Here is a 141,280-nt window from a genome sequence, read left to right on the forward strand (position 1 = left end):
AAAGCAGAGTTGGACTGATCAGTTTCAGAATTGCTGTATTTTAAGTCTTTGAACATGGGGGGAGTAATGTAAAGTGCTGGTAGTCTCCAAACTCACCATAGCATTCCCAGTCTACCATGTCCACTTTTCCATTCATCTTTCATAAACAGAGTTAAATTGTTGATCGTGTGCTTTTCACTGTAGAAAAGCAATAATCAGTCACTGAGATATATAGTAAATAATCATTGCATGCTTAAACATTTATTGAAATGCATTCTTAGTATAAATCTCCATGCTATAGTCACAGAGGAAAAAAATCAGTCTGGCGTATTTTTAGTCCATTTTTTAATCAGTTATAACAGTGTTTAATTTAATCTTCATCTTGCAACATTACACATGCATAAAAATAAAGGCCAAGTTCTCGGAAACTTGTTCCCCATTGACAACTGTTCTCTTTACCCCTGAAACCAGTGAGAAACAGAGAAGAGGAAGAATGTAATCTGTCCATTGATGTTTTCCAAGCAGGTGTGATAGATTGGATCAAATTGGGCATTGAGTTGTCTTAATTTTTGTAAATTAGTAACTTTAGAAGAAATTAGAGATGCTGGGGTTATGTTAAAAAAAAAAAAAAATACACATAAACATGTTCTTCAAAACCAGAAAAGCTGATCTACAGTGTAGTCTTTGGTCTTTGCTGAATCCAGGCAGCAATAGCAGGAAGTGCTTGTACTCTCTGTTTCAGAGCCAAAAGTTTAGGGTAGTTGTCTGCCAGGCCAGGTTTAAGAAACAGAAGTGTTGTACTGCACACATCCCAGTAGAAATCAGCCCAGGTTACCTAGTGAAAATGAAAGGGTGAAACAAAATTACTCAATTAGTATATACAATCAAATAGCAGAACTATTAACATCAAAGACTTGGTCTATACTGAATCCAAAATGAGGATAGAGAACCACACTTTAAATTTGGTTTGGGCCCACCTATGTTAGCCAACTATGTCATGTTTAAATAAAAAGAACAAGGAGTCCTTGTGGCACCTTAGAGACTAACAAATTTATTTAGAACCCACTTCAGATGCATGGAGTGAAAAATACAGGAGCAGGTATAAATACATGAAAAGATGTGAGTTACCTTACCAGGTGTGAGTAGTTACCTTCAAGCTACAATTACAGAAGTTATCCCCTGATGAGGTTACAATCAGTTGCTTTTAGCGTAAGGTGATATGTTTAGATCCTATCCATGTTTAAACATGTTTTAACTTGATCCAATGACTTGATTTAGGTGTAGACAGGGGTCTTGGCCTGAACTGTTTAGAAATCATGTTTGCTGAACTGATTTTAAAATGTGGTTGTAAGCCAGTTCAGTTCATATTCAGTTTAAATAAGGGTTTGGTCAGCAGTATGGACAGGATCAATCTATGCAAATTGACACTTGAAACTTCCAATGTTGAACCCTGAGGCTTTTAAGCAAAGGCTGGAACAATTATTTTTAATTCAGTTCAAACATAGTTTAGTTCCATCCACACTGACCAGCAGTGTTTAAAATGGTCTAGTTCAAAACTGGTTCAGCAAACATGAGTCCAGGCCTGTGGGCTTGAAATAGTGAATGTAGTCAGAGCCTGAAAGTGTGTTAGGAAGAAAAGCAAAGAATTAAAACCAACAGATGACAAAAGATGTTTCTCAGGTCTCTGACTGTGAAGGTGAAATTGTTTAACTTCACCTCCATTGACAACTGGATTTGGAAGAGGAAAAAAGATACTCACAGATTTCCCAACCAGCCACTTATTATCCCCTAAGAAACAGTCCAAATCTCGTAGTAGTCCAGGAGCTGTATTAGTGAGGAGGTCATTAAATGTCTGTTGCTGCAAAAAAGCACATGTGAGTGGAGAGGGTGGTCAAATCTGATTCTTCTCACTCAAGAGAGTGCACTGTTGATGAAACAAAAAATATAGCGTAAATATGGGCTTGGAAAACTTTGTTACAATGGAATCATTTGTTTTGATGACTGTGGCCTGAAAAATATTTACTGGTAAAATGATTGAATAGTTGTACCTTTATTTGAGCATGCAAGCAGGTATTGAAATATTCATTAAAGCTAACTGATGTGCTGTCTGATATATTGATGTTGAAAAGGGCATTTGTGCACAATGTCCTGTTCTGTAGCATCAGACCAATGAGCCTAACTAGCCTCAATGAGTCCTCTGTCTTGACACCAGACACCTAGAGAAGGGGTGTGAACCCTCCACTGACTTCCAAGACCTGCACCGTGACATCAAACCAACAACTCGGTGATATCACAGAAGCTTATCATTTTACCTCAGATCAGCAAGCTAGACGGGCTGACCTGCTGTTCCAGCTAGTCTAGTAATCTGCCTTTGCCTTTGGCCAACACCAGCTGCTGCAGAAGAAGGCGCAAGAAACTCTGGAATGGAGGATTTTTTAAATAACCTGTTTGTAAGTGAAGTTTTCTTCCTGCTAACAGTTGATTTATTACCTGAAGCATGCAGGTTTATATCCATTTTTAATGTTATGCTAATATACTAGTGGATAGTCTCATAAAAGTCTAATCTTTTTCTTTACTCCTACTAAGCTCTTGAGCTTAATGCTATGTTATGATAATATCTTGTGTACAATGTCCCACAGGCTAACCATGTGTTGGGTAAAAAAAAAGTTTCCTTTATCATTTAAAAACAAGTTTAATTGGATATTTACATACCACAGTAATGGGGCCTACAACTTCCTAGATAAACCCTCCCCATACCAATCATTTTATGTCTCATTCTCTTATTTGTTCCACCCTGCCCCCAAACTAATATTTTCATTCACTCCTTATATAGTAGCCTTTAACAGTTTTCATTGCTCATATTGGTACTGTTTAAAACAGTGATACTCAGAATTCAGTGGTTCAGGAGCCAAATTAGCAAACTTTACCCAAAAGACCCCTGTGTGTGTGTGGTGTTCTCACAGAAAAATGACTGCCCAAATATTATTTTATCAGCTACAATTGGTTAACATGGTAAAAGCATCCTGATTGACTAATAACTTTGGCTAATTAAATCAGTGTTTTAATATCATGTGCTGCAAAGAGCTGCAAGAAACACATAAAAGAGCCACTAGCAGCTCTCAAGCCTCAGTCTGAATATCACTGGTTTAAAATAATAAAACCTTGGGCTGTTCTAGAGACATGCATGGAATAGTTAGGTGTGATTCCTGGTGCTTAGAACAATGAATCTATGAGAAAAATAAGAGTAAACTATTATGTATGTTAACTGCTTTCATAGCATGCAACTGAAATATTTAGAGTTCTTCTTGCATAGTATATCAAATAAGATGTTACTGGGGTCTGAGTGATTTACTGCTTTGTTTCAAGTGTTTTAGCCAAGCAAAGCAAGGCCTTACATGCAACTCGCTGGTATTTCTCTGTGTAATGCAATAACTTCTGAAAACCACGTTTGCTTAATTCCAACACTGCAGGGAATGTTCTTTGTATCAGTGAGCGGAATCTTATTCATTTTGGTGTGCACAGCAGGGTGTACTCAGACTACAGAAGTGTGTGATTGTCATACAGTGACCCCACATAGAGCACCGTCATGCAACAGGCCACAGCACAAGCATGTCTGCCTCAGTTTCCCCTCTCAGGTAACCCTAAGGACTCCACTTCAGGCTCATTTGCTTAAATATTACTTCTCCTGGGAGCCAGTTCATTACAAAACTTCGTATAAATCAGCTCATAACAAAAGTCCCAAAACATAGTCTGTCACCTCCCATGCACGTAGTCCTTAAAATCCTACACTTTCCAACGAGAACCCCGACAGCCTTTGTTGGAATATCATCTTTAGAACTTCCCTCACTTCTCCAGCTCTGCCACCATTCCTCCTGGTCCAGCTCTTGGAACCTGAAGACGTCAATGGAAAGCCCCTCCTCTGTTCCTTCTACCTTAAGTAGTCAGTCTTGAGGATGCCAAATAGCAAATCCCTTTGCTCTTGCTGCTCTCTTGCTTCTTTATTGGAACTCATCAGTTAGTTTCTGGAAGCTTTCATCTCCTGACTGACTCAATCCACTGACTCCTCAAGTCTTTTACTGAACCTTTCTAGCTCCCAGGTGCTGCCTTGCTGCCTTAAAATGGCCAACAGGAGCACTTGCCCTGGCACAGGGGCACTGGACCTACTTCATTCACATGGGCCAGCCACCGTGTGACCGATCTAGTTTTACTGATTTTAAAGTCTTATTTTAGGTGTTTATATGGCCCCCATTGCTGTAGTGTCTTCTAATATGGTTATTCTCGCAACACCCCTGTGAGGTAGTATTAGTAGGTAGTAGTATCCCCAACTGGGAAATTTACGGAGAGAGACACAAAATGGATGACTTAACGTCACATGGGAAGTAAGAGTGGAACAAGGAATTGAGCCTCCCAAGTCCCAGAGATTAACCACCCATCCTTCTTCTAATGCAAACAATATCAGATACCATGTATAAACCATCAAGCAGAATATTGTACCAAAATGGCTAAATAACATAACGGCCATACTGGGTCAGACCACAGCTCCATCTAGCCAGTGTCCTGTTTTCCAGCAGTGGCCAATACCAGGTGCCCTTGAGGGAATGAACAGAACAGGTCATCATCAAGTGATCCATTCCCTGTCGCCCATCTAATAACAAAACAAAAATCTTTATTTCTTTTAAGTTACTTGCTACCATAACTTGATTTGATGTAACTCAATAAACAATTATCTAATAGTAACATCTTAGTCTGGTCAACTGAAAACTGTACATATTTCTTCTGTTAGTGATGTGTGCTGGCCTTTTGTATTTTTCCCCATTTTCACAATGATAGTCTCCAAAGTCAATTCAATTTTTGTTCTTAGTCTGTTTCACTTTCAGGTTCTCAGTTGCTTCCGTTGTTGGTTGTCGCTCCCCCAAGCCAAGGAGGAACCAGGAGAGCTTTCCCTATGCTTTAATCTGAGGAACAGCAAAGCTCCCACATGCTCCTCGTAATGGTTTTTGACTTTAAATGTCTTTCTCCAATGCATATTGAGTAATGTGGATTGCTTGGTTGTTAGTGACCTCAGAGGCTTGTGATTTGGCTCAGCACGTTCATCTTGCTATGAATAATATCAAGAGGGACTGACTTTTGTGAGGAGATTACTGCCAAGTAGGAGGTACTTAGCAGAGATACCAAGGAGGCTTTTTGAAGTTTTCTGGGGCATTGCCTCTCTTGTTGGGCTGATATCAATGCACCAAACATCTCTGAGTTCACTGACTCAGCATTTCCAGACTGTGAGGTTAATGGCTCAGCTTGTCTGTTTCGCTCACCTGATGTGACCAACTACTTCTGGTCTGATGTCAAAGAACAGGCATTTGAGGGCTTCTCACTTAGCACGTCTTAACTTTTTTTGGTCTGATGTCGAAAGGCATTTCTCTGAGGTTCACTGGCTGAGTAGCTACACCTACTGAGCAGATGTTCAGGCTTAGATGTTGTCACTTTCTATCATGCTGAGCAGATGACAAGACACAACATTGTGAGGTTACTGGCTTACCACCTCTGACTGGCTGTGCTGATGTCAAGGCAGAGGACTCAGTGAGGACTTCTAACTTGCTGGTCTGAGGTCGAGAAGCATTCCAATGTAATGTTACTGGCTCAGTTGCTCTAGCTTGCAAAACGGAATGAGAAATGTCTCTTAAAACCTTCTCAGTAGGCTGCAATTTCAAACACAAAGGTAGCAAAGAGTCCTGCACATGAGGAGGTCCTGAGAGATGCAGCCATAACACTGGCAGTCAAGGCCATTAACAGAGCTGTCAGTGCATCACCTTCCTTTACACGTATGGTATGAAAAGGGCTGGTAACTTGGACTTTGAGAAGCACTCATCTTGGCCAGGTTTTTCCTGTATCATTTGTGTTAGCAGTTTAGTCTACTAAGCATTTTCATATTTCCTTGGCAAAGAGGGTTGAGGTATTGATGCTTTGCCTTATTACTTGTATTCAGTTGTTTAATAATTCTTATTTGATTCTTGTTGTATAGCACCCTGCGTGTGCCTGGCACTTCACATAGCAAGTAAAGACATGAGTCCTGTCCAACATTACTAATAGTGTTACACTCCTGGAATTCTTTTTCTCTGATGCAGACTTTTTACAAGTTCTAGAAGCTGCCAGTTAGGTTTATTTTTATGCGATGTTTGCCATTCATAAGGACTGTTTATAAGCATTTTCACAGGTTCGCTATGTACTAAATACCCTGTGTTGCCTCACTAAAAATCATCTTTACTGGTTGCCTGTGAACCTGAGCTTAGTGATCTGCTCATTCCAGCCCTATGATTACCAGGTGCCTTCACTTCCTAAGATGGTGGGAAACAAGTCAGCATGCTCAACCCTTTGCAGTGTTCATACATTCTTCCTAACTTCCAAGGCCATCCCACCATCCTCAGCTAGGTTGATGCAGCGTCAGCACTGGTGGAAGAACAGTTCAAAAAAGTGTAAAGCAGTAAATCAGGGCCTTCCATAGCCAGCTTTCACTGCATCATATTGCACATATTTAGTTTCTGATGTTTTTTTTCTTTTTCTAACACATCCATGCTTATAGCATTAATAAGTTTCTCCTAGGGGTACGCTGTTCTGCTATCATTTTTCAGGTGTCTGAAAGCTGCCTGGTTTTGTGCATCACAAAATTAATGTAATTGCGTGCAGTGTAAATTATTTAAATGTTGCAAATGTCTCGTACTCCAGGAAGCTCAAAATCTTTTTTTGTTACAGTAATTGCTAGGTTTTGTTTCTACCATAAGATGGCAGCATTCCAACCCAAAGTAGAAAAGTTTGGATGGTGAATAGGGAGGAGGGGGGGCAGTGGGTAAAAGGAAGAAGGCTCATCAGGTGAGTTGCTAAAGAAACAATATTCTAGCACTCAGATCTCTCCTGTTTCACCTCCTCCTGCCCACTTCCACCCACCCGCAACTTAAGCACTGGTATGTTTGTCTTTTTTTTTGTTTTTTTCCAAGTGAATTTAGTGCTGGTGACATAAGCTTGACAGCTGACTAGGGTGACCAGGCAGCAAGTGTGAAAAATCAGGACAAGGGGTGGGGTGTAATAAGCACCTGTAGAAGAAAATGTCCCCAATATCGGGATTGTCCCTATAAAATTGGGACATCTAGTCACCCTAAACAGGTCATAGGGCTGGCCCACAGCTCCAGAAAAAACATTTGAATGGATGTCCTCTGCCTCAGTTAGTACTGTGTCCCCAAAATTCCAGTCTCCTTCCTTTCTGGAAGTAGAAATTCATTGCAAATACATAAAACCGTTCCCAAGATACTCCTTTGAAGAGGATTTCTACCACAGACTGGAACTGCGGAAATGGCATTGGTAATTGTACCATATTTCTATACACTGCAGTAATGCAACCTGATCTCCCTGGAGCTAGCATGTTCCCTCTGTGTGGGTCACCCTACTGCTAGCCCTGGAGGCATAAAAAACTCCAGCCACAAAACAGGTGCAGTGTAGGCTAGCATCATGCAACCATCTCTAGATTATTATGGAGGCAGTGGTCACTTAAGGGCTTACAGCAAAAGTAGTACCATCCCCAAGGTTTTAAAAAAACACGTTAGTCCCTCTCTCCAATCGATTTTTAGAAAGAGTGGATTTGGGATTGAGGGCATTCTGCTTTCTCAGATTTGAGCCTTTTTAGAGTTCATGTTTTCAAGCACTGCTCTGTGAAACTTTTCCTTTAAATTGAAAGCTGTTCTTGCATAATCACGGGACACCAGCTGGGGCTTTGAGGAAAGCTCAAGTATGAGACTTGTGATAAAAACCACGAGAGCTGACAACACTGTGCACTTTCCAGAGGGATTCAAACTCTTAACATACAAAGAATATAGTGCAACCCTCCCCTGAACTTACAGAGCTTCTCATGAGCACAGAATGAATTTTCTGAGCCTTTACAAGTAATTTTTTTACTAGTTTAATTTCAAGAAATTAAGTTTTAATTAAACTATTAACAATTGTAGCCAATTGCTGTTTTACTAGACTACAAGCACAGGCATATCAAGAGCTTGGGTCATTTTTAACTAGAGCTATAGTGACACCACAAATAACTCAAGTCATCACCCTTCCTCTACAACTAAGGGTTAGTCTACACTGGCAACGCTAAAGCGCCATCGTGGCAGCACTTAAGCATGGCTAGTGTAGTCGCGCTCCCAGTGCTATTTGGGGGGGGGGGAAAAAAAAAAAAAACTTTACCAGGGTCATAGCTCCCAACGCTGGTGCACTGTCTACACTGGCACTTTACAGTAGTGAAACTTGCTGCACTCAGGGAGGTGTTTGTTCACACCCCTGAGTGAGAAAGTTGCAGCACTGTAAAATGCCAGTGTAGACAAGCCCTAATTTGTACGCTGCAGTTCTGGATCTAATGAGTCAATGGCATGAGTTTCTCAGTGGTGGAGGATTTGGCCCAACTGTGACTGCTTCTTAAAGTTTCCCTGGCTCCACGTTAGTTTGGGTATCAGTGCTTGAGGCTGCAGTGCCAGATGAGCAGTGGAAGGGCAGGGGAGCTATTAAAGCACAGAGACATTGAAACATGGGGACATTCCACCTCTTCAGGTTCACCAGTACACATTGTACGTCTTGAACTGCTCTGGGGATTGAAAAGAAGCTGTACACCCAGTTTAACCAGTCAGTGCCGTTGGAATATTGTACTGACTCAGTTCCAGCATGGTGTATAGCAGCTAGACGGGTATATTGAATCTGGCCAATGATGGGAAAATAAAACTCAAGACTTAAAGCTGATGTTACCCATCAAATGATTAGAAATTTCCTGTGGTAACATTCTCTTTGGTTTTCTATTTTGTGTTCACAGATCAACTTCTTGATTTAAAAAGAGGAAATTACCAGATAAAAATCCTGGTAAGGTGTTGAGGTTGAGAGTACCCATCAGTAACCTAATAGTGGTAAACATTATAGGGATGTTGTATCTTCAAGCATTACAGGAAAGTGAGCATTACGCCTAGATTTAAAAGGCAACTGCTTCATAGTCTCGTCTTTTTTTTCTGTCCTACAAATCCTCCCTACAATCCTCGCTCTGACCTGTGATTCTTCATATGAAGTTGGCTTCCCAACTGATTGGGACTGGACGGATGAAGCTGGGCATTCTGTATTGCCTGGAAGACACCATTTTATACTTTGCTTCTACCATACTGCTAGCTGTCTGAAATAATTTGGAACTTCCCTTCTGTCCACTTATTTTTCAAACATGCCTTCCACCACTTATTCCAGGAGTCAGTTCACCTTCCCCCAAACATATCAAGTTCAGCGTCCAGCCCTTCATGCTCTCTCTAGAGTCAGTCAGTTACCAAACAAAAGGATATATAAAATGCGGCTTTGTTTCCTTGGAAATGCCACGAGGACATCTTTAGAAGTTATAAAGAACCTGTCAAGATTGATCCTGTATCTGTCATTGCTGTTCTAAATAACTCCCCATGACACTGCATTTGATTAAGCCACTCTTTACAGCTTTAGAGAGAACAGAGTTTAAAGGCACACCTAACTGGGGTACATTCCCTAGTTAGTCTTATTTCCAGAATTTTGCTTCAGGTGTGGGTTTGTCTCTTGATCTCTCTGAGGGAGTTGGAATGCTATTAATGTTATAAGTTAGAGCAAACCAAAAATTGAACGCAGTTAGAAGCTAATGAAAATTATCTTAAACGCATTCCTGGCCATTGAACTGCACAGTGAATACAGGAATTAATCATGTCTAACTGTCTTTTTAATATGAGTTGTAAATAAAAACCTATATTATGTTTACAGTTAGCTGAGCAGAGCAGGAGCAAGGGAATAGAATACATGCTTCAGAACACCAGAGGGAGTATCAGTAGTCAGAAGTACAGAAATAATAGGATGGCATAGAGCCGCTATGCTTCTAGAGCTAGTTACGTAAAGAATCTATTTTTTTCTACTAACTACTAGCTTGCATCAAAATACAACTCCTGAGTAGTCAGTGAAGTGAAGGAGTTTTTTCTGAATCAGCCTGTTCTCCCCTGTTTAATAATCATGTATTGGTATTTGGCATTTGTATAGATAGCACCCTCCATCCAAGATAAGCCACGGTGCTGGCCACATCCTCCTCCCCACAGTGAGGAAAAGGCGGGGAGCAGAAACCCTTGGCTGGTTGCTCAGTAGTCTGAAGGAAGAATTGCAGAGGAAACCTCGCTATCTGCTGCCCAGCTTATTGAAGGGCACTGGAGCTGGGCAAGTGACTGTGAGACATCAGAGACCAGTGTACAGGTGTCAGTCCAGATGAGACACTTTGGCAGGTATAAATCTCTTTGCTTTAAATCAGTGATCACATTACTTTCACATCCTGATTTTTCTCTCCCCAGGGAAACAGTGACACGAAGTCATCAATGGTGTCCACAATGGCATCAACCAGAGCTTGTTCTAGAGGTGTCTGACCGGCCAGACCTGTGGAATTCAAATTTAGAAAGGGAGAGTAAAGAGACACTATCTGCACAAATAGGTTATTCCTAAAAAATAAGGTATTTGTGCTCATACCAGTGCAGACTGAAACTCTAGAACTTTTATTTATCTTCCTAGCTGCTTCTGACCATTCACGTCCAGCAGCTACCTCAGATCCATTGCTCCATAAATGAACTCATCCTCCTGCCTCTCTGCTCCATCTTCACTCACTGACAAGTCTGTCCTTCCTGTCTCCCAGCCCCACAATCTTGTTGTAATCTTTGAGTCTTCCCTCCCCAGACCTTCACAAAGCCTTGAAACAATTTTTTTTCACTGTCATCAGACTCCACCCTTTCTTGTTCCAACTGCCAAGAATCGCATCCTCTCCTGGCTTTTGCCTCCTCCCAAAGTGCCTCAGTTGAAGTCCATTTCCTTCCTCTCCATTTTGATATCACCCCCTCTTTGAAACCCTCTTCCTCTGACTTAATGCATTATATTCAAATTCCTTAGCTTAACCTTGTCCCCTTCTACAGCTCCACTCTCATTCTCCCCAATTATATTTCTGCCACCTGCGGTCTTCCCAACCTTTTCACCTTACTCTTCCCTTTGTCGTCTTGTCCTACCCCACCATCATGCCCTAACTCAGGCTGCCTGGTACAGGCTCCTCGTCCTCATCTCACTTTGTTCCAGTTCCTTCTGAAAACTTCTCTTCAAGCAACCTCTTTTCCCTTGACCAATAACCCTCACGTTCTCCTTCTGCTGAATTAGTCTCTTGCCTTATTTACATTTCAAGCTCTTCAGGGCAGAAAACATGCCTCTTTCTTTATACGTAAAACCTTGCAAACCTACATCATAACATAAATGAGTCTCAGCAATAAAAGGGACATGAAATGCTGTTAGTTATATTAAAATGACTAAATGATACCTATATAAATGTAACAGGCACTGGTGATATATTTTCAATATGAACTGAAAGGCTATTTTTTTTAATGGCTCCATGGATTTTTCTGCCAGAGTTAACAGCATCACTAGAACCTTAATCTGAGTTACGAACTGCATCCCTCTCACTGCTTGGAGTGAGCTAGGTCAACAGCCGTAGTTGGGACTTTAAGACTCCGTAACTCAGGACCTAGTAGGTAAGTGAAGGAGAAATTGGTATGAAATAATGCCTTTTTAAGATGTACATTATTTACAGGTAGGCTGGGATTTTTGAATGAGCCTATTGCCAACCCCAAGCATTCATATTTCCTTAGTCAGTCCTCCAAAATATGATGATGTTTTAAAATAATAAATTTGATGTTCTTTCTATTTGCCTCCTGTTAGTGGAGTAATAAGGAGTTAAATTTTCAAGCTTATCTTCGATCCTTCAGGTCTAGAAACTTACTGCTTTAACGAAAGCTCAGTTCATGTAATCGTTAGTCCAGGAGCTTGGGCTTTACGACAAACACCAAAAGCACAAGTTGGCAACACTTGAATTGAATATGGTTAGGACACCTAATGCCTTTGGGTTCCTTTGAAAATTCCAGCAATGTTTTTAAGTCTACTCTTCTGTCTTTTATCCTATTTGCTTTCGTACTGATGCCGTTACTGCAGTGTCTGAGCATTAAAAACACAACATTTTATTCTTACTTTCCAGGAGGTAAGAGTAAAATGCTGGAATAGAATTAAAACTGACGGGCTGGGGGGTACATGCACACGCGAATGTGTACAGAGTCGGGGGAGGAAGGTGTCAGGCATACAGTACTTATTGTGGGAGAAATAGGTTTGAGAGGAGTTCTACATTTTGTTCTGACCATTGTCAGGTCATTCTTACCTTTTCTGGTCCTGAATTCCATACCCTAGACCTGTTCTGTGAAAATCCTCTCTTCTGCCTGATTCCTGTTACTTTCAGATTCACAGATTCCAACAAACCTCCCAGGTAGGTTGAATTCATTCAGGTCAAGCACCCAGAAGTTTCACTGTGTGTTGTCAGTTTACATTGACTCAAAAAAACAAATGAGAGAAACAGCTGAAATCATACACCAAAGCTCCTGGGGGCATCCTCCTCCTCCCGGAATGCTCTGGCTCTGTTTATTTTTAGCTGCTAAATTGTGGGGGGAGAAAAAGTCAGTGGCTTTCAACCCATCTCACATTTGTTTTTGAATGGTAGCGAGTTGATCCAGTCTCTTCTCTGGTCCATTTTTTAACAGGAGCAGAATGGGTGTTAGCTACAAGGCTAATTCCATATGTTAGTCTTCAGGCATAGGCAGTCTTCTAGCAGTCTGTTCCACATCTGCACTGGATCCAGTCATGTGTTTTTGGTATAGCACTGTTGTTCAGCTTTGAGGCTAAGAGATCTCTAAGTGTATTTGGCCTAGGGAAATTGCCATGTTGTGTCAGAGGATCTGGGGGAGGGTCATCTTCTAAAGACATTTGGAGGGGAGAGACGTAGAAGGCCAAATGACCTCTCATGCTCTCCTTAAAACTGCTCAAATTGAGAGGAAGTCTTGGGCTTTTGGGGAAGGAAAGGGTTATTGAAAGGGAAAGAGAGTTCTGGGCTGACCCAGACATGTGGGATGTTTTGGGTTTCATGAAAATTTTGCAGAGTTCTAATATTATTTATGTATGAAGAGCCCTTCCTATTTTAAGCAATAAGAAATGTCAAGACATGGATTGTTAGTTGACGCTTTATAGACACCAGGTGAAAGGGTTAAATGCAGTCAACGCAAGCTTGGGTATCTTTCTGCAGTTATAAAAGTTGTTTTAATTCCTGGGTCAGCTGATTTCTTCCATTCTCTCTACTGTTATCCTCTTCACTTCCGAATTATTGGATGCCATATGCAAAGAATATATGCCTTTTAGAAGTATGGGGTTTAGTGGCAGCTTATAAAGAAAATGAGCCGTGATTTGTGCTGTCTTACACGGATGCTCACATAGAGCTAAAATTCTTACTAGACCAGGTAGAATATTTCATTTCTTCTGTCTACTTTGTAATAAACTGTACATAAACTGGGTAGAAACTCTAATCCTAGTTGCTATTCCATTCTGCAGTCACGCGTCTTTCCTTTTCCTGTTTGTATTAGCCGTTAAAATACTAGATTTCTTTGTTTTTATTATAGCACTTTTTATTGTAACTAATATTTTCGCACTTTTTGATGTTTTATGGATTGCACTAGTGCTTCTCTCAAAATAACCCAATTTTATCAAACAAAAAGGAACTCTGCAGGAGGTTAGACTTTCTCAGGGAAGCAGACATGAGTGAGGCTATTTTATTACATCTTAGAGTTTTTTCAGACTAGAAAATGTAACAGTGTTTGGAAACATTTCAAAAAGGAAGATTACATCTGTTTGCTCACAGTGTGTAAGAGGCAACAAAAATGTACTACCTAATTCCCATTATCCCTTTGCATAAATTCAGCACACCCTGAGAATATCCTCCTTCCTCTGTGTTAGTCTTGCAAATGGATTTGAATGATGGTTGATGGATAACTCCCAAAACAAACCCTGGCTCCTCTAACTTTGATTATTATTGACATTACTTGAGAATCTTATTTCACATTGTCTAAGCAGCTGAGTAAACATAGAATTTAGAGTTGGGAGTGATCTTATTGGGTGATCTAGCCTCATAGCCAGAGTGGGATTGTGCCCTAAGCATATTTTCTAAGTGCTCTGTCCAGGTTAGTTTAACAGTTTCCAGAAACAAGACTTTCCAGCCTTAAAAGCCAGTTTAACAGTATCGTGCACTGAGAGGTACCATGTCTAACTTCCATTCCCCACCACCTGAGAGCCCAAAAGCAGCCTGCTGAAATACAGCCCACGACATCTTAAAAAAGCACAGCTATTCTCTCCCTGTATCTGCAAAGTGAGGGCAAAGCTGTAAGATTTTCGCTGCTAGTAAACTCAGATAAGCAGTGTACTGATCTCTCAAGGAGATACAAGTTCAAGCAGATATTAAATTGAGTATCATTTATAGTTAATTCTTTTAGGTATGTAAATTTATATGCGAATTTGGAGTGACTTAAAATGTGCGTACCTCAGGCATAGAATTTATACAACAGGTACACTCTTGTCTGGCACCTATTAATCCCCATGTACTATCTGCATGTCCCTTAAATGCTGTAGTCATCATCTTGTTGCTCTTCACGGTGTAGCTGTAATTTAGATGATGTACAGCTTGATCTTGTCAGAGTATGCTTTGACTATGTTGCTTTTGAAAAGCAGAGACAATGCCAGCTGGTTGGGTGGAAGCTTTAACCAATTTAGCGGGGAGAATTTATTAACTTTGTTTTTTAATTGCTGTAAAGGAGAGAAGATGGGAGTTCAGTATGGGATGTGTCTGCATTGTAGATGCAACAAGGATGAGCAGAAAGGAGGAAAGTTATTTGTATTATTGTAGTGCCTACATGTTCTAGACAGGATTGGGAAGTCCACTGTGCTAGGTACTATATAGACACACATAGAGAGAGAGAGTTGATCTTCTTAATTTAGTCTAGTTTGCTCTACTTTTTTTCTCCAAAATGCATCATCTTATATTGAAGTTGGTGAGAAAATCATAGTTGTTTGTACTGATTTCCAGCTGGGTTGGATTCTAATAGTTCTAGATTCACATGACAAGGTGTGGAAGTCAGATTGCTTAAGAATTTTAAAACTAGACTGGATAAAACACTAGCAAACTTAACTTTAATTATAGCAGAGCTAGCGTTCTACTATAATACGTTGGAGAGAAGAAGCTGGCATGATCAGTGAGCTGGACAATGGGATTGTAGTTTTTCTAAGTTCTATGAAAGGCAGAAACTAATGCAAGAAGTCTCACTCTGTGTGTATGTATGTGTGTATATATATTTTTAACGTTACCCACACTGTAGCTGAAATCCTGGTAGCACACCCATGTACTTCAGCTTGATTTAATACTAGAGTTCTAGCATAGTTCTCCTGGCTGGCAAAGCTTGGGATTTATTCTGATATTTGTGCAGTAAAAATGTACCTTTGACTAGTCTAAAACAGCTAATTGAAAACTATCTTATCTGCACTGGTCAGGAAACTGTGCTGGAACTGTGGTATATGAATGATACATAAATCTCCCTATTGTTTGAACCATTGGATGTATTAACTGGGGGGGCAGAGCCTTTTCCTCTATGGTATAAGAATGCCTTTTTGCACCTGTCCACAATGTTTGGTTTGTTCCAATGGATGCTGCAAACGATTCTGTCCAGCACAAATTACTGTGTGTGCATCATGAGGGGCAAGATCTGTGCACTCTTCTGGTCAATTCAGATGGCATTGCAGAGTTGCCCAGCTCTGGTCCTCTTTGGATGAACACCTTTGAGTGTTGTGTACCTTCCATAAGCTTTGTAAGTTTTTAATTATTTTTATGTTTCAGTTTAGTGCTTTTATCATTATTATTATTATTATTAATTTATTTATTTGTTTGTTTGTTTGGTAGCTGAGGTAGCAATTTTCTTCTCTGGTTTCCTGCTAGGATCCAGACATGAGAATAGTCCAAGCCCGTATCTAGAAGGAAAACATCCCTCCAAGTGCCCTACACAAAGTTCATCTAACATCACATTATCCACACATACTTTACTGCCCTTTGCGGTAGTTGTGAATGGGTGCTTGAGCATAACGGCATGGTAAACAAATTGGGAACAAAGGAGATGGAGGGGAGAGGGCCACCTTGGAGGTGCTGTGGAAATTCCAATAAAGTTCTGAGCTGATGAGTTGATTTCCACTGATAACATCCCATAGGACAATTATAGAAGTATATCCTGCAAACAGGGCCGGCACAACCCATTAGATGACCTAGGCAGTCACCTAGGGTGCTAACATTTGAGGGCGGGGGTGACCACGGTGGCCAGATGTTCGGCCACCCTGGTCATCGGCGGCATTTCGGGGGCGGGACCTTCTGACGCCTAGGGCAGCAAAAAAGCTGGTGGCGCTCCTGCCTGCAAACCCACTCTCCTCCCACAGACCACCTCCATATGGCATTTCTGGGTGCAAAGGTACTTTATACCATCATTATTTACTGTAGACATCTAGTGTCGGATCTGACACAGCTACACCACATCAGGACTTGCAACATCACACAATGCCCCTTAAATTTCTGTGATCAGATTAAATGAAGCTGCAGCAGGAGAGGTTGACAATAGACACATTTTGTCGCTCTGTGAAAACTACTTGGGTCTATATTGTCCTGTCCACGCTGACTTCTGTTAATTTCAGTTTGTCAGGCTGGCTCTTTGTTTGTATTGTCATGGCTCAACATGCACTAGTAAATAGCATTAAACATGGAAGCAGTCAAAAGTAATAAGAGAGTAGCAGTGTTACATTACCTGTTTCTTTGGCTAGGTATCTGGCTATGGCCAGGCTCTGATGAAGGGTAACTCCATCCACTTCTAAAATGGGGATTTTTCCAAATGGGATAGCTTTAAAAAAATCACAAATGAAAAACATTGGAACAACGTTAAACTCAACCCCAGTGTAATAGTTTGCACTTATAATAGTGTCTTCCCTCTGAGAATCTCAAAGCTCTGAAATATTTCACAGGACCCCATAAGGTTCTGTTTTACACATGGATAAACAAAGGTACAAGGTTAAGTGACTTTCCCAAGGTCACTCTGTGATGTAATGGTGGAGCAGGGAGTAGAACCCGGTTTTGTGTTCTTATGACTGACTGACTGACTGCTACCTCAGTGTCTGAAATTCTGCAGATCCACTAGTATGCAAGGAGAATTTTCAGTAAGGTTTAATTGTCTAATATTTTTCCCTTCTAAGAAGATAGAATCTGGATGTTACTGACAAAGTGTTAATCTAGGTTTTATAACTCTGAAGGAGTTAAGGTGTTGCTGGGGAGGTGGGCAGGGGTAACACAGATGTTTTTGTTATGCTCTTAGTGTTTAAAAAAAAAATCATGTTCACTGAGTCAGACATTTCTTCTTCCAAAAAACCACATTGCAGCAGGAAATACATCAAGCATTTCAGCTGACAGTCCACCAGCAGAGGAACAAAGGATGCAGAAGGGGCTATATCATGCTAAGGACGAGCTGCTTTTGTTACCGAGACACAAACACCAAGTCTAATGCAGTACATTATGACCTGGCTTCCATGCCAGAGACAGTTTGGAAAAAAAACAGAAGCAACAACAGGAAAACCACAGAGTCTGAGAAGTTGAGAAGAAGGGAAGTTCTAACCAGAACAAGATTAGCATGGCTATTCCGAGAGAGTAGGGCTTAACTGGCATCAACAGTGCAACTCAAATTTAGATAAGACCAGTATTTAAAGAGAGTTACATGGCACTGGTCCAGTAGTGTAATATACCTAGAAGCTGGGGCTCTTCTTTCGTTATATCTAGGAGACTCAGCTGGCTTGGTACAAATCCTTGGAGATGCAGTTAGCTAGGAATGGGGAAGAACAAACAGGTAGCTGGGTGGATGTGAGAGGGAAGGAGGCTGATGTGTAAGATGAGTCAGTCCAGAGGAGGAGGGGCTCCTATCTTTTTGGATTTGAGTGAAGGGGCTGAGGAGCTGAGATGGATCTTGCTCTCTTAAGGAAAGGGAGGGGGAGATACTAGCAGCATGTACTCACCTGGCATATACTGACCACTATACTACCCTTTGGTGGACTGAGGTGCAGTTCTCAAACTGTGATCCACAGAATGAAGTGTTTTGAGGACCAAGATTTGAGGAGTTAAATGTTTGAGGAGATGGTCCATGAGAGGATCTCCTGAAATGGTCTACGTGATGTAAAGTGAGGGTAACCATGCTCCTTAAAGAGTAGTGTGAGTCAATATTTAAAACAAAGACCTAAGCATTTAGGCTGGCAAGAATCTGCCTGTGGGGAACTAACCACCATTCTCTCATCTCAACTACCGAAGAGATTTTAAATTTCAAGAAGATGCTGTTCAGGTAAATCACAGGTGTACATCCATGTTGATAATAGCAAGAGACATTGGGTCTGATTCTTATTTGCACTGGGGCCCCTTAAAATGAGTGTGATCGAACCTGGGGCCTCTGGAGCTTAGTGCATGAGCCTCTACCACATGAGCTGAAAGCCAACTGACTGGTAGCTAAGCCTGTAAAGAAGACTCATTTAGCTTTCTCTAAGTGGTCTCAGTGCCACTAGTGGGGGCAGAACACGACGCCCAGAAGGTGTGTGGGTTACAGAAACATAATTTATGCTCATTTTGCAGCCCCTTTAATCTGTTCGAACAGTGTAAAGAGATCATTATGTAAATGATAATGGAATGCTAAACTACATTATACATTGAGCCAGTAGGTATAAAATGCAGTATGTTATGGGCAGAGCATTACAGGATCTTATGATGAACACACAAGCAAGCTCTGACCAGTCCATATCTGGTACAGAAGAATTTGACATCGGATCAGGAGCAAACTAAGAACAGAAACAGAAAGAAGAGAGCAACAAAGGTTGCTGGATTCATCAGCGTGCCACTCTTCAATGCCCCAGAGAACTTCAGCCTGGAGAATGAAATTGAATATTCATGGTGAGACTATTGGCTTCAAAACTGACTCAAGAGCTGATGTCACAGTCATCTCAGAGGGACTTATGTCATAAACAGATAGCTAAGAGTTAATGTCTTTTACCTGTAAAGGGTTAACAAACAGTGACCTGCAACACCTGACCAGAGGACCAATCAGGAAACAAGATACTTGGGCCAGCCACCGTGTGACCGATCTAGTTTTACTGATTTTAAAGTCTTATTTTAGGTGTTTATATGGCCCCCATTGCTGTAGTGTCTTCTAATATGGTTATTCTCGCAACACCCCTGTGAGGTAGTATTAGTAGGTAGTAGTATCCCCAACTGGGAAATTTACGGAGAGAGACACAAAATGGATGACTTAACGTCACATGGGAAGTAAGAGTGGAACAAGGAATTGAGCCTCCCAAGTCCCAGAGATTAACCACCCATCCTTCTTCTAATGCAAACAATATCAGATACCATGTATAAACCATCAAGCAGAATATTGTACCAAAATGGCTAAATAACATAACGGCCATACTGGGTCAGACCACAGCTCCATCTAGCCAGTGTCCTGTTTTCCAGCAGTGGCCAATACCAGGTGCCCTTGAGGGAATGAACAGAACAGGTCATCATCAAGTGATCCATTCCCTGTCGCCCATCTAATAACAAAACNGTGGTGGGAGATAGGGAGAAAGAAGGGAGGGGGAAAAGGGGGAATCCCTTTGTTTAGATTCACGGAGCTTGAATCTGTATTGCCTCTGGGTGAGGTGGAAAGCTTCTGTTTTAAGATTCAAGGAGTTGAATCCCAGTGGTCTTCTAGGGTAACCCAGGGAGGGAAAGAGTTTACTTTCCTTGTATTAAGATCCAGGGGGTCTGGGTCTTGGGGGTCCCCAGGGAAGGTTTTGGGGAGACCAGAGTTTATCGGGCACTCAGAGTCCTGATTGGTGGCAGCGTATCAGAACTAAGCTGGTAATTAAGCTTAGAGGATTTCATGCTAGTACCTCATTTTTGGACTCTAAGGTTCAGATTGAGGAAAATATACTATGACAACTTAAAATCACCTTCAACCCCTCCCAGGGCTGAAGTCACCTGGCACAGCTCTGTCTACCCTGGAGGTATTCTGAACTGCATGAGCCAGTTCACCACAGAAATAACTTAGACAAAACCTCTGCATTCAGAGGATATGTGATCAAAGGACCACAGATCAATAGCCTTATGAGCCTCAGCATGGCAGCCATCATGGGCCTAGTGAAAACAGTAGAAAAACTCAATGGAATGTTCAGTGACAGTGGACTTCTGAAAGGAGATCCAGTACAAAAAACTTTGAGACAACACTGAACCATATACAATATACATAGACCTGGCAGGATTCCTATCCCATTACTGCATAAAGTGGAAACTGAGTTGAGGAGAATGGAGTGGACTCTCGTAATCAACAAAATCTGTGAGCTGACAGCATATTGTGCCCCAGTGAAGCCAGCTATAAAGAAAAATGGAAACGTACAAATCTGTGTGGATCTTAAAACACTTAATGAAGCACGAGAAAAATACATCCTCCCAACACTGGGTAACTCGCTCCCAGAGAGAAAGGAGCTATGATATTCTCCAAGCTAGATGCCTCAATGAGATTCTAGTAAATTTCTTTAGTCAAAGAAAATGCTAGTAGCTGTAGTTTTCATGGATGATATTCTGATATATGGATCTTTGATGGAAGAGCACCACTAAATTCTCAATGAAGTTCTAAGCCTAATCAGTCAGTCTGGACTGAAGCTTAACAAAGAAAAATGCATTTTCCGCCTACCCCAAACTGAGTTTTTGGGACAGACAGACAAACAAATGTAGAACAGTTCTAGGATTGAGAAAGTAAAGCAATTAAATGCACCAACTAATATATCAGAACTGAGATGTAGACTGGGCATGTTAAATTACCCTGGTCAAGACCTTTCCACAGTGACAAAACCACCGAGGGAATTGTTAAAGTCCAACACAACTTGACTATGGGGGCCAAATCAATAAATTGTTTTCAAAAAGGTAAAATAAATTTATCTCCACGACTCCAGTTCTCAGCTATGGTGACTTGAACAAACCCATAATGGTTAGTGCAGATGCAAGCAGCTATGGCCTAGGAGGTATATTGTTGCAAAAACATGGCTCTGAGAGGAAGCTAGGTGCATTTTGCTCTCTCACACTTAGAAAAGAAAAAAAACAATATGCAAAGAGAGCCTGGCAAGTGCATGGGCATGTGAGAACTTTTACAGATGTCTGTGTGGAGTAGATTCATTTACACTGATAACAGACCATAATCTACTTGCAACCTTCATCAATGGAAAAGTCTTGGGTCAAGCACTGCTGACATGTCAACATCTATTGGTAAGTTTAATGTGATTTAACCCAATTGCTAAATACATTCCTCAGAAGAATGTGGTGATAACAGACACTCTGTCATGGAGCCAGCAGCACACTCAGCTGCCTGTGAGCTCACAGATGACATAAATGTGTATGTGTATGATAGTAATGCCTACACACCAGTGTAAGAATCATAGCACTGGAAGGGATCTCAAGAGGTCATCTAGTCCAGTCCCCTGCACTCATGGCAGGACTAAGTATTATCTAGACCATCTCTGAAAGGTGTTTGTCCAACCTGCTCTTAAAAATCCCCAATGATGGAGATTCCGTGACCACCTTAAGTAATTTATTCCAGTGCTTAACCATCCTGACAGTTAGGAAGATTTTCCTAATGTCCAACCTAAACCTCCCTTGCTGCAAATTAAGCCCATTGCTTCTTGTCCTATCCTCAGAGTTAAGGAGAAGAATTTTTCTCCCTTGTCCTTGTAACAACCTTATATGTACTTGAAAACTGTTATGTCCCCTCTATCTTCTCTTTTCCCGACTAAACAAATCCAATGTTTTCAATCTTCCCTCATAGCTCATGTTTTCTAGACCTTCAATAATTTTGTTGCTCTTCTCTGGACTCTCTCCAATTTGTCCATATCCTTCCTAAAACGTGGTGCCCAGACACAACACTCCAGTTGAGGCCTGATCAGTGTGGAGTAGAGCAGAAGAATTACTACTTGTGTCTTGCTTAGAAAACTGCTAATACATACCAGAATTATGGTTGCTTTTTTTGCAACAGTGACTCATACTTAGCTTGTGGTTCACTCTGACCCTCAGATCCCTTTCCACAGTACTCCTTCCTAGGCAGTCGTTTCCCATTTTGACTGCTCCTTCCTAAATGGAGTACTTTGCATTTGTCCTTATTGAATTTCATCCTATTTACTTCAGACCATTTCTCTAGTTTTGTCCAGATCATTTTGAATTTTAATCCTATCCTTCAAAGAACTTGCAACCCCTCCCATCTTGGTATAATCTGCAACTTTAGAAGTGTACTCTGTATGCCATTATCTAAATCATTGATGAAGATATTGAACAGAATCAGACCTAGAACTGATCCCAGCCGGGACCCTTCTAGCATGACTGGAACCACTGATGATTACTCTCTGGGAACAGTTTTCCAACCAGTTATACACCCACCTTATAGTAGATCCATCTAGGTTGTATTTCCCTAGTTTATGTGAAGGTCATGCAAGACAGTATCAAAAGCTTTACTAAAGTCAAGATATACCACATCTACCACTTCCCCCCATCCACAAGTCTTGTTACCCTGTTAAAAAATGCTATCAGGTTGGTTTGACATGATTTGTTCTTGACAAATCCATGCTGACTGTTACTTATCACCTTATTAATTTCTACGTGTTTCTAAATTGATTTCTTAATTATTTTCTCCATTATCTTTCCAGGTACAGAAGACAAGAGACTACTCCAGCTACAAAAAACAACCTTGGCAGACACACAACTTTAAGAAGTTATAAATTACCTTAGCTGGCCCAAGTATCCAAAGGACGTAAGGTAGTGACAAGAGACTACCTTGTGATGTGTGGACAAGTAATAGAGTCAAATGGATTCGTGATTAAAGATGATTGCATCATAAATAAAATATTAGGAGATATCATAAACCTCATTCATGGTAGACTAAATGCTATGAATGGGCTACCAGTCAGCATGGGGACCAGGCATCAGCAAGGACATTAAGAATAAGGTTTCTGCATATGAGCATTGCAGAACTAACAGACCAACACAACAGAAGAACCTTTAATAACAGCATCTCTGCCAGTCAGACCTTGGAACAGACTAGCTGCTTGTCGTGGACTATTTTCCCAGGTATACAGAAATAATATACTTGAAAGTCCATAACATGTTGCATAGTTAACAAGAAAACAAAATGCATTTTTGCTCACTTCAGTGTTCCAGAGCAACTAGTGATGGATAAAAGACCACAATTCACTGCAGCAGAATTTGTCATTTGAATGAAATATGATTTTGATCCTGTTGCCAGCAGCCCACATTTTCCACAAGTGAATGGAGAGTCTGAGAGAGCTGTACAGACAACCAAGAAAATTTTATAGCAGGAAGATCCATTTCTTGTTCTTCTGAGTAAAAAATCAAAACTGGTGGTTGACTACTGGATGTAGTTGAGCATAACTCCTGATGGGAAGACAACACAGAACTACTGTTCCAACTTTGGAGAAAAACTTATTTCCAAAGTGGCCAGACATGAAGCGAGCAGCCAAATCAGATAAAAAGGCTGAAGGAGTTATGAACACTTGTACAACAGACATCACTCACTCAGAGAACTGCCAGTTCTAGAGCTTGGTGACCATGTTCATTTCAAACTGGTTGGTGAAAGAAGATGGACAACCCCAGCTGTTGTGATGAAAAATAATTCAGCACCCAGATCATATGTGATTTTAGACCAATAGTGGAGAATTCAAGAGAAACCGTGGACATCTACAGTTTGTTCCTTTCAAAGAACACTCAACAGAGCAAACTCTATGGGTGGTAGATACAGAAGACAATGACTCAAGGATACCAACCCAAGCACAACCAGTCATTGCCACTAACGAACAGTCAGATAACCAAGTTGTCATGCATTCAGCTCATGAAATTATGAACGATTCAGAGACACTCAGACTGATACGTACTGAACTTCAAAGACAGTGTGATAGTGTAAATGCTGTAAATGGTAGGAATATAGGACTTAAAGGGGCAGATGGAATGGAATGCTAAACTGTTATACAGTTCAGCCACTAGGTGGCACTATGTATAAAATACCTTAGCTAAATGAACCTCAGCCAGACCTGGCACAGCATTTTGATGAATGTATCTGATGTGTATAAGCAAGCTCTGTTGCCTAGGGTGACCAGATGTTCCGATTTTATAGGGACAGTTCCGATTTTTGGGTCTTTTTCTTATATAGGCTCCAATTACCCCCCACCCCATCCCAATTTTTCTCACTTACTGTCTGGTCACCTTACTGTTGCTAGTCCATATCTCTTATAGAAGAACACAACAGATAATCTTGCTGCTTGTAAACAGACAAAGCACGTTCAACTCCTGGAGTACTGTCATCGTTAAATGAAAGCTGGAGTGGCATTTTTATTCCATTGAGGTTCTCTCAGTTACTCCCAACACTAAGGCCTTTTCTACACAAGAAAATTGTACCTATTTTCAAAATTGGTTTAGTTAGATGGGTGAAATCTTCTTAGGTAGATGCTCTTATTTCTGTTTAAAGAGTGCCTTATATGGATTTAGTTTGGGATAGATTTCCTACTGACTTAAGCTGAATCAAAATACACCATGTCATGTACTCTGTAGGCAGGACAATAGGTGGACAACCCACATCAGTGACGGGATCCCCAGAGACCACAAGCAACCATTGGACAGACCAAAAACACGCTGGGCCAATCCCATGATAAAACTTTTTGGTCAGAAATGGAAAGAATGTGCTCACAACAAAATGGAATGGTGTGGCGTTCACTTGCGTTTGTGGAGGGATGGACGAAGGCAAGCTGGGCAAAGGTGAATATACACCAAAATAACTGTCCATATGCAGGATTTACGTCAATTTAACTAAATCAGTTTCTAAATGGATTTAGTTACAAGAGTACAAGGGTCTTGTGTAGACAAAGCCTAACCTGTCACTTCTACTTTAAGAGTTTATGGTTATTTGCTATGTCTATTGCTGTTTCAGCTCTATTATCATCCTTGCCGTTTTTGCCACAACTCCTGTTTCCTCAGTGCGAACAAATTTGCCGAGATTTCAGTTTGTACAATACTTCACAATGAACATCTTTGGGGTGGGAGGGGGGAGAAACTAGAGTCTCCAGTGAGATGTGTCGAGAGAGAATGAAAAAGGAAAAATACTGAAGCATTGTGTGTCCAGGACTTGCTTTCAAGAAGAGCTCAATTGATATCAAAATTAACATTTACCTCATGGCTCTGCTTTTTATCATGTAGTACATAAATCACATTGGGTAAGATAATTTAGTGTCAAATCCACCTCTACATAAGCCAGCAAGGAGCTGCACAGAACTTAAAGGGCTCTTACATGCACTTTCACTAGGTACATCAAGAAGTTACATGTGCACAGCACTAATGACAGCAATTTTTTTGAGTGCAACATCCCAGGTGCCAGTATAAATTTTTATGATGGTGATGATGCTAACAGAAAGAAGAGGCCCAAGAGAAAATTAGAATTGCTTTGCCCCGATGAGAAAGCACATGTCAGTAGTGACTAACAGCAGTAATAGAGTTGTTCTGCTAATAGAATTTCTTATGTTTATTATCTAGAAAGCAGCAAGTTCCAGGCAACAACGATGTGGTACTGAATTAAGAATCATACAGAAGGGCACATTCTTGCATACTAAACTGAAAGACCCTATGACAGTGAAGCTGACAAAATGGTTGGCCTTGTGTTGAGTGCTAGGAGTGCATTGTGCCCTGATTACCACTATGTTTAAAGCTGTGTGATCTTCAGCTGGCTTATCTACAAAGGATAATGCCCAAAACTTTTTGTTTCAGTGAGATAAACTGGGCTGTTGAACCTTCCAAGTACATCCAGGCAGAGCATGTTGCTGTCAGTGGAACAAGGCTGCTCTCAATAAATGTTGTGTACTTAGTGACCAGCACTGCACAATACATCTCTGCCCTGAGGAAGTGATTACATTCAAAACTGTGATTGTTTTTGACAATGTTAATAGTACAGTAGCACTAGATCAGGAGCGGTGAAGGAGTTAATGGAAGAAATGAGAGAAGCAGAAGATTTCAGCTGACTTGTCTAAAATCATGCAGTCAGTGAGTTGATCAGTGTGACTCAACTTTTGTAGTTGCTGTTAAAGCCACACAAAAGAGTGGAACTGATGTGTATATTTTTTTTATCCTAAAAACATAATTGTGGCCATGCAGCATCAGACCAGTGGTCCATCTAACCCAGTATCCTGTCTTCTGACCGAGGCCCATGCTAGATGTTTCAGAGGGAATGAACAGAACCGGGTAGTTATCGAACGATCCCTCCCCTATTATCCAGCCCCAGCTTCTGGCAGTTATGAAACCAGAATTGATTGATCTGGCAACTGAACTGAGCAAAGAATTACTTTTCTGTTTTCTACACAAACACTTACGAAGGGTAGCGAGGCACAGTGTAATTTTATAATTGGCACCTCACTTTGAGCCAATCAGATCATTCCCCGTCTTAAAATTTAGCAGCACATTATGACAGATTATTCTACAGCCATGGTTTTTAATCTGTAGTCTATGGACTGTCCAGGTCTGCAGATTATGTCTAAGATTTCCAAAGGGGTCTGCACCTCCATTTGAAATTTTTTTGGGGGTCTGCAAATGAAAAGGTTGAAAACCATTGTCCCACACCACAAATTACAAATAAGAGTCAATCACTTGTCAAAGTTTGTCGGTTACAACAAAAGAACATGAACCATACAGGAGGTTGCTTTCTTGACAGTTGGAGAATGTAGCCTGAGACACAGGAAATGCAGTTTATCACTGGTTTGCCCTGTGGGCCTGAAGCCCCAAGACCCTGCTGGGTAGAAGGCAATGCATGGAGGGGGGCACGTGAGGTCAAATGCCCCCATACTTTTGCAAGGGTTTGTTGGCCCCATTTTGTCACATGGTGCTGCTGGAGCTGGCAAGGTGGGAGCTGTGATTGGGGAGAAAAGCAGCAAACATCTGGGAGCTGCAGGGAGCAACTGCTGAGTAAGGGGCGGAGCATGCCTGGGAGGGCAAGTCAAGGTCTTGGAGGGGTCCGAACTTTTAAATTGTGCCCCCAGTTCTCAGCAGGCACCAGTCCTCTCTTGCAGAAACCTCTAGCCCCACCTGCCTGCTGCAGGGCAGAAGCCCGGAGCTTCCCCCACACCAGTCTAGTAGAGAAAGAATGGGTAGGCGTTTGAGGGGCTCCATGAGCTGCACTTTAACTGTAAAAGAGCTGCATGAAACTCACAAGCCGCGCTTTGGCCACCCCTGTTATAGAGCCTCAAATTTTGTTTACTCTCAGATTTCCATTAACTGCCTATTTTCACATTGAGAACATGGGGAATGTCAAGCTTCACATTTGTAAAACATTTTTGCTTATAGATGAGCTAAATTTTCTTGGAGAAGTGACTCATTTTAGATCTCAAAATTTTTTGAAATATGGCTCTTTTTGTTTATATGAAATGGGCCCATTTTTCACTTGTAGTGAAAATACAAAACCTATCACTTTTGACTAGTTTTATTGCAAATGTTTTCCCATTTCTTAAATTAGAATTCATAATGAGTAAATCTTTGTACAAGAGATGTTACAGATCATGTCCTCATCAGTATCAATCAAGTACTTAAGGACATAAACTGGAAGACAAACCCCCTGAAATGAGCAAACATGGATTAAAATTTTTCAAAAAAGAAAGATCACAGAGAATATTAACATCTAACCCTTGAATGTAAGGAATTGTTCTGACTCAGCAGCATATTATACTCTTTAAAATGTGCTCTGTGTAAGCAATGGGAAAGAAGAAAAGGCAGAAAATATTACATGTTCCTGTCTATGATCAGGGCTGCCCATGGGGGAAGGGGGCAAGTGGGCAATTTGCCCTAGGTCCTGCAGGGGCCCCCATGAGAGTTTTTCAGGGCCCCTTCACTCGCTATGGGGGCCCTGGAGAACTCTTGCAGGGCCCAGGCCTCCTGAGCTTCTTCCGCTCCGGGTCTTTGGTGGCAGGGGGTCCTTCTGCTCTGGGACCCGCCGCTGAAGTGCCCCAAAGACCCGTGGCAGGCGGTCCTTCCACCCCGGGACCCGCCGCCAAAGTGCTGGGTCTTTGGCAGCAATTCGGTGGTCTTCTGCTGCGGGTCTTCGGGACACTTTGGCGGTGGGTCCCGGAGCGGAAGGACCCCCTGCTGCCGAATTACTGCCGAAGCGGGGGCCCCCTGCCGCCGAAGACCCCAGGCCCCCTGAATCATCTGGGCGGCCCTGTCCATGTTTCTTGTATGTGTGTGTATATATGACAAAAATATGAATATACCCTATATATATTTGGTGGGTGTGATGTTGCACTCCATGTGTTTTATGGAAATATGTTTATAAAGGTGAATATGATATAATTGAAATATGCTTCATGCAAAAGATTTCTTGTAAGGTATCATTACAAAGTTTATAATCTACTGAGTGTGTTCATCCTATTTGTATGAATGTATCATTCTTGTATCTAAACTAGAAATATGAAGTATTACTCTGAGGTCCTATTGTAATTATGCAAAGTGTGGGCCATTAATGGTGGCTTAGGATCTTGATGGCTCCCATTAATTAGAACAATTGGTTGTAAATGGCTCTGTTTACTTGTAAGCCTTCCTGTGCTTGGGGTCTCACAGGATATGTGACCATGTTGCCTGGTACTGGAATCCATCTTAAACCTGGTGCTTTTCCTTTTAGAAGGAGAGGTGGGGACCCAGGGAGACAAAAGATTCCCACCTTGTACCAAAGCTATAAAAGGGGGTGGAACAGAACAAAGAGGGTTGCCAGTCATGAGAAATCCCCTAGTTACCACTTGAGCTGGAACTAACAAGGACTGTACTAAGAGAGAGTCTAGTCTGTGAAGGAAGCTTATTGGAACATCTGAGGGTGAGTGTTACTGTATTCTGTTTCTTAACCGTATTAGGCTTAGACTTGCATGTTTTGTTTTGGTTTGCTTGATGACTTCCTTTGTTCAGTCTTTCATTACTTGAAACCACCTAAATCCTACTTTTTATACTTAATAAAATCACTTTTGTTTATTAGTAAACCCAGAGTAAGTGATTAATACCTGGGGGAGCAAACAGCTGAGCATCTCTCTCTGTGTATTGTAGAGGGTGGCCAATTCATGAGTTTAGCCTGTATAAGCTTTATATAGAGTGAAACAGATTTATTTGGGGTTTGGATCCCACTGGGAGCTGGGTGTCTGGGTGCTGGAGAGAGGTGACCTGCTGAGAAGTTCTTGGTTAAAGCCTGCAGCTTTGGGGGGCGTGGTTCAGACCTAGGTCTGTGTTGCAGCAAACTAGCATGTCTGGCTCAAGTAGGCAGGGTTCTGGAGTCCCAAGCCATCAGGGAAAACGGGGTCAGAGGTAATTTCAGCACATCAGGTGACAGTCTAAAGAGGGTCTCTGTGACCTAACCCCGTCACAGTTGGAATAACCAATCTGTTTCCCAATGCAGAGCTACTAATCCACACATTTAGGGACTAATTTGACACTTCTGAAGACAGACAGACTCATACTATAAACCATTGTAGAGGTCTGGCATTTCATCAGTGATCATCTAGAGTCTGTGTAGTGCATCAAACCAGAATGTCTGGCACATGCTTAGATTGCTTTACAGTTTTATTCCTCAGAATAACAGGGACTTAGTTCAGGCCATAAAATATCTTTAATATATTTAATTATTCCATATAATTTGGCAGAGTAGAGCTATAAAAGTTTACATTTCTCTAATATATGTTCGATTTTACACTGCAAAAGTTAAATGCCTTTTTCCTTTCAAGTGTCATTAGCAAGACAAATCAGGAAATATCCGAGTTTTAAAATACCTGAAATAATACAGAAATTTTCTCTCTTTTTTTGCTGATTGTACAGGGTAGTCTTGGTCAAGATAAAAACCCAAGTGTCACTGGAGAATAGTAAACATTGTGGCCATAGATTGGCACCACATGGAGACTTAAATCACCATTTACTACTGAGGAAGAGTGAGTTTGAGCAGTGTAGTCATTGTTTGGAAGGAGGAAGGAGACTTTCCCTACTGGATGGAGGTACACCGCTACCTTGGTGTAACACCACCCAATATAACACGAATTTGGATATAACACTGTAAAGCAGTGCTCCTGGAGGGGCAGGGCTGCACACTCTGGTGGATCAAAGCAAGTTCAATATAACACGGTTTCACCTATAACATGGTAAGATTTTTTGGGTCCCAAGGACAGTGTTATATCGAGGTAGAGGTGTATTCACTTGAATCTCAAGCACTTCCTTAATATATGAGTTAAATACATTCTGGGACACTTTAAGATCCGCAATTATGAGAGAAATTCACAAAACTTTTATCAGGCTCCCTTGCAACTGTCTTTATTTTTGCTGGGACAGACTGCTTGAAGATGCAGGCTCAAATGCTGTTCAAATTGTCTCCAGCTGTCTTCCACTGTCTAGTTTCGACTCTGCTTCATTCTTCCATGTAGGAAATTTCTTAATTTCTTTTTAGTCCTGAAACTTGTGTTCAGCGATCAGTCAGTGGTTTAGGAACTTGAAAGAGATTTGCTTTATTCTGTGACTAAAGCCAATTGGCAGTGCATAGCAGTAGCTTCACAGCACCCCTCCAGGACAGTGTTTGGAAAATTCAGCCTTTAAAGACAGTCCCCAATACCACACAGTACACCCATTTCCCTCCAACTATTTTGCTGCCTTGTGACTAGAAGCATGGAGTCTGTCTCAGTTTTCTTACCCAGCTCCCTCCTTTTTAAACTCTGCCTCTTCCCCCCTCCTCCCTTTCTAGTCCTGGAAAGAGGAGAATAGGAAGGATAAAGGAGAAATAGAAGAAAGGAGAGAAAGTAGATGGAGAGATGGGTAAAAGAATAGTATCTCTGCCTTTGAGTTCCCTGCCACGGTCACTCCCAGAACCCAAACAAATGGAGCCAACCCTCCTCCTTCTGTCTCCCAGGGCTCTAAGACAGGGTTTTGCAGACCTCAGACCTCCTCTGTCCTGACAAGTAACAAGATGGCCAACTCCGCTGCTGCCTTTATTCGTGCCTCAGAACCTGAAGCATCCCCCAGGCAGTCTGCTTCTTAGGGGATTTCTACTGTAGCCACATTTCATCAGCACCTTTGTCCTCAGCACTCAGGGTAAGTTCCACTCTAGCCAACTCTCTTGCCCTTTCCCTACAAGTGAAGCATTAACTGCCCCCCCTCCATCCTTGTTTCTCCCTCTGTTACCCTCACAGAGCCTGTTCACACTAAGATAAAAGGTGGTTTTAAAGAACACACTTGTTAAAATATTTTAATGAACACATTTGAAAGCCCTAATGTGAACAGGGCAAACTGTATTTTAACATTATGTTAGCTGATCAACATGGCTTCCCCTGTGGTCCCACTTCAGCTGGGATGTGATGGGGAAATCTAATGGCGTTTCCTTCCTCAAGAGAACAATAGGCAAATGTAAAAACAAACAACCCCCCTCAGCAGTCACTGACGCCCCACACCACAACCAAAGCTGCTGGAGTAGCTGCAGAATGCTCTCTGCTATGATTCTACAATCCAAAGGCGCAGAGCAGACCAAGCCAAAACTAGCAGAAGTTGTTTTAAAAATGCATCTTACTGTTAAGTAAACTCAACATCAATGCTATAAAGCTACACAAAGATGGAGACATCTCCTATGAAGTTGCTGCCCACTCTTACCTACTCCTATTGCAGCTTCCTTTTAACTTTTTCCATTCTTCTTTTTACTTTGTTTTCTTTCAGTCAGAGAATTAGCTTTCCTGGAAGCAGCATTTCGTTTCTGATTGACAGAAGTCCTGCTTCTGTCTCCATTTGTTTCCCTCTCTCAACATTCTCTCTCCATTTTGACACCTCCCTTTCATTCTCTCTCTGTTTCTTCCTCTTGTCTCTCATCACCTGCGTTGTGGGCAGAATTCAGCTATCAGGTATGCATACACATTTCCCATTGATGTTAAATGGAACAAGTATCAGAGGGCCAAATTTGCCTTTTTAAGAAAACAACCTCTTCTGTTCTTCCTTCTCTCTTTCCACCCCTTGCCTTCTGTACAATAGCTGTCCCCACTCTTCCCTGGTGTCAGACTTTTCCAACCCTCCCATCCATGTTAACAACGCTCATAATACTTCCCACATTTGTGTCTCTCCGCTCTCCCCTCCTCCCTTTTCAAAAAGGGAATCTTTTTTCAAAATTGATTGAAATAAAAATAAATCTTAACCCTGCTTTCAGAGTACTCATTTTAACTGTCTCAGGGCCATTCTCTTTGTAAAAGCAGCTGTCATGGAACCTGGTTACAATGCAAATCTCCCCCAACAGGGTTAAAATACCAGTGTATGTGGGGCATTGTGGCATTTGTTGGTGTCCCCAGACCATGCCCTGATCTATCCAACTTGGATGTTTTTACAGTGTAGACAGGTCCTTACTCTAGAATATAGCAATCCTGCAAATGAGCAAAGTCATGGACAAAGGTCTCATACAGGGCTGGAATAATGAACTTTCTAAAGTGTGATGAAGCACAGTTTAAAGTCAGCAGTAGTTGACTCAGGTTCTGACACAGTTTAACTGTCTGCTGAGAATAGAGCGAAGGCATGGGACAAGTCCAGAGGGACTTCAGTAAGAGCATGGGGGGTGGGGGGTTAGCACCATTCTAAACATGCTGGACCTCATTCACAGGGACAGGCCAAAACATGTTAGGATATGACCCAACCACAGATGAGCTCGAAGAGTGCTTAAAAACAGATTTAAAAGCTGCTGTTACATCAGTGTAGAGGCTCTTAATGAGTCCTTTCCAGGCCTAACATGTCTCACCATAGCGCTACTGAATTCACAACATAGATGAAAAGATAAGGAACATTTTAAAATTCATACTTGTACTGCCTGGGCTTGTGCAGAAGTTTTATTAAAATGTTGCTACATTTTCAGTGCCACTTGAGTCCCTCCTGCTAACCATCAGCTTTGTTATGGCTCAGGGTAGCTGGCCAGCTAGAATAAGCCACTTATTGCACTTGTACTCAAGCAGGAGGTAGAGGCGAGTGGCAGGGCTAGTAAATGATAGTGTGAGGTGAGGAAAGCCTTCTGTAGGTTGGAGATAAGGTTTCTGGGCAGCACTGAGAACCAGAGAGAGAAGTCATGGGTTAAGCTCAGCATGCGGAGCCTTGAGAAGCTGGAAAGAAGCATAAAAGTGACTTTTTTCCCTTAAGTCCTGCTCAGTTATGGAGTCATCTTATGTGCTTATGTCAGTTTAGCTCCAAGTATCCCTGGATATTCTTCTTGCATTTTCAGAAATATACATTCACGTCTACAAAAAACTGCAACTCCCACAGGAGCAATTTTAAGAGAGAAATCCAGAAAAACATCTTTTGATCTTCCTAGAAATATTTCCATTTCTGAGCTATGTGAGAAATAAATGCTACTCTGAAACTTGCCTGTGCAGTTCATAGTTGCTGCCTTTTCTTATCTGCCATGCCTCTGGATGCATTATGAGTGCGAGTTGATTTAATAGATTAGAATGAGGACTGTCTAATAAGAAAGGGAGTCTGAGAACAATCAAACAGCTTGAATGACTGGCTAATACAAATTATTTCCTCTAATTCTTAACTATTTTTAATGTATTCTTTCAGTAGCTAATTGTGTGTGTTTTTGCTCATTTCCTGATTATACGTTGTTTTCTGGTGTGGCACACTGCCCTGAATTCTGTACCAAACTAAATCCCACACAGCCCCTCTGGAAGTCAGTACTGTTGCCACCCAATGAAGTCACTGAGTGCACCTCAGGGGTCTGGAGCTGGGTGTGCCTCAGCTCAGATACAAGCTGTGAAGGTGTTTCATCGGCTAGCTCCTGTAGACTCTAGCACCTGATGACTCCCAATAAGCACTTAGGTCTGTTGCTCAAGGAAAGGATTGTTCCCTAGCGGGGATAGAAAGGAAGGTCTTTCAAACTCAAGGTACAACCTCTCACTCATAACAAGAGAGAGGGTTAAGGCTCCTCAGGCCTCCTAACTGGGATTCCACTTTTAGTCCATTCCAACACAGGCAATTAGACATCACCTGTGTTATGCTTCCAGGCCAATGTAGCTGTTCCTACATGGCTCCTGATAACAGGCAATTGACCTGTACACGACAAATGGCCCATAATCATCACCCCACAGCCCTTTCCCACAGGCTACTGCAGCTCTTCCTGGCATGAACCTGCTCTCCTAAGGGCTCTGTGCCCCTCAGAAGCCGCCTAGTTTTCAAGCTGCCTCCTGTGTCTGGATCCCTGGAGACCCAACTCGCTTTCTAGGCCAGACTTTTTGAAATCGTTTCCACCTCCTTCCTGCTATTGACCAGGAGAGGGGACAGAGAAGGTAAATCTCCATGACTATTATTATTGCTTCTACCTTTCCCTTCTGTCTCATATGCTTCGTCTCTTCCTGGTGTCCACTCTTCTTTTCCAGGTTGATTCTGATCCTTCATTTCAGCTGTTTCTCACGTGTGATTTCACCTTCCTCTTCCCTTCCCTGGGCTTGCACTATGAAATGAACTGTTACTCCTCTATCTCATTTTTGTTAGTATTAAAACAGTTTATAAAGCTGGATGTGTCTGTGTTTAAGCTTTCTTGTGCACCCCACAGCTTCATTCGGTTATGGTGCAATCTGGCAGCCTAACTGTCTCTAAGGGTATATCTACACTACCTGCCAGATTGGCGGGTAGTGATGAATCTATCAGGGATCGATTTATTGAGTGTAGTGTAGATGCAATAAATGGATCCCCGATTGCTCTCCCGTCGACTACTGAACTCCAGCAGTGCGAGAGACGGAAGCGAAGTCGATGGGGAAGCTGTGGCCATTGATCCAGCCTCATGAGGATGCAAAGTAAGTAACTTTAATTCGATCTAAGATATGTCAACTTTGGCTACGCTATTCTCGTACCTGAAGTTACGTAACTTAGATTGATCCTCTCTCCCCCTCCCCCAACCCCCAGTGTAGATCAGGCCGAAAATAGGGCACTCGGGTTGTCTAGAGACTGACAAACAGTTACATCCAGCATTGTTTGTTGAAATGGCAACCTCTCAAAATCAAGAATAGCATCTGTTTCTTTGCTGTTACGTAGATGTTTATTTAAACTGAGCCACGGGAAACAAGTTCTTAATTAGTGTCTGATGTCAGAAAGATTTTAGAGAGAGAATTTGCTGGAAGGGTAAATGGAAGGAGATTTCACTTTTGAGAGGATTTGTTAAAGCCAATAGAGAGGAAAAATTGTCTTGTGGTGAAGAGACTGGACTGGGACTTGGGGAAGCTGGGTTCAGTTCTTGGCTCTGCTATAGATTTCCCATGTGACCTTGGGCAGGTCACTTAATCTCTCTGTGCCCCAGTTCTCTTTCTGTAAACAAGGGACTAATACTCTTTCCCCCACCACCACCCTATCCATCTTCTATATGTAAAATGTAGGCTCTTTAGGGCAGGAGCTACCCTTTAAAATGTGTTTGTGACACAGTGGAGCTCTGATTGAAGTTGGGCCCTCTAGATATTACCATAACACAAGTAATACTATAATATGTGTTTGTTTTTGAAGTGACTGTTCACCAAGAGCCTGAGTGGTGTTCTGTAAAGCTATGTTATGTCATTCCAACAAGAGTCATTCAGGAAAAATGATGCGTATCCCCTGAGGAATGCTCGCTTTCTGCTGTCAGACACTAAGTCTCCGAAGATTCATCTCCGAAGATTTACTACAGCAGAATTAATTTTCATCACAATAATCATCAACTTGCCTTTGGACCTTTCAACCACACTTCTAACCTCAGAGCATTCCCTCGGAAGAGATGGTAAATATTTAGCAATGAATGACATAAAAATATCCCGTGCTACTGCTATGAAGTGGCTGTTAATTGTCAGTACTTTCCCCTTGAACTGTAGTTGTTCATCTAACATGCTGCAGATGTTAGTAGCTTTATGACTCAATGAAATGGTGACACCCGTTCCTTTTAAATGTATTCCATGCCAAGGAATTTTTAAATGTTTTTAAAAGAGCCTATTATGTGACTCAGTAGGTCTTGAATTGAGTATATTTCTGCTAGTGATTGAAATATTTTCAATTCCATCATTTAAATTGTATGTTTAAATCTGAACCCTCCCTGCCAGTTTTGTTTCCCAACTTCTGCAGGATCTAGAATGAAAAGATTCTGTGTCTCCCGGTTTACATTTCTGTACCTATTTAAATGGGCAGGAATGATATGAGATGAGCTCAAATTGCTTAATCCAGATTCATTTCCAGATTGCATATCCCCTACAGCTGGGGAGTGTATAGACCTGGGATTTTGGTTCAATGAACTATAAAGATAGAGGTCAGATCAAAAATTCCCATCTAGATGTGGCTTTAGAAAAAGCCAATAGCTTGGCAGGCTATAGTAGCAGTTAGCCACATTTTGCACTTACTTTTGAAGTAACATTATTTTAATTTAGGGACAGGTCAAAACAAGATCATTTTTACCCTGACTTTCCACTCCAACCCTCAATTTCGTTGGTTCAAATACCATGGAGCCTGGATCCAAACTACCCACCTTTTTTTCTATAGCCAAAACACAAACCACAGCATCTTGATCTGGCAGTATTTTCAACCCTTTGTGAACTAGGGAGTTTCCTGGTGGACTTAAACCATTGTGAACTGGGTGATTTCCAGGTGGGACACGAACACTTTCTCTGGGAGGTTTTGGTGGCTGCCGAGAGGCATCATCTGGGGAGATGGGTAGGATCTCTTGACTGCTGGGAGACAGAACCAGGTTAAGAATATAGGATAGTACATGTGCCAAACAGGAGAGTTTGCCAACTTCCCTTCCTGCATTCACTATGTAAAATGCTTTCCCCTGCTGCAAGTTCCTGGTTGATCCCCAGTAGTGAGGAGGCAGGTCTTATCAGAAGGTCAGGCATGCTGTCTGGGTGAATTTACCATGGAGCTCAGAGAGGCTTCATGCAGGGAAGATAGACTGGCAATCAAGAGGAGGTAAGCTGACAGGTGGAGTGCCTAGTGCTTGCTGAATCTGCATGTGTGATGATTTCAAGCCAAATCTTAAAAGGCACTGACAGCCTATAATTGCATTGAGATTGAAAGGGGTTGCAGGGGTTAGCTTCTCTCAGGATTTGTCCCTAAATCATCACGGTTAGAAGCCCAAATAAATAACAATTAAACTTTGTGCAGCGCATCGAAAATCACGTGTTAGGTAAGTGCTACACTTTATTTGCTTATAACAACAGCTGTGGGGCTCTGACATAGATTGGAAGCTCATCCGGATCCAATGCCTCACATTCACTACCTTTTCCCAATTTGGGGATATTAGCTTAAAGGTGGTCTCTGCTAGTCCTGAGCGGGCATTGAAGAGGAAAGCAGTTTGCGGTTGGAAAATGCTGATCTGATGGACTAGAAACATTCCATGTGAGTGTGTCGATTTCATTTCTACTTTTGATGGAAACCAAAGAGACTGGCCAGCCTGCCTGGTGTGCTGGCAGCCTGCTGGCCAGGCTGACAGGAAACCAGTCAGGCTCCTGGCTCCTCTGCTGGCAGGGGGACTCCCCGGTTGATTCCCCAGTTGCCAGCCCTAGGACTTCTCAGTTCATGAACTGCCCACTTGGCAGTGGGGCAAGCGGGTTGGACAGTGAAATGGATTGTTCCATTTTGTCAGAAATTCCCCTACAGAACTAAACATCGGCAACTCGGAATGTCCTGCAAAATGGAAACTCCTATTTCTTGCCAACTCTATTGAAAAGCAACCCGGAAGAGTTGCATTTACATGGCTTTGCTTGTTTACTTGTCCGCATGAATTTCCTTAATATTGAAGTTACAGAATTTTTGCCCCAAATTACTATTTTGAAATCCTACAGCAGATTGTCTGATGGGTGACAAAAGGAAATAAATGAAATGTACAATTATAGACATTTTGTTGTCAAAGTAGCTAAACCAAACCATGCAAAGCTTTTATGTTTATGGTGCACTGAGAACACATTATAGTAATCGGCGAAAGAGTAAGAGAGAGATAATAGCATTAAGAATAAAGAATGAATTGTTCAGCCAAAGCTGCTGAAAAGTAATATTGAGTTAAGAGAAATAGTCAGAAATTGGCAAAATTGGCCACTCCAAAATCACATACTATTTAATCTGTTTAAAAGTAAAAGCTGCAACATTCTAAATTACTGTCCTGCATGTTAAGGTTAACTCTTAACATCCTGCAGTGTTTGTGACCCTGGGTCTTCCTAGGAGGAGAATTAAAATGAATTCTAACTCTGGGCAAGGCACCAAGTTTCAAACTCTGTTCTACACATGCATGCTGTTTTTCAGTAATATCTTTGCTTGTGAGACAGGATGGAGAGTACATTTTTTTTGTCCCATGCTTGTTTTGTTTTTTTTAAAGAAAAGTCTTATAATAATTCTTGGATCATCTTCATTAATGAAGCAAAATTTCACTTTGTGGTTTTTCATGCTTCCATGGCTATGGTCCCTGTGGATGCAGTTTTCCAAACTTGTTTTTTTTAAAAATCTGAAATGTTCTCTGAGGAGCTCCTTTAGACTCTGAACCAGAAGATCTGTTCCTTGTCTACAATAATGGGAGGAGAGAAGAGATGCTGTTCTTTCCCCTCTACAGTTTTACCTTTTTCTTCCCTTGAAGGAGTAGTTTAAAAGAGTCAGGTTATGGGCTTGATTTCTGAGCTCACCATTCCCAATTGGGCCCTGATTTGTTCACAAAATTAAGTGTAGAAATGCGTGCACATTCTTGTGTATGTTGTTATCCATGGAAATTTAACTTCTGTGCTTTCCCCCAACCTGTTTTCAATATTATAGTTACATAATTTGTACCAACCAAAAATACACAGCTCTGCTATATTGTGTAGACTATTTTTTTCAGACACAATTTTTATGTTAAAAAGGGAATCAGCTCAAAACGTTTTGTGCAATGTAGGATTTGTCTAGTCTGAATGAAATTAATACTTTAGAGAGACGCAAATAAGCCATGCACCACACTGCTGCTGCATCTCCTTCTACCAATGTTTGTAGTCTTCCAAAGTCTCCTAATATTTAAAGAACTGTGTGAACTGTAATACAAACTATTGCAGATGTGAATGAGGAAATCTAGCATGATAACCACATAACTAGTGTAATTCCTAATTGTTGGCTCGTATCAGTGGTAAAAGCTAGTCACTTGAGCTGATGCAATCATCTTACCATTACAACTGGTATTTTAGAGCAGAAAGTTTTTTAATGATTATGTAGCATTGTGGCTTTGCTTTATCGGGAAGGCTTAGCTGAAACACCAAGACATAGCAGTTTTTATTGCTTCTACTTTTAGGCTAGGCAGCTTGAAATGAAGAGATAAGAAGGAATGTACAGCACATGATTTCCATGAACGTATGTTCTGGTAATGTCAGTATTCTCTTTGTAGGTGGAGTCTGTGGAATTTTTTTTCGATAGAACAGTGTTCCATCAGAAAATGCGGGTTCATCTAAATCAGAATGTTTTGTATGAAAATAATGCTTTGACATTTTCCACAGAGAGGTTTTCAAACAATTGAAAAGCAAGATGACATATTTAATTTGTATCTTGTTTTGTGCCGAGGTTATTTTGTTTTGACTATCTTGTTTTATTTATATTACTGTATTATATTACTTTACATTCACTAATTATGTCTTGATGCTAGTAAAACAAAATATACTTCATAAACGTCAACTTGTGCAGAATGTGGTTCTGTTTCTTATATAGAGAGTTTTGTTCTTGTGTTTTGAAAACTGCGTTGGCTTCCAGTTTGTTTCTATATGCTATTCTTAGAGTTTCCATCGTTCTGATAGACAAAGCCCTGTTCAGCTTAGGCCCTGGCTAAAAGATTGCCTTTCTTTGTGCTCTGTCCTGATGGTGAAATCAGCTGAGCTAGAAAAGTCTAGATTTTTATTTGTTGAGCTTGGAGGCAGTGCAACTGCATTGAAGGATCCTTGGTCTGTCATTTGATTCCTCTGCAGGGCCCAAGTTTGTTTACCTCTAAGACACATGACTGGACCTACCTATTTATTCAGGCTTTTATCTGTGAGGGAGTGGGAAGGGTGCCTGAGGAGTTGGCTAGAAGGGCTATTTGAGTTTCATTTGCTGGGGAGTTCTTTGAGAGTTCTCGTGATTTGACACTTTCAGCTTTATAACCTTTTACTACCCATAGCTCTTGATAATTATGTACGTGCAACTAGAAGTTATATTTATTGCATAAATTTCAATACAACCAAATAACATCAGAGAAGCCCTGAGCTACACTCTCCTCACACACATGAACCTTGAATCTGACACATAGACTTACATTTGGATGGAGGGCAGATTATATTTGCCTGCATACCTAAATATTCATTAAACATCAGCACTTATATATCCTTGTGATACACCATGACACATTTCACCACGCTAAATCTAGAAACACTGTTAGGGTGAATAATTAATTATTATTTCCCACGGAGTAGATTTTCCCATAATAAGTATTCTGCTGCTGGCTGGTCTCATGACAAAACCAGTATTTTTAGCAGTATTAAATTAGTTACTGGTACATGTGAAAATTATGCAACTTTGTTTTTTGCTTTGGGGTTTTTTTTTTACATAGTGCAGGTGGAATGGTACCATTATCTCTGCATGAACTTACCCTCACCCAGTATCATTAATGAGAGCCTTGAGCGGTCCAGAGGCAGGGATTTAGGATCCAACTCTTGACCAAAGTAGCATTTTCAGGTGTCTTTCCAATTGTTTTTCTAGGTTTGGAGTTCCCCATGACAATCACCACTATATGTTCAGCACTTTCTCGCTCTCTTTACTTTTACTTGCATTTCTAAAATAATTAATGACCCTTAGAAAGTACTCTGTATGCCTAGTTTAGCCATTCACAGATCTTCCACTGAGTCAGTGGGAGTTCCAGGCAGATGGTTTGCTGAATCTAGCCCCAAGTTGGACACCAGCTAAACCTTCCTCCCTCTGCACTTTACCAAATGTATTATTTACTCTGGAATCCAATGTAAAGAGTCACAGCAGTAATGGTAATATTATCAATGTATATATAGCAATTTTCATCACATATATTCCCTAAGTATGTTACAACTTTAATTAAACCTTACAACACCCCGATGGGGTGGGTTGATATTATTTTAATTTAACAGATAGAGAAACAAAAGTTAACTGATTTCGCAAGGCACTAGAGTAAAAGTAGATTCAAGAACAGAGCTTAGAAATCTTGGTTCCCGGTTTCCTCTTTAACACACTCTGCATCCCTAATCATTCGATCAGGATGATGGTAGTACAGATAGGCCGCAGTCAGGCATAGTGGCAAACAGACACTGGATAATGTAAAAGCTTCATCGTGGATGGCTTCATGTCCTGAACACTAAAAATACCTTGGAAAGTATTTTCCTGCCCTACTGCCTGATTGGTTTGAGTGTTTGTGATATCTTCAGCTGCTGCAAGGGAGATACAGCATCTTGAACTCAGGACTTGGCAGGTAAGTCTGCTTTTCATATGTTTTAAGGTGTAAATGCATTTGTAATTTCTAAGTCTCCATTTATATTGTCTGTTATTTAGTCTTATTTAATAATCACCTATCCAAAATTCTAGGTACATGTAGAAAATGTAAACAGACTTTATTTGTGGATACACACGAATTCAACTTGAAAAAAGTGCAGCACTAAAAATTCTCTTAAATCCCTCTAAAACCAACTCTCTGACCATCACTCCCCTCCACTTCTCTCCCCTCCTTTCCTGAAAATGCCTTGGAGAGAGACCCAAGTTATACCACATGATGTGATGGTCAACAGAATCAGGCTCTGATGGAGACATAGTTTCCAAAATCCAAGGCCTCTCACTGAAAACAACCTGTCTCTATTTCTGCCCTGTTCCCCTGATGCCCCTTCTTATTTTAGCCAGGGATGTCTTAGTCTGAGCTCCCCAGCTACTAGCAAGCATCTCAGTATCACTCAGGAGAAAATGATGTTTAAAGCATTCAAGATTCAAAGCAGTTGGGTCTTCATAGAATAAAACAACCTTTGATTGCACCAAGAAAGAATTTGGAAGCCAGTGCTGATCATGTAATGTGTTCCTTCCAGGAAGTACCACTTAACAAATGGAAAGACACATTTTTCCCCAGCTGAAGTTTTTCTGTAATCTTAAAGTGTAGCTCCCATGTAGAAAGCACGAAAGAAATCTGTTCTGGAGGTAACCGAATAGAAGCCAATTTCCTCTAGTGACAACATGGATGAAATTGGCAAGTGCTTACCTCCAAACTACCAGCCTGATGTCAGTCTTTTCTGGACTAAGACTCGCTGATGAGTTAAGATATTAAACAGTTTTAAAGGGTAGAAACTATGCCACGTAAACAAAGGACTTGGCATACACATGACATTGCTTTGACCTTTTGACATTTTATTCTCATTCTATGTCAATCTCAAGTTAATTTAACTGTAAACACAAAGGAACCCTGTAGCTTTCTGTGCACTGTTAGCTTCTCAGTAGGCTGTATATTGCTTTTCAGAGGAAGGATGTGGTCTATCATTGTCCCTTTTCAGCTGCTGCTGTTGCTTCTGCTCGTAGAGAACTTGTCAGGTCACAAAGGGCAGTTCCCTCTTTGCTTCTTTAATTTTCATTTTGATTCTGAAATTGGTTTAAGGGCTTTAGCATAGCCTTGGGGCCAATTTTTTCTAAGAGCCTTAGTGTGTTAATGCTTACCTTGTTTCCATCAGTTCCTAGCTGACAGCATTTGAAAACTTGGGACATGAGCCCCAGCTGGTGTGGGTATATTCAGTGAGGATAAAAGAACTATGCCAATTTATACTAACTGAGGCTCTGGTCCTTGGACTTGTATTGCCTGGTGGGGAGACAAGGGATGAAATCCTGGCCTCTCTGAAATCAATAGTAAAATTCCCATTGACGCCAATGAAGCCAAGATTTCACCTGAGGGGCTTTAGCACTTATTGATTCTTCCCACCCTCAATCAGCAAATTGGTACCATCCCATGTGGTTTTGTGTTCTGACTGGATTTCTTGTAAAGCTTTGCATACAAGAATCTGTTCTACTCACTTGGTTTGATTTTGGGCCAGTCAACTTGTTCTATCCTGTGGTCCTCGTACTTTATGCCTGAATAGGCAAACAGATAGCGAATGATTTCTGCTCTTCCTCTCAGATTGAAATACATGAGCTTGTAGTGTGGCATGATGGATCTCTGAAAGAAAAAGCCACGTTGATTATTTAACACGTTAACTACCCTGCCATATTTATATGGAAGGTATACCTACGTGTTTGTGACATGTTAATAAAATGTCAGTACATAATGCCAGATTAAACATGTACATTAGCCTGCTACCCACAATATATCCGACTGCATAGCCAGCACATGCAACACCTATAGTTCCACATTCTAGAGCCAAAATAGTCCAAGTTGGATGCTTAAAGCTAAGATGACGACCGTTTGAGTTCAACTAAAAGAGTCAGGAAGAGAAGACGACAAGGGCATGTCAGTCCACAGCCTTTATCTCTCTTTTGTGCAGTTACAAAGCTATGGCTTGTCTTCTACAATTTTATTTTATTGTAAAACCCATATGTAAATGAGGGAGTTGTATATTGTTCTCTGGAATCTGAAGTACTTCACAACTTAGAAGTGATGAGCCCACAATGCAGTTATGTTCTATTTTTGTGAACTGCATTTAGCGAAGCGTGTTTCTTTGGGGGTGTTCGCAGGCTGAGCAATTCATAGGCAAAACTTTAAGAACAAGCCAATGGTAGTTTTAAAAGGTTGGGATAATATCACTTTTAAATATTGTGTTTGTAAATGCTTATTTCACTTCTTCCTCATTAATAAATACAAAAGGCAAGTGTCTGGGAGAGGTGAGGTGGGACAAGGGTGAGCTAGAGGTTACATTTTTAAGGCGTGTACAATGTATAGTTTTATATAAGCTCAGGGAAATTCATTTTGTGGTGATGCTTCATGGTGATGATTAATTAGATGGGGGCGAAGTCTCTCTTTTGCAGCTATGAATGTAAAGATGTTGCTTTTTGATGATCTCACAGGGCTTTTTTATCAGTCCAAAAATGTCTAGGCATGGAGATTTTGCACCAGTGCGGCTGCATGGACTGCCACTGGCTGTGATTCTCATTGTTTGTTTTAGGTTTTCTGCTTAGTCGCTGCTATTTTAGGGCCCAAATATGGCTTAGGGTGTTAACACAGAGAAGTTTGTGGTTGCTTTTGAGTTTCTTCTATAAAATATCCCTAAGCACGTACACACAAGGATTTTAGTGATGTTAGTGTTTCATCCCAGTCAGAAATGACCACTCTTGCAGTTTTGCCCTGGTATGTATGCCCAGTCCTCCTGGTGCCTTTGTGGGAAGTGTTTACGTTTTCTGACCCCTTGTGAAAAAGTGATTAGAAAATTGGAAAAAACAAAGGAAGAAGAGGAGATGGGAGGGAACAGAACGCTTGATGAGGCTGTATGACATGCATTTACCCATGCAAAATCGTGATAACTAACAAAGAGCAGATACACAACTGTTGCATTAAATAAACATTTCAAACTGGTGTCAAAGTTTTTCCTTAAAATCCACATCAGATTATTTTTTATCCCTGTGCCCTGTTTTTTTCAGGCTACCTTTAAAAGTCTTGTGGCGGTGTGTGTTTGTGTGTAGATGCTTGTGTCTGAGTTCATGATTTGTATCTATGGTATCTTAAATACTAGAATATAGGTTTCCCTAATATGCCATTGCTGGTTTTATTTTATTAAATCCAAGTTTAATAAATTTAACCTCCATTCTGTGCCTTAAATTCTGAAAGAGTTACAGCTTTACCTCAATGGAAAGGGCACAGCTTGTGGACGGAGAAGTAAAAAAGTGTTATCAACTCTGACTGACGTAGAATAGTTTTAGCTAAGCTTGCCTTTTGTCTCATACACAAACTGTAGTGGGGTGGTCACCCTGCTCCTGCCTGAGGGGCTTAAGACAGCCCAGGAGAGGGCTGTGGCAGGAAAGAAAAGCCTAGGCTGATTCGGGGAAGCAGGCACAGCTAGGGTGATGCCCCAGTCAGGGCCTAGCTGGCTCTTATCAGAGGGCAGTGGGCCAGGAGCAGAGATACTCTCTCTCTGCCTTTAGAGGGAGAAGGGCCTGGCTGCTGGGGAGTGTACTTGGGTACCTAAGGTGGAGCAGGGCTGCGGGAAGGCAAGAGGAGCTCCAGCCTGGAAACCCCCCAGGCTGCTGGCCTAGTGCAGGGCCAAAAGGTACCAGGGTTGCAGAGGGCAGCCCATGGGTAGGCAGAGGCAGCAGGCCCAAACCCTCCTTGCTAGTGATGAGTGGCAATCAGACTGGAGTCTGCCCCAGTGAATGGGGGCTAGATGGGGACTGGCAGTAGCCAAGACTGAGGCAAAGTGGGGATGGGGGTTCCCCGGGGAGGGGAGACCCACCGAGACTTTGGAGTACTGCAAGGGGCAGAACCCCAGTGGAAAGGGGCACCAGGATCTGGGAGGGACATGGGGCCCTGGCAAGGCAAGACAGGGGCCTGCAGAGACTGTGAAAGAGCTAATTCCCAGGACAACAGCACAAGGCACCGTAGCGTCCCATTACACAAATGTATTAACTAATTTTACACTGTTAGAGTTCCTTTAAGTTAGACACTGCATGCTATATAAAATAATGCTGAAGAACAAGCCTTAGTGTTTGTGTGGGGGTGACATATCTATCAAATAATATAAATCTAGTTTGAATGTGTGCTTAATGTGGTTTATCTATAAAATAGTATGCAGGCTGGCTTTGGATATATGTTAACTGTTCTGGAAAGGAGGAGGTAGGTGTTGGTGCTCTACATGTGTTGTGAGTTTTGCTAAACTATTTTATTTTAATGCAAGTCCTTCAAAAACATTACTAAACCGAGGAGGCTTCTAATACAGTTTACACAAATAGGTGCTAAATTCCAGTAAATATAAGAGGTTATGAAGAAATACATTGCTTTGAATAAAAAGAATAAGATAAATTGGAACAAAGATTAATCATCTAATTCCATTAGGATCTCTTTACTGGTGCTTAAAGATAATTACTAAATGATTGTGTAGAAAGAGGAAATTATATTCCTGGTCCAGAATAAAAGAAATAAGTAAGCCTAATTGCTAAATTTGCATGGGTTTGGTAAAAAGTTTGGTAAGGAAATACAGCTATGTTTCTTTAGGACAGGAGACTGGCAACTAAAGAAAATATCCACTTAAAAAGGTGTGTCTGATAGATTGATACACTGCCTATATACTATAGAGATGGGCACATTATTTAAATATATAGATCACTTTTAACAGTCCTTTTTTAATTGATGGAGGGTGGTGGACTGGCATATATACAGACATATTCATTATGCATCCATTTATATCGAAATGATCAACAGTACAGCCATAGTCTTTGTAATAAATCACGTAACTGAATCTCTCAATACTACAGTAGAAGGCGAACATTTTCATGGAATGAGTTAACTCTAAGTAAACCTGTGATACTTAGATTTGTACAAGATGGCGGCCATTTAGCCATCACCATTCAAAACATATGCTCTTGGGAGCAGATGAAAGACTGGTTTTATACTTGAAAGAAGGGGGTCTCTGTTTAGGACATAAAGACTGATTTGTACTTCATTATTTCTGAAACATGTAAAGTATGTTTTCCATCCTCAGAGATACAGGGATCTACTTTTTATCACAGCAAGAGAGCATTCAAACAAACCAATAATTTTGCTAGCAGATAGGCACATGGGAGCTTGCTAAATTTACCATGAAAGATATCTATTCCCCTGCAGCACGCAGCAGGGACAGAAAGCATTATTGATAATTTAAGATTTCAAAGACCATGGCCTGGAGTTGAAGCAGTTGCAGACAGATATTTTGAGCTTAAAAGATGAAAGGTCTGCTATAGCTTCAAAACAAAGTTACTGCTGTCATTGCTTCCAAAGTTAGGAAAGTTGAGCCTTTTTTTAACCTTATGAAAAATGAGGCACTAAACGTGTCATTAACAGATAGTTAAGGTTTAATGTCTTTTTTACCTGTAAAGGGTTAAGAAACTCAGTAAACCTGGCTGACAGCTGACCAGAGGACCAGTCGGGGGACAAGATACTTTCAAATCTTGGTGGAGGGAAGTCTTTGTTTGTGCTGTTTGTTTTGTTCGTTGTTCGCTCTTGGGGCTAAGAGGGACCAGACGTGCAACCCAGTTTCTCCAATCTTTCTGAACAGTCTCTCATGTTCAAAATAGTGAGTACTAGCTAGAAAAGGCGAATTAGTCTTGTGTTTGTTTTCTTAATTTGCTGGAAGGAGTTTTACCTCTGTTTGCTGTAACTTGGAATATCAAGCTAGGGGGGAGGGAGTCCCTCTAGGCTATATAAATCTGACTACTCTGTAAACATTTTCCATAGATAATTTTTACTTTTTTCTTTCTTTAATTAAAGCTTTCTTTTTTAAGAACCTGATTAATTTTTTTTCTTGTTTAAGATCCAAGGGGATTGGGTCTGAACTCACCAGGATTGGTGGGGGGAAAGGAGGGGGGGAAGGTTAATTCCTCTCTGTTTTAAGATCCAAGGATTTTGGATCAGTGTAGTCCCTCAGGGTAGCCCAGGGAGGGGAAAGTCTGGGAGGGGGAAAGAAAGGGGGATGGTTTATTTCTCCTTGTTTTAAGACCCAAGGGGTTTGGGTCTTGGGTTCCCCAGGGAAGGTTTTGGGGGAACAGAAAGTGTGCCAAACACTATATTTTGGCTGGTGGCGGCGCTATCAGGTCTAAGCTAGGAATTAAGCTTAGAAGTGTACATGCAGGTCCCCACTTCTGGATGCTAAAGTTCAAACTGGGGGAGAAATACCTTCACAAAAGGCAAAGGAAATTGTATTAAAAGACACATGTTTATTATTCCACCTGTGCTGTTGTGTGCGCAATTTGACAGACACAGCTCCAGAAATGACAACTGAAATACAGGATGTCAGGTCATTGTTGGCCAAGGAAAGTGAGGCTTTACATTGAACTTGATGGTGTTTCTGTCAGTCAGTGGTGCAATAACTTTTGAAAAAGAAACACTACAAAATTTTGGGATATGTTTGAGGCAACAAAGACCAGAATGCTATTGATTTTTGGTGAAAACCAGAAAAGTCTGACTTCCACTAATCATAGTATGCAGGACACTGGGCTACTGGTAGTTTCGTTTTTGACACACAGGCCTAAGCTCCTGAATATCCATGGTCAGTAAAGATTCCGTGAGGCTTTTTTACAAAAGCAGAGTTGACTTAATAGCACTTCTCCAGCATAGCTCAGGTTCCTCGAATATTCAATTCGGTGAGTCTCACTTCTAGAAAGATATTGACAAATTGGAAGAAGTTGAGAAAACAACAACAAAATCTGATTTTCAGATAGTGCTCAGCATTTTAAGGTGTCACAAATTGGGCAAGCAAAATCACTAATCATGTTGAAAATCTCAACCAAGGTGGTTAGTCTGATAAACCTTTAACTTGATGTCTTTAAGTCCATGATCTTTCCAGACACGTTTATTGAACTTTCTGTGGATGACAATTGGTTTGTTCTATTATGTAAGAATTCCGATCCCCCCAAAAGCACATTTTAAATTAGTGATTTCTGTATGTTTTACATTCCTCTGCAATAATTTCAAATTGGTTAAACTAATTTAAATATACTTTTAAACAATGGGTAAGTATGTTTCATGACTACCGTCAGCTGTCGGGAGCTTTATAAAACCACTATCAAGCAGAGTTTAAAAAGTGCATGTAAATAGTAAAGCAATGCAGAAAATGTGCACCCTTCAGAGTATGTTGCAAACCCAAACTCACATTACATTTATGAACTTTCAGCAAGCCTGGACCAATTTTCAAACTAAAATGAGGCAAATCCTGTCAACTTGCAGCTGAGCTCCTGGATTTGTTCAAACCTCAAACTCAAAAGCTAAACTGGAGTGATAGGAATCTGCACAGACCAAAGGCCAGGAATGAGTTGGCATGAATCCTTGAAAAACCGAAGGGGCTGAATTTCACAGAATTCCAGTACGCAGTAAATGTTGTGACTCACTTCAAACTATAAAAGCGTGAAACCACTGGGTACAGGAGCAGATTTGTGATGCGAGTCTGTTTCTAGAAGCACAATGAATTTAGACACGTGCAGTATATGTGTCTATCTTGAAGGCAATTCATGTCCCTGCTCTGCTGTGAAGTAATTCCCAAATGTACAGCTTTCATTTTACATGCTCAAGCTACCTCTTTTTGGATATGTGTGTATTTTTGCTGGTTCAGTTTACAGACTTGATCGTGTATCCACTGCATGTTGCCTCTGACTTCAGTGCATACAGGTGGGGGCCCTTTACTCACAGGATGAAATCCTGGCCCTGCTGAAGTCAATGGCAAAACTCCTGTGGACTTCGTTAGAGGCCAAGATTTCACCCCTAATTTTGAAAATTCAGCCTTAACTTCATTGTACAAGTAAATATTTTCCTCAGGCCAGTCATAGATACAGTAACCTGAATGCAGATGACATGGTAAGTTTCTTTTTAAGAAAATAAAATTAGATTCAAGGTGATGACCAGCCATGAGCTCTTCCCTAGGTTGTGGAGAAAAGAGAACATAGCTCAGTTCAGCTATAAGTTTATTTCTCTCCACAGATGAAGTATCATACCCTGAAAAAGTATCCTTTAATTGCACTTTTAGTTTCTGACAGTAATTTCTTGGCCTGGATATGGATATATTAAAAACAAATTAATCTGCCTTTTGGTAAGACTATTTTCTCCTCATGGTGAAAATCTGAACCTCTTACCTTTGTCAAGCAAGAGGAATCTACCACCACCATAGTTCACTGAAGCTACCTGGACCCTGCTAGATTTCATAATGTACTTGTAGGAAACTCTGTCCAGCAAGGAGGCCAAAGAGCTGAAGATTTAGTGAAGCACCACAACCACTAGCAGACTACTGTTATTGACCATGGTGTGCCCCTACTCCCAACTCATGAGGCATTTTCAGATGCTGTTGCTATTGTCAGTGACATAAACTAGTTCCTTACAGTGAGCGATGCTAGGTTCTGGAGTTGAGTGGAAGCGAGACTGGGTTTATGAAGCAATTTACAGTCGGGAAAAGTTCTATGGAGCACGGTTTGGCTGATGGTGTGCCATGGAGAAGTAGTGTCCTCCTTCAAAGCAATGGCATAGGTTTGTGTAAACTTCTTTCTTTCTGTCCCAGGCTACATTCTCCACCATTTGTTTCCTTCCTTTTTTCCTGCCTCATCTAAATAACACTATCTCACTTGGGAAAAAAATGAAACACTGTTTCTCCTCTCTGCCTCTCTCATCAAGCTAGCCGTTGATTCCTTACACAAAGGGAAGAAAGAGGGTGTTACTGGATTTGAGTTTTATTTAAAATACTTGGAAAGGGCTCAGATTCAATGGTGATAGGGGCAACATAAAAACTTAGACAGAAATTTAAGGTTGGTTGGTTTTGAACTACAAAGCTTCAAATGATTTGAGCTGTGGTTATCTGGGAGCCTCCGTGGCTAGCTGGTAGTTATAATTGGAGGAGGCACTTGTGCTGATAATCCCATGGTTTAAAAGTGTGAGCGGGGGAAAGGGCACTGTAAAAGCATTTTCCAGAAAGAGTCCTTTAATCTGGAGCTCACTTCCACCCCCTTTATTTCATGGAGCCCAGATAGATTAACTTTCAGGGAATGCTGCAAGGTTCGCCTGTTTTTCTTAGGCCTTGTCTACACTACAGGGGGAGGTCGATCTAAGTTACACAACTTCAGCTACATGAATAACGTAGCTTAAGTCAACGTACTTACATCTACTTACTGTGGGATCCATACTACACAATGTCGACTGGAGATGCTCTCCCATCAACTCCCTTGCGCTTCTCGTTCAGGTGGAGTAAAGTAGTTAACAGGAGAGTGATCAGTGGTTGATTTAGTGGGTCTTCACTAGACCCGCTTAATCAACTGCCAATGCATCTATCTCAGCATGTCGAACTTGCTGTAGAAAAGCCCTCTGACTGTTACGGGAGGGATTGAAGGATCTGGGGTGGTTCATGGGGTGTTACTATTTATGGGCTTTTAGCAGTACTGTTAAGCAGGCTGTGCTATGAAGTGGCTTGGACTATAGAGAACGTTTTAAGAAGAATGTGTCTCCTTTTCTTGTGCTCATAATAGTTGAACAATGACAAAGAAGTTGTGTAGGTGCCTTTTAATATATTTAAACTAGAACCAAGCAACTAGTGATTTTGAGGTACCTCAATTTTTGGGTCTCCAAATTCAGACACATTAAAGGTGCCTGATTTTCAGATAGTGCTCAGCACTTTAAGGTGTCACAGATTGGGAACCCAAAATCACTAATCGTGTTGAAAATCTCAACCCAGGTGAAAACAACGAAGAGTCATTGTGACACCTTAGAGACTAACATATTTATTTGGGCATACGTTTTCGAAAGCTCTAAGGTGCCACAAGGACTCCTCATTGTTTTTGAGGATACAGACTAACACGGGCTACCACTCTGAAACCTGTCAACCAAGGTGGTTCATCTGATGAACATTTAACTTGATGTCTTTAAGTCCATGATCTTTCCAGACACATTTATTGAACTTTCTGTGGATGACAATTGGCTTGTTCTATTGGAGGGTGATTTCAGTATCAATAAACAGCATCCTTTGTTATAAACTTTCCCAGGAAGGTGAAACATGGCATCACTGAGAGCCTTTAGTTACAGTTTCATGTTCACCACAGGAGCAGGAGAGGTGCAGGTTGGCAAAATCTTTCATTTATTATTGTGAAGAACATGGGAGCTATCTGTATTAGTTTGATGAAGATTGTATACCTCTATTGGATGGTTATGGTATTAATTGCTAAAGGAAAACTAGGGTTAAGTCAGTCTCAGGTGGTTTTGCATATATGCAGGAACCAAAGTCAGTGGCTCCAAATAACCCAGTTGTTGGTACTGCACTGACTATTCTCACTTTTAATTCTAGTGACAAGTTGCAGTTTGTGAGGCTGCTGAGGATCACCTCCATATTTTTCATGATCTGAAGGCCGTGGCTGAAATACTGAAGCTGGCATTCTTGACTTAGTAAATTTATGGCGACTCCATCCTGTCCAAGTCAGTGATTCCACGCTGCTTTTTGCCAGAGTTCTCCTTGGAGGACTTAGCCCCTACCATGCTCTGATCCCCAGGATGGCTGGTAACCCAAAGGACAGAAGCCAAGAGGGGGAAATGAAACAGCTTTGGAGGGATTAAAAGCTTCAGCCCTGAAGATGAGAGGAAGATTAAGTCTGGTGGGAAGCAGAATATACTCCATTCCTAGGTGTTGGTGTGCCTAAGTGGTTTGGTAAGACTGACACGCATGTTGCCCTTGTGCTGTTTTAACCTTTCTCTCTGATTGCTTTGTTCCTATGGATAAATATATTATACTGTGTTTTGAAGATGCTGTTCCAACTCCCTGCATTTATCTACTGATTATAGGTTCCAAAGGGAATCCAAACCCAGTTCGATCTGCTGAGGGATCCTGATTGGTTAAACAGGGGGACTGTAGCACTGAGACTCAGTCTAAAAGTGGGTTGAATCATGGGATTCTACTCTGAGAGAAGTGCCAGCATTGGGCCTGTCACTGGAAAGGGGAGCCAAGGACGAGAAGGAGAGAGGGGATCAAAGGCACATCTGTCCCTGAACAGTGGCAATTATAGTAACAGAGCATAATTCACTACTGCTATCCGAAAACAACATACTGTAGAGTTCCTTTACATTGTTCATCAGAATGAGCAATAGCAGCAAGGAAAGCTGTTGATCCTGGGTTTTACAGAAAATGATGTTAACTGTATGCTCTTATTGCCCGTATATACTTTACTCCCAGCATTTTGTTCTATACCTGTGTGTATCCCAGAACACGTGTGGGGAGTGTCTGCACAAGTCTTTGCAAACATGTTAAGTACCTTGAATTTAAGTGGCAAATAAGTAACTCCCACATACAAGTGAAGACAACCCTTCAGGATGGTACACATTTGATGTGATTTGTATATGCTGACAGAGGTTTATCAGTAGTTGACATACCGGAAGGTCACCTTTTAATTTCCATGTGCCGATCTGTGACTTTTTGTTTATATCTCAGGGTCTGACTGCATCTTTGATACTGTTTTTTGTGGTATAAGAGGGAAGCCAATAACTGCTGAAGAATGTACATCATCCATAATGAGAGAGGTAAGAAGATGCACTTCTAAAGCCTGGGGAGTGATGTTTAGTGACTTTGTTTACAATTAGGCTAATGGAGCCACTAATGCCTGAATTGTTTATACTAGTGGTATGTTGTCCATTTACTTCAGAAGGACAATTGGCAGTAGTTTTATAACACCATCTAAGTATTCTTTTCAATCAACTGCCAAGTGAGTGGAACACTTCCTGCTTTTCTGGCCTGTAGACAGACTTCAGTTGTTTAAAGAAGCTGTTTGTGTCATGCTGACTTTTCAAGTCTAGAGTTCTGCAAATTTTCCTTCTAGTCAAGAATTAATATTCTTACAAAGTTAGCATTGGGGATGTTGCCTTGTTTGTGTGATAGGCTTTGTACAATTGGTGTCTGAAGGTACTGAGTTAAGTGGGGAAAGGACAATCTTGCTGTGACTGTAAGTAATCTGTGATTGTAGAAGCAACCATGTGACGGGCTGAGTCTGTCTTGACTTTGCAACTGCAAAGAAGCCTGCCTGGGCTGAATTTAGTTTGGTGACTTTACCCTGTAAAAGAAATGTCTTAGTATGATAATATAGCACTTGATACAAGCTGCTGTCTGCGTTATTCAAGTAAAAGTAATATTGTTAAAGGATTGCTGACTTCCATTTTTTCCCTGAAAAATGTAAGGGTTAGAGAGTTAGTAATTGCCCAGCATGGTGTGTGTTTTGGGTGAGAAAGCCAGAGGGATTCCCCCTTCCAAACCAGGAATAAGACTCCCCTATTTATGGCTTTGATATCTGATAGGGAACCACCTAGGGCCCCCTAATAGTAACAGCAGGGAGTGATCAGAATTAGTATGTGGAAGCTGTGGGAAGAAATGGGTCAGCATCATTACTTTGCAGCTGGCAGGGGATTGGGGGAGGGGAAGCAGGATCTAGCAACTCCACATCGAAAATGCTACATTAATTAAGAGAGGAGAGCAGAGCAGGCACAAGTCAGACCCCTCTGCTCCCTTAAAGATAGCAGAGCAGGAGCAAGTACTCCAGGGGCAAAGCTAACAGAGTGGAGAATCTCCCTCCAAGTGAGTTCAATCCTTGAGTGGGCCATTTAGGGATCTGGGGCAAAAATCTGTCTGGGGATAGGTCCTGTGTTGAGCAGGGGGTTGGACTAGATGATCTCCTGAGGTCCTTTCCAACTCTGATATTCTATGAAAACCTGTTCCACAGACACAAAATGTTAGAGTTTGCTTAAATAAAACAGAAGAAAAATGGTTTGAAAAAACCTTTGGTTAATTTTTTTTATTCTCCATGAAAATATTTATCTTTTGAAAACTAAAACACTTAAGAACTGATTTTTTTACCAAAAAAAAATCTTTTTTTGTTTTTGAGGAAAAACTAGAAAATGTTGACCCAAAAGAAAAATTACTCCAAAATCTTCATTGTGATTTTCATCACCGCCAATAGTAAACATACTGCAAGCCAGATTATGCCCTCAACAATACATGTACAACCTCATTGACATCAAATGATACTCAAGGATTTCACTTGAATAGAACAATAGCTGAATGGGGTAAGCAGCTTTTAGACTACGGCAACATTGCTCATTGTCTCTCTAGTACAAGCGATGGATGAATTTGTAGCTGTTTTCCCAGCAGATGGGAGTTATTGCCCATCTTAAAACCCATAATCACATTTTGATACATATCCAGCCTTCTCCACAGAGCTCTTTATACAATAGAGCAAGAAGACATGGGCTTACATCAAAGTATTATGAGACATTTACTAGTCGGAATTAAGTCTGGAGCAGACTTAAGATTAATTGCATTTCTATTCTACTCCAGATGAGAAGAACATATAAACTATTGTGGAGAAACAGCTGCTTCAAGCTTGCACAAGTCTCTATCTTGTATATCTGCATATGATTTTATATAACACTAAACTGATAGATTATATCTGACATCCCTTCATAGAAAATTTCAGAGCCATGACAATGTGAGCAGTGATTTGGAGACAAAGACCTAGTGGCGATTTGTGCATTTTGCAGCTGATGCAGCAGAAAACTTGGAAAACCTTAAAGAAGCCCCAGACAACAAATGTAGCTTTCCATTTCACATACACCATCATGTGCATTTAAAAAAATCAACCCTAACCATTCAAATTTAGTTTACACAGACAGAACATGATGTAAAAATAATTCAGACCGGGTGGCCTAGCAGAGCACTGGATGGGGACTCAGGAGAACTGGGTGCTATTCTCAGTTCTGCCACAGGCCTGCTGGGTGATCTTGGGCAAGTTACATCAACTCTGTGCCTTAGTTTCCCCAGCTGTAAAATGAAGAGTGCTACTGACCTCCTGTGTGAAGTGCTTTGAGATCTGTGAATGAAAAGGGGTATATAGGAGCTATATACAAGGAGGGAGACAGCACTCTGCCACAGGAAGTCTCAGAGCCCATGATGTGGGGCTAAAAATAGCAGTGTAGATGTTTTAGGCTTGGGGTGTAGCCCAGACTCTGAAACCTGGTGAGGAGGGGTGGGAGTTGGCTGATGCTATGTACTGCTGTCAATGTCTTGGACCATCATGTTGTACTGGGATCTCTTTGAAGCTTCGTTTTTTTCCTTTACAGCTCAGGTTCAGTGCAAAGCTTTTCATTTTGGGCTGGAACGTCTGTGAAAGTTTTGGTTTTCTTTTGACCACAATCCTTCCTTCTGGATTTGTACAATTTTGTTGGCTGGCCATTGGCTGGCCCCAGTGAAAATTTTGTTTTAAATTCTTTTGTGCAGCACCCCAGATACTCTGTTAGGCCAAGAGCACTAAATAGATAAATAAGCTACTTCTATATTCAAGATTCTCACTATTAAAAAAAGACAAGAGATGTCATAAAAAGCATGCAGGGGGAAATGACTAAGGCAATTTCTCAATTGATTAAATTCTTATTGCTGACCAATATTGTCTCACTGTACTTCCCCATCAGTCTGCCTGCCTATCCATCAGTTGTCTTTTGTCTTATGTTTAAATTGTAAACACTTTTGGGCAGGGACCATCAGTGCTGGTATAGTGCCAAGCACAATGGGGTCTTGGTTCTTGGCTAGGGTTCTTAGGTGCTAGGATAATAACACATCTGAAGGGGAAATCAAACTCAAACAGCTTCATGGGATGAAATCAGGAGGCCCAGATGATCTCCATCCATGAATATAAAAGGAACTGGTTTCAGAGTAGTAGCTGTGTTAGTCTGTATCTGTAAAAAGAACAGGAGTACTTGTGGCACCTTAGAGACTAACACATTTGAGCCCATGAAAGCTTATGCTCAAATAAATTTGTTAGTCTCTAAGATGCCACAAGTACTCCTGTTCTTTTTATTAAAGGAACCGGCACATGAAATTGCAAGACCAATAGCAAGGATTTTTAATTTATCTGTAAACTTTAGGGGCGGGGGGCCATACCATCTGACTGGAGAATTGCTACTATAGTTCCTATTAAGAAGGGGTTGGGGGAAGTGATCTGGGAAACTACAGGCCTGTTAGTTTGACCTTAATTGTATGCAAGGTCTTAAAACAAAGTTTGAGAGAGAGAATAAGGATATAGAGGTAAACAGTAATTGAGATGATCTACAGTATGGTTTTACAACAGGTAGATTGTGCCAGACCAGCCTGATCTCCTTCTTTGAGAATATAACTGATTTTTTAGACCAAGGACATATAGTAGTTCTAATCTACCTGGATTTCAGTAAGATATTTGATAGAGTTCCACATGGGAAATTATTAGTTAAATTGGAGAAAATGGAAATCAGTATAAGAATTCGAAGGTGGATAAGGAACTGCTTAAAGAGAAGACTACAACAGGTCATACTGAAAGGTGAACTGTCAGGCTGGAAGGAGGTTACTAGTGGAGTTCCTCAGGGGTCGGTCTTGGTATCAGTCGTATTTAACATTTTTATTAATGACCTTGGCACAAAAAGTGAAAGTGTGCTAATAAAATTTGTGGATGACACAAAGTTGGGAGGTGTTGCCAATATGGAGAAAGACTGGAATATCATATAAGAATATCTGGATGACCTTGAAAACTAAAGTAATAGAAATGGGATCAAATTTAATAGTACAAAGTGCAAGGTCGTGCACGTAGGGACTAACAACAAGACTTTGCTATAAACTGGGGATGTATTGGTTCAAAGCAACAAGGAGGAGAAAGACCTGGATGTACTGGTTGATCTCAGGATGACTATAAGTTGTCAATATGATGCATCCATGAAAAAGGTTAATGCAGTCCTAGGATACATCAGGCAAGGAGACAATAAACCCGTTAGTACCGTTTCACAAGGCATTGATGAGATCTCATCTGGAATACTGCATGCAATTATAGTTTGCTATATTTAAAAAAGATGAATTCAAACTGAAACAGGTGCAGAGATGTGCTACTAGGCTGATCTGAGGAATAGTAAACCTACCTTATTAGAGGAGACTTTGTTTGTTTACCCTAGGGGGAGGATAGCTCAGTGGTTTGAGCATTGGCCTGCTAAACCCAGGGTTGTGAATTCAATCCTTGAGGGGCCATTTAGGGAACAGAGGTTTTAAAAAAAAAAAAAAAAAAAAAAAAAAAAACAAACTGGGGATTTGCCCTGGTTTGAGCAGGGGGTTGGACTAGATGATTTTCAGAGGTCCCTTCCAACCCTGATTGTCTTTGATTGTTTAACCAAAGGAAGGCTGAGGGGAGATACAATTCCTCTGTATAAATACATCAGAGGGATAAATACCAGGTGGGAAGAGGAGTTATTTAAGTTAAGTGCCAATATGGAGACAAGAACAAATGATATAAACTGGCCATCAAAAGTTTAGACTTGAAATTAGACACCAGTTTCTAACCATCAGACAAGTGAAGTTTTGCAACAGCCTTCTAAGGGGAGAAATGGGGCAAAAACCCTAACTCGCTTCAAGACTGAGCTTGATAAGTTTATGGAGGAGATGGTGTGATGAGGCTGCTAGCAACAAATATCTCCAACAGCAGGTGACGAGACACTAGATGGAGAGAGCTCTGAGTTACTACAGAGAATTCTTTAATAGGGGTCTGTTTGGAGGGTCTTGCCCACTGTCATAGGTTTCACCTCCACTCTGAACTTCAGGGTACAGATATGGGGACCTGCATGAACACCTCTAAGCTTAACTACCAGCTTAGATCTGGTCTTGCTGCCACCATCCAGCTTTCTGAGTTATCTGGAAAACTCTGTCTCCCACCCCCCCCTCACCTCCCTGCAAAGCCTTCCCTTCCCTGGGTAGCCTTGAGAGAATCCTCCACCAAGTCCCTGGTGAACACTGATCCAAATCCCTTGGATTTTAAAACAAGGAAGAATTACTCCTTCTCCCTCCCCCCCAAATCCCTGGTGAGTCCAGATCCAACTCCCTTGAATCTAAAAAACAGGGGAAAAAATCAATCAGGTTTTTAAAAAGAAGGTTTTTAATTAAAGAAAAGAAAGCTAAAAGAAAAAAAGAACTTCTGGGAGACAGCATACAAGCTGATCTCACAGACAACAGATTTAAAACAAAAGATGTTCCCCTGGGCAAAAACCTTAGTACACACAAGAATACTCAAATTTGATTACTCTCCTAATTGCACAAAGACAAGTTACAAAAGAAAATAAACATAAACCTATTTATTCCTTTCTAAAACTTACTACTCTGATAAGAGGCTGGTTCCTTGATCTTTTTCACTCTGGCTGAAACTGAAACTAAACAAAGGAAACTTCCCTCATTTCTTTTGAAACATCTTGTTCCCCCATTGGTTCCTCTGGTCAGGTGTTAGCTAGGCTAGGTGAACTTCTTAACCCTTTACAGGGAAAAGAGGCCTTAACCCTTAACTATCTGTTTATGACACTCACATACTCAGGATCTAACTCAGGGGTGGCCAACCTGCTCTTCAGAAGTTAATATGCGGCTCCTTCTATAGGCACTGACTCGGGGGCTGAAGCTACAGGTGCCAACTTTCCAGTGTGCCGGGGGTGCTCACTGCTCAACCCCATTTCTCCCCTTCCCGCCCGCTCCCCTCAGCCTGCCTTGCCCTCACTCCTCCCTCTCTCCCCCAGAGCCTCTTGCATGCCACAAAACAGCTGATTGGGAGGTGCAGGGAGGCAGGAGGAAGCACTAATTGTCAGGGCTGCCAGTAGGTAGAAGGCGCTGAAAGGGGAGCTGATGAGCTGATGTATTACTGTGGTTCTTTGGCAATGTACATTGGTAAATTTTGGCTCCCTCTCAGCCTCAGGTTGGCCAGTCCTAGTCTAACTGATCAGCATATTTGGGACTGGGAAGGAATTTTCCCTCAGGTCAGATTGGCAGACATCCTTGGGGGTTTTTTCTGCCTTCCTCTACAGTGTGGGAAATGAATCACTTGCAGGTTTAAACTAGTGCAAATGGTGGAGTCTCTGTAACTTGAAGTCTTTATGTCATGATCTGAGGACTTCAGTAACTCAGCCAGAGGTTATGGGTGTATTATAGGAGTGGGTGGGTGAGGTTCTGTAGCCTGCAATGTGTAGGAGGTCAGACTAGATGATCATGAAGATCCCTTCTACTCTTAAAGTCTGAGCCTGATAGGGGATTTTTTATGTACTTTTTCAACTCCCTAGATAGCTGTCTGTGGAATCATTGCATAAAACACTCCTCATAATTCTTGTCTGCACTGGTCATTGCTGAAGAATATTTCTTCCTCTTGTAATTTTGTATGTTTCCACATAAATGCATGCCTAATTACTTCTTGAGTGAATATTTTATATAATAAAAAGCATAATTCCCAATTCCCATAAAAGCAATTTCGTGGCTTCCTCTGACTCAATTAGTTGCTTTCGCAAGGCAGGTAAACTTGCCAAAATCTGTTTGTGCTCATTGTCTCAACTCTCCTTTTATTCATTTGCATTAACACAGTCTGTCATTTTTTGCTTATCTTTTCACTTGTGGTAAACGAGCGGATCTTCTTTTTCAGCCCACATATGTGTAGGATGAAGAGGAATAAGGAAACCAAATATCTCTTTGCCATTTCTCAAGTACCTTGGTATCTAAGAGCCAAATGCAGTGAACTAGCTTAAAAAAAAATTACAAGAGAAAGATGAGGTCAATGGGCTGGATTAAATGGTTAAGGCAGAGAAGAAAGGCCTCAGATCTTTTTCTGACAATATAAACTTAAACATTGTTTTTTAATGAATGGTAAAGATACACATTTGTGTTTGTGTGTGTGTGTGTCCATGTGCATGCATGCAGTCTGCACTTCATGCATTTCTGACATCCCTGTATGTTTTCTAAATTCTGATATCTAGGTGACACAAAGTCCTGAGGTCCAAGAATGTCCCAGCCCCATGGCAGGACAAGATGTTTATCATGTAGGAAATAACCCTTGCCCAATATTTCAAAGGCAGGAAGAAAAACCAAGATCTCTGACAGAACATTTTAGGAAATGGATTCCTGATCCCATATTTGGCAGTCAATTTAGCCCTATTCATGTGAGCAAAAATTACCGGGCCTGATGGTCAGCTGATATAAATCTGTACAGCTCCATTACTTCAATGCTCCAGCTGAAGATCTGGGCCAGAGTCTTCAAGCCTAATTATTATTCTTCATTATTTGTATATTCATGGTACCTAGGAGTCCAAGTCATGGACCAGGACCCCACAGTCCCTGCCCCAAAGAGCTTATAGTCTAAGGATAAGACAAGACAACAGAGAGGAGAGTGCAAGGTAACAATGAAATGATATTGGTCAGTATGATAGGCAGTGGCCTTAGCACACCCACAGCCTAATGGTTACTGTTTTTGTATAAGACATGAATACTCTGATATTCTATTAATATCCAAGTATTAATTTTCTCTTTACTATTAGTAATTATTAAACATAGAGAGGTCCAAAGCTATTCTAATTGTTACCAATTGCTTCTGTCTGCCATTTGTTTTCCCCTTTCAGGTCAGAGGGGCTGGTGCTTTGGACTTCAGAGGGTTATAACAGAGGTATTTCCAATGCTCATTTGTTTTCACTGAGCCATTTCAAAATGCCTTACTGTGTGACCTTGGCACTGCAGTGTCATGGATTTTAGTGGCAATATGAAAGGCTTTTTTCATTTTCTAGGGCTTAGGGTACCATTTCTCCTTGATCAAATATTTTCTGTTGGTTGTGTAAGGTTCCTAGAGAGCTTGGACCTACTGGCTCTGTATAAATTAGAATGTTTTGATTAATATTCTATTGTATGTAATGATTATGTTGGATCTTTATATATATATAGAGAGAGAGAGAGAGAGAGAGAAAATCACCTGGGTTAGCTGGTGCAATGTTTATAGGATGCAGAATATTTGCCAGTTTGAAATGATATATGCATTTGAGGCCAGATCCTTAGCTAGTGTAAATCACATAGCTCTACTGAAGGCATACCAGCTGAAGATCTTGTCCACCTTTATAGAAACCATTTTTTCTATTAAAGGAAATTACTTCCTAGTGATGCTTTAATTCCAGGGCACTTTTAAAGTAAGGATAGCTTGTATTACATCTAATTACTATACTTCCCATCCCACCCCACCTTACCTGCTCAGTAGGGATATATGACTACCAAACTGCAGCCAAGAACCTTGCTGCACACTCTCCTGATGTCTTTGCTCTCAGTGCAAGCTAGAAAAATTACACCACTTGGTTCCATTTCATGTCACCCTATGATGTACTGACTTGGGTTTTGAGACACTAAAAAATCTAAAATCTACAGAATGCAAATTTTTAAGGAGATTTCGCATCAGTGAAATTAAAAAACGTTCACATAGTAAACTATAAAGAACATGAGATTATACTTAATGTCCCCTTTCCTTTAAAATTCCTTTTCCTGTATTGAGACTTCTGCAAAAACATGGCAGGAATTGGACTAGCAGTAGCAAAAGAGTGTTGGTGTTGCAAAGTGTAGAAGCAGAGCGTGGTAATACTGAGTTTTAAAACCATTCAGGAAAATGGATTCATGGACAATATATGTAGTTATTCAGATTCCACTGCCACATAGCTCAGACCTATTGTATGAAATAATTTCCCCTCATTGGACAACACAACCAAAAGGTAAGAATGACTGCTATCTAGCAAATCCATACGATGAAAAGAGGATAATTCAGCTGGAAGTCTCCTTCCACTGAATCACCTCAGTGAGTGAAGCCTCTTGTAAATATATATGTATATAAGAAACTAGATCACAAGGTATGGCTCTATTGAGATGTATGACTACTATCTGATGATAAACTGAATAGCATGAACCACAACAGGTCATATTTTCCCTGGGAATATGAAACTAAACTAATTGTACAGAGCCACTTTGTTTTCTACTCTTTATAGTTTGAAAAACTCCTTCGTCTCCATATAGCATATTTGAGATGAAAACATATTTTGTGTTGTTTTTCCTGTATGCAAAGAGCAACTGCATATTTTCAGCAGGTAGATGTCTTTTACTTTAGATTAAGAAAAACAAGAAGAATGAGCAAAAGTAAAATCTCCAGATGAGAATTCAGCATGTGCATCTCTTTTGCAAAAGTTTCAGCAAATAAGTACAAAATGGCTGCTGTCTCTGCACACAGGTGGAGTTGTCCAAAATGTAATAGCACAGAAAGCAATGGCAAAATATTTCTGGCTAAAGATATCATGCAAAGTTTTCTGTGTTAAATTGCACAGTAAAGGTATTGCTATTAAATGAAAGTGGCTTTTAACGGAGGACGTGCTCACGTGGATTCTATGCACAGGTGTATTTGTGGACAAAGGCAGGAGCCAGATAGAAGAATAGTAAAAGTCCTGGCCAAGATTTACAATACGATTTCAAAAGTTTGAAATAACAATGACTGAATTGCAAAGGAAGAAAAACTCAGCTAAAATAAAATATTTTAGCTATTTTTGTCTTTCTGCATAATAATACTGCAAGGGATCTGAAAGTTTGTGTGTGGTTGGATGAATGAAAAGAGACGGGATAGTGTAGAAAGTGACCAGCAGGAAGCCCAAAGGCACTGCTCAGTAGCATTTAATAGCCATCTAATTCCTCTGACATTACCCTGCCGTTCAGCTGGTTACATGAATAGGTGCTGGAACTAAGAGTGCTGGGGGTGCAGCAGCACCTCCTGGCTTGATCTGGTTTCCATCATGTACAGGGTTTATAGTTTTGTTAAATGGCTTTCAGCACCCTCACTATACAAACTGTTCCAGAACCACTGGTTACATAAATAGTCAGCTTTTATTTATAATAGAATATTGTTTTAACTTAATAAAAGGCTTTGAAGCAACTTATTCCTGAATGGGAGCAGCTCTCTATGTAAATCTGTTCTTTCACTGTTTAACTGTGTTTGCCTCTTCTACAGTATCTCTTTAGCTCATATTAGACAAGTGTCCTGACTATCAAAATGAATCAAAACAGATGCTGTCTCCCTCAGCAGGTTTCTAAACTGACTCTTTGCTTCTGGACACCTACGGTAGTTTGTGAATTTAGTTTAGTTTGGAATGCACTTGTTGTTTGTACAGATCACAAAACCTCGAGGCAGTTCAGCACAACAAGCAATCAAAAAAAGCCTGAAGGCAGAATAGCAGGTATATTGCAAGTATGTTTGAGATACACTTACAAGCTAATATATACAGGAATTGTTCCACATAACTGATTTTTATACTTGACTGTAGCTAGCATGATTAGTCCCTCAGTTCTGTGTTTAATAATTCCAAAACTGCAAAAATGATACATTTTAAGTACTTGCTGTACAAGTGCCATATATGGCAGGAGAATATAGTTCTTTCTACTTAGTAGCAGTAACGTATTTAAAGGGGACAGAATAAGACTGGAAAAGGAAAATTGAAAAGAGAAGACAGAAGTCAGTTTCTTTGTCATATTCAAATCTGAGATATCACTCACTTCTATTGCAGTAATGTCTGGTCAATGTAATCCTTCCTTCAGCGAACAGGAATTTCTCTCAATGCTAGTCTGGGTTGAGGAGGGTTATGTGTATATCACTGTGTGAATGTGCAGACCACTCCCACTAGTTCAAACTATGCAGTCATCAGATTCTTTACACACACTCTCATGAACACATTTTACCAATAACAGAGACGCATCATTTCCTCAGCTAAAGACCACACGTAAACATGCAATTTGTTGGTATCGTATCTTATCTTTTTCATCTGAAGGTTAACTTAGGAAGTATTAAAAATTAGGTCAGATAATATAACAAAAAAGTCAACAGCACCAGAGAACTCAGCCAAACCAGACTCTTGTGCTTCAAGGCTAGATCCTCAGCTGGTGTTAAGTGGCATTAATCATTTGAGTCAGTGGAGCTACACTAATTTATACCAGATGAGGATCTGGTGACCCACTAACTTAAACTTGCCATAGGCTTGTGCTGTGACCTTAGACAAGTCATTTCAGCTTCACTGTGCCTCAGTTTATCTCTTTATAACTTGGATGCGATAACAATACCTTACCAGAGTGGGAGGTGGTGGTATGCAGCTTAGTGTTTATAAAATTGCTTTCACATGCTTGGATTAAAAGCACTGCAGGAATGCCAAGTAGTTTTAAACACTAATTATTATTATTTTTTTGCTATTTAATATAACGATGATAAAGTAAGAAATAGCCAGAATCTTCTCCACTGTCCCCCTACAGCATAATTTGGCATTCAGCAGGGATTGCACTGGACTGCTATCAGGGTTGCTTCTCCTCCTGATACCATGAACAGTATGTGCTGAAAGTTCTTGCTTGTTTCTCTGGCAACTTGATCTTTAAACAGCTTATTCAGCAAAAGATTAAGGGGAAGGGACAGTCTGGTATTGTTTACCATATATTTGCATTTCTCAAGTTGAAAGGCAGTGCAGACGTTGGCCAGAATTGCAGCAGCGTGTTTTGAAGGACACTCCTCTAGCTTTGTTTTGCCTCAAGAAAGCGGGTAAGTCCTTGTCAAGGTAATAATTTGGTGTGGTTTAGGTAAACTGATGCAAACCCACTTACTCCAGTTCATGTTAGTTTATCTGAAACCTGTTTCTGATCAACTTAACAATAATAAGCCACATTCTGTACTAGCTGAAGTTGTCAAACTGGTTTAGGTATATCCCCGTTAAGTATGCATTACAGTAATCCTATCGGAGACCAATTAGATTGTTCAGTTCTGAGTGCTCCAGGCCTGAGCATTTTTACTTACATTTAGTCGACAGACTGTTTCATTTGAGCCACTATTTACAATTCCCGTGCACGTCAGAGTTTCTATCACACATTCAGTGTCCACGATCACATTATTGTTGTTAGCTGCCCAGATCTAAACAAAATTTGAGAACTACTTCCTGTACCACCAAGCTTTGGTTCTTCAATTTGGCATCAGTCTGGGTGGGATGATCTTTATTGTACTTGTGATACTCTGTCCTGATTGGCCTTGAATTTATAACATCTCTTTTTTGTGACCAGCCTTTTCACCGTATCACCGGTTTGGTGAACTGATTCCCTATTTTTTACATGATTGCAAATCTCTTGGTTTTGCTAAAGAAATTTAACTATGTTTATAGCACTTTAAAGATATCATTAATTGAGTTAGAATCTCTTGTCTCATCATGCCTTTTAGACACAGATTTGTATGAACTGGACTCGTTTGGAACACAGTGCAAGAGAGCCACCTGGTGACATCTGCCATAAGAATAGGCATAAAACCTCTCACCCAGGGATGTTGTGAGGCCTAATTAATATTTGTAAATGTTGATCAGCATTCTTCACAGATGCAGGGAGCAGGACTAACCAGGGTACCATTCTCCTTCATGGAGAAGGTGCTTAATCCCTAGGACTAGCAGCATTAATCATGTGCCATATAGTTGCTAAATGTTGTATAAATGCATTCCAGTGGTATTAGCACCACACATTACTTTCCTCCCCTCCCCACCATCACTATCCCAACCTCTGACATCAAAGAGAATCTTGATACATAGTCAAGCTTCACTGCAAAGGGCTGGTCTACCCACAGTTTTTGAGCTGGATGCATAATAAACCTTAATTCTGGTATTTATTTTTTGAATGCTTAACTTCACAGCTTCCCTATGCTGTAAATGTAGTTTTTGTGTGTGATATCAGTATAGCTTGGTAACCAACTGTATACTGCTATAACTTCAGGCGAGGTGATATTTTTCAGCCAAAACTTTTCCTTTTTTGGCCAAAAAATGCAGATTTGGGTCAACCATAATGTTTTGTGAATTTGTGTTGATTTCAGCAACTTGTTTTGGTCAAAACAAGAAAATAAAGAAAATTAATGTCAGACTGGTTCCTTTAGACATTTTCAAAATAAAATACTCAAATATTTTTGGGATAGTTTTGGATGCCATTCAGAAAACCAAGGAGAAAGAGCACCCTCTGCCCCTTGGTAACCTCTAGTCCAGTGGTTTGGCCACTCACCCAGGATGTGGGAAATCCAGGTGTGAGTCCCCACTTTGGAGCAGGGACTTTGAACCTAGATTTGCCCCCTCCCAGGTGCGTGTGCTAATCCTCAGCATACAGAGTATTTTGGGCCAGGTCTCTCCTGTTCAAGCTGTCCACTTTGTATGAATAATCAAATATTCATTGGACCAGAGAGAGACACTCTAGCCTAGTAGTTGATTGGTTACTAGAGCGTAGGAGAACATATAGTTTCCAGTCCCATGTGCAGGGAAATTTGGATTATTTATACAAAGTGGAACCACTTCAACAGAAGAGGTTGAGGAAGCTCTCCAGAATATGGTACAGCGTGGAAGTCAGGCTATATCCTACAGCCTATGGGACTAGGATGGGTTCATGTCCCTGCTCCAGAGCAGGGATTTGAACATGGATCTTCCACGTCCCAGTGAGTGCCTAAACCATTGGGCTAAATGCTTTAAGGGGACCACTGCCACCTCTATTTTGTGAGTCTAGCATTTCATTTCCTTTAGTTTTGTTAAAATGCACAAAACAAAATGTTTAATTTGTCTCAAAGATGTTTTCCCCAACTTTTTTGATTGGCCAAAAGTGCTAAAAAAAAAAAAAATTTGGTTTCAGTTTGGGTTGAACCAAAAGTTTATTTCCAATTTTTTTTTTCCAGAACTGGCAGCAAAATGACAAGAGAGAGACAAGGTGGGTGAGGTAATACCTTTAGTTGCACCAAAGAGCTTTTGAGCTGCGTAGGCCTCGGCTACACTGGTGCTTTACAGCACTGTAACTTTCTCGCTCAGGGCTGTGAAAAAACAGCCCCTTGAGCGCAGCAAGTTACAGCGCTGTAAAGTGCCCCAATGCTGGGAGCACTGCTCCCAGCAGTGTAGGCTAATCCCCATGGGGAGGTGGAGTACCTGCAGCGCTGGGAAAGCTCTCTCCCAGCACTGGTGCCGCGACCACACTTACACTTCAAAGCGCTGCCGCGGGAGTGCTCCTGCGGCAGCACTTTGGAGTTTTGCGTGTAGCCATGCCCATAGACCTCTCCTTTCCCAGACCTGAAGGTACTCCCAGCATCACAGCTAAATGCAAGATTGTTTAGCATAAAGTAGTTAGCACACTGTGTAAGGGACCATTCAAGTTAAAATGGCCCACTAACACCTCTGCAGAGTTAGGACAAAAAGAAGGGGATAGTGGGTTACAGATTACTGTAATAAACTATAAATCCAGAGTATCTATTCAGTCCATGATTTTGGTGTCTAGTAATGAATTTAAGCTCCCATGCTTGTCTTTTGAAAGTAGTGTTCAGGATTTCCTTGATAGGTCAGATACAGAGTGATCATTTTCGGAAGTGTTCACCCATTCTACAGCTGACCTATCAAGCCAGGATTTCACCTATGTTTTAGTCTGTATAACTGTGTTCATGTTTAATGCGACCCACCTTCAGCCCCTTGTACAAGAAACCTACATAAGTATCTTCCCCCTCCAGTTTTGAAAGTCCAGTGGACGAATGGAGATCCTGATCATGCGAAGTGTTACATGTGCATTAACACTCCCATTAACTTCAGTGGCACAATTTGGACATGAAAACATTGCACAAATGAGTAAGGGTTTTTGTCAGATCATGCAGTAGATTTATCATTCTGAAGAATAAAATAATCCCTTTTTCTGTTAGATTCTGATCATGCATAGCCCCAGTGATATCTGCTTAATTTATCTGAGGACAATGAAGTAATTGCACTAGATTCCTGAAACTGGAATGATTTATACCACTAAGTTGAAAATGATGCAGTTGGTAATGCAATGAACTGATTTAGACTTAGCTTCCTTTGATAATGATTTCCTACAGTTTAAGCTCTTTATATATTTTTCCATTTCAGCTTACAACAGATGTTTATAACATGAAAAAGAGCACTGAACTGCCTACTTCTACAGAGCAGTAAAGCAGAGACTGTGTTTTACAGTCTGGAGCAAGAGATGCTTCATGTAAGGGAACTTTTACTAGTCTCCAAATTTATGAAGTCTAGACAACTTTATCACAGTTGCTAAAACAAGAGGTGGCAGTCTAATAAAAAAAAAAAATAAATGGACTTAGTCTAGTAAAGAGAATCTTCATCCAAATCAGTCAACTTAATGGCAGAGCTATAATAGGTCTTTAATTATGAGACGTCTCTTCAAATGCCACTGTTTCTCAGCTTCCAGTTTTAACCTATTGTGATGGTACTTCTTTCACTTCAGCAGCTTGTCAGATACAGAATGGGGCCCAGGTTCCTTGTGGTGCGAGGGCAGAACTAATCAAAGTGGGCTGAAACTCATATCGCCCATGCTGCTGGGTTAGTGTCAGAGGGTGACTTACTTTGACATGATGTCGCTCCAGTCACAGTGTCAGCTAAATGTCGTATTTGAGACTGCATGTGAAGGGTGTATTAAGGGAGATGAGGACATTAATTAAATGACGTTCTTTCTTGATGAATTCTGGGGCTCTTCTCTTTATTGGAAAGCCCTAGATAAATCCAGAGGAAGTCAGATGGATTAAAATTAAATCCAAGATTTAGTTTGGCAGATGTCTATTTCAGAGGGTTCATGGGCTATTATTGGATCACTAAATCATGCTACAGTTCTACAGCCCTTTTTCTCTGTATTTCTGTAAATATTATTGAATCACTATCCAGTTCCCCTTCCGAGTCCCACTTCACCCACACTTAGCTCTACTCCTCACCCCAATATTAGCAGTTAAGCAATGACACAACATAGCTGTCTGTCTTGGGACACGTGGTCTCTGTTAGCGAACAGCTTGTTTATCAGGAGGGTTCAATTCTCAAAGCTCCAGTTGACACAGCTGGGGTGTGCAAAGGTGGGATTAATTCACATCTCCAGTACCATCCCCCTTGAGTTGGGGGCACTAAGGTGCTATTCTGACCTAAGTGCAAGTTAGAGTAGTTCTAGGTGCAGTTATGTTGGCAAGGATCACCAGAATTCAGAGTGCTGCAGCCCCAGACGGTCCCACACTCTACAGTGGGGGCTCCAGGGGCCAACATACCCAAGGCTTGTTCTGTGGAAGGGGAATCCCCAGATGACACTTAACACTGCACTAAAGGAAGTCACCTTTGTGCTGTCCAGGATGTCACAAAGGGCATTTAGCATGGAGTAGAATAGGCCTTTAAATTCTTAAAACATTGCTGCAATCGCTTTCCATTATAAATGATGCTGGTAGGCTGTCAACTAGTATGTCTGACTACATTTGTATGCATGGGAGAATAAAAAGCCAAGTTTTTTAAACCTTTAATTAGCTGCAGCCATCTACCAATCTTCTTTAGAACCAGGAGTAACTGGAGAGGAAAAAGTTAGTTGATTTGGGCTGGAGTATGTAAAATCAGGTTTCTAATATTAATTCATCCGGGTTTATTTTGGGCAACAACAATTTGTCAGTCCTTTTTAAATTATTCCACAGGTTTCCCAAGAGTGAAATACAAAAGAATTCAGTTATGAAAACAGCCCCTTTTTTAAATCACTATCCTTAAACTCTACCCTCTGTACCTCAGTGTAGTTCCTATCAACTGATGACTCCCTGGGCAGTGCAATAGACTATTTCTTATAGCACACTCCCCTCACTTCTAATACAAACAGACCCGAGATAAGGGGTGGGGAACTCCCTAAAACCTATGTATTTCTACCACTGGGATATTCTCCAAAGTCAGTCCAATACTCTATTGAATTCATTTCAACTTTTCAGTGTTTCACAAGTGCCATTTAAAGACTTGAATTAAACAAGCATGCAGTGTTTTAAGCTGGTGATACTTAACTGAAAATTTATTCTAGAGTCAGGCCTAGAATCTGATCCAACCTTCTTAAATGTTCAGGGGTGGTGGCGTTAGTGTGTAATTTCTCCCCCCACCCCCAATGGATGGCTTATAAAATTTACCATGTTGGCTCTAGTAATGTTGTCTGAGGACAAGGCTTCCAGGTGTTCAATAAAGATGATTCCTTCAAAGAAACATAGTCTGGACTATAGCCTGATCTTAGCTATGCTGGCGTAAAACCAGAGTAACTCCAAGTCAGTGGATTTACACCAACATAACTGAGATCAGAATCTGGGCTCAGGGTTCTTTCTTCGCTTTTATTATCTGAGATCCAATTTCAAAAGAGAAGCAGTTTTGTTCAGTTCACCCCTTCCCCCTAAACATAGTCCTCTATTCTTGTTGTTTAATAATATAATAGTTTCATACTGTTGGTTAGTTTTTTAAGTTGGTCATTGTAGAGTATAAGAATTGAATAGTTACTTTTTAGATAGTTTGTAAGCCCTTTAGGGATATATCTACACTGTAAAAACCAAAACCACAAAACACCACAGCTGCAAGTCTCAGAGGCTGGGTCAGCTGACTCAGGCTCACAGTGCTCAGGCTCATGTCACAGGCTTAAAATATGAATGTAGATGTTCTAGCTCCAGCTGGAGCCTGGGCTTTGAGACCCACCTCCTTCACTGGGTTTCAGGGCTCCGGAACCTCTATTTTTAGTTCGGTAGCATGAGCCTGAGTTGTGTTTGGTTTTTTATTTTCATTTTGTTTTTTGCGGTGTAGACACACGCTTAGTTTCTATGTTTAGAAACTTGCCAAAGCAGCAGTGTATATATATAGTTAGGCATTGAACACTGTATGTAGTTTATAAACACAGTTATGTGGACATCACTGGGCCGTGTGGTTCCTTTATTTTATCTTTGTTGTGTAAAGAGCAAGAGACCACATTGATTTGTGTGTTTATTGGGGAAATGACAAGTCTTGAACTTCAGCTTTATTCCTGAACCTCCTTCAATGTTCACTGCAGTTTGGTTAAATTACACCTATCTCCCTATAGCCTTAACCACCTTACAATTAATAAAGTACTGTGGGATCTTTCCTGGGCCTAGGACTATCTTACATTTTAAATATCATGCCGCTTCAAAATTTCATCCTCGGAGCTGAAACTAACAGGGAAGCCCTGAAACAACATGATACTTAAAGGAAGAAATACTCCAAAGCCCAAGGGAGACTTTTCTAAGATGATATGTGGGGTCAGAAGAGCATGCTGGTTTGATTGATGTAAGAGGGGGATTTTGTGACCCTGGATAGGAAGAAAGAAGAACTTTTCTGGGACCCAGAAGGGAAGGACAGGACACATGGTGCTGGTCTGTAAAAGAATTGGGCAGTATGGAGCTGGGCCTGAAGAAGAGAGAAGTTTACAGGACCAGAAGGCAAGGTGCTTTATGGGCCTCTACTGGATGATCAGTAGGTGGGACGATCACACTGGCTTCTTGAGGGAGAGAGGGCCCCTATAGGTTTGGATAAGCACCCAAACATTTGAGATTTTACCCATCAGTAATTTTATTAATGTTTGTTATTTATGCGAAGGCTGAGCTCTATAAATTGAAAATGGAGCCTTATTATGGGTACGTCTATTATAATGGGTGCTCAGAATAGATGAGAGCTAGTCACCTCTTTTCTCTTTCCATCACTTGAATTCTTGTGCCTCTAAGGCAAGCAAAATGTTTTTCTCTCCCTTTCTTGCATGCTTTGGCGTGCATAACGGGGAAGATGACTTTGCAAGAATTGCAAAATTCTATGTGTGCTGGATATGAGAGAAATCCTAAGTAAATGATGAATGACATTTTTTTTTCAAGGCAGAAGTTACTGGTTGGAAGGGAAGGGAGGAAACTCACAAATATTTTAGAATGTTGAATTTTTTTCTTAATATTTTTTCCTTTAGTGCCTGTTAAGTACTGTGAGCCAAATACAGCTTTGTGTAAAGCTATTGAACTCAGAGGCCATTTACGCTACAAAGGCTAAATTTGACCCTGTATCTTTATTTACCATCAGCTACTTCCCCTTCCCATTTTGCTGCTGTTTTCCTCGGATTTTAGCTGGCATCTGTTTCATACTTTAAATTGCCATTACTCCTGCCTTCTTAGCCTTGTAGCTAGTTACTGATGATTCCCCTTTGGGTGGTTTAAGTTTAGTGTGTAATTAATTCAGTTGGTGTTTTCTTATTTTTCATGGCTACAAAGTGGACTATAATTAGCATAGAGTAAAAATGACAGCGTGGTCTAAACAAAGAGATCTCAACTAAGCGATCTTGGAAGATTACAGAGAATATCTGACCAGTTGCTCCTGTCAATATATTCCTTACAGAGATTTGAGTTTTTCCTCAATATATTATATTAATTAAGAAAACAGTAAAATATATTTTTCATTAGATTTCAATTTAATTCCAGGCTATTTCATGGCTCAACTGAAGTGTGTGTGTGAGAGAGAAATATTTGTGAAAACATTTGGTGCTCTTCACATTGATAAAGACACTCTAAAAATCTGCTTCAGTGTGGCAATATCTCTTTGGTGGAATAAAATTCAAAACTCAAAATACTGGGTTTTCAACTTAGTTAAAATTAGGCATAAATCTGAATAACAGTAAGAAAATATTAAATTGGCCCAGTTGAATCATTTACTGTTCTCTCTGTGTGCTTGGTCACCTAAATCACATGGCATTGTTTCTATTTGCTGATGGAACAATTCCTAACCTCACAAAAAAGTCAAAGTGACTGAAGAATAATTACAGCATAAATGCCTATGTGAATATAAACTTGTTCCAGTATTCACAACATTCCCTCTCTCTCCACAAACATTCTTCCAGACAAAAATTTGCTTGTGTTTGTCTATGGGAGGCAAATAAGAGTCTGAATCCCTCTGAAACAAATCTGCAGTTCTTAGTCAAACAAATGGGAGTAGCAATTGCCCAGCTGTAGTAATAGGCAACATTTATAATAGAATCTCTCTGTCTTGACATTTGCTTTCAAAATTAGGCAGGTTGGGGAGGTAACCTGATGGGTAGTGAAAAAGAGGCCTTTAAGTTTAATATTTTGAGGGCTTTATTGCTTTATGCATTACACAGTATACAATATCTGTGCAAATGTGCTGTCTTGTAGATTCACAGCAGCATGCGTAGCAATAATTTTGTAGCCTGTCAGCTGTATACTTCTGTGCTGCACACCCTTAAGGGTGAGCTTTTCTGTCATTTGATGTCTGTATTTGGTTGCTGAATCCTAAAATATAATAGTGCCAATAAAAAGAGAGCCTAGCACATCAATCTTTTTGTGTCTCAGAGCAAACAATTCTACTCTCAGCTTTAGGCCAGCGGTTTCCACAGCAATAATAATTCACAAATGGTGAAATCTACTCCTGGTGCACAGGACAAGCCTCACAATGAGGTTAAGGGGTGCCACTAGCAATGGAGGTGCACCCCCATATCAATGAAAAGTGTGTACGTAAGCTGGCATGGGTAACCTGGGGTGGGCCACAGATCCAGTGGCCTTATTGCCCTGTGAAGTTAGTCTGACAGGGCTGAGGCCATCATTAATGCCTGGAGAAAGATTACAGGAATGAAGGGGAGGATTTCACTCCTATTCTACCCCCACAGAGTTTGAAACCTGAGCACTCTGTAGGTAGAGTACATCTCACCCAGAATGAGAGAATGCAGTATTACCAACCTGAAGTATTCATAACATCCTGAGAGAGGCTTAAAAGTCAGCTGGTTTTGCTAGACACATTTGTGATTTCAACATTTGCAGTAACCCACAAACCAAAGGAGGCAAGAGGAAAAACGTAATAATTTCCCTTCATAAAAGGGATAGGTGGCAATAAGTTGACATGGCTCTTTATTTTTCTCATGTTGTGCAATCATTTAAATCTGAAGTTCATTAAGGCTCTTTGTGTTTTTACAGCTAATTCATTGGGTTTCTTGAACTTCTGCAAGTTAACGTAATTTTGTTACACTGCACAGGAAACTATACCAAGAAGTAAAATATGCATTACAAATAGAAGTCTCTGATTCGCAGAAGCAGGTCAGTGCAATTAGGTTAACGTTAAGCTTTGAGCTAGTGTATTGCATAAATTCTTAGCTTCCACCAGTGTCAAAAGGGACAGAGTTTCAAAAATGTGGAGCATAATAAGCAATTATCAGAAGCTTTTAAGGGGGTCCATCATAAAAAAAAATGTGTTTCATCTATGTTAGAAGTAAGTGCTAAGTGCTATTACGGGTCAGATCCAGCGGAGTAGTGAGCACATAGCGACGCAGCTTCTCTGTGGCACACTTGGCAAGTTGGATCATTGCAAATATGTGCATTTGAAACTGGGCTATAGTGATGATTACAAATCAACCCTTTTAAAACTTGAGATTTCCACTGACATCCCACCAGGCTCTTTTTGTGATGCAACATCTCTTTTTGTGTTTCAACAAAATGCACATCCTGTGAATGTGACAGCTACCACGGAAACTCTGCTGGCACATGGAAGTGAAGGAATTATTTCTTTCAGGTTGCCGTTCGGGGCCCATGCTTGGAAAAGTTCACTATTCCTGAAAGTATCTGACGTGGCCTGCCAAAATATAGGTAACATGGACTGGAGGCAAGTGATCAAACCATTAGTCTTATTGCCATTGTGTTTTAGCAGCAGACGGCTTATAAACCACTCAAGTTAAAGTGAATACTTTATATTGCTTGGAAGCTGGGATTTGACTTTTAAACGGAACAAAGCACAGAATTCTAATTCTAATAGTTCTTCACACAGCAGCTGTTCAAAGCACAGTGGAAATCAATAAGCCTAAATCCATATTCCAAATCCATGTTGACTTGGGGAACATTAAGTCTTCAATTTCCAGATCAGAAATGATCTGACTCTGGAGCCAACCCAGATCTAAAACTCACAATGGGCTATCTGTCTTCTGAGTCCAAGACATGCCCTCCACAGATTCGTCTTTCTCTGTACTGCTCTTCCTTCCTGGCTCTCACAGACTTTCCTCCCCATCGGTGCATCATCACTAGAAGCCTTGGAAGAAGGTGGGTCTTCAGACCTTCAGCCTCCTGCCATCTCCCCAGATGTTTGGAAGGGGACACCAGCTAACATATTCTTCATGCTTCCACTTTCCCCCAGCACCATTTGCAGGCTATCAGGTCAGTCTGTCACCTTCTTTTAATATTTGGGGTATTCTGCTTGAGCTAATAGGAGGGCCAACCTTTCCCTCCTTCCCACCTCAACATACACAAACAGGAAGCAGAACAGTCTGTGCCTTGCTGCAGTCTCTACCATCCCTAGTAGACTGCAAATCTGAGAGCATTCTTCCACAAAGTTGCCAATGACAGGGGAATGGCTAGTGGGAATTCCTGGAATTCTTAGCAACCTGGGGTGGGATCCCCCTTATGAAGGGCTTCTAGTGGTGAGTGACTGGCATGTTGTAGGAGAGAGTCTTGGGTGTGGGGCTGGGTTAGAGGAGAGAGACAAATCTTGCAAAAATCGAACCTGTAATTCATGAGATTTTCACTATGTTCATTTGCTAACTGGATCTGAACTGATGTCATGGTTCAGATAAAAATCAGAGCTTTGATTTTTAAGGCAAGGTGTTTCTGGTTGGGAACAAACACCTCGGCCTATTTCTAAACATAACCAGGAACAGTGACTTTATGCTATACTATTGTAAAAGAGAGATACAATCCTCAGCTTTCTAGTGCTGTAAAGCCTTTTTTCCCCCCCTCGACTTTTTGGTTTACAAGATTTTAGACATGAAGGGTCAGATTTTCAAAGGGGCCTCAGTCCAGCCTCCAGTATTGTGTGCCATAATTTATCCCCCTAAATTTTTGGGAACTTTCTTTTCGATGCCTCTAAAGTTCTGGATGCAGAAAATTCAGGTGTGGGTGTCAGGTAGATAGCAATAGTCCCAATCTGAATGTGCAAATATGTTGCACATCCACATTTTCAGCTTCCAAAATGTAGGAGTCAAAAAGGACATACCCCAAATCATGAGAGTATAAAATTAGGGCCACCAACTTGGAGGCTGCATCTGAAACTTTGATCCTAAAACTTTTGATGCTGTCTCTGTCTAGCAGTGCTTACTTGGCAGTTTTCCAGGCCCAGGACTCAATATAGCAAACTAAGAGTCTTGGTCAAGTGAATCAAACAAGCTGCAATAGGGGCATGGCTAGAAATATGGTTGTTGCAGTTTTCAACACACATTTGTTATATTTTTATGCCCATTGAGCTGACTGGTCAACTCCACATTCCAGCAGGATTTCTTTGTTGCCTGTAACACATTCTGGAGCCTCATGGTAGAGCTAAAAGCACCATAACATTGAGAGAGCTAAACAAAAAAAAAAAAGATTAGTTTTTAGTTGATGTGCTGAATGTCCCTCTAATCCTGATTAGCAAGGGGCATTCAGCATAGACTTCTGAAGCAAATGAAATTTATGAATTTTATTTTCAGGTCACCTTAAGGTAAAAGCTTGGGGCTGAAAACAAACCAACAGATGAAGCTCTAAAGCTCATTCTACTCTATAGGAAGCTTGCAAACCATTAACATGATAAGGTTTCAAGCCCTTGAGTGCCTCAGAGATCCATAATATCATTTTAATGTCAGAATGGCATCTTAAAGCAGCTAGTAGTCAGAACACAGAAGAGACTTTTGTGCTCTTTATGATACTTTAGAAATATGTAAGCTTCACTGTGGTAGAAATTTGATGTAATTGAAGTTTAGGTGCCAAATTCCTGGTTAATGTAACTTGCAAGAGGATGCAGTTGTAACAACAGGAAAAAGGGGAGCATGGCTGAAGCAAAGAGGGGGAGGCTGAGATACCCCTGTGAGACAATGCAGTCATCCAAGTTTTTGAGCCCTTGTGGCCATTGCTACCCTTAGTAAGTTAGAGCAGGACTGAGGCTGCTCTAACTTGGTGCAGGGGAATAGGTTTCCCAGAGCAACTCCATGTTCAAGGGAGTGCAAAGATGAGGTTTTTGCCACTATCTGATCTGAGCTCTCTGCAGTTTAGCCAGACCCAGGTTCTGCCTCATAATGTTTGAAATACAAAATTATTTTTAAAGTCCGTGAAACAAGTGTAAATCAGACATTACTGTCTTTTGTTTATATGTGGCATTCTGAAATGTTTCTTGTGGTTTGTAGTGATGCTTTTGGGTGGTAATATGCATATATTATGACAATAGTGATCTCTAATATATTCACTACATAGTCATTTTACTCTGTTTAGTAGATGTGCACGTAACTACATTGAGCCATATTGTACAAATACAGTTGTAAGAGCATAGAGGTTTTTCACAAGTGGCCTGAACATGTTGCAAGTCTAACCCTTGAAAGGATTCACTCTTTCAGCATCATCTCTCAGCTTGGTTCTCTTTGATATTTATGACTGCTACTTAACCCTGGTTTTGGCGAGGGTCTGGAAAAGCCTGAAGGGAGATCAGCCATTTTGATGGGGAGGTGTGCGATGGGGTGAGTGTGTGAGTGTACAGATCTGAGAAACAAAGACCAGATGAGCTTTGACCAAAAGGATCAGATTTTGGCTAAGTCCAGAAGAGGACAGACTCTGGCTATGTCTTTGCTGGAAAAATATTTGTATTTACGAGTTACCTACCTTGACTAAATACCTAGTCAAGACAAAGCAAAAGTAGTTTCTACCTTGAGGTTGATAGGTGAGGTCAGCCCTATGAACTCCACCTATGGTTACCAAGCCTCCAGGATTGGCCTGGAGTCTCCAGGAATTAAAGATTAATCTATAATTAAATATTATGTCATGTGACAAAATCTCCAGGAATACATCCAACCCAAATTGGCAACCCTGCTTCCACTTGGGGTTTACCTCAAATAGCTATGTCTACCTGTGCCTTGTCTCCATTAGGATTTGACAGTGAGAAAATTATATCAATGTGAAAAATGCATCTTTTTTTTTTTTTTAAATTAAAACAAAGCCAACGTAAGGGAGACACTGAGGTTGAGGGATACTGTCACATAAAGCTGATGGCTGTGTTTGCAGCAGGGCACCTCAGTTTGTAAAGAAGGAAATATATATATATTTCTATTTCTTTGCATTACATTACTGTTAGTATTTGATTGCAAGTATTATATTTTCTCAGGCAAGTACAAACTGATATTGCATCTCACTTCATTCACTGACAATTAAATTGAAGCTGAGGGTCACACGCCAGGAGGACTTGCTACCTTATCTGGAATGGGAAGTGGGAAACAGATCATAGCTCTGTATCAGTGGCAACAGGGGTCCAGAAAAAGGAGTTATATAAGCACATAAATGTATTGAATTCTATGTTTTGAAAAGTTTAATTTATGGATATTGTAGTCAGAGTTACAATTGCAATGTGAATTGTTTTTATTCATGCTTACACAGGAGTGTATTGATTGAGGTATTATGTTTGGGAAAGGAAATGATGCTAAACTTTTATGAATGAACCTTGACTTGGAATTTCCTCCATTTTGTATTTCTGATATTTAAAGCCAGTTAACACCGAATCAATAATGTGTTTTGTGACTCTGTTCCTCAGAAGCGACAAACCAATTGCTGAGTTATGCAGTTAATTCAAACAGAATGTCACAATCTACAAGGGATTGGATCAGAAACCCTTGACCTTGTCTACACTTAAGTCTTGCCGCTTGAACTGTTCTGGCATAGCTAGAGCAACAAAAACACCTAGATTAGATGCAGTTAAAGTGATAGAAAAGTGCTTTTACTGGTATAGCTCATTCTGGTTCAGCAGAGTGTAAAACACTTTATGGATGTATAGCTGCATATACATGAGGGCTTTTACCAGAATAACTATGCCAGCAAATGACACCCCTAACTGACATAGTTATGCTGGTAAAACTTTTAACTGCAGATTGACTCCTATTATAGGGGAGGTGGTCAAACTAGAGGTCCTGAGACCTCGCAGAAGCCTGGGCCTTCACATGAGCTCACTGTTCTACAGCTGCTGAGCTTGTGTCCACAAAGAGGCCTGAGCCTTGACATCAGCCCAGCAGACTGTAGCTGCTGAGACAGTGGTGTTGCAGAAGCCTTTACCTTGATAATTCGTTCAGCATGCTAGATGTGCTGAGCCAATAACCTTGCAGAGACCAGAGGTTTCTCATCAGACTAGCATTCTAGCATCACTAGCTGAGCTCAGTGAGCACACAGAGACCTGTGGCTTGACATCAGCCAGCAAATCACAGTTGCTAAGTAGGTACCAAAGGGGGATCATGGGAAAGTGCAACTCCCACTCCTTTTCTTTACTTCTGTTCGATTTGGGGAAGCTCAGATGCCTCAGAATTTTCCGCCTCTGTTGTCTTCACTGTCTAGTGAAATGAAGATTCATTGGGCAGGAGAATCCAAGTTAGTGCTTGGCTGAGGAATTCGTTTCAGAGCCTTTCCTACTAGATGGAACAGCCCCAGAACTTGCTGGGAGAAGTTGAATTCTCCAATCTGGGAGTACTTTATCTACCTCCTTTTTACTGTATTATTATTTGTCACCCTTCTGGTCCTCGCTACTCTCCAGGGGACTGAGAAGGAAGAAGCCTTCTGCTTCTAGCTCTTCCTCCCATCCAGGGGAAATGGGAAGGCCTGTCCTTTCCTTCTAGCAGCTGGATTCTAGAGGAAACAGCATGGCTCTCTGAGTTTACTCTTCACTGCAGGCACCAGGATAGGTGATTCAGAGCAAAATGATGTCCCCCAACACCAGTAGGGTCCAACTTTCTCATGGCTGAACACATTGTTTCCAAAAGGTCAGTGATCACAATCAATATGGTCTCTTGTAAACTGTGTACAGAACAATTGTCCTACCTTATCCTCCCCTTGCTTTGCTTGTCTCTCACCTGTTCGTTTCTGGCTGAATTGGAATTGTTGTCAAATCCCCCTGGCTATGTTAACCTAGGTGAGTCATGACCAATATTTTATTATTATTAGATAGCTGAAAATGTTTGTTTACAGAAGTAGTAATTTCCAAAACAACTGATGTAGCATTGAGTGAACTTACACAGCTGGTAAACAGTCACTTTTAGGTAAAAATTTCCCAGATGAAACAAGTTTGTCAGAAGACGACTTTTTGTTTCTGTCAATCCATCCAACTTTTCCTGCAGTGCAGAATTACACTTCAACACTAGTATTTCCATACAATGTCTGGAGACCACTTTATTTCTTTTTTATCTTCTGCGGCATACAGGAGAATATATGTTTGAACAAATATCACTTTCCAAAGAGAAGCCTTCAAAGCAGAATTTGAACTTTTTTGCGACATTTTCTTGTTATGGTTAAAGTCCATTTCATATTGCAATAGTAAATGTTTGAAATGGTGCATATTCTTGTTTTGCAAATGACTCAAAAAGTTTAGTATAATTCTGAATGTTTCATCATCACTGTTGGAGAGGTGAAGAAAATATCCCCTTCATATGATTCAAGTGTGAGGTAGTATCTGTGAGGAATGCAAAATCATTCAAATAGTCGTCATCCTCTAATACTTTCAGTTCCCCTAATTTACATTTTTCTTTCATAAGCTGCATGATTAATTTTTAAGAAACCCGAATCAAGAGAGAGCCTTTCACCTTTGGCAGCCTTCTCACTTTACAATGTATTAACAGTTCCATTTCTTCAGTGACATTGGCCAACTCATTGATTCTAGGCTTCTGCATATATTCTGCCACATTTGATGATGACAATTTTCTGTGAATCTTGAATACTTGCTACAGAGAGATTTTTGATGCAAAAGGCAACGGTATTGGAACAGCAAACCATTGAGGAATTTTTCCAAGAACACATTCAGAATGTCAGTTAGTAATGATTGGGGCCACGTCGCTACAGATGCTTCTAAAATTAGACCAATGCAGTATAGCACATTCAATAGAAACATGTAGTTCTTTGGCTGTTCTGTGTTGCAATTGTAGGTCAAGAGGTACTTGGATGACATCAGAAATGTTGTTATTGCACCATATGAAAACATTGAACTGTGTCATTTTGCAGACAATACTTTTGTCGACTCCCAGTGAAAAAAATGACATATTCACTGAAATCATTTGATTTGCTCAAACTCATCTCAGGTCATTTCATCCAACATCCTGATTGTGTTACAAGAGAGAGCAATCTCCTTGAACTGCAACTGCACTGAAGTGGTACCTACTTCATTTGCTGCAGTCACTAGGCTTGATTTCCCAATCTCTTCTTCATCCATAAATCCATGTTGTTTCTTAGCCAAAATAATGAAGTTTCCTATGAAGCTTTTGTTCATAGAAATTGCATGGTGAATTTGAAGAAATTTTCAAACTGGATACCATCAGATTAGGCCTGAATAAAGACTGGGAGTGGTTGGTTCATTACAAAACCCAAACTTAATTTCCCCAATACTAATTTCTCCCTACTGTTACTCACACCTTCTTGTCAACTGTCTGTAATGGGCCACTCTCTTACCACTTCAAAAGTTATTTTTCCTCCTTTGGTATCCTACTGTTAATTGATTTATCTTATTAGACTGACCTCACACTTGGTAAAGAAACCCCCATTCTTTTATGTATTTATACCTGCTCCTGTATTTTTCACTTCATGCGTCCAATGAAGTGGGTTCCAGCCCATGAAAGCTTATGCCCCAATATATGTGTTTAGTCTCTAAGGTGCCACAAGGACTCCTCATTTTTTTTCTATTTAGTCCCTTGTGGAAGTCTGACCCAGTTGGCTTCTTATCATCACACGGTGCAGAGTTTGGCTTATAACCATGTTCTACACTGAGCATCTGTGCCGTGTACACATGTCGTCCACAAACGAGATACCGGCTTCTTGCCCTGTGCGCTTATAAATAAACACTGCTCTTCCCACACAGGACTGAAATCACGGCTAAATAAATTGTCATCTTATTTTCATTTGCTAGTGATTTTTTTCTTCAAAGTCATGCTTAATCACTATTGCTTGCTAGTTCAGACAATGCACTTTTCTGATTTCAGCGACTTGCTGACAGATGTGTGGAACCAAAGAAAGCAGGTTGTAACACGGATCTTTGGATGAGCTGATTAGTTTTCGGGTGGTGTTGAAAACTGGATGCGTAGTTGTGCTGCCAGGATGTGTACTTGGCAGATGTAATAAAAAATATGTATCTCCCCAAACTTAACTTTCAAATTGAGAGTCCTATAGCTTGCCTGCAGGCTTCTTTCCAAATGGGCTGTTGTTTCTCAGCTTCTTCTCTTTACTTTTCTCCTGGACTGCCCTGGCAGGGAGCCATCCTTTGCCAGATGCTCTCCTAGCCTCAGACAGAGTCCCTTAAGCTCCAAAACTCCCATCCTGCTCTCCCTGGAACTCTCTTATCCTGGCAAGGAAGCAGGCACTGGTGTAGCCAGAACAACTTCTCTTCCATGTTGATGTGGAAGATAGCTATAGGAATGGGACAGCAGCTGCTCAGATCTGGCTGCTAACTCCTCCTGGAGTTGCAGGGGAAGCGGTTGCAGACAACTGGTGAGGTGGCTCCCCATACCACCTGTGCATTGCAATGGACCCAATTCAAACACTTGAGTTTAAAAAGAAGTATATGGCTCAGGGAATACACTTTCAATTCATAATCAAATGCGAACATAGAGATTTGTGGGCGTATGGGTTGGACACCGTTGTCCTCCACGGCCCCACATTCTATGTGTGAGCAGACACGCTCTCTGTTCAGGTAGCTGTGGTCTTGCTTGGGGAAGTGGACTCCTTTCTGATAAATTTATTCCTTCTTTTCCATTGTCTTGGCCATATTGCACCACAAAAATGATCAAATGTCACCACCAAAGTGACACTACTAGAAATCATGAACAACTCCTCCTTTAACCACTACGTATGTGATGTGCATATACATGCATGTCCTGTCTGCAGACACACAAAATAGCATAGTGTGACAGAGGGCTAATTCAGGGATGGGCAAACTATGGACCTCGGGCCACATCCGGCCCTTCAGACGTTTTAATCCGGCTCTTGAGCTCCCGCTGGGGAATGGGGTTTGGCTCTCAGAAGCAGTGGCATGTCCCTGCTCTGGTTCCTATCCATAGGGGCAGCCAGGGGCTCCACACGCTGTCCTCACCCCAAGCACTGCCCCTGCAGCTCCCATTGGCCGGGAACCATGGCCAATGGGAGCTGCAGGGGCAGCACCTGTGGACGGGTCAGCACACTGAGCCACCTGGCTGTGCCTCTGTGTAGGAGGTGGAGGGGGGTCATGCCACTGCTTCTGGGAGCTGCTTGAGGTAAGCACAGGAGCCTGTACCCTTAACCCGCTCCCGCACCCCAACCTTCTGCCCCAGTCCTGATTCCCCCTCCTGCTCTCCAAACCCCTTGGTCCCAGCCTGGAGCACCCTCCAGCACTCTCAACCCACCTCAGAGCCTGTACCCCCAGCTGGAGCTCTCACTCCCCCTGCCCCAGCCTGGAGCCCCCTCCTGCACCCTGAACTCCTTATTTCTGGCCCCACCCCAGAGCCCGCACCCCGAGCTGGAGCCCTCACCCCCTCCCAGACCCCAATCCCCAATTTCGTGAGCATTCGTAGCCCACCATACAATTTCCATACCCAGATGTGGCTCTTGGGCCAAAAAGTTTGCCCATTCCGGGCTAGTTGCAGCAGCCTGGTGGCTGAAGTTGCTGCAGCACAGATATGGATGAAGACTTAACTGGAGCCAATCAACTTGTTTGTGGTGGGGATTGCTGACACTTGATAGTAATTGCTAGGCTAATGAGACAATTGTTTCAGTAACTGGGAGGATATATAATTGGGAGGAACAAGAGGGGGAGGAGAGAAGCTCTGTGGAAAGCTCCTCCTGCTGGATACCTGCTCTACATCCTGCCCTGTTTGAATTAAAGGTACATGTGGTGGAAAAGAAATAGTGTGTGTATGTGACTGAGACCATGAACACAGGCTGGGCAGTGCAGCTGCCTGGGTAGCTGAAGAAGCACTCTGTGACACATGAGTAATAATTGAGAAAAAATGTTGGTAATAAGCACATGCGTCATACACTCTGGGGATGGCACTATTTCCTGTAAATTCTCTTTTGTCCTGAAACTGCTACTCCTGCCAAAATCTCAGCAATCTTACTAAATGTGAAGGATTCTTTTTCTCAGCCAGAGAAGGAGATTAATATAACTACTGTAGTGTGCATGCTTTTGATAACACATTTCTCTTTTCCTGTAAAGAACTAGCAATTAGCAGCCAAAAGTTGTTCTAAGTTTTCAATATGATGAATATTGAAAAGATTTTCATTTTCCTGAAGATTAATATAATGTGCTTAAAGGTTTTAAAAGTTGGAGAGTAAAAGTAATAAAGATGCAAGTCCCTTTGTCATTTATAAGGAAGATATTGCAAAAAAAAAAAAAAAAGGGGTGGGGGGGCAGGGTACAGTCCTGTTTCCTGCACTTCCTACACCAGTGCTCCTTTACCATGAATTGGATTACTCTGATCTGGAAAGTAGTGGGGGGAGCAGTTCACAGATTACATTCAGGCCAGAATTTGATGGTGCTGACTTTTTGTTTTGAGCTGCTTTTAAGAGATTTTATTCTTAATACAACAGGCAGGAAGGGGAGGTTCCCTGCAGAAATCGGCCACAGTCTGGGCCTAAACAATGTAGAATAATGCTATTACACTATCTTAATATTTTGATGGTGCTGTAAAGAGGTTAATGGGTTGGATGAGACAATAATCAGATTAAATGCAGTGTTCTGGAGCCCAAGCACGCTGGGATTTTATCAGTGAGTGACTGGGTGTGTGGTAGACCTTAAACGTGATAATGGACTTGATTACGATTCGTCACACAGAGCATTGATCTCAACATTGAGAAGTACATGAGTTGACCAATTATTCTCTAACTCAGGAATTAACATGCATCTGTAGTCTTTCTTCAGAAAAAAACATGACAAATATTCAGGCACTCTATAGGACACACTGGCATGGTCCAGAGCTTTGGCAAGGTTTACTTAGCATAGAGGTTTATATGCTCTGTAGCCAATGTAATCACCAGCCATCACAAGGGAACCCCTTCCAACACAGTGAGCTGTTTTGAAAGAAAAAAACTGACCTTCTTATGACTTTGCCTGCACACGTTTTAACTGAACAGCAGTGCAGCAGATGACAGGTTTGTTCCATTGCTGCAGCTATCTTTGACCTAGATTCCTGAAATTACCCACCAACTCAGAGCTAATCAATGAGAACTAATTGTAGTTATTCGTAGTACAGTAAAAGCTACGCATGATGCGAAAATCAATGTGTTCGTGTGTGTGTGCATGTGCAAGAAAATGAACTGTAGTAGGTCAGATGTTATATTTGTTTCATTGTGGTGCTACCAAGTACAGTCAACAACAAAAAAGAAAAGAAAACTTGAAACTGTGCTTTTTCTTGAAATTGTGTTTTATGCTGTACCCAACTCCTGGCAAAAGGTTAGTGTTCACCAGTTTGAGTGAAGTGACCAAATTTAGGACCTGACTCTGTAATTTGTCACACACTCTCAGCTCTTACAGAAGCCAATGCAAATTGAGACTGCGCAGCACTTCGTAGCGCTGAGCCCTAGAAAGGTTTTTCATTTTGCTAAGCTACTCAGCTGTAACCTACAAATAGTCAGCCTGTTTGTAAATACCCAGACAAACCATCCCAAATTAGCTTACAACTGGAAATATTTTTTCTGAAGTGCCAGCATCGTAACAGTCCAACAGGTTTGCTTGATATTGTGGTTATTGCTTTGGGGTTTACCACCTCCTTGAAGGAGATTCCCTGTAATGTTGTCTAAATTGGCACCATTGACCCGTTCAGAAAGCTGACCAGATACATTTTTTTTCTACAAAAGACCTTTGTCAGTCAAAAAAAATATTTAAAATAATATACATAAAAATTAGAGCTGGTCAGAGATGATTTGACAGCACTTTGATTCATTGAAACAAGAAGTTTCCATGGAAACATATCTGTTTCAACAAAACTTTGGTTGGGAAGGTTCCTCAGGTCAAGGACAGACAAAAGCAAAGAGAGACAGAGATCTCAACCCGTATCAGAATAGCCAATAGCCCTGAGGTTAGGGCACTCACCGGAGATGTGGTTCAAATCACTGCTCTGCCTAATTTGCAACAGGGACTCGAGTGGGTCTCCCACATTTCAGGTGAATGCTCTACCCATGGGGATGTAGAGTCTGTCTGTCTGAAAATAAATATGTAAATATTTATACAAAGTGGAACAGCTCCAACAGGAGAGACTGACTCTGACCTGATCATGGAGGCACTCTGCCTGATTCAGAGCAGGTGAGCACCCTAACTACTGAGCTATTAGCTTTTTTAATTGGGGGGAAAGGAGAAAAGAAGGGAAGTCTCATTTTATTTTATTTTTTACAACAATGTGAAAGTTATAGGTTTTGTTCTGATGCAGCACAAAATGAAATATTGAAAACTTAATGTTTTTGTGTACCTGAACTGTTGCTTTTCAGCCAGCCCTAATATAAATGTGTCGTTAACTAACTAATGTGACTCTCACTGAGAAACTGTCTGTTGTAACTCCACCAAAGTCAGTGGATTTACGTTACAGATGGATTTGCTTCATTGCTTCTAATGTTGGGACGCGGAAACAGTTCAGAGGTCTATCTTAAGAGCAGTCATTAGGATGACTTATCTCCATTTTGTTTATGATCTAATTGAAGCTTTGGAGTCTCTGGCAAATTTTGAGTTCTGTTTATTACTATCATAGGAATTAGCACTTTGTTTTATTTAATGTCTCTGTAATGAAAATCCAATCTATAGGGGAGGGAATATTATCATTTTATAGAAACTGAATCACTTTCAGAAGTCAAATTACATGAAAACAATTGAATGGTGAACAAGGATATTGTTCTTGTGTCTGCCTTTCCCTGGAGGCAACAATACCCTTCAGAAATCTTTTCTCAGAATTTAAATTTATTGACTTGGCAATCTCTCTGATCAAACAGAGGGATAATACTGTATCCTGTAAGTACTAAACCATCCTTTATTGATGATGTTAACAGTAAGAGCAGAGGCCTGGAACTAAAACTGGTATGAAGTTATCAATGATATGAGTGAAGTGTGGGATTCATATTAGATTTGGCAGTTCACAAATTGTTATCAAGGGAAGGTTTATCTAATTTTAGAGACAGATGCAGTGCTGTTTCATTCAGACAAAAAGCAAAGAACGACATCTGCTTGGGTGAGTAATCTAGAAACACAAGATTTACAAAATACTTCTCACCACAATGCATTGCTGCTTAGCTTCTCTTTTCCCAAGGAAAACATGCAACTGCATACATCCTGTCCAGACACAGCTGAGGAGGAAAGTTCTGCAACTGGATGTGGATCTGAACGCTTTCTTGTATGAGACTTTCCAGACAGCCAAATAAAAGTATTAATAATGTGGAACTCTTCTGATATGTAATCTGTATATTGTATCAGACTTTCATCATATTACTTGTGCTTCCTATTTTTAATAATAGAAACATTGATGGCTGCTGAAATAAAGTGCAAAGAAATCCATAGAATTATGTTATTTTGTAAGTGGACTAGCAACCCTGATTCACCTGGGGTTTAGTTAAGCAAATGAGAATAATTTCAGGAAGATTTTGGCACAGTGTAGCATGATTTTTCTGTCATCAAGCTTGCTATAGTTATTGCTGTTCCTCTAAAAAAAATATATCTGATTTGACCAGTCATGTTCTCTAGCCACCTAGACAAGATCCATGAACAAATTCTTGGCAATTTACTAACCATATACTGATTTATTTTTAAGTGAATTATGGCAAATCTGCCACTTCCTGTTCAACACTAGATCTAAATTTAGATCTGCCCCAGCACAGCTAGCTGTACAATGTGCTGCCTGTTGAACAAAGCTGGGTGTACCCTGTCATAGATCCAGAATTAACTGTCCCTCTTCCCCTTTGTGGTCTGCTCAGGGGTGCCCCTTTAGGTCTCAGGCCTCCAGCTGACATCTCTCTGAGGGTATGGACCTATGTCCCTCTGCCTCCCAGACCTGGGTTTGGGCTTGCAGTCCCGCTGTAATTCACTCTGATGTCCCAGCAGATCTGACCTTAGCCCAGCACTTGTGATTTGCTTTCTCTAAAGGGAAAATGACTGTTTTCACTAAAGACCACTAGCTTTCACAAAGCACAGTACATTTTAAACAGGTGATACTGGTCACTATGACGGACAGGATACTGAAATAGATGTCAAGTATCAGAGGGGTAGCCGTGTTAGTCTGGATCTGTAAAAGCAGCAGAGAATCCTGTGGCACCTTATAGACTAACAGACGTTTTGGAGCGTGAGCTTTCGTTGTGAATACCCACTTCGTCAGACGCAGTAGTGGAAATTTCCAGAGGTAGGTATATATATGCTAGCAAGCGAGCTAGAGATAACGAGTTAGTTCAATCAGGAGGATGGGGCCCTGTTCTAGAGGTGACCTCTACTGCTAGAACAGGGCCCCATCCTCCTGATTGAACTAACCTCGTTTCTTTAGCTCGCTAGCATATATATACCTACCTCTGGAAATTTCCACTACTTGCGTCTGACGAAGTGGGTATTCACCCACGAAAGCTCACGCTCCAAAACGTCTGTTAGTCTATAAGGTGCCACAGGATTCTCTGCTGCTGAAATAGATGGACTCTGGGGCTGATTCAGTATAGCAACTCCCATGTTAATGGGGAGATATCTAAAAACTACTGTGAACAGGGGTCGCAGAAATAATTTCTACCTTTTAAAAAAGGGCAGGGTTGAAGGAATGGGACATTGGAATAGACAATCTCTCTGCACCACCCTTATGCAAGAAAAGTTTTCAGGAGAAGATGAACAAAATTCTAATATTTTCTGGAAATAAATATTAGATGTAGTACAATCTCTGTATATTAAATTTGCTCCCTGACTAATATTTTAAGAATTCCAGAAGTAAAGAATAAGATAAATGATTCACAAGTAAAATTAAAGGGTAGTGGATAGACTATATTGAATACCTCCAATCAAGTTAAGAGTCAAGGATGAGTACACTAACTCAGGAAAACCAAATGTAATGAAACTCTAGATTGTGCATAGTAAATGGAACTGAATCTGTAACTCAACTTTAAAACTGGAGAGAACTATACCTCACAGGGGTATAGTGAGTGCATATATTTAATGTTTGAGAAACTACCGTAGTGTGGCCATATAAATATGTAGATAAACTTAGTGGGACAATACATGACAGCTACAGAGAAAGCGTTTCCCATTCCACTGAAATCACATCCTTCAGACAGAACTGCTTCTGAAGGATTCAGATACTTTTTAATATTGGTTTTTATGCCACCAGAGTAAAAGGCAACAGCCTGGAGTATTAGGATCTGATTTCTGTCTGTCTGAATTCGGAAGCTTTTTTTTTTACTTTTAATAGTAATTTATCAAGGATAAAATTTTATATTTCTGGATTATGATGTAGCTAAACATATCTTTTGAGCAGTTAGAACCTTTGAGGTGTATCATAAGCAGGAAATAGAGGCAAAATTGGAAAGTAATGTGAATCAGGTTACTGCTGCTGCAAAGATTTGTTTGGACCATCCAGATATTGGAAATATTTTTTCTCTCATTCTGTACTGGTTGAGTTGATTTTTAGAGTTTTTAGATATGCACTAAAAGCTCTGTTCCTGCAAACAATAAAGCACATGCTTAACTTTACTACTCTCAGGAGTCCCAGGTATGGATGGTGAAAGTTTTCTGACAGAACCGTTTTCCATTGGGAAAAGTTGCTGTGGCAGAATCGAAATGTTCCAAGAACCTGTTGATTCTGTCCACACTGTTGATAGAAACTAGGCTGGCTGGTAGAGTGGGCTTTGCCCAGCTCACCAGCTCCAGCTACCTGCTTTGCCAGTTTCTCAGCTATCCATGTGGTGGGTAGACAGGTCCTGTCCAGCTGCCATCTTAGCTGGGCAAGCTGGCTCCCCAGCTGGTGGGAGGGTGTATTGTCTGGCGCGCTGGTCTGTTAGCTGATTGCCCAGCAGGCAGCAGACAGGTTGGTCAATGAAATGGATTTTTCTGTTTTGCTAGCAATTATGGGCATGGCCGGCTCTACCTTTTTTGCAGCCCCAAGCAGCAAAGCAAAGAAAAAAGAAAAAGCTGCCGACAAAGAAGGAAAAAAGAAAAAGCTGCTGCTGACCTGCCACCAAAGAAAGGGGGGAGGAAGTCGGAGTGCTGCCCCAAGAATGGATGGAGTGCCGCCCCTTCAGATTTGCCGCCCCAGGCACCTGCTTCCTTAGCTGATGCCTAGAGCCAGCCCTGACTATGGGATTTCAGCATTTTTTTTCCAACATGGAACAAAACGTCAACAACCTAGACTATCCCCCAAAAGGGACATTTCTTTTTCTAGCCAGCTCTAGATTTCAAGGTCAGCTCTCAGTGGGTATGTCTGCACTGCATTTGAGAGCAAGCCACCCAGCCTAGGTCCACAGACTTGTGATAGTTGGGCTCGTGCTAGAGCTTTGAAAATAACTCGCAGACTGTGCTTTGTTCCTGATCCACAATATCTTCACAGCTGTTTTTAGAGCACTAGCACTGTCACAAGTCTGTGAACCTGGGCTGGGAGGCTTGCTCCCGGATGCAGTGTAGACAAACCCTGCAATCAAATTAAGCATTTGCATAGATGTTTGCAGGATCAAGGGCTAATATATTCCCTATGTTGATGGCTAATATGAGTTCTAGAATCTTATTTTCATAAAATACTAAAATTAGTTTTTCCTGGTAAATATTCATGGAAAATGCATTTTAAACTCACATGTTGGTTTCATGTATAAGTATGTTGTTTCCTTGAATGGGACTTAAACCCATGCTTGAGATTGCCAAGAATGCCCATGCTGATGTGCTTTGTTGAATCCAGGCCTAAATGACAAACATGCCAGTGTACAGTACAGTACCATTACGATTTCCTTCAAAATGAAATGAGAAGAGAAGTGGAAAGTCCTACTTTTGTGTGTGGCATATTTTCCCATAATCATCCACATTAAATGGCTGAAGTATTTTTAATTCCTTATGAAGTATGCAAAGAAAGATAAGCTCTTGGCATTGTTTGGTATGGTGTATGCTGTAAAAGACTGGGTGTCTTATTCATGCATATTCATGCTGACTGTTGCTTCATGCTCAGGTTTACTTAGCTTCTAAAATATCTAATGCACTGAGCAGATGTAGTTCACCACAGAAAACCGATTTAGAAGACTTCTATAGAAGATTGTGAGATGAAAGAAGAGGATGATTGGCGAGAATGATGATGATGTGTATGGAATGACATACCCTGCCATTCTAAAATAAATAAATATATGAATGGCAGGGTGTGTAATTCACATATGCATATATCTCTGTCTTTGAAGCGTCTGAAACAGCAGGTATGCAGGAAATGCTCGATGGCTGGTCCAAGGGATCATGAGACTTTGCATTGACCAGATATACTCTGATTTCTGGCATCATTCCATGGCTACTGCATCCTTTGAAACTAATGCCATTTTCATACACAAACAATTGCATGTCCAAAACACGTTTAGCTGGACAAAATATTTTGACTGACTACTATCTTTTGAATATCCAACACGTGTTTTATAAATAACTCATAAAATGACTAAACAATGAATTGATTTTCTAATAAACCCAGGAAATCAAATAGAACTTGATAGGACTGAAAGGAACTGATGTCTGATCTCATTAGGATCAATGCCTTTAGCTGTTTGTTGGAGTCCAGCAGCTATTAGTGAAAAAATCATTAGCTTTATTAGCTGCACTCCAATAATTTAGTAAGTTTTACTTAGAAAGACCTGTCATTGGAGTTTGTCAGTTACTTTAGTGTTCTTTGCTGAAATACTGTATGAAACCTCGTTGTTGTCTTGTGACTTGACTCATAGTGATGGAAACAATAGGACCGCAAAGCACTTAAGCACATGCATGACTGTAGACATGTGGTGAAGTGCTCTGCTGAACAAGACTGGGAATTTACTCACAGGCATAATGTTAGGCACTTGCTTATGTGCTTTGCAGAATCAGAGCCATAATGAGGGACAGAAGTAGAAAAGTAAAATGCAGAAGGAATTTAGATAGTGTTAGACTCCTGAGTTCTCAGTCTTGGAGCTACATTTGCATTAGACAATTTTCAAGTAAAATAAGGTCAAGGAAAACACAGATCCTTAATCTTTTATACTTAGGTTTCTTTGCTTGGTGCCTCAGTGGCTTCAGCAAACAGGTCTACAAAACCTAGGGAGAGAGGAGTCCAAGATCATCAGGACCCTCTTTCTGAAAGCTGCCCTACACCACCTCACCCCGCCCCACTGACTTGCTTGCAGGATCAGGACATAATTTAGCAGCTTCCTTTTAAGACCTCTAGCACTTATGGGGCCATATGCAGAGATCCTGGTACAGGGAGGTTTCAATGGTACCAGTCTAGCCTCCTGAGCCCAAGTGTTAGAGAGGTTTTTCACCCTAAAGGTTAGGAAGGCAGAGTTACTTACACAAATCCTAGCATGGGTTTAGCCCATTATCTTGAATGCTGAGAAAGAGAAACAAGTGGATTTATAGCATGTCTGTTCAGGATTTATGGATAAAAGTATTTATTAGACTATGTGCTCTTTCCTCCTCAATTTCCCAAGTTCTCACCTTCAGTTCTTTGCATGACTGTGCACTCCTTTCACCCTCTATTGTGTTTTTTGCCCATTATCCTCCTCTTTGATTGCTTCTCCTGGCTCTTTCTGTTTTTGACTGTGTCCCATCTGCCTATGTTTGGAACAACTTCTTTCTGAGAGACACGTTGCAAGTTTTAACACACCATCAAACTTCCACCTTTCCTGACCTGAGACCCAAACAATTCCTTCATGGTTTTCTTTTGTCCCCAAGATGAGGGACTCGCTGGAGACTTCATTATTGGCCAGGCTGGTAAGAGACTATTTGTAGTATTATGGTTAATTTGACCACTGGTCAAATCAAGTCTCCTTTCTGACTTCACCAAAGTGTATCTATCAGCCAAATAACAATTACACTAGCAGCTGGCTCTGGAGGCTTTGTGAAGTTCTCTTGGATCCCTTTCACAGCTAAACTAGTAAGAAAAGTCCCTTCCAGTAGCCACACTGCATAGTCAGATGAACTAGCAAAATATCCTCTTTCTCCCTAAAGAACACAGATGGAGGGTTATTTGAGGAGAGCATGTATGCAGGTGATAGCTCTGACTGACTAGCTCAAAGAGAAAGAACAGTTAGACTTCAGAGAAGTTGAATGCCAAGTAACAATATAATGGAATAAGTTGAAATTACTCTCTTCTATTTTCACCCAAAAGTCCCCATCTTCACCAGAGCTGATATGTGATCCCATGCATAGGGATCAGGTGTGGAAAAAGAAGCTCACTGATCATCAGTGGGTGCTCCTATCCTTAGCCCAGTGATTAAGGATTCATTTTTTAGCTACAAATTAACACTAACTGCAAAGTTGTTTTTTTCTGAAAAGTCTCATAATGGAAAAAGTCTGGTCCTCACAATGGAAACGTACCTAACAAATAAACTTAAATAGCTAATGGAAACCTGATGTTTAAGATAAAATTTACACTCTTAACAGCCTTTTCCTAAAATTGAGCAATTGTGCCACATTGCTTAGAAGGGAAAAAGAAAAAAATCTCTTTGATGAGCACATATGAGACAGCTGTACTTGAGTCCATTTCACATAAATGATGGTATTAGACCAGGAGAAATAGCTATTGATTAAATTACTTTCGCCAGTGTATCTGGTGGTGGAAATCCATTCACTTCAAAGGAATTATGGCAACAGAGATGTTGGCCCATAATACCTCTTTCTTACTAATAACTAATAAGAAAGTTTGTTATTGACAATGACCCTGCTCACATCAGATGTGAGCAGAGGGGAGTGTTTCATTTCTTTGATTTGTGTGTGTGTAGGGGGGGGGTGTTTGTTTTGAGAAATTGTGAAATTTTCATAACAAAACCCAAAACTTGGGCCAGGTTCACAAGGCTTAATAAACCATTCGTCCGGTCCAGGCAGAGTTTTAAGCAAACCCAAGTTGTCTGATGCAACTTCTTTGAAAGTGTAGTTTAGTGCAAAGCAAAAGTGGAGAAAGGGTACATAGATACCCCTAGCAGTAAAATCCCTTATGTTTCTCATAAGGGCCTGATCCTGCGCCTACTGAAATCTATAGAAGTGACTTGCTGGGAGCAGGATTGGGCCATACGTACCCAGCACAGAAAAGGCCCGGAATGCTAATAGATGGAATCAATTTAAGCAGAACAGCCTGATAGCATATAAAAATCCTGATTATTGATCTCAGTGGGGCTACTCATGTTGGTAGCTGCTCATGTTGGCAGTTAAGGAGGTCAGAGTCTGATCCTAAGGCTGAGGAGAAAGAATCAAAGATGACAAGGTGGACCATGAAGAAAGACTTGGTTCTGTCTTGGATGGATAAGTTTTTATTTCATGTTCTGCAAAGCTGCAATTTATTTAGCCTAAAATTGTAAAATGCCTTCAAGGGATTTTATTAATCTAAATGATTTGCTGCTATACTCTTTGCAGAAATAAGAACTGTGTAAGGAGAGCTTCATAATAATCATTGAAGATATTCGTGATGGTAAAATATTTAGCATCTATCCTTACCATTTGTCGTCGTCTTCTTTAATTCTGTTCTACATTCCCTATTAATATGAGATACAATGTGCAATAACAGTCATTCCCGGAGCACCCACAGCGTCAGCGCCTATGCTCATAGTTCATGTTTTCAAGACCTTTAATCATTTTTGTTGCTCATCTCTAGACTCTCCCCAATTTGTCCACATCCTTCCTGAAATGTGGTGTCCAGAACTGGACACAGTACTCCAGCTGAGGCCTAATCAGTGCAGAGTAGAGCAGAATGATTACTTCCTGTGTCTTGCTTACAACACTTCTGCTTAATACATCCCAGAATTACGTTCGGTTTTTTTGCAACAGTATTACACTGTTAACTCATATTTAGCTTGTGGTCCACTACGACTCCCAGATCCCTTTCCACTATACTCCTTCCTAGTATTTCCAATTTCATATGTGTGCAACTGTTCGCTCCTAAATGAAGTAGTTTGCATTTGTCCTTATTGAATTTCATCTTATTTACTTCAGACGATTTCTCCAGTTTGTCCAGATCATTTTGAATTTTAATCCTATCCTCCAACGCACTTGCAACTCCTCCCAGCTTGGTATCATCCGCAAACTTTATAAGTATACTCTATATGCCATTATCTCTGGGAAAGGTTTTCTAACCAGTTTTGCGCCCGCCTTTATAGTAGCTCCATCTAGGTTGCATTTCCCAAGTTTGTTTATGAGATGGTCATGGGAGACAGCATCCAAAGCTTTACTAAAGTCAAGATATACTATGTCTACCACTTCCCCCCATCCACAAGGCTGACTGGTCTGTAATTCCCTGGGTTGTCCTTATTTCCCTTTTTATAGATGGGCACTATAGTTGCCTTTTTCCAGTCTTCTGGAGTCTCTCCTGTCTTCCATGACTTTTCAAAGACAATTGCTAATGGCTCAGATATCTCCTCAGTCAGCTCCTTGGGTATTCTAGGGTGCATTTCATCAGGCCCTGGTAAATTGATAACATCTAATTTGTCTAAGTAATTTTTAATTTGTTCTTTTCTTATTTTAGCCTCTTCTGATCCTACTTCATTTTCACTGGTATTCACTATGTTAGAGGTCCAATCACCACAAACCTTCTTAGTGAAAATTGAAACAAAGAAGTCATTAAGCAATTTTGCCATTTCCACATATTGTGGTGGTGTTTTTCTGCCCTCATTGAGTAACGGGTCTACCCTGTCCTTGGTCTTCCTCTTGCTTTTAATGTATTTGTAAAATGTTTTCTTGTCACTCTTTGTCTCTAGCTAGTTGGATCTCGTTTTGTGCCTTGGCCTTTCTAATTTTGTCCCTACATACTTGTATTTGTTTAAATTCAATTTTTGTAATTTGACCTATTTTACACTTTTTGTAGGACTCTTTTTTGATTTTTAGATAATTGAAGATCTGGTTAATCCAGGGTCATCTCTTGCCATACTTCCGATCTTTCCTACACAGTGGGATAGTTTGCTTTCGTGCCCTTAATAATGTCTTTTTTGAAAAACTGCCAGCTGTCTATTCTTTTTGCCCCCTTAGACTTGCTTCCCATGGGTTCTTACCTACCAACTCCCTGAGTTTGCTAAAATCTGCCTTCTTGAAATCCATTGTTTATTTTGTTATTCTCCCTCCTATCATTCCATAGAATCATGAACTTTATCATTTCACGATCACTTTAACCCAATCTGCGTTCCACTTTCAAATTCTCAGCCAGTTCCTCCGTTTGACAAAATCAAATCTAGAACAGCCGCTCCCCTAGTAGCTCTCTCCACCTTCTGAATTAAAATTTTTTTGTCTCCAATACATTCCAAGAATTTTTTGGATAATCTGTGACCTGCTATCTTGTTTCCCCAACAGATATCTGAGTAGTTAAGTCCCCCATTACCAGCAACTCCTATGCTTTGGATGATTTTGTTAGTTGTTTAAAAAAAACATTGCCTTATGGAAGTTGTAGTTTTGGAGCCTGATGCCTCCATCCTGCCCAATGGTCTGAATTTTCTCTTGGCAAATTTTGATTTTGTGGAAACTATGTTTTCCATCAGAAATACATTTCCACACAAAACTCCTGATAAGTTCTCACTATTATGTCAGAAAGTGCTATTGAGATTTTCTTTTTCCTATTTCTGAAAATTGACTTATTTCATTGATCTCTTGTGCTTAAAAATTCCTGAGATGTTTTGAGAAATATTTTTATTTTGTACTAACTCTTCTTAAAAATTGTTAACTTCTTGAAAGTATAAATGAGATGAAATGTTAAATGTATTAGAGATTTAGCCTGATGAAACTAATGATGTGAAGTACATTTCAGAAAACAGCAGTGACTTAAGTGACACCTAGCAAAGAAGGAAATGTTTATATAGTAAAACAATGGTGCAATGGGGTTATTCATTTAACCAGTTTCTAGATATATAAATTTGATTTGCAGCTTAGAACCAGCTTTGTAGTGATTCATCCTCCACTTAACCAGAGGCTTTTAAAGTCAGGACAGATAAGTGTTTTGAACTTCACAGCTGGGAATCATGCCCTTAACACTCATATTTATACATAGTCTCTTGGCTGCATATGTCTAACTGCTTGGATAGTATAGCTGAGTCTTTATCCAAGGGCATAATTGTCAGACAGTGATGGGTTTTGAAGGGCAGTCTGCATAATATGTCAAGCGTTGTCTTCTCTGTGAGAAGTGCCTCCTCAGTGACAGTGCTGTCATGGTGGCACTTTGTGGCAATCTCTCTACAAGGAAAGAAACCAATGGCTTTTTCTTAGCTTTCTCTTTTTACTTGCAACCATGCTCATCAATTTGCATATGAAAATGCCATGATCTGGGTAGCTGATTAGCTAAGGAGGTGGGCCACAGGTTAAGTCTGAGCCCATCATTCTGGCCCAAGGAAAGCAGGTTCTGTTATATATCAGTCAACCTATTGTCAGATGATCCTTTGTTACACCCAAATATTTGTTTTCTCTTGTGATGGTGAGGGTGGCATGGCAAAAGACACTGTATCTCCCATCTTCAAAATTTCTCTTAACAAGATCACTAATAACCGTTGTTTCTTTTGTACTACCTAGACTTGAGGGCAATTCACTCAAGTTATCAGCTCACCCTTGGCGATTGAAGATAGAAAAACTGGATTTTTTTAAAACATTGTTTTTACTGACACAAATCCCACAGTTCTTTATGGCAAACAAATGTGGGTAGGGTGGGTCACAAGGTGAAGTCACAATCATGTAGGGGGTTGCAATCCAGAACAAAAGGAGAAACCCTGCTGTAGACTTAGACTAGAGCAGTGATCATGCAGTGCTGAGTCATAATGTGATAACTGGATTGTTTCTTTTCCTTCTTCCTGCCACCTTTCCTCCCTCTTCTCAGTCCGTCATGTTTCATTGGTATCCATTGTATCTAAATAGTGAGCTCCCAGGGTAGGGACCTTGTTTTCTTTCTTGTTTGTCAAGCATCTTACATACCAATGGTGCTATAAAAATAATAAAATCTAGCTCTGACAAAATACATTCTGGGCTGCTACACTATTTATTTTGTATTTCACTGGTAGGCCTAGAAGCTGGGCAAGCTTTTCTTTCAAATAAGAATTTTTCTCCCATAACAGATAAGTTAGTTGTACCTCAGCCTCTTGATCTCAGTACAATAAGCTTTAGAGCCAGTCTGCAGATTGTTTCCAGATTCAAGTATTTAACTTCCAGTTTACTTTTTATATGACCTCTGATTCATGAATCTCAGATACCAGAGGATTCCAGGTTAATCGGCGATGTATTTCTTTAGTTAGCCAGATACATCAAAAAGAAGTTTGTGGCAAATTTTTAAAAAGTGGACTTAGCAGCAGCCTTTAAAGAAGATTTAGTTTTCCTTAGATAACTGCCCTGGAGTTTCTTGGATTTCGTTAAGAGTGTGGAGAATGTTTCTTTTCATTTTAATTAAATTTAAGCTTTATTTAAGGATTGACTGTTCTGAGAGAGACTTTATTTCAGGTCCAGACTGTTCACTGGGATAACCTTCCAACTGCTACTATTAACTTGTACATAATACAGATCCTCAGCTGAGTGAACATCATTAAAGCGCCATTGATTTTAGCCTGGCAGTGCTGTATCTTTTATAATTTGGGATATTTTGGGAATGAAAGGCATTATGTAAATGTAAAATATTATTTGACTCAACTTCAGAAATAGAACAAATTGTAACATTGGTAATTAGCTCTACTTGCATCTAATGTGAAGCCTGGTTCCCTGCCTTGTCTTGACTAGGATTTAAGGTGTGATGTTAACCCATGTTAGCTAACACGTACTAATATAGATGTTTTAAAGAGCTACTTAGAAAAGTCAAGATGCCTGTGATGTGATGAGAATTTAACAATGTTTTTGTATCATCACAGTAAACTCAATAATTTCTTGTGTTTTAATGAGATAGGAAGTCTTATCAACTCCAAAAAACAAACAAACAAAGAATAAGCCTTGCTGTAAACTCAGATTTGAGGTCTCATACTTTTTTCTGTGAACCTGTGGCTTTTCAGAAATTGTGAGTGATGTGTACTATCATATTTGGATATGTAAAAATTCCTGCACCCCATTCCCCAAATTGGCTGCATAATCCATTCCTCTAGCTGTTCAAAAATACAAAACAATTAAGTAAATAAAGAAAGCACTACTAAAATACATTGCTGAAGAGATGTATGTCAGCCTATGCCAAAGATAACCCAAGGGGAGGAGCAAACTCATAGAAAGATTTAAAAAGTGAAAAATCAATAAAAATATCCTATATCTGGATAGCTTAGAAAAGTCTAGGGGTGTTAACTTCTTTATGGCTTTCCAGAATCTGTGCTCCAGGTAATAACATTTTCCTGATGATACTTGTAAAGGTTTTATCACTAAATAGCTCTGACACCAGTTCTTCAGTTTTCTTTTTAATTCTCTTAGAATTTTGATTCTGGGGATTCTGTATGTTGACTCTTTTGTTACCAGTTCACTGGGAACTTCTTGAATCAATACACTAAAACTCGGCATTAAAGAAAGTTACAGTTAGGTCTATGGAACATAGGAACTGAGCATATTGTTAAACCGGTAGGATTATTTGGGGGCAACCTTTTCATGTTTTCCCAAAGTCCTAATCACAAATTTCCTTAAAACATTGCACTATTTTATTCTTGTAATAAACTAATTATGATCTAATACCAGGTGTTCTTCTAAAAGGCTTTTGATGGCTCCAATCATTTCTCCAAACTAGGACCAAGAAAGTGTTGGGGAATTCCTCCTCTTCCCTATGAGCTCTCACTTTCCATCTCTGGCGAAGACCCATGTTGTCCCCCTACTCTTCAATAACTGTGTGAGTGCTTGGGAAATCTGAGAGACACCATTGCCAACAATACATTGATAGAAAGATTCTGTTCTGAACAGATGCGTCTAGTGGCATCACAAAGACATTATAATGCTTGCATGAGCTCTGCACCTGGATGAAGAAGGGCTTGTTCAAACTGAACTTCAGCAGGCCACCCAGAAAGAGCTCATCTTTCATGTGAATCCATTTAGTAATTATTACATTGCACTTCTCTGTATAACACAATACACCCGTGTTCCAATATTTAGCCTGTATTTACTGTAATCAGGTCTCAATAAATGATTTCCAGGTTCAACTTTTTTATTTTCAAAATAATAGCCCCGGTTAGGGGGCCTCTTATCCTAAAGAACGCGAGAGAGAGCGAGAATCAAGAGGACCCAGATTTTACTCCAGTGCTGACACACAAACTCATACTTTTTCACAAATCTCTCCCTCATTTCTTTAGCTAGAATGTGCTAGATGTGACTCATATGTTTTGCTTTCTGCTGAGCTTCCACTGAAGCATTTAGAGACTAGTGAGAAACCATGTCTCAACTAAATGTGTTCATTTCCTGTTGTTAAACTGCAGTTTAAAGATAAGCAGCTTTGCATTCTATGAATCCATTGCAAATCCTTCCCTTTTAGATAAATCAAACACACTTGCATACAGACATTTATTAGCTCCCTGAAAATTCATACTCCATTCTTGTGCACTCCTATTTACCTCTTCTTTATCGACTATCAAGTGTTTAGACATAGGTCCTAGTCTTGATCTCACTAATTTTAATGGGAACAACATTGGGCTGCCCAGATCTTTTCCCTTATGTTTAGGTTTGTATGTGAGTGGATGAGTTATTTTTGTCTCACCATTATTGTTTCAGGTCCAGACCATGTCTTCCTCTTGTCTGTACTGCACTCTCTTGCTCCCCCTCCTTGTGTGTGTATATCTCTCTATTTTTATGGTAAATTTCAAAGGGAAGGAAGAAGTGGATTTAAAAATCCAAATTCGGTGACATAAAAGAAACAGTCAGCTAAATACATAAAAACAGAGATCAGTATTCTGCTGTTAGTGATGTCAAGGTAAATGCAGGGTAACCTCATGAGAAATTTACTTTGGGATAACTGACAACAGATTGGGACATTAAAATGTCTGTCTCTTGAGACAGAAACCATATTTTCATGTTTTGTACAATGTAAAAGTTTGGCAGCACTCAGTGTGTTCCTTGATTTTTAAAAGAGGCTTCATGATAAAGTGAAAATGAAGAAAGAACGTTGTGATGGTCTAGTGTCATAACCATTGACAGCACCAAGTAGAAAAGAAGAGTCATTGACTTTCTAGAAGAAGTTGAGAAGAAAAACCAGTGGCTGGAAGCAGTGGAAACAATCAGTTTGGAATCTCTCCACAGAAATCAGCTGGTCTTCATATGTCACTTGCTGCAGAGTTAGTTACCACTGTAAATGTCTGACATCTCGAGCAGAGGCAGAAAAGGAAACAGAAATGTGGGGTCACCTTCTACCCCCCCTCCAATGGTGAAAGTAGCTGTGGGAGGAGCAACTGCATTGCTTCAAATGGATGCATTTGCAGAAAGGTGATAGGTAAGAAAATGGCAATGTAACATTTAATTTTTTCTGCTATTCTCTGCATGGGCTACATTTGTCAGTTAAGTCCTCTGCTAGAATTTGCTCAATGAGTTTAAATTAATTAACTTAAAATTCGGTTCATTCATGGTTACGTAATAACAATAACATTCAGTAATCCTTTACAAAGCTGCTCCTGGGCTCATGGCACTTTATTGGTATTTACAGTGTAATCTGGTTATACTAACCACTGCTTTTAGTGATCATTCTACTGTTTGGAGAAAATACTGCATTCTGAAAGTGAGTTTCCATTGCGGTTAGCATTTTTATCAGTACACTGATCGGCAAAGTGTAACTCAAAGTGGGAGAGGTCAGGTTTTTTTAAATTGTTTGCAAAGGCAGAAATAGTTTCATATCTTTTTTATTGTCATTTGGCTGCAATTTAAAAAAAAACAAATGGTGGAAGTTCTATTCAAAGCCAAAATGACTAACCTGATTTGACTTAAAATTCCTGTTAGAACTCTGTGTCCTGGCAAGATGAAGTCTTTGTTTCCAAGCACATCACTTATTTGAAAAGGTCATTGCTTTCTGCATCCATATGTAGTGATTACTGAGGTACAATATTCAAATAGGAGATTGCCCAGATCCATCCTTATAATTAAAGACAGGCCTGAAACAAAACCTTGGAATTTGAATTTTGGTTCCAAATCCAGGTTTGGACCTAAGTTTTGCACCTATTTTCCAAATTGCAGTTCTTTTCACTAACAATTAAACCAAGCCAGTTAGTCTCTTTGTATTGCCTTGCACCACAGCTCCCATTGAACAATGCAACTTGTCAAAAGCTTGACAGAATGGTTTGTGATTGTCGCAATGCACTGGTGAACGCTAGTCTTAATAACTGTTGTTTGCATTTATTAAAAACACTCTTGCACCCCTTCGGCCATATCCACTGCTTGCCACTTTGTGCCAGTGGATATAAAGATCTTGTCTTATGTTATAGATGAAAGGCTTTAAAAGCGCCAAAATGCATTTAATTAAAACACCTGGAAGTAAATGGAGTTCAACAATGTTTTTGCCTAGAATGCCTGGAATATGACTGTAAATGTTTCAGCATTCATGGCATGCCCCTGATATTACATGCTTGGCGGGAAGGAAAGTAAGCACTTCTCTGGAATCTGTAGGTGTTTCTCTACAGACATCCTTTTAGTTAATTTATCATCAAGAAAACTAAACAAGTATGTGCTGTTTCTTTATATCTGTGTCAGACCTCCAGGAAGAAGGGTTTTGGTAAGGCTCTAGGTAGTGAAGCAGACAGCAAGTGAATTGGTTTAGGGATAACTGCTATTTTCCTTATTCAGATCTAACTCCTTTTTCATTGTTAGTAGAAAATGACAATCTGTAATTCTTTACCATTATCATGCAGCAAAATCAAGTCCTTGTAAGTTCTTGTATGTAACCAATTGAAATACGCCAGGCACACTTGTTAAGTGATACAGCAGTCTAGGGTAGTGTACAATCTCCAGTAAATATTTACTGTCAGCTACACCTCCCAGTCCAGATCTAGTTTACATTGCGTAAGCATTCTGACAAATTGGGTTACTTACATAAGTAATCCCTGCTAACATTGCAAATAAATCTCCCATAGTGGACAAAGAATAGTGTAATCAGATATCATTCTCTCCCTGCTCGTACCACGGTACATATACACACTTGAAATATTGTCCAAATGTATCCTCTTATTGGGATCTCCTTTGCTCCTAACTTAATTAACAAACAATATACATTGCAGCTGCCTGAGCTTGACAGTTTCTAAGATTGTCTCCCTGCAGAACTGCTCTATCTCTGTCCTTGCCCCCAAGTTTTCTTTGCTGTAGAGAAATTGTCCAGCACATTTTGTACTCCTAGGCTGGCATTATGAGGACCTATCTGGTCTGGCTGCAAGGATGAGTTAACAGAGTAGTGCTGCATCTCTGTGCTGGGCCATACTCCCTAACCTGTCGAAGAGAGCTCTTATTGTGACTGCACTGCTTTACTTTGACCTTTATAATCACTTCATATTCGAATAGACTTGTCCTGGTTTTGATAGTGTAATTACTTGTGCTGGCCAGCAGTTACTTTCCATAAACATTATATATCTTCATAGATTTTGATCCACTTCCTCCCAGAGGGTATGTGGCACTGTCAGGATTTGTTAAATACTGGCGATGTTCCAGAATAAAATCTAAATTGTGTTAACATTGTATGAGCCCCAAATATGCATTGATTATAGCTCTGACAGTGAGAGCCAGGCAAAGCAAATTAGGGGCTAAAATCTTAGAGAGAGAAAAGGAATTTACCTTAGACTAGGGAAACTGTATAATCTGCTGTTAACAGAAGGAGAACCTTTCAGATGAGGCCTGTTAGGAAGTCTTAACCTGGTTACTTTCATGTAGAAAAGCAGAACCTCTCTTCTCCCTGTTTGTCAGAAGCCTAAATTTAAGAAGCCTTAGAGTCAAGGGCCAAACTGGCTTATATACAGAGACACTTGATTTGATTCTCCAATAACTTGCCTCTGGTAACCGTTTACAGACGGAGAAAAACACTACTTATCTGATTTGTTATCTGATTGTATCTGACCCTACAATGGGCAAGACAGTGAAATATCGAGTGCTCTGTCTCCTCACTGACCCAGAGAGACTGGGTTTTTCTGGGACTGAAACTGGTATTGGGAAAGAGACTTTTTTTTTCCCTCACGAGGTCAAGAGATTGATCTTGTTTTCATTTCCCTGAGAGGCTCTGAAGTAAGAGACTAACTAATTGATATTGTCATGAACCATTGCAAGCAGTTGACTAATTCATTCCCTTGAAGACAAGGGACTGTATTTAAGGGACCAATTTTAAGTCACTCCCCTCAAAGCAAGGTCCCAGTGAGGAGATACACCTTCACATCAGTCAAAGGAAAGAACTGCTTTTCTTAAATATTAATTTTCTCTCTATTAATTTGTTTTTCTCAATTATTTAGTTCCTGACATTGTGAACTGGTGTTGGATATTTTAAGATTGTTGAGATCAAAGGAATATAATGAAAAAAATCTTTCTCACCATTCATCCAAACCTCAGAAGTGAGGTGAAAAAGACCTACAAAAATAGATCATTCAGTCTCTCTCATTATCAATGCACTATTGTTACATGCAGTGTCGTTTCTGGTGTTGTGTTTTGCTGAAGCTGTTGTTAATATTCTTGCTAGAGACAGAGATTTTTAGCAGTTTATATTGGGGATTCATGCTCCACTCCAAGCCCTACTCTGTTGAACCCACTGAAATGCAGACCAGGTAAAGGAAGCAGGTGCTTATCTGATCCAGTCTTTCAAAATACCAAACCTCTTTCTGTTTACTTCTGTCATCTGTTCCTGTGAAACAAATTCCTGATAAAAGAATAATTTCCACACTAACCGTTTTTAAAAGCAGTGATGCAGGTAAGAGTAATGTGAGGAAATCAGGAATAGAAATTTGTAGGCTGCATATCAGGAATAACTTCCTGGGAGTGAAATGTGATTCCAGCCTCTGGAATGATTTCCCAAAGACAATGGTAGAAACTCCATTACTTGTAATGTTTAAAGCTAGACTGATCAAAACATTAATGTCCTGGGCCGAGAGGGAGATGGTCTGGAAGGCCTAAGCGATCCATTCCATCTCTAACATCTGTGATTCATTCCTGCATGACTCAAATTTGGATGCTGATTTCAAGTAAACTCCTACAATGCTTACCTGCATTAAAATTTCAACACTGCAAGCACCATGCAAATATGTTGCATACCGTGGTGCGCGCTCAACTCAGCCTTACTCATATGAGCCCCACAGCTTACCCCTACAAATGACAGGGTGCAAGATACCCTTGAAATTTGTAGTTAAGCTCTGGTGTTCAATTAATTGACACTCAATCCATTATGTGTCAGTATGGCACAGTTGATGGATTTTCAGTATTGTTGTCATGCTTAATAGCTATTGGAACTGACAGTTCTTTCAGGCAGTGAACCTCCTTAGTTTGCCAGTTGAAAGTCCCCTCCCAGCTCTCTGTCATGTCCACAGGGTATCCCCTCCCCTTTCCCTGAAATTCTACCTCTAACAATTCTTTCACATTGTTAACCCCCTCTCCAGAATTGACTCTGCAGGTGACTAGCTGAGGGCCTTGCTCTGATGAAGCACCTATTCAAGGATGACAGCCATCTGACCAGTAACGGTGTAAGGCAGCTTTGGTGTGGCTCAAGGATTGACATTTCCCCTGCTTGGGCTTCAGAGTACAAACTCCAGTCTGAACCACAACTTCAAATCACTGTGTGTACAGCTATTTTTAGAGAAACTGGCATGAGCCTTTCTAGCCCAAGTTTGGCAACCCAGGCTGGGAGGCTTGCTGCCGTGGGACATACCTTCTGGGTACAGGGAGTTAAGGCAGTGACCTCACAGAGGCTTGGGGGCGGGAGGAAGGAGCAGAGCCTCTCTGGATACAGAGGTGAGGTCATGACCTTACTACTTGAATTTTATTTCATGGCTGATTTTTAATCTGAAAAATAGTTGGTGATGACCTAATTTTCATGTGTGTAAAAAGTTGGTGCTGTAGTATTATTCATTTGTGCTGTTAATTAATGCAAATGTGTTGCAGAAATTGGATCAGTATTGCACTATTGTTTTTCAAGTGGTGCTCACCATTAAATTCAGTGGGAAATTCAGCTTAAAATCATAATGGCATGACATGGCCAGGTTATGATTGCTCGCAAAATTAGTTAAAATGGAGGAACAGGACTACCGTTTATTGTACTCAGAATAACTCTGTTTTGTCATGACATAGAATGATTCCAAATCAATATGCTCTCACTGATGGTTAAGAAAATGAGAACAGGCAAATCCTGATTTATTTGTCATACCCTTATTGCCTATGCTCAGTGGTTTGACGTCTGAGTTTCAGATGGGGATGTAGGGCAGATGTTGAGAGTAGGAAACCTTCAGGGAGTTTTAACAGAAAAAGAAGGCGTCATCTGAAAAAATCAGGAGCTGGGGATCATGTAAGAGAATGTGGAAGCTCTGGAAAGAAAAGGAAAGGAGCAGAAAAAGATGGAACAATAAAATGCATAGGACAGAAGCAGTGTCAGTGATGATAAAAGCTGTGCAGAAACTGGGATTTTTATTTTGGAAACTCACTTTAATCTGGATTATCTAGACAATTAATAACTGGTTCAAAGGGAATCCATCCCACTTACAAATTTTGCACAACATAAAAGGTTTCATAAGTATGATCCAAACACATCATAGATCAAAAAAATATTCAGGAAATCCATCAGTGAATTTTCTGTGCAAAAACACTGTTTATTGGCAGTTTATTAGAAGCAGCCTTCACCAGGCTCCTGAGGCAGTGGAGAATGGCCATCTGAAGTATGCTATGTTTGATGTCGAAGTTCTTTTTAAATCTACCCTGCTGTTCATTTTATGAGCAGTGCAGAATGTGGGCGCGCTAACTTTTTTTTTAATTGCACTACAAGATTGCTTCAGTTGTCAGGAGCTAATGTTGTAGTGATGCTGATTAGCTATAGAACTGGTAGATCCAACCACTTATTTATTTGTTGCCATTTGTACTACTCAGCCACAACTGATCACCCATCCCAAACTCTGCACACCCTTGACATTGTCTTTAAAAATGAACTCTTAAAATAAACAGACTGTCAATTACCCACAGATTGTAGTACCACTGCCAATAACATAAATGTAACAACCCTGCAACAGAATCCTTACCAGAGTTCCCCTGACTCCACTACCCAGCCTCACCTTTCTCCTTACCAGCCAGAGAAAAAAAGATGGTCTTTGCAGCATTCCCTGAAAATTGGAATATGAACATGGAATTGGAATAACATGCTTGGAATATTAGAAGCCAAGGGGGAAAGTAAATTCCTTGGCACTGTTATGGTGAATGTCCTGCCAGCAGACCCCTTTCTCTTTTATCAGTCAGATTCAAATTCAGCTGCCATGATCACCACTACGTAATATCTCACGGGGAGAGACATGATCTCTTAGATAAGTTGGTCAAACCAACACCTTAAAATCAAAAGGAAACCAACTGGTAAGGATAAGACGAAAGAATGACTTCACCTTTTCCCGCTACATTAGGTATTGGCTGCTGACAGAGTTGGGATACGTAAACTTGATGGACCAGTATGGTACTACATTCCTGGCAGTTTGTGAACATGTGTTTGTCATATGCAGAATACAAAATACAAGCTGCTTGCTTTATTTAAGTTTATTTGGGAGAATCTCAATGTATCTGGGACCTGGAGGATACGCCTTGCATTGACTGACAGTGGATGCAGTGGGAAGGCTGGACTAGAGAATCTAATAGGTCTTTTCCATCTCTAACGTCTGTTGTTTCTCACTATTCTTCTGCTACTTCCTTTTCCTCCAGAAGATGCTGTGTGTGGAGATGCCAATCCCAGCTCTGGAAGATCAACGGGGAGCTGTTGCTCCAAAGAATGAATCATATAATGGACATGTGAAGTAGTGCAAGAGGGCATGATAGTGGGAGCTGTCTTCAGGTGGTGGGAAGCATCCCTATAATGTGGTTCATTTGAGGATAGGGGAAGCAAGGTAAAATTAAGGTGGAAGAGCAAAAGGAATTCTTGGGGGTCTTACGAGAACCTTTGGCTTTAAGAGACTCAGGCTAAGGTTCCCTTAAAAATAGTCATACAGCATTATTGCTTGTGCTTGAGATAGGACTAAAGCCCTTCTCTGGTATAGAAATGCTTTTAAGGGGTTATGCTGATTCCGGTTAAATTTCATATAGGGAGATTGAAGACTTGAGTTTTCCAACTCTTCAGTGGCCTGAGGCTCTGGATGGGAAATTAAAATAGTAAACAATAAGGTTTCTGAAGCCCAACCAGCTTTCAGTTGAATAGGATCAGTCAACTTAAGAGCCAAAATAGCAGTCATTGGAAGACATGGGGTAATTTTCTGTTGAATAGAGGCATAAGTACTTTTGATTTCAACAAACAACAGTGTGGAAAATGCACTACAATAGGAAATGATTTTTCTTGCCGAAATGAAAAGGAGAAGTCTGAACTGAGTGGCCTCGAACTGAATGGCATCAAACTGATTTTATCTATGGATTTCCTACTGTGTGTGTGAGGACTATTATCTGCTAAGGTTCTGTTTCAGTTTACATTGAAATAGCCTGTATTATAATTATTTCCTTTCCAACATACATACACATGGAGATTGGGCTCGCTGCCCAGGGTGCCTTATATGTTTTTAGAGCTTTAATCCAAAATTTTCAATAGCATCTGGGACCATAATTAGGATCTTTAAAATCTATTTTAAATATGCTAAAAATATAGATTCACACTAGCAGTATTAAGTAGAGAAGGAACAATTCACTTGGAAAGCAGGATACAAAAAATACTTTACTCAGTGCTGAAAGTGTCTCTGCTTGCTTCAGCCTCTCCCTACAGGCCCTCAAAAAATCCTTTTATTCTCTTGCTTCTGTCATTTTATCATGGCTTCACCTGCTTTCTGCTTTTGAATTGTGTGAGTCTGTGGAATAGCCATCACTAAGACAGTCAGAGCTGACTCCCACCTGCCAGGGGTGCTTTGATTTGATGCTTGAATCACCCTCCCCACAGTGAAGGAGGAATGGATTAGAGAGAATTCATTGAAGCAGGAAAGTGCTGTCTAACCAAAGATTCTAGGACTCTACATTCTCCCTCTTCTGAGGAATTTGTATCATTCTTTTGAAGGATTTTGTGTGTCAGTTTCCCTCTGTCTTTACTTTTACTATTTCTGCTATACTTTGCTCTTTAGGCTATCAAGTCAATCTGTCTAATTTTTACTGGAGACTATGGAAGTTGTACATATATACCTATTGCATCTTTTGCTCTTTACGTGACAAACATAAGTTGAAGGAACCACACAGGTAGGGTGGGGTTGTCAAGGTAGCGTCCAAAAGTGGGGACCTTTAGCGTCCAAAAGTGGGGACCTGCATGGACCCTTCTAAGCTTAATTCCTAGCTTAGATCTGATAGCGCTGCCACCAGCCAAAATATAGTGTTTGGCACACTTTCTGTTCCCCCAAAACCTTCCCTGGGGAACCCAAGACCCAAACCCCTTGGGTCTTAAAACCAGGAGAAATAAACCATCCCCCCTCCTTTCCCCCTCCCAGACTTCCCCTCGCTGGGTTACCCTGAGAAGCTACACTGATCCAAACTCCTTGGATCTTAAAACAGAGAGGAATTAACCTTCCCTCCCCTCCTTTCCCCCGACCAATCCCTGGTGAGTTCAGACCCAATCCCCTTGGGTCTTAAACAAGGAAAAAATCAATCAGGTTCTTAAAAAAGAAAGTTTTTACTTTTTCTTTCTTTAATTAAAAGCTATCTCTGTAAAATCAGGATGGAAAATATTTACAGGGTAGTCAACTCATATAGACTAGAGGGACTTCCCCCTCCTAGCCTGAGATTCAAGTTACAGCAAACAGAGGTAAAAATCCTTCTAGCAAAATACACATTTACAAGTTAAGAAAACAAACATAAGACTAATCCACCTTTTCTAGCTAGTACTTACTATTTTGAAACATGAGAAACTGTTTCAGAAAGATTGGAGAAACCTGAGGTGCACGTCTGGTCCCTCTTAGCCCCAAGAGCGAACAACGAACAAAAAACAAGACAGACGAAGACTTCCCTCCACCGAGATTTAAAAGTATCTTGTCCCCCGATTGGTCCTCTGGTCAGCTGTCAGCCAGGTTTACTAAGCTTCTTAACTTCTTAACTCTTTTACAGGTAAAAGAGACATTAACCCTTAACTATCTGTTTATGACAGAGGTCCAAATAACTTTGTTTACTGAATACACACAATTTGCAGGTCCTGGCTCTAGATGCATACTACTGCTCTGGCAGGGTTCTGGTGGCTTTTAAAACATAGTGAACACTCCTAGACGGTTCGCAAATTATTTAAAGGGATATGATCCCCATACACTACAACACCTGTGCACACCACTGGGTTCATTCTTTGCTTCCCTGAAACAGGTTTGATACTGTGTGTTTCATTTTGGGGAAGTGGGGTGTTTTCAGCTATTCTATTGGACAAGTTAAACTTGAACTAGTGAGTGCTGAGCCAGATGGAATAAGGATGATATAAACTCATTAGAATTAGATTGAGCAAAAGCCCAGAAACTAAAACTACACTCTTGACAGAGGACAGTTTATATACTGGAGCTTGTCTGCTTGGTGAAAAGAAGTGGACTATCTGAGAAGCCTTCATTTGTTCTTGCTGAATAGATGTAAGTACATGTATTAAACCACATTGCTGTTACTAGGGACACAGTTTAATGTGTGTTTACATGCTGTTACATTTACCTACCAGGAGAGAGAAGAAAACACCAGAGCATTCCTACATTATCCATATATGCAGTATATTACCAATGCGATTGATGCAGCTTAAGATGTACTGTACTTACAGCTGTCCATCAGATAACACAAACATTTCCCACATGATCCTATTTTTTCCCCAAAGGACTCATACAAAGTACAAAGAGCTAAAATGGTTCTACTTACCACAGGCACAGTGATTATAGTAGCTCAAAAAGGAAGGGGGAATACTTGAGTTCTGGTGGTACTACGATGTTCTGGGTATTGAAATCATGTGCTGAAGTGGCAATGTAAATAATCTGTGGTTATATATCGCACATGGAAAAGAATGGGCAAAAGGAAATAAATGTACCTGAAAGGACTCCATGCCACTGGTCAGGCCTATATCTAGCCAAACGTGTGTGTGTGTGTGTTTGCACGCATGTGTTCATACATATAGAATTTGGAATTGGGTAGGGCATGGTCCCCTTGGAGAAGATGAAGGACTAGCTGAGGGGGCATGTAGAATGTATAAATTTAGATGCGTAGGCCTTTAATAACACGTGGTAGGCCTGAAGAGATCCATGACTGGGTTCATTTCTCTGATGAAGCCTCAGCTTTTATAAGTTTGGAAAGACCTGATATATGAGATGCTCCCTTGGGCTCCCACACACCCTTCTGTGAGGTGCCAAGAAAGGAGCAGCAACTGAAAAGGCCATTCTACTGTTGCTCACAGGTTCTGAATTTGGGACAGATCTCCTTGTAGTAGTGAAAAATATGGGCAAAAAATTGGGATTAATAGATGTGTTGGCCTTCCAAGGTCATGTTATTTTCATTCAGCTTTTGGTTTAAGGCTAATATGCAGATCAACTCTGACATAGCCTTTATGGGTCCCATATGGCTCAGGGAACTCAATGTTATCTATGAGACTCTTCACTTCTACATCCCATTTACCAAATAGCACGGGTTGGTAGTGACTTTGAAGTTTGTAGCCATTTCATGTTGTTTAGTTTTAATGGGAAATGCTTGTCCAAATCCCTTTGGTAGATTTGAAAATCTCATTGAGATGAATGTCAAGGATAAAATTAGTTCTCCATACTATAGCCCACCACAGCAAATGGCTCATCTCCTACTGAACTGCCATAGTGAAGGGTCTATGGAAACAGAGTTGTTGTCTGAACAGTGAGATACACATCGGGGCAAGGCTCAAGAAAAAGATCTAAGATGTACTTGCACTTTTATAACCTTTCTCTGGAAAGTAGCACATTTAGGAGATGCTGGATTGTCATTGGCCGGTATACAGTGAAAGAACTGCACATGAAACTGATGTTTTGCCATAACATTTGGGATGTTTGTTCCATTGGGGATCTCTTGGGTGATATTTCAAGTTCCCTAGAGTTCACACTTAACAGGAATAGAAGCTTTTCTGCTAAGTGTTCTGAGCTAAGACATTCAAGAAGTGGTACATCATTGCCACTAAAGGTATATTCCTTTGGGATTTTAACTGTTGCCAATCTGTCTGTTGAAGGACACACTGGAGGTTCTTATTTCATTTCCAAGTATACTTCCACCTGCTTTATTCTGTAGAAGTTGAAGCCTTTCTAGGTAGGTCTCTTTTTTTTTTTTCCCCTGCACTGCTCCTAATTAAATCTGTAGGGTCACAGTGTCGTTGGAGTAAGGATATATCTATCCTAAGTGTTTCTATTCCTAAGGCCCCTTTTCAATGCTTATAGCATTCTGAAACATTCACCTTTCAGGTGAAACTTTCCTAGCCCAGTCTCTACCCAAGGGGTATTTTTTTAAAAAAAAAATAAAACAATTAAAATGAAAATGTTGCGGTATGAGAAGATTTGCCTAGGCTTGGAAAGCTTCAGTAAGGAAGTTGAAAGTATGACAGTCACAAGTCTTCGTCACAGTCAAAACTGCTCTGGCAGAGATTATGCCTTTTAGGGCTTTTTTCATAATGCTCAGGGTACTGCAAGGGTCTTCATACTTAGTTGAATTGCATCTTATCGGATTATTCTTCAAAATTGGGTCCTCAAGTTAGGCATCTATGTCCATAGCTAAGCACCAATAGCTAATTTGGGTGCCTGAAATGAGTATTTAACTTCTAAAGATGGATTTGGCTGCTTAACTTTAGGCATCCATATTTGAAAATTAATTCCTTACCAATTAAGTGCTATTCATGGAATGCTGTCTGCAAAGGGCACACGTGGGCTTTAGCTTGCAATCAGTACATACTAAAAAGCAACAAAGCATTTTACCTCTTGCATCAAAACTCAAAGAAATACTTTAGTTTTCAGATTTGTCAGAAGTATAGATGAGAGACAGAGTTCAGTAGATGGGGGTGAGCGAAAAGTTGCTAAATGGGGAATGTTATCAGATAAATTTTGTACGCTGAAGTGACTTTTTAAAAAAAAATATATCAGTGGATTGTAGGCTCAGTGCCCTCACTGCAGTAGGAGTATCAAAAGCTGTGGGTCATGATGGCCAAAATGCTATGAGACAGAAATCCACTGTTTTAAACATAGCAATATCAACTTGTCAGCTATCAAATAATGCAAACTTATTTAAACTTTGCCTTCTTGACTGACAACATATTAGGCACAGGAGTTGTCTGATCTGTGTCAGTAAAAATAAAGGTGCATGTGCTTATCAATACACTTTGAAATACCTTTTTGTGAACATAGGGTGTAGCCTGATGGATATCCAGAAGTCAGCTAAATCTAGCTAAATGACTCAATAAGGGCTACTTGATTATAAAGTACAGCCTACATGAATAAACTCCTTTGTCACGCAGTGAACATCCAGCTGGCTCTCTAAAGCAGCAGTGCCTTGGAATGCATCTAAGGAATTAGCTCTCTGTAAGGCAAAAAATGAATGTGACCTTAACATATTCCAGTTCCCTAGTTCTTTCATACATCAAGCAAGGCATGCTAGCTCTTGTCAGCTCTCGATTCTACTACTTTGAGGTGAAAATGTGGTAGAAACCTATTGAAATATGTAGAAGTATTTTGGTTAGTAATCTTGACTGTGTGAGTCTTGTCACTTGGGAGCATTTGCCATCTGACTCAGAAATAATGCTCACGCTAATTGGCAGGTCAACCTGTAGCTTTCGTAAAGCACTGACAAATTTCATCTGTAGCAATCCAGCCACCAGGTCAATCCACTTTGCTCATTGACGCATAGTGGTACTCCTGTTTTACGTTTCTTTTCTGCTCTAGGCTACAAATCAACAGATTAATTTCCAAATATGCTGCTGTATAATCCCATGTGGTACAGCACATAGAAAACAAAAGGATCACAGATTATCTTGTGATCTCTGGCAAAGTAACATTTCCCTGGCTCTCTCTAGCTCCTTTCTGGCTCTGACTACTAAACATCCTGCGATGTCTGGAGACACCATTTCTTTTCCTTCTGTAACATAATGCACCTATTCCATGATTATGCACTTCACATACCTAATACTATTCTACTGCTGCTTTTTGTAAGTGAATAACCGGGCTCTGCTTGTGCACATTGTCTTGCATCCTCCGGTGAAAATAGCATCATTGACAATGGGCAAACACCACTTTTCTTAAAATGATTGAGACTCCTGACATAATATCTGAAAGGAAAACTCTTCATCCTGCTGAATCTGTACACAGTAGAGTCTTTTCTGTGGTTTCTGCACTGCTCCTTTGATGTCCAATCTGTTTAACATTCCATAGCTATGCACTCCATCCTATCTGCCTTTGCTCACTAGATTAACAGCATTCTGGGTTTCTTGATGTGTTGGTCAGCCACTGTGCTTCCAATCTTTGCTTCCACAGGAAGCAGTGCTGCTATTTGAGTTGTTGTTCTTTTGTCTGAAACTCCAGTGAACTAATATCCAATTATGATGCTGGGGAGGGATAACATTTCCTGGAGTTGCCATCCTTCAGATGAGATGGGGGTAGGATGACCTTGTGCTTAAGACACTGGACTGTCACACAGGAGATCTAAGTTCAGTTTGCAGCTCTGCCAGACTTTGGGTGACTTTTGGTTTATTCCTCTGCCTTAATCTGTCCCTTGACACTTACTGTCTGTGCCTCTGCTCCCTGTCCATAAAATGAGGATAATATTCAAATGCTGTAGTGATGGGGGCTGTATAAGCAGTCAGTATAAAACTGAGGTCTTGACCGTTGGCGATCATTTAAAAATCCTGCAATGCTTTTTGCAAGATTTAGGTGTTTGACCCCGGGTTCTGACCAAATTCCAACTGTTAATTATATTATGCCTACTGAAGTTCCCTGCAGCTTTAATTAGATACAGTAGTCTTCACAACTTAGCCTAAGCTGTCAGCTGCCACTCTTGATCCCAATGGGGATACCTTTCAGTGGCAGATAAAATGATTCCTATATATAGTATGTAGTGTACGTCAATTTGTTAGATTTGCCAAGCACTTTAGGAACCTTTGGGATGAAAGGTGCTATATAAATATAAAATGCCATTATACATCTTAAATCAGTGTGTTCTATTTTCCAAAAATTCATACTTTTTCTTTGTTGAACTTTCAGCTGGCTCTTTCTTTCCTGGTTTCTGTTGGACTACTACACAATAAAACCGTTTTCTCCTGGGATTCCAAACCCAGCCCAAACCAGGAAATATGCTATGATCATTAATTTTCCACTCCTAATCTCCAAAACAAAGAGGTTGGATAACCATCTGAGGGACACTTGAGCATCCAAGGTTATCCAAAGAGAATCTTTGAACATGACTGAAGTTTGGCTGTCATTTTACAGAACAAAATAAGTTGTTGCTCAGATGCAGAAGTTGTGGGGTTGAGAAAAGGGGATGCACTTCTGAATATTTCTGAACTGGTTGGTTTTCAGATGTACTTCTGCGCTGCAGTCTTCACTCCTGTTTCAAATTAGCTTTTTAAATGTGCTGCAAAGAAAATGTCCTCAGAGGCTGACACGAAGTGGGTCACATCTGTATCAGGTGCCAACTGCATTGATTACAATGACTTTACCCAAGAAGTGAATTTGACCCAGTATGTCAAACTTCAGCCCAAAACCAATGTTCATTTGCAAATAATCATAGCAGAAGGCAAGAGCTTTGTCTTTCTGGAAAGCCTAGCCATCAGGGGAGTGTTTCTATTCGGGGAGATGATAGCGATACCAACAAGATGTCATCAGTCAGGGAAGGACTTTAGAAGAGGGAGACAATGTCAATCAAAATGTCAGTACATTCTAAGTATGCGTCATTCAGTAGATAAAAGCTTTGCGAAAACAAAACAAAATAATAGGGGGAACTGTGTATGAGTATGAAAGTAAATTACAAGAGGCAGATCATGGAGATCAAATGGACAAGTAGAGTGAAGAAATAAAGCATCAGGAAGATGATGAGGCAGTGCTGGCTGTAAGAAATAGCTGCAAATACAAAACGTCCATTTTATTTGCCATCTTCAGGATAGAGAAGCAGAAGCTGCCAAGCCAAATAAATGGCTTGAACAAGATTGTTCAATAGTGTATGACAGGTGATAGGGTCAGATGCTGTAACTGTGTGTTCAGAGTAGTTAGGGGTGTCAAACTATTTTAAAAATCGCATTTAATCACAAGATTTTAAAAAGTTTCAATTAATTGCAGTTTGAATCGCACTTAAACGATAGAATGCCAATTTAAAATTATATTTTTTTTACATTTTCAAATATATCGATTTCAATTACAACACAGACCACAGTGTATAGTGCTCACTTTATATTATTACTACAAATATTTACACTATAAAAAAGATGAAAGAAATAGTATTTTTCAATTCATCTCATACAAGTACTGTAGTAATCTTTATCATGAAAGTGCAGCTTACAGATGTAGAATTTCTTTTAACATAACTGCACTCAAAACGAAAACAATCTGAAAAGTTGGAGCCTACAAGTCAAACCATGAAGGGGTGTATGAATGTTTAGCTTCTATGGCATGTAAATACTTTGCAATGACAGCTACAACAGTGCCATGCAAATGCCTTTCCTCGCTTTCAGGTGAGAAAGTGGGCAGCATGTTTAAAACAAGTAAAAGGAAGTTCTTCTTCACACTGCGCAGTCAACCTGTGGAACTCCTTGCCTGAGGAGATTGTGAAGGCTAGGTCTATAACAGGTTTTAAAAGAGAACTAGATAAATTCATGGAGGTTAAGTCCATTAATGGATATTAGCCAGGATGGGTAAGGAATGGTGTCCCTAGCCCATTGAAGCTAAATTTTTTCATGCTAGTTGTCAGCTTGACTAGTTCTTTTCTTTTTTTTAAATGCAGCCAAAATATTTCAGCCACTTCTGAGAATGAAGTTAGAGAAAAATACTTTGCTTTGCCCGTGTTACAAAAATGCAGAGAAGCTTTGAGAAGCTCTAGCACTTCAGTGCTTTTGAGCAAGGATTAGAAATTTGACAGTAGTGTCTTTAATGTCAGGGTTCTGCCTTTTCCATCACCATGAAAATCTGCCCAAATTATAAGCCTTTGAAAAATTGCAGTTTGCATATGCTCAGTAAAGAGTTGCTAGAACGTCACAGCTAAAATCTCTGAAGATTCCAATCACTCTAAATATGCTCTAGCCTGGATTTTCCTCTGGGCTGCTGTGTGGCATGCCATGTCCAGGCACTGGAACTAAGAGCAAGGAGATTCTTTCCCAATGGACTCCCTGCAGGTGCCCAGGCAACATGGAGTTGCCTGATTCTAATGCTGATGGGATAAGAGCTGGATGTGAGGGAAGGTGAGTAAATTGGGTAAAAGGAGCATGGGATGTGTGAGTCAGAAACTTGGACTGAAAGGGGGAGAAGGAAACTGGAACAAGGAGGTGGGGTGTGGGAGGAGACAGGAAACTAGGCAGTGGAGGCTGGAAAGGACCGGGAGCCAGTAAGCTGAAGGGAGGAATTAAGATTGAATGAGGAGCTGGGTGGAAATGGACTGGCTGGAAAAGCCTGGAACTGAGAACAAGTGAGGAAGGGGAAAGGAGAGAGAGAGAGAGAGAGAGAGAGACATCTGATGAGGAGCCAGAATGTGCTGGAAGAACTGGGTCTGGCTGGAGGAAAAAAGACTGGGGCAAATCACTTAAACCAAGCTTTTCTCAGGTGGTCAGTAACAGTGTGATCCTCGTTTTCTGGGTGCCTTACTTGAGACCCTAAGGACAGTTTTGCAAAAGTGCTGAAGAATCATAGTTGCAACTGAAGTCAATGAGACGTGCTTTGAACATACAGAATGCTATATAATGCTAAGTACTCTGAAAAATCAGGTCCTAGGTTTCTCCAACTAGGTACACAAAATTAGTAGATACTTTTGACCTTCTGTTCTCTATGCCTTCATTCCTATCTTTATCATGAGGGTATTAATACCCCCTCACCTCGCAAGGATATTGTGAAAATAAGTTCATTAATATTTGTGAAGTACTCAAATGCTATCATGATCAGCATAGAAAAACCCATGAAGAAATTTATTAATTCTGTCTTCAGGCCAGGGTTCGAGTAGAATGCAATAAATAAAGCCTGGGGCTACACCCTGAAGAATGAGAATAAAGCAAAATATTGAATAGCATGTCTTTAACTGAGCACCATCCATCCTGTGCACTGAATGAGGTAGGGCTCTTCTGCAGAATATAGTATGTGATCATGTAATTAAAAACTATCTTGGTAGTCCATCAATCTGATGATGACAAATCTGTGCAGATCATCTGTTGTTGGTCTCATGGTGTGCCCTCTGATGACTATACAAGCCAATTCTAGAGGTGCACATTTTGCTGCAGATGGTGCATGGGAAGTTCGAAGTCAGTGGGTTGTGTACTGCTAGTGCTCTATGACGTTGTTCGCATGCCTCTTGTAGATGCTGGTAGCAGTCTTCCTCAAAGACGATGCACGCCAATGTGTTCTGTTGCTGGCGGCGTCCTCAAGGTCTCTAGGTTTGATACTGCTGTACTGCAGATTGTAACGTTTTCGTGAATGACCTATATGCCGGATGCCCTAGGAGAGCTCACCGTACAGAAGCTGGTGGGGGATTCTGTTGGCATCCATGTGGCTGACATGACCGTAGCTGTGACTTCATGATTATCATTTCGATGCTTGTCATCTGGGCTCTCTCGAGGACCTCAAGATTGGGCACTTTGTCTTGCCAGCGGATCTTCGTGATGTTGTGGAGGCAACGTATGTGGAATGCTTCGAGCTGCTTGATGTGACGCCTATATAGTGTCCATGTTTCGCACCCGTACAAAAGGGATGAAAGAACAACAGCTCTGTACACAAGTAGTTTTGTTGACATCCGGATGTTGTGGTGGTTTAAAACTTTGACTCACAGACAGCCAAGTGCCTGGCTTGCTTTAGATATTCGTGCGTTGATCTCATTATCCAGTGATCCATCACTGGATATGACACTACCCAGGGATTTAAAGTTCTCCACTACTTTAAGATGAGTGTCGTCAATGGAAATACTTGGGACAGAAGCATTTGACCCAGGTGCAGGTTGATGGAGAACTTCTGTCTTTCTGAGGCTGATAGTCCAAAAAGATGCGAAGCCTCGGCAAACTTGTTGACAATGTGCTGAAGATCATTTTCAGTGTGAGCCATGAGGGCACAGTCATCAGCAAAGAGTGCCTCAAGAAGGAGTTTCTGCACTGTCTTAATCTTTGCATTCAGGCAACGGAGGTCAAAAAGTGAACCATCCTGCCAGTATTTCAAATATATCCCTTGATCCAGATCTTTCATTGCATGGTTGAGGACGTATGCAAAGAACAGGTTAAATAAGACAGGAGCGAGAACACATCCTTGTTTCACGCTGTTGGTGATGTTGAAGGGGGCTGATGTGGCTCCATCAGACAATACTTCGCTAGTCATGCTGTCATGAAAAAGGCGTATAATCTGGACAAATTTTCTTGGACAGCCAAGTCGTGTTAGAATAGTCCAAAGGGCTTCCCAGTTGACGGTATCAAATGCCTTTGTCAGATCTATGAAGACAGCATACAGGTGCATGTTCTGTTCAATGCACTTCTCTTGTATTTGTCTGACAGAAAACACCATGTCGACTGTGCTCCGGCCAGGTCGTAAACCACATTGATTTTCAGGTACATTTGCCTCAGAAATACTGGCTATTAGGCAGTTCAAGATGATGTGGGCGATGATCTTTCCTCCAACTGAGAGGAGGGATATGCCTCTAAGTTCCACATTCTGCTTTGCTGCCTTTGTTCTTGCAAAGAGAGACAATAGTAGCGTCTTGGAGGTCCTGTGGTATGTTTTCATCCTCCCAGATGCTGTTTATCACGCTATGGAACGCTGCTAGTGCTGCTGGACCCGCTGCTTTGTATATCTCCACTGATATCCCATCTTTTCCAGGAGCTTTTCCTGAACTCATTTGGCTAACAACTTTCTTAATCTCATCTATAGTGGACAGAGAGTCAAGATCTGTCAGAGCAGGTAGTTGTGGAATTTCATTGAGGACGTTATTATTCACAGTTGATGGTCTATTGAGAAGGTTGCTTTTGTTAATGCCTTCTTTATCTTTAATCAGCGTCGTGTTGTCTGATGAGAGCAATGGGGTGGTCCTTAGTTTAGAAGGTCCATAGACAGTCTTAATAGCACTGAAAAATATCTTTGAGTTGTGGGTGTCAGCATAGTGCTCTATTTCTTTGGCTTTGCTCTCCCACCAGTTGTCTTCTATCTGACGGAGATCTTTCAGTGTTTCGCTCTGAAGGTACTTGAAATGGTCCCGTTTGGAGAATGAGGAGGGATCATTCTGCCATTTGATAAAGGTTTTTCTCTTTACTTCCAGTGCTGAGTGTATTTCTTCTTGGTTCTCATCAAACCAGTCCTGATGCATTCTTCTCTTTGGTCCAAGAGATGTTATTGCTGTGTCTGTCACTATCTGCTTGAATTGGTCCCACTTTTCGGTTACAGTACCGATCAGTTGTCCGTGGGATGTCAGTTTGTCATCAAGACTCTTCTGGAAATTGTTGAAACATTGAGCATCCTTTAGTTTGGCTATGTTGAAAGCAGGTCGCACATGCTTAGGGCATTTGTGCCAAGAGGGAGCGATGTAAAGTTAAAGAGATGTCCTGACTAATCTGTGGTCTGTCCAGCATTCTGCACCTCGCATTACTCTGGTGATCAATATGTCTCGGATGTCTCGCCTTCTGACAATGGCATAATCAATTAGATGCCACTGTTTGGAACTAGGGTGCATCCATGTCTTTTTGTATTTGTCCAATTGTCGGAACAGAGTGTTGGTAATGGTCAGGTCATTTTCAGAACAAAGGCTCAAAAGTCCATTGCTGTTAATTTTGCCTGCACCATGTGGCGCGGTTACTCCTTTCCAGTTCTTGCTGTCAGCCCCAACTCGGGCATTGAAATCTTCAAGTAGGGAGTAGTTTGTCTGTGACAGGTGTGGCCTTGATCAGTCTGTCGAGATCTTCATAGAATTGTTCCTTGGAGTTGCCAGAGCATGTTAGAGTGGGTGCATATGCATTAATGATGGTGGCATGACGTTGGGGTGTACGGGGTACCCAGGGAGGGGTAGTACCTCTGATGAGGGGACTTGTCATACCCCTTTGGGGTAGTCCATCCACTTTGGTCCCCACCTGTCACTCAGCTCTCACCTGTGGCTCCAAGTGGCTGCAGCATGTGCAGTAGCCACACCCTGAGCAACGACCTCGACAGTCCAGCCAAACCAGGTGAGTGTAACTGATGGGACTCAAACCGTCAGTGAATTAGGGACATGCCTACCCGCATGCGACGTCAGCTCCACCAGACTGGGCGAAAGAGATCACTAAGATCCAATGGCCAAGAAGGTGGTTCTGCAATGCCTTGTGGAAAGCAAAGGGCTTGACGAGCCATGAAAGATGTCAAGGCCATTCACTGCAACCAAAGAAGTTACCAGTCGTGACGATTTTTCGTACCACTGATGTCTTGCTTCTAAGGTCGAGAGAGTGGGATTGCTCCCATGCAATGGCTCTACCACTTAAAAAGCTTTCACACACAGGTCCTGTGCAAATAATCAAACGTCATCATCATACCAACCAAGCCCTGCGGTGATGGGGGAGGGGCAAAGTGACAGGTGGAGGTTACCACTGGGAGTCGTAATCCCAATCCTGCATGCAGGCGGCCTATGGATAGGTGGTCGTCCAGCTCTGTACTTGGGGCAGCAGAGTTGCCCGGCAGCATCCCAGGTGTCTGAGCAGCCCTCTTTAGGACAGCATTGCTCACCCTAGTAAGGGAGGGGCCTAGAAAAGTGGCCTAAAAATTGCCTGCCCTACAACAACTGGCCAGCAAGCCGCGGATGGCAGTTTAACTCAATCTGCAGCCGAAACCAAAAGAAAAATTTGAGAAAACTCACCATTGGTGTATGGAATGTTCATACCCTCATGGATCAAGAAGCTGTTGCAAGACCTGAGAGAAGGACAGCTCTCATTGCTTGAGAACTAGCCCGCTACAACATTGATATAACAGCATTAAGTGAAAAAAGATTGATTGGGGAAGGTTTCTTGAGCAAACCAGAAAGTGGTTACATCTTCTTCTGGAAGGGTAAGACTGAGACAGAGGACAGAATACATGGAGTTGGTCTGGCAATAAAACCTCATTGATGCATCAACTCCCAGACCTTCCAGTGGGTATCAATGAAAGATTGCTGAAACTATGCTTCCCACTGAATTAAAAATTATATCATAGTGTATCTGCACAAAGGTCCAAATAAAGTAGGCACAGGAACCTTAATTCTGGTATTTCCTAATTTGAGTGCTGGTTAATGTTCTTTTAATGTAGGGTTTTTGTGTGTAATATAAATTATGTGTATCTTAGACTGGATAATATAAACTTGGATGAAAAAAATAACTTGATGACACTTTGGTGTAGTTTTAGGTGCTAACAACAATGTGATCATTTCATCCAACTCCTGGAAACACTGTGCCCAAGTTTATGAAAGTTACTGAAAGATTTTGTCTGTTTTCTGGTCATGAAATCATGATGGTCTAAATTCTTTCAACTACACATGGAGGATCTCTGCCCTTTCTATGTGTCATTAACCCCCAGAGGGAAAGTAGGATATTGAATGCCAGGTTCACCACAGGCATCTGAGATGAGAAATTTATCCTTGATGTAAAATATATGAAACAGATATTTAAAAGAAATTTCTCTTGGCATTCAATGTTTCATACACTTTGAAGTATCTGGAACAATTGTGCCTTACCATGATGAAAAGTTATGACCTTAAAATGTGATTGTGGTTGGAAAATTGGTTATATAAAACAGCTTGATGTGCTTGTCATTAAGGACTCAAGAAAATTCCCACTCAAGTCAGTAGAACAACTCCTGTTAACTTGAATGGGATTTAGCTAAGGCCTTAAGGGACAAACATGGAACCCACCCAATAACCCTTTTACGAGCTCGCTTTTCATGATATATCTCCACATCATCTACTAACATCAGTAGTAGCTGATCTTTGAGGGTGGACAAACCTTCTGTTATTGGTGAGAGTGAAATCCCCCCAGCTTCCTATCAACTTAAAAAAAAAAAACAAAAAAACCCACACACACACAATGAAACTAATTTTGGAATTTGACATCTATTCTTTTCTTTGGGCCAAGGAAGTATCACGTAGAGTATTAGTCTTAAGTGCTTTCCAGGTCTCTGTGGCATGTTTTGGGGAGGTTCCTTAGGAGGTTCCTGATACAATTAGAGCTCAGCAAAGGCTCCTTATACTGCTGCACCTTGCATCAGAGCTGCACTTTGTTTCTTTTACTACGATGAGAGCCACCTGACTGTGATGTATTTAGAACAAAAGGCTGAGGGTCATATTCTGCTGAGGGGAACTACTTAACACTTCACTGAACAAGTTCCTGAGATGTGGCCAGGTGGTCACTAGCAGTATGGGAGGCTTGGTGGAAGATTTCAGGCTATCTGGCTGAATGAATTCTTCATATTTGCTGGTGAATAAGCACCTAAAAGTGATTAATCCATCTGTGGATTAATTAGATGAAATTCCCCCCCTACACACACACACACACACACACACAGGATCACTGCTATTACCAGGTCTGTAGTCAGATGATATTTTAAAATTCTAAAGCAGTCATCTTGACTAGAGTATCCAGAGGCATTTGTTATCCAGCCCCTGCAGTTTGTACGTGTTCTAATTAAATGTCACAGTGGCTTAAAAAGAAATCAATATTTATATTCCCTGATAAAAAATATTGGTTGGAGTGTCCAGAATATATCTTGTTCTTGCTCTAGATATTCAGTTTACTAACTGGCCTTCCCACAAAAGATAATTTTAAAACTTTAGATTGTTTAGCTAGTGATTTAAATTAAGATTATAGTAGAGAGAAGTGATGAAAACCATTCTGTAAGTGTCCATTGCTACAATTTTAGGATGTCCATTCTTAATGCTATATGCCCTAAAACACTTCAGAAGGTCACTTTCAGTACACCTTAAAGTAGCTATATTAAGGACTCAGAACTTGTCCACCGGAAAGTTCAGAAGAGTATTTTCCTCCATATTTTTTGTCAATATTCCAAGTTTGTCTTTTGGAAGAAAAATCTTACTGGTAACTTAATATTGGTAAAGTTTTACTTCATGCCATCCTGAGTGGTCCCTTCTTAAAAGTGACAATGAACAGACTTATACTTGAGCAAGTCTCAAATTTTTAACAATATATCTATGAGTAGTCAAATGCTTCATAACAGAGAGTCTGTCTATTTAGGTTTTTCCACGCTCCCTCAGCACTGCGGTATTTGGAAATCAGTAAGCTCTTTGGCATGTCATCAGTGAATTAACACCATCTTGGGCCTTGAAGAAGCCTTCATACCACTTGGAGGGCAGGACAACTGAGTCTGAACATGTGATTCATATCTTTTAACTCTGAGTAGAAAAAATGCTCTGCGAGCATATGATAGCTATTGTCTCAATTAAAGAACTATATTAAAAGCAAAGATAAATCAGTGTTGTAAGTCAGATAAGTCAGATATGATAAGGATTAATGAAAATCTTATTTCATCATATAAAAAACTTCTACTAATCCCAAAAGATCAGACACATTACCTCCCAGATTAATGAATATTCCAGATCTTACCCAAATACACGCTTACAGCCAATTCTTATTAATAAAACTAGCATTTATTAGACAAAGAAGAGACTATGGTAAAAAGATCAATGTACAGACAGACATGAGTTCAATTCTTTATAGCAGAGATGGTGAGCTTTGTAGTTGCAAAGAGTTTTTAGAATTTAGTCCATAGGTTATAATCCAACGTCCAATATCATATTCAGGGTATACCAGCATAAGTGGGATCTCATCTAGCAACTCAGACTTCCCTGGATGAAACTTAAGATGATCTGAGGTGACAGGATCAGGACCCAAGGCTCTTTTATACAATTTCAAGCAGCCTTTGAGAGGCCAGAGTACCTACATTTACAATGGGCACTTTGAAGTAGGTCCATCACTGGTAATTAGCTACACGAATAAACATAAGGCAATTACCTGTTTTTCCACCATTTGCAGATGATTGGCTGTATGTTTCAAAGAGAGATGAATACAACGATATCCTGTGTAAGCAGCAAAGAGTCCTATGGCACCTTATATAGGACTCTTTGCTGTTTTTACAGATACAGACTAACATGGCTACCCCTCTGATACCTGTGTTTACAGTTCATTTAAATGCTAAGATGTTCTTTTGAACTCTGAATTAACAGAATACAGCATAGAGAGGGACTGTTGATTACACTGTTGACCACTACCAATATATATGTAAATATACAAAACAAACATCATTTCCCTGTATGTCTTTAAGGGTGGAATTTGAGTTATTCATCCCACAGGATGCTTCATCCTTTCTGGTCATGCGTCACAATATGTAAATATCATGTAGCTATATCTTCTTTACTACAAGGACTGATAAAGTTAGTTTTCTCTCTCTTGTTCTCTCTCTCTCCCCTCTTCTTTTTTTTTTTTTTTTTTTTTTAAGGGTAAGGCTTATCTCTTTCCTTACCCCATTAAAGTCTGATAGCACTCAGTAGGTTAATTTTAATAGTGTTCTGCAGAAATTGGTAGATGAAAGTTATGAAAAGTTAATCAACAAAATGTTAACTCAGATCGCATCAGTATGGAGGCATTCTGTTAGTCCTTGAGTACCTACTTTGTATAACTCATTTTCTGTTGACATCATGAATATGTCTAGCTTCTCCTTGGTAACGAAATATATACTATTACTTGTTCTTAAAGGATTTTAAATCATTAGATTCTGCAAGATATATCAGTTTTTAAATCCTTAACTTTAGAAAAGGTTTCTTGAAATGTGTTGGCATGATAAGTAAAATTTTAAATAGTTGCTACTTCAACTAATCATTATTTTGGTGGAATTCATTATTGATCGCATTAGTCCACTGACTTCAAAGAAAGACAATTGAAAATGAATCTCCAGCAAGAGAGAGACATCTTTTCAATGATGGCTTTCACCCTATGTGAGCTATTCAACTATACAAGTTCCTGTACCACACACACATTTGTAGTGTAATCAAAATGCCTTCTCCCTGTTTGTTGTTCCGTATGACTGCTGCACCATTAAGAGAAAAATTTCACCACAAAGTATTGTTTTGGGCTAGAATTTCTCATTCTTCAGACCAAAATTCCTTAAGCCATGTTTGAGTCATGTCAGCATGAAAAAGATGATGGTGACAGAAGGGGGTTTCAGCCATTTAGCAACTTGTTGAGAAGTTTTTGTGCACTTGACTAGCTCAGCGTTTTCATTTCATTGTTCATGCTATACTTGGTGTTTTGCAGGCAAAATTAAAAAATGAGGGTCCAAGCCAAAGGAGTTTACATTCTAAAGTTACACAGAGATACAACAGACATGGAGGATGTGGAGATAACAGTGCATAAAATGAGCTGGATACAGCCAGAGAGGGCACAGTGAGTGAGAGGTAAGATGGATTTCTGCTTATAGAGGTTATTTAATCCATTCCCCCTGGATCAAGTATATCTAGACCGTCCCTGCCAGGTGTTTGTTTAATCTGTTCTTTAATGTGACTGGGTTTCTACAATCTCCTAGGTAACCTGTGCCAGTGCTTAACCATCCTTGCAGTTCAAAAGTTTTTTTCCTAATATCTAACCTAACTCTCTCTTGCTGCAAACAAAGCCAATTATTTCTTGCCCTACCCTTAGTGCACATGAAAAACAATTGATCATTGTTCTCCTTATAACAACCTTTTACTTATTTAAAGACTTTTATTCTCTCTCAGCTTTTTCTTCTCTAGACTAAACATACGCAACCTTTCTTCAAAGTAATGAATTATGCTACAATAGAAAAGTTGAGTTGACGGGCCTTGTGAATTTTAAATTGAGATTTGCAGGAGGGAGTAAACATATGGTGCACAAGAGAAAGGAGAACATTCCAGGATTATACAGCAGCACAGGGAAGGCATGAAGATTAGAGTGGGAGAAGGAAGTGAGGTTAATCAGAAAGCTTGAGTGGAGTTAAGCGAGAAAGTTCGAAAAAGAACTAGATACATTCACGGAGGATAGGTCCATCAGTGGCTATTAACCAGGATGGGCAAGGATAATGTCTTTAGCCTCTGTTTGCCAGAAGCTGGGAATGAGGTACGGGGACTATATCATTTGAGGATTACCTGTTCTATTCATTCCTTCTGGTGCACCTGGCATTGGCCACTGTCGGAAGACAAGATACTGGGCTAGATGGACCTTTGGTCTTACCCATTATGGCCATTCTTATGACAAGGGGAAATATGAAGAAATAAGTGTTGAAATGTAGACGGGAACTAAGTTATTCAGTGTCTCAAAGGCAAGAATCAAGAATTTAAACTCCTGATACAGAAGATGCTGCATAGTTAATGAAGGTACTTAATTTTGACAGATTGGATGAAACTCTGGCCCTATTGAATTCACAGGGAGGTTTGCAATTGACTCAAGTGGGGAATGAATGGCAGAGGAAGAAAATGATTTGGGGCCATTTGAATTCTGGGTCTATTGCAGGGGAACAATGTGAGAATCAGTGAAACCAGGGAGAAAGGAGGTGACAGGCTGGACGAGGATGTGAGTAGTAGAGGAGAGAAATGGGCAGTTCTTACATATGCCACTCTCATTGGAACTGACACTGAAGTCAATAGGAGTTTTGCCCAGGTTCTGACTGCAGGATCAGGTCTCATTGCAGGTGTTCTGTATGCCAAAAAAAAAAAAAAAGTAAACAGCAAAGAATAAGTGCTTTGCTATGCTTATAGGAATACTGTTAACTTCAATATTTTATTAAATGACTAACTTTAAGAAAAATCCCAATTTCTGATAGCACTCCTTTTAAATAGTCTGAATCCTTTCTTTAAATACAGTTACAAAAATATTTACTTGGATTTTTCAGCTCCCCTGTTAATTTCTCCCCTGGTAAAAAGAACTTAACTAAGGTCCCAGTGCTGCAAACATGTTTGCACGTACCTTATTTAACAGGGGAGCATTGAACCTCGTTATATCCAAAAGTGTCAAATACACAAAGGGAAAAAATTGAGAATTTTTTTTTTACTAGTTTCCTTGTCATCTATAATTTTAGAGGTTACTTCTAACTATTCTCAATACTAGATTTTCAAGCAAATGTTACTTTCAGGTTGACAGTGTCCCTTAAATTGGTTGCAAGATAAAGTTATAAAAGAGTGAAGATTTTGCAGCACACACTCAATACATCTTCCTCACTGATTTTAATGCACTCTGACCACATGTTGTTGTAGATGGCAACTAAATGAGCATGAATATATCTGGATAACCACAAATGAAGTAAATATACCTATCATGCACCATATTTATTTATTACTTCATTTGGATATACAAAATAACAAGAGGTGCCTGTGTGACAAATACTTAATCAGACAAACAAAAAGCAAAGTCCTAGCATCCGCATAATGTACAATAACCTGGCGGCACAAAAATACACTAAATTTTCCACTTTCCCTAAACATCATCTCCAATAACATTTGCTTCTTCACAGCTTCCCCCTCCTCCCTCCCCAAGGATGTGTTTTGCAGTTATGCTCTGAAGGCCAACGGATTTGGGTTACTATAGACAAAACAGGGCTGGAGGGAGCAGATTCCAAAGGAAAGGGACTTCACAAAGAATGTCCTGCTTACCAGCTCGTCGCCTCCTCCCCCATACCCATAGACATCCAGCTCAGAGACCTCTGCAGATCTGAGTTATGGAAGACGCTGTCAGGTGAGACAGTCCTAACCTATATTCGTCAACACCAGTACTTTCAACTCTATTCCATTGGATGTGTGCGTTTTTTGTTTTGTGTGTATGTGTTTGTTTGTTTTTTTTGTTTTGACTATTCAACTTTTACCAACATAGGCAGTAGTGGAGATATTGCCTTAGTGATTAGATACTTGCTATAGACGAAAGATCACAAAATATTCAGGTTGCTCCCAGTCCCGAGAGATCAGTCACTTAACATAGGTCAATGTGTACCTCACAGCAAAGACAATTCTTGTAGCCAATCTTATAGTAAACTAAGGATTTGTTAACTAGGAAAAGAAATTAGAGAATTATTACAAGATTAAAGCAGGAAAGCATATATACACAAATGAGTTAGTCTATGGTTTCAAAAGGTGACTGACTTGTAGTGATCTGTCAGCTCTGAATGTCTTTTGGGGCTAACCCAGCTTGATCCTGAAGATCTCTGCTTCTATTTTGTAGCTCTAGCTCTGAGAGTCCAAACAGCAAGAGATGAAAAAAATTGCCAGCTATATTTATTTCCTTCTTCCAGAATTCAAGTTGTTGGGACGAGCCCTTTTGCAGGTAGCCTCTTCATGGGTGTGAGGGGGCCGCTAAAAAAGTCTTTGTATTATGATGTCCCACAATGGCCTATTTAGGTTTGATAGGCCTCTGTGATGGGCAAGAGAGGATCCCTCCTGACTGGGTTCACAGTTTAAGAGCAAACATTTATTATAATTACAAAGCAAAAACTTAAATGTTACCTGAGAGCATCTGCTAAAAACATAAGTGAGATTAATGCATGCAGCATCTTACAAGCATTTAATAAATTCTAAACACATTGTTGTAAGTCCAATAACCATCTTAACTATACTAACACACAGGTGAGGTGGGCTGGTTTCCAGCAATTAATTGGTTGGTGCTTGGCTGAGGCCTAAAGCTCTGGCAAGAGCTGGCACCTGGTCTGCCGGCACCACAGCAAGTTCTTTGGGTCAGGGACTATCATCTTGTGCATTTGTACAGCACCTAGCACCATAGGGTTTGTGACTGCAGCGCCTATGTGCCACCACAGTACAAATACATCAAAACATTTTGTGTTTTTCTTTCTCATGACTATGTTTTGAGAGAAAGGAAGGGAGAGAATTAGATCAATCCACAATGTCACATCCTTTCTGATTTTGCTATGTGGGACATTGACAGACAACAGCAACTATTTGCATTTTTAACAACAGGCACAGTATTGAGGGGTGGAGCAGGAGAGTTTCTTGGAAGGGAAAGGGAGAGGGAGACAAAGCAGAGAGAAGGAGGAAAAGAGCATGACACAAGAGGGATGAGAAAAAGAGAAGGGGGAGGAGGCAGAACGAAATACCTAGAGAAGGAAAGCGGGAGAAAAGAGAGAGGAGGAACGATGGAAAATGAAAAAAAGGAATGGGAAAGGGGGAAGGAACTCAAGAAACGAGGGAAGGAAAAACCGAAAGCAGGGGCCTGAGAGAGGAGGAAGAGGAGCAATGCAGACAGCAGGGCTCGAGGGGTGCAGGTGCCCCGCTCCCAGAGGGGGGCAGCTCCAAGGGCGCACAGGTCCCTGTGCCCTAGAGCTGCGGCTGCGGGGGGTGGCGGAGCCCGCTTTCTCCTGCCTGCAGAAGTCACCTGGTGGGGTGGGGAGCAGGGGGCGGGGAAGCCCCCACCACTCTGCTCTTAAATAGCGGCGAGCGCGCCGGGCCAGTCCCATCTCCCCCTCTCGCCCGCCCGGCGCAGGCAGCCAGAAGCCGCCGGGAGAGCCCTTCACACCCCCGCGCCTCCCGCAGTCGTTGCGCGGCCGGAGGAGCAAGCGCCGCGGAGGGGCCCGAATTCCTGGGCAGCAGCGGCCGTGTCCCCGCGGGATGGAGCCGGGAGACCAGTAGGGCCGGATCCCCCGTCGCCTGCCCGGCTGGGCTGAGTTCCCCCTGCGCCCGCGGCCGGCTTGGATGCTGCGGGGCGCGGAGCCCAGGATGGTGGAGGCGCAGGAGCAGGTGAGAGAGGGCGCGTGGGACAGGCAGCGGCTCTGGTGGCCGGGGCTGAGCAGGGAGGATTTGGAAAAAATTCCTTCTGTCCTGCCTTTAGTGCCTCCCCCCGGGAGTCTGTTGCGCCTCAAATGTTTAGTGGGGAGACGGAAAAATATCAGACTCGTTTGGGGGGGCGAGTGCCACTGAGCTGATGCCCCCACGTACACACGGGCTGCCCGGCGGTGGGGTCAGTTGGAATGGGGGTTCTTGCTTTATTATTATGAAACGCCTCTTTGAAACACAGGGCAGAAATCCGCCATCCTCTGTGTGTGTGAGAGAGAAACATAAAACCCAGCATTTTAAAGTCATCTGAAAGGAGAGGGAGTCCTCTTCCATAGGAGTGGGATTTGGGAAGGGGAGTGCGTGTTGTGTAAACAGATTCCTCTGTTCTGTTTTGCTTTCTTAATGCTAACATGTATTTATTTTATTTTATTTATTAATCTTATCAGTGTTGTTTTGTTTCAATACATTTTGACTGCTGCTTTTAGGAAGTGGTAATCTGAATCTTCTCGTAGGAAAACTTGCCCTCTTTATCATAAGGAACAATGAATTTATTATGGGACTAAGGCTGTAGGCTCTCTGAAAGATTCACTGAGCTAAACCCTCTCAATGGGACTGATGCACCAAGTGATGTCTCACTCAGGTACCTGTTGCTCCTGCAGGATCTGGGCCCATCAGACCTTTCTGATAATAGCCAGAAAGTGTTGATGGAGAAAAGAATATATATTCGAAGCCCCAATGCAGATTTCAGAGTTGTAATCTGTGTGTGAAGCTGATTTAATGTAATGTAATGCTAAGCAACCTGGGTGAAGGTTTGTACATTGTTTAAAAAAAAATTTCAAATAACCCTTAGTAAACTTTGTTTGCATTGCGAATTGCTTTTTAATCCATTGGAGGGAAATGGGGTAGCTTTGTCAAACTACTTATATGATTCTTTCTATAAATTTATGTATGCTTTTCCCATCTAAATGAATTTATGTTGCTTTATAAATATTTTAGAATCAAATGTTTCCTAAAATGCAGTGATCTTTAAAAGTTCCCACAAAACTAATTTCATTAGCCAAAATGACCATGAAAGAGATCTTGGAGTCATTGTGGATAGTTCTTTGAAATCATCCACTCAATGTGTGGCCGCAGTCAAAAAAGTGAACAGATGGGAATCATCAAGAAAGGGATAGATAATAAGAGAGAAAATATCATATTACCTCTATATAAAACCATGGTACGCCCACACCTTGAATACCGAGTGTAGATGTGGTCGCCCCATCTCAAAAAAGATATATTGGAATTGGAAAAGGTTCAGAAAAGGGCAACAAAAATGATTAGGGCTATGGAACAATTTCTGTATGAGGAGAGATTAATAAGACTGGGACTTTTCACTTTGGAAAAGAGGTGACTAAGGGGGGGATATGATAGAGGTCTATAAAATCATGAGTGGTATAAAGTAAATAAGGAAGTGTTACTTATTCCTTCTCATAATACAAGAACAAGAGGCCACCAAATGAAATTAATAGGTGGCAGGTTTAAAACAAACACAAGAAAGTATTGTTTCACGCAACGCACTGTGAACCACTGTAACTCCTTGCCAGAGGGTGTTGTGAAGGTCAATACTATAACAAGGTTCAAAAAGGAGCTAGATAGATAGGTCCATCAATGGCTATTAGCTAGGATGGGCAGGAGTGGTGTTCCTAACCTCTGTTTGCAAGAAGCTGGGATTGGGTGACATGTTGTGGATCACTTGATGATTACCTGTCTGTTCATTCCCTTTGGGGCATCTACTATAGGCCACTGTCAGAGGACAGGATACTGGGCTTGATGGACCTTTGATCTGACCCAGTATGGCCGTTCTTATGACCATCACTGTGTCCACTAGAATAAATATTTTCTTTTCTTTCTGTAAACTACTATTATAAAAGCCAAAATTTTAGTAACAGAAGGGGTTATGACAGCTACTAAAGTGAAAGAAATTAAAAAATGAGGCACAAATTAAGGCACATGTCATTTAATCTAAATATTTTGTTCTTATAGCATACCCGGATGAGTACTTTTTGGCTAAGACTTTTTTAAAATGGGCTTTTAAAATTATGCCAAGTTGATTTGTAGACACCTAAAGTGGCATGATTTTCAAAAGTGCTGAGCCCTCAGCAGCTCACACTGATGTCAGCACTTTTGAAAACCAGACCACATACTTAAGTGCCTAAAAGCACCAAGTGCCCCGATTCCAAGAACACCTGTAATCACAATGATCACAATGGCACCACTGGAAACTGATTTGGGAACTTCACTTCTTATTTAATTGGTTTTGTCAGTTTGTATCAGACCTTTATTATAATATGGTGTGTATTTGTTAATAATTTTGCTAGGATATTTCATATAAAATGTATCTCTGCATTTTGTTCCAGGCCATTATATTCTTCATTATGATTTGAACAGGTCACATTGATTATTATCATCTCTGGCGCCCTCTATAAATTTAACTATATAAGAATCCATTTGAATACTTCAGGGTAGAATTCAAACCCAAAAAACAAAATCAGAGTTAAAGCTAAAAAGTCTTTGCCCATGTTTTATTGCCTTTTACATTTAGGATTGCAATTGTCTCAGGTGATAGCATTATGTTTTTCTATGTGCTGAAATATCTAGACGCAAAGGGGATCTGTTTAAAATGCTGTGCCTGATCCAACAGTTTTCAGTCAATCAGAATTCTAACCAAACTTAACTGGAACTGCAGTATTGGGCCCAGATCAGCAATTTATATTTTGTCTTGATTTTGTGTGATTAAATCAGATTGTTAATAATATTGACACAGCATGTGTGTGTTTGTTTATTGGTGTTTAAATCTTTCAAATTTGTACAGTATTTAAGACAGAACAAACTAAAAGTATTTGCACCAGCTGTCAGTGGCCCAGATGCAGCTAAGGAGAGGGCATAGGGATATGCTGTGTCCCCTTCTCAGTGGACAGAGGCCAGGAAGGGGATGGCACAGGACCTTAGGCAGCAGCCCTGTGCCACCAGAGACTTCCCCTGAGCTGATGGACTACTTTGCTGGCTAGTTAAGGTGATCTTATGGCAACCTTGAGTCATAGCATCACAAAACAGCTTCAATGGACTGGAGAATCCAGCCCCCATTTGTGAATTGACCTAATTGTCTCTGTAAATACCACAAACACAAAAAATAAGCAACTGTAAATGTAAGTGTAGCGTATTGCTGGAATAGATACATAATTATATAGTTTTGAGATACCTAATACATAATAAATAAATATGTGAACCGAAAAACTTTACTTTTGAATCCCAACATGGCAGGTGCAGCTCCAAAAGAGAGATTATGGTATTCCATCTAATGGATGGTACTACTTAGAGACCTTCTAATTTGCAGCTCGCTGACCTGGTAAAAGCTTTTGTGGTCTATTGGGTAAATGTACAGTGAGCCAGATCTTCAGCTGGTGTAAAATCAGCATAACTCTATGGCTTAGTAAGTGCTGTGTAAGTACAATAAGGCTCCAGTTCAGCTAAGTGTATGCTTCAAGTTACATATGCAGGACCGGTTCCAGGGTTTTTGCCACCATCAAAGCATCAAAAAAAAAAAAAAAAAAGGGGGCGGGGGCGGAATGCCGCCCCTTGAAAAGTGCCTGGCCCTATACATATGTGCTGAAATGGAGCCTGTGTGTGTCTGCAATAATGCTTTATGAAATATATTGTGTATCTGTAGTGCTTCCTATTTAAAATGAAATAACATTAAAAAAAAAGTCCAGCTAGCCAAAGTAGTTACTCCATATGATGGACTAATAGCATGAACTTTTTAGCTTTAAATAAATAAAGGTACTATAGAACTATTAGAATGGAAGAGAAAGAATCACTTTAAAGTGTTCTTTCTTGGACTCTGCTAATCAACAGTCACTGAAGAGAGAGTTTCATGGATGCACATCATTTTTATTTTATATTACAAAATTAGAGAAAAAAAGTAGCTGTATGAAAGAAGTTGCAAAAATTTCATCATCCAATGAAGATAAATTTGTTTTTGATTATTTACCCTTTGGGAGTAGTATTTTGACATAGTTTTTATACATTAAATATCATGTGCCATGATTTGTTTAATTTTTCTACCTACATTAGATGTACACTGTTGATGAAATATTCATTCTAAGAATTATTAGTAGTAATGGCAATGCTCTTGTGACAGTACAGTACATGAAAACAAAAGATAATCCTCACCCTGAAGAGTATAAAGTGGGATTTTAAAAAATGCCCTGGATTGACCTAACCATGCTCCCATTAAAGTCAACATAAATCCCACCATTGTCATCAAAAGATAAACACATAGAAGATGGAATATTGGAGAGGAAAAGGCTATTGATTAAGTTCAAAACCATTGCACCACAGAATTTGTCTAGAGCATCACTTGAGAAAGATGTACAGCGTGCAGTCTCTGTACAGGTGGAGGCCAATCATATTCTCTGTTAAAAATGCTACTAAAGCAAGAAGTGAGGAGCACTGAATAGTTTAAGCAAGTGACAGGGATAAATATTTGCAGTTCCCTTCTTGATGGTGTGTCAGGTTTTACTTTGGAGGCTTCTAAGGGTAACTCTCTAGACCCGTAGACAATCACTAAGCAACTGGTCTATTTTATATACAGCCTCAAGAACTACAATCATACTGTAAACTCTAGCAAACAAGGTTTACTTCATCATTTGTTCACTATTAATATTACCACAGGGCAATGGTGGTAAAAAATTACTGTTAATGTGCAAGCTTCTAGCGTAACTTTGTGGACATTTAAAATTTTAATAGGATCCTTTCTTATGTGCTCATATACAGTACTCCGTTAAATAGATGGGGCCAAATTCTGCCCTCATAATCCTTAGATGTAGTCTCATTCCATCTATATCTCTCTCTTCCCACATTAAATGCAATGGATGACTGTGCAGGAAGGATGTGTGGACTGGGCAGCCAGGTGGAGGAAGGAGATTGGGTGAGGGGTGTCATGGCAATGGAATCTAGGGACATGGTCTGCATCCAGGAGAGAGGAAGCAATAAATGTAATGCGTGTCTGTGAATTAATCCCCAGGAACTTTAGGGAAAGTTATGGTAAGGCAAGCCCAGTGCATGCTGGAATCTTGATTGAGCTTTCTTTTCAGAACTGAACATCCATTGTTAAGTTTCAGTCAGTCTTCTTCAGCTCCTTTAGCTTTTGAGCTAAGATTGTTTGAGTTAGGAGTGCTACCAGGAAATTCTGGAAGGACTGCTTTGAAGAGTAGAGTAATCTTCCATGGACTGAACTCTGTTTTAATAATATACAGAGGATCCTTGTGCTAGCAGTTAGGCCCTGTTTTTCCTCTTACTTATACCTGTCTCTCACTGGTATAACTGAACTGATTCCTTGGCCCTAATATTTTAACCTTAGTGTAACCTTTTGGATTTGTCTCTTCTCACATTCTAGTGGTGGTTATGATGTGTTCTTTTGTTTATTTGCCTGACCATTTGTTAATAATAGGTTGGAAGGAAAGTAAGTTTCTGCCTGATATAAAATAGGTTTTTGCAATGTTGTAGCCCTGGTGGTCCCAGGATATTAGAGAGACAAGATGGGGCATAATATCCTTTATTGGACCAATTTCTGTCAGTGAAAGACCAGCTTTTGAGCTTACACAGAGCTCTTCTTTAGGTCTGAGAAAGGCACTCAGAGGTTACATGTACACACCACAATAAAAGATCAGCAGCATGGCTAAAGCTGGTGTGGGTCAGTAGACTTGGGATTGTTGTACTCAGGCTGCAGGGTGATAAAATTGCACTGTAGATGTTAGAGTTTGAACTGGAGCTCAGGCTTTGAGAATCCATAGGGGAAAGGATAAAGTGAGACAATCACTACACTCTCAAATGAATTCATACAGAAGAATGATAAAAGACAAAAACAGCATATCATCCATGGGTATACACTTTTCAGAAAGAGTTTTTGCAAAAAAAATTATTTTATTTCCATATCTGACTTCTCGGTCCCCATTCTCCAAGGAAACCTGCAGACCTTTAAAAGATGACCCTAAGCGCTTAAATTCTTAACTTTGCTAGACTTTAAAAATCATGGGTTTAATAAAGACACTGGGTTTATTACAACAATGGATTTATTACACTGGGTTTATTGTTCCACTTTGAATTTAGCAGTGGCACCCTGAGTGTCTTTCCAAGACCCGAAGACAAGCTCTGTATAAACTTGAAAGCTTGTCTCAATAGAAGTTGGTCCAATAAAGGATATAACTTGACCCATCTTGTTTCTATAAAATAGTATTGGAATCTCAGAAATTGCTGGCTGGTGGGATTTGTGATGTATCCCATAATAAAAACAGTCTCTATCTGAATTGATTTGTGGGCTTCTATTTTTGTAAAGCTCTTGGGTTATCTTTTAAATAAGGAAAAAGGAAGACGATGGCTTCCATCATAGTGTTCCCTCTACTATTTTGTTGTAAGTTCTGGGCTGATGTTGGAGTTGTTTCAGGGATATAGATTTCAAATTCCTATTATGATGGAGCAGTAGAAATTACTGAAGTTAACCAGACACCCATTTAGAATTCTGCTACTATAGGCTAGATTGTCCCTAGCCCTAACACAGCTGCACCAGATAATAGCAGGAGTAAGGACTCTTCGATGTCCCCTACAGAGTTGCTTTAGGGCTATCTGGATGCTCCTCCAGCTCAAAGCTATGTGTTCTTTCTCTTTCATCAATGCAAAGTGTCCCATGTCCCTCCAAAAGGAATGTGTTTGTGTATTAATAAAGCTTTCTTAGTTATACAGAAGTCAGTTTTAATTTATGTACACAGACACTCTTACAAGAGGTGTCAAAGTACATCCTCACAAATCTATCTTGCGTATTTAATTATTCCCCAAATACACACACATTTAATTTCCTGATCTGTTTACTAGCATTGTTTGAAACTTCCTCTATAAAATATCTTCGGTGCTACATTTTACTTTTATACTTTCTATACTGTTAGCTTTTTTATTTTCAAATAAATTTGCCTGTTTTCACTGAAACACTTGTTTATTCTCCAAAAAACTCTTTCTCCCCATGGCAATGCAAAATAATCTGCTTGCACCAAGGTATGACCTAGACCTTCAACATGTTACTTACAGATTCACCTTAGAGGTCCTTTTGTCTTCTGGAGGAGAATAGTTTTGAAATTTAAATATATAAACTAAAAACAAATAACTGTTGTGTGTGCTCTTCTCAGGTTAAAATCCTCTATAAATTTGCATATAAATAAGCATGATTCATCTCCTGACAAATTGCTGATTCAGCCTTCTAGACTGATAACATTATGCACTGCTGCTGGAGGATCCATTGACCTTAAACCAAAGGTTACTTGGATAGTATGCTATTGAGCCTAAGACCATACAAAGTTTTAAATATATAAAAATCACTTCGGGCCAGATTTTCAAAAGTATGTAGGCATCTAAATATGCAGATAGATGCCTTGACGGGTTAGAAACCTAACCCCACTGAACTCAAAAAGAATTAAGTACTTAACCTCTTAGGCACTTTAGAAAAATCCCACCTAAATACCTTTGAAAATCTGGCTCTTAATGCTTACGGAATTCAAACCACAGTGAGAGAAACTGCTACAAGGATAACCCTTCGGCCAGGTGGTGTCAGCAGCAACAAGGGGTGGGTTAAATGTGTAGAGTTTCATCTGAACATTACAAAACAGAATCAGCTCGAGCCTCCACCCAGAAACCTGGGGAAACTAAACACCTCTCCTGGTGTATCCAGGCAAAATAGGTGTCTGTTCAAATATGGTCTGCCCCGAGTAGATGGCACATTGAGACCACTGGCTTACACAGGTTAAATGAAGCAAGACAAAATGATGGTGATGAATACACCATAATTCTTCCTATAAAACTGTAATGCCATCTCTGGGTTTTGGTAGCATTAACACATCAATCCATCTATACAGCACCTTCAATCAATGTAGTGCATGAAATCTTTACAAAAGTATTAAAGTGAACATACACAATTCTTTGGTTTTCCCCTCCATTATCCAGACAATACACAGGGCTTTTTCAGGTTGGTTTGTTTGTTTTTTGTTTATTGTGATAGGCCAGAGAAAGATCATTTTGGTCTGAAGGCTCTGAGGTTGGTTGTCATTCTGATCTCACCTGAAAGTGAGTTCCACGGTCCTGAGCCAGTTGCCTAGGGAATTCTGTTTCCTAGTCACACAAGTTTCATTCTTGAAGGGAACAGTTCCCTGGTTCCCGTGGAATGGAGTTGTCATGGGTAGTCATGATCATGATGCTTTGTGAGGCAGATCCTCAGGTAACTTGGGCCAATCACCTGGAGAGCTATGAAGATAAAGACTGAAACTTTGAGTCTGATGTGGAGTTCGTATGGAGCCAGTGCAGAGGTAGAAATGCCCTTGAGGGTCATCTGTTATGCAAATGGGCTGCTGTGTTCTGAACCAGGTGGAGCTTTGTTCAGGTCAGTGGTGTCATCCCTAGATTTGTATTACAATAGTGAAGTCTTGAACTCATAAATGCATTAATACCATGACCAAGTTCAAATCTGCCAGAATATGCCACCGTTTCCTAGGCAGTGATAGGTAGAAAAGAACATTCTTTGCAGCCATGGCTTTCTGGGTTATCCAAAATTGGTAAGAAGTTCAATATGTTAGTAAATATTCACTTTTTTGATTTTTCTATGTTAAACTCTCATAATTTTCTATATGCTAACCAGAAGCTTTGTTATTTTGTGTATCTATATATTGCCCTATATATATTTAATCTAAAAACTTTTTTGTCCTTCAATTGAGCCTAATGGATGAAGGGAAAATGAATTCAATAATGGAATGCGTGAAATCTTTTAACCCCTGTTTTTACCCTTTCTTTACTAATATAATCTAGGTGTCCAGGGGAAAAAACCCCTCAAAGTGTCTGCAAAAGTATGCTATAAACATAACAAGGGGATTGATAAGGAATATGTGTTGTTGCCCATGGGTTCTGTAATGGATGAAAGAATTACCTATTGAAAGATGTTTTTAACTCATTCAAAATTGTTAGTTGTCACAGCTGTTGTTAATAATGACCAGATTAGAATTCCTTTTATCTTATCCATCACATAACCTAAAGAAAGCATAAAATAAATTCCATTAGTCCTTAGAACTTATGGTAACATTTTTATGAATCACCAGCTAAGGCTAGGGCTTTTCTTGGTACCAAAAAAGCTGGAGTCTAGTGAACAAGCCAAGGAAACAGAAGAATCAAATGGCTTTGGACAAATATATGTCAGTCCATATTATGTCTTGTTTGGATTTGTTTCTTATATTGGCATACAGTCTGGTTTTTTTTGACACTATTGTAATGGGACACTGTTAGTAGGACCTTGGTCATTGATGTTGCTGCAGAAGGTGCAGGCTTAGCTATGAGCAATTAAATACTTTCTGTTGGTGGATTATGATTACCTGGGTGGTAATCACTGGGCTAATGATTTAATTGGGGAGATATAAGTGGAAGGAACAGGAAGTAGGGGACTGAGAAGGAAAGCTCAGAGGCTGAGCTTCAGCTGAGGAGTGAAGGCTGCGTGGAAGAGTCCTTTTGCTGCAAGCTTGCATTATACTGTGTTGCTTTGTAACGAAAGAGTAAATACATGCTTGGTGAAAGGGTGGCAACTTAGTGTGTGTTTGTGACTATGCAAACTGGCCAGGCAATGAAGTACACTGGGTAGCAACAGAGGCGCCCTGTTATACATTTATTAACATCTTCTAGCACTAAAATATTATAAACTTCTGCATTTACTTGGTACATTGAATATATAAGTAGTATTTGAAGTCACATAGAAAATCTCCAAGTTTCCCACTTGAAGGAGCCATGATTCAGCCCAGGTTATACAGATACAATGCTTAGCTCAATGGGGCACTATAATTATCAAA

At 40.6% G+C, this 141,280-nt stretch overlaps 1 protein-coding gene across 2 annotated transcripts; it reads right to left on the reverse strand.

Annotated features, from left to right (window-relative positions):
* Positions 1 to 214: 214 nt before the first annotated feature.
* HPGDS (hematopoietic prostaglandin D synthase) lies at positions 215 to 64,072 on the reverse strand. 2 transcript variants are annotated; one of them, XM_032762584.2, is made up of 6 exons: positions 64,009 to 64,072; positions 43,031 to 43,172; positions 16,719 to 16,811; positions 10,307 to 10,416; positions 1,739 to 1,837; positions 215 to 814 (listed from the first exon to the last, which is right to left on the reverse strand). In XM_032762584.2, the coding sequence occupies exons 2-6, from the start codon at positions 43,161 to 43,163 to the stop codon at positions 650 to 652; spliced, it is 600 nt and encodes a 199-aa protein (XP_032618475.1). In that variant the 5' UTR covers positions 43,164 to 43,172; positions 64,009 to 64,072; the 3' UTR covers positions 215 to 649. The 2 variants fall into 2 exon arrangements, with proteins under 2 accessions (XP_032618475.1, XP_032618474.1); XM_032762583.1 differs by lacking the exon at positions 215 to 814 and having other exon boundaries at positions 1,029 to 1,837.
* Between the last annotated feature and the right edge of the window lie 77,208 nt (positions 64,073 to 141,280).

Source organism: Chelonoidis abingdonii, chromosome 5 (assembly GCF_003597395.2).
Source record: "Chelonoidis abingdonii isolate Lonesome George chromosome 5, CheloAbing_2.0, whole genome shotgun sequence".
NCBI lineage: Eukaryota > Metazoa > Chordata > Testudines > Testudinidae > Chelonoidis > Chelonoidis abingdonii.

Excerpts from the sequence above, each read along its gene's own strand:
- HPGDS (XM_032762583.1), bottom strand. The coding sequence starts at position 43,163 with ATGCCACACTACAAGCTCATGTATTTCAATCTGAGAGGAAGAGCAGAA. Across the intron at positions 16,812-43,030 it reads CTGGCCCAAAATCAAACCAA|CTATCCCATTTGGAAAAATC; the intron begins GTGAGTAGAACA and ends ATTTTTTTAAAG. Across the intron at positions 10,417-16,718 it reads ATACCTAGCCAAAGAAACAG|GTCTGGCCGGTCAGACACCT; the intron begins GTAATGTAACAC and ends TGAATTCCACAG.